At 43.3% G+C, this 144,179-nt stretch overlaps 1 protein-coding gene across 1 annotated transcript; it reads right to left on the bottom strand.

Moving 5' to 3' along the window:
• Positions 1 to 129,630: 129,630 nt before the first annotated feature.
• Positions 129,631 to 131,113, bottom strand: LOC129821550 (uncharacterized). Its single transcript, XM_055879217.1, has 2 exons — positions 130,769 to 131,113; positions 129,631 to 130,559 (listed from the first exon to the last, which is right to left on the bottom strand). The coding sequence occupies exon 2, from the start codon at positions 130,512 to 130,514 to the stop codon at positions 129,765 to 129,767; it is 750 nt and encodes a 249-aa protein (XP_055735192.1). The 5' UTR covers positions 130,515 to 130,559; positions 130,769 to 131,113; the 3' UTR covers positions 129,631 to 129,764.
• Between the last annotated feature and the right edge of the window lie 13,066 nt (positions 131,114 to 144,179).

Raw genomic sequence — 144,179 nt, 5'->3', positions numbered from 1 at the left:
GTATATATTTAAATAAATACATTGGGGGGAATCTTTGTATAGCTTGTATAACCACCACCGAGCTTCAGGCCTAAGAGCACATCCTGTTTAGTCTTAATACCATAATTACTTAGGCCTATATTTCAATACTTATATAGGCTACTGCATCAATTAAACATTCATTTGTTCATGTCATCACACAGCATACAAGTAATTTATAATTTGAAGTGCAATCAAGCATTTTAGTTTTCAAATAAAATAAATTGAGCCTTGAATTATTAGCTTAAACAATAAATATACAGTTCCATTTCGGAAATTGCATTCACCAATGAATGTGACTGTTTTTTAGTCTTTGCTGTAATAAAGGCTTGACAAAAAAATGTCACAAGACTCTCTGGTATGCTTGTAATTTATTTCGTGTTATTTGCATTGTTCCAAACAGTCAGACAAATTATAGTAATCTAACAGCACCTGTTTGTCACACGTTTTCCCCGATCTTCAGTATTTTCCACAACTAGTCAAATTTATTCCATGCATCTGACTTCCTCCTGAGCAACCAGTAAACATTCCCCCGTTTCAAGTTTATTTGTCACACCCTTTTTTTTTCAATTTTGCTCTCATGTGTTATGGTGTTCTGAGTTTGTAATAACCAATTTATTGATGTGATTATGCGATGCATACTTGTGTCACGTAAAGAGAGCAAGGCTTGAGGGAATAGGGATGGGATTCCCTAAACATATCAGGGATTTCGGTAACATAACTTGGTTGTGCTGTGGTGGAGACCTTTGTGGGCTATACTCGGCCTTGTCTCAGGATTGTAAGTTGGTGGTTGAGGATATCCCTCTAGTGGTGTGGGGGCTGTGCTTTGGCAGAGTGGGTGGGGTTATATCCTTCCTGTTTGGCCCTGTCCGGGGGTTTCTTCGGATGGGGCCACAGTGTCTCCTGACCGCTCCTGTCTCAGCCTCCAGTATTTATGCTGCAGTAGTTTATGTGTCGGGGGGCTAGGGTCAGTTGGTTATACCTGGAGTACTTCTCCTGTCTTATCCAGTGTCCTGTGTGAATTTAAGTATGCTCTCTCTAATTCTCTCGTTCTCTCTTTCTCTCTGAGAACCTGAGCCCTAGGACCATACGTCGGGACTACCGGCCGTGGTGACTCCTTGCTGCCCCCAGTCCGCCTGGCCTTGCTGCTATTCCAGTTTCAACTCTTCTGCCTGCGGTTATGGAACCCCTACCTGTCCCAGACCTGCTGTTTTCAACTCTTAATGATCGGCTATGAAAAGCCAACTGAGATTTATTCCTGATTATTATTTGACCATGCTTGTCATTTATGAACATTTTGAAAATCTTGGCTCTCTCTAATTTTCTCCTTCTCTCTTTCTTTCTCTCGGAGGACCTGGGCCCTAAGACCATGCGTCGGGACTGCCGCCCGTGGTGACTCCTTGCTGTCCCCAGTCCGCCTGGCCTTGCTGCTATTCCAGTTTCAGCTGTTCTGCCTGCGGTTATGGAACCGCCACCTGTCCCAGACCTGTTGTTTTTCAACTCTTAATGATCAGCTATGAAAAGCCAACTGAAAATTATTCATGATTATTATTTGACCATGCTTGTCACTTATGAACATTTTTGAACATCTTGCCATAGTTCTGTTATAATCTCCACCCCGCACAGCCAGAAGAGGACTGGCCACCCCTCATAGCCTGGTTCCTCTCTAGGTTTCTTCCTAGGTTTTGGCCTTTCTAGGGAGTTTTTCCTAGCCACCGTGCTTCTACACCTGCATTCTAGCTGTTTGGGGTTTTAGGCTGGGTTTCTGTACAGCACTTCGAGATATTATCTGATGTACGAAGGGCTATATAAAATAAAATTGATTGATTGATAACTTTTCAGTCAGAAATGGCTGTAATTATTGTGCTGCAGCTTCAGCAACACGGACGTTGCGATAAACACTGTTGATATTTTGTGGTGGTTACTGCAGCAGGGAGGAGAGAGAGACAAAAGGTGCTAGTCACACAGTCACTCGCTGTCATTTCAGAGCCTGGCACAATCAAATCAATTCTGGTCTGACTCTCTCTAGTCATTTGTCTGTCTTAATTATTTCATCAAACTGTGTGCCTAAAGCATCAGACAGGCTCAAGGCATATTAGAATCCTCCAATCCTCTAGCCTGTCACATTGTACAGCGCCATATTTTCCATTCCATCCTAACGGAATGTTGAGTTGATTAAAAACACATAGGGTGTGTCTATATGGAGAAATACTTGTTGAACAATCGATTGGTGTCACGTTCCTGACCTGTTTTCTGTTATTTTTGTATGTGTTTAGTTGGTCAGGGCGTGAGTTGGGGTGGGCATTCTATGTTTTGTGTTTCTATGTTTAGGTCATTGGTAATTAGCCTTATATGGTTCTCAATCAGGGACAGGTGTTTGACGTTTCCTCTGAGAACCATATAAAAGGTAGGCTGTTCACACTGTTTGTTTGTGGGTGGTTGTCTTCCGTGTTTGTGTCTGTGCACCGGTTTGTTCGTTCGTTTTAGGTAGTCTGTTCCTGTTTCATGCGTTCTTCGTGTTTATGTAAGTTCTTGTTCAGGTCAGTCTACGTCATTTGTTATTTTGTAGTTTGTTTAAGTGTTTTCGTCTTTACTTTAATAAACTTCATTATGTCCACATTCCACGCTGCGCTTTGGTCCAATCCATACTCCTCTTCGGACGAAGAGGAGGACGACCGTTACAATTGGTCGAAAGAACAGACAACCCTTGGTCGACCACTATTTTTTGGGGGTCGGTGACGGCCCTAATTTTAATCCAGAAATGGTTAATTTGAAGATTTTGAAGATGCCTATCAAATCATTGTTTTTGCGACCAGTGGACAGCCAGTAAAAAATTTGTTCTTTCAAAAGCTGCGTAGTGCAGATCCCAGCCTACGGAATAAAAGTTTAAGGGAGTTCCTCCCTTCTAAATTCCTCCATGTGTTGCTCCACATACTGACAAAAACTAGTTTAATTTTAAGAAGACCATAAAATAGGAAAAAACGCCAAGGGGGATGAATACTTTTGCAAGGCACTGTGCAGTGTGTAGTATAGTATTCTCCAGTATACTACAGTTGACTACAGAATTCTATCGTAAGTAATGTAGTTATCATCTAGTAAACTTTTGTTCTTTCATGTTTCATGTAAATCCTCCTCACTGCCATACTGCCGCTGATACTGAGTGCTCTTGGCACTAGCCATGGCGGGAGCATCCCGGTGGGCTCCCCACGTCTCTATGTCTCTCCTGGAGGCTGTCCAGAGAGGGAAAACAAGAGACGAGTTTTAAATATCTGCTCATTAGCCACCTGTAAATCAATCTAACGAGGGCCCATGGATTTTTCATTCCCTTTAATCGTGTTGAGGCAGTAGGAAGACGTGCGCCGGTGCTCGTTTCCTTCCAGGCCTGTTGTCCTAGCAAAGGCTGCACCCCGCCTCTTTCAATTGATGCTAAAAGGGAGCTTGTGCCAAACCATCTTCATTAGGGTTGGGAATTGGACTACTTAAATATCCATTTACAAAGTACCGGCTGCACTTTGTCAGAAAAGAGTGGATCAAGATGTACTGTTTTGTATTGGTAAGCAATTCACATAGTATTATACTTGAACTTTGTTTATTCCCCATAGTGTCTGTAATGAAAGAATACAGATGTACACTGACAGGAAGGACTGTGTGTGTGTGTGTGATATAAATAGGGACATGATGATATAGCCTCGGAAATAGCTGTTACCTTTGTATCTATCCAAATGCCGTAATTGAAAATAACTGGCACACACTTGACACATCCTTCAAGGAATAGATTGTGGAAAGAACCTCTGGGTCATTGGTTCTCAGCCTGAGGTCTGCAGCCCCCTAGAGGTCAATGAGAGAAATGGATGGAGTCATTGAACAGTACTGTACTTGCAGTATATCTTTTAGAAAGAGTCTATGTAATATCCATTGCTCTATGGTACATGTAAAGAGCATATTAAAGGAATAATGGTCAAAAGCATAGAAATATAATTCCCTTTTTCATTTCCGGCTGCTGGTTCACCCATCATGGCATATTGACCTGAATTGGGTATTCACATTCTAATAATTATATTTCTATTGTCACGAGCGCCTAGTGACAGTTCTGTCTCCATTATTTTATTTTAAAGTTCCACCGTTCAATAATTCCTTATTTGTACTGTATTATAGAGACATAAATCTTTTGTAATACAGATGAAAAACAATGGATTTAATTAGGTTAGGCCTCTCTCCCTGACTTCATTATCTGTTAATTGCAATATTAGTAGGTGATATTCATCAAAGCCAGCAGGGCAATTTGTTAATATTAGATATTATCTGCAGTATTTGATTAATGATATAAAAACAAACTATGAATTGGTAAAAGTATGTGCTAGATATCTGTGGTATTAGAAAAAGCTTAATTTTCATATGTTCTTCAACATAAAGTTCACTCCATAGGATTTTTATAACAAAGCAAAGCATTTAGTGTATTGCTTAAAAATTGTTAAAGCAGATTCCAAAATAGTTTTCAAACACGAACACTCAAAGGTTATGTGTCAAGTCTCATCAAAAGTAGCAATCTTTAGAAGTGCTCAACAGTGGGTTAATAAGAGGATAATTTGTTAATGACAGTTAATTGATCTCTAGACTTGTGTCTGTGGTTCATGAAGAAGGTCTCTGCGTCTCATTAGACAGATTTGTCTTATTCTTATCCATTTTTCTTATTCTTCAGGGCATATGCAGTACCACACTAAGTATTGCAGGTATCACACTCTTTGTTCTCAAAGTCCATCTGTCCAATCTGCATTTCTGGAATGTCCTTCATTCCTTGATCTATGAAATGCATGGACAGGTATATGTAGTTTCAACTTCTTCTCCCCCTGAAAGAAGAAGGATCAAATGCAGGCAATAAAATAATAGGTTATTTCTGCACTGAATCCCTGCCTTTTTACATATGGTGGTAAAGCAGGGGGAGGGTTAATCCTGACAGCAGATCCTGACATTTGTTAAATCCAACGTCGGCTCTGTCAATAGCAGCCTTGCCGCTAGTTTTGCCACATGCCGTCATGATCCATCAATTTAATTTGAAAGATCACAAGCGTGCTTGGCCACAAGCAATGGCTGCGTTATTCAATAAGCAGCCTATGCCTCATTCTTATCTGTCACCGGTGCCTGCTGCCCTGGAGCAGGGAATAGACGACGAACGAGGAATATGTCTTCCACATCTCTCGGACACAGGCATCTAGCTCGTGGACTTGCCACATCACATGGAGATGTGCAGATACAAGATGAAGCGGGTCAAAAGGCCAGGGTCTATTTTTCTCCACTTCCTGTCTGACTGATGTGCCCAAAGTAAACTGCCTGTTACTCAGGCCCAGAAGCCAGGATATGCACATAATTGGTTCCATTAAATAGAAAACACTTTGAAGTTTGTAGAAATGTTAAAATAATGTATGAGACTATAACACAATACATATGGTAGGAGAAAATCCAAAGAAAACCCAACGGAATTTTTGTTTTTTGAGAGCCCATGCTCTTCCAATGGAACGTATAGGGGCATGTCCAAATCCAGCTCCCAGATTGCAATTCCTATGGCTTCCACGAGATGTCAACAGTCTTTGTTCAAGTTTTCAGGCTTGTTCCTTCCCAAGCAAGGAAGAATTTAGAGATTTAGTACTGGGAGTCAGAGTTGGAAATCAGTCTGTGCGCGAGCGACGAAGTAGGACGCGCACCTGCTAATTTTGCTTTCCTATTGAACATACTTCTTTCCGTATGAAATATTATAGTTTAATTACATTTAGGGTACCTGAGTATTAAGTAGAAACATATTTGATTTGTTTTAACAAGCAGTAGCTTTTTGGATTCCTTTGTCTGCATGTTGAACGAATGTATTTTTCAAATTGATGGCGCCAACTAAACTGACTTTTTGGGATATAAAGGATTTTATCTAACAAAACGACCATGCATGTCGTAGCTGGGACCCTTTGGATTACAAATCAGAGCAAGATTTTCAAAAAGTAAGTGAATCTTTAATCGCTACTTGTGAATTTATGAAGCCTGTGCTGGTTGAAAAATATTTTGATGTGGGGCGCCGTCCTCAAACAATCACATGGCATGGCATGCTTTTGCTGTAAAGCCTATTGTAAATCGGACAATGCAGTTAGACGAACAAGACTTTAAGCTTTTAACCGATATAAGACACTTGTATATACCTAAATGTTTAATATCCATCATTTTAATGATTATTTATTTGAATTGCGTGCCCTCCAATTTCACCGGAAGTTGTCGACAGGTGTCCCTCTGGCAGGACGCCTAGCTCTAAGTTAAGTCAGTTGATATCGTTCACCAATGTTTTATGAAGACCAAAGGCTTCACATCTGATACTCAAGCCTCAATGAGAAAGACCGAATTTGAGCTTTGTTGAATTGCAAAAATACATGTTTTTGAGTTTGCCTGAGGCTGAGGCTTGGCAGAGACAGAGGGACCCTTTCCTCTTCCTCGCCATTATGCATTACTACCAATTAATATATGTTGTGCTAATACAGCCAAATCGGGACTGACTTGAGGGGACAGACTCAGAGCCCAAACACACTGAAGTTTCCCCACATGACCTGACTAGATATTAGTGGGCCTGATGGCATGTAGGTTACGCAATTAGAAATACAGAAAACTCAAGTAGCCCATCATGCACCTAATACAAAGTTCCCACATCCCTCTTACTGCCCTGAGGTCAAACCAGGGACCCTCTGAACACAACACATGACTCCCATGCAGTAGCATTACCAGTCACGCCTCAAAATGTACTGCCCTTGCTGAGCAAGGGAAACAACTACTTCTAGGTTTCAACTCGTGTGACGTCACAGCTTGAATGCTACTAGTGCACAGCTAACTAGCTAGCTATTTCACATCAGAAACATAAGGTTACACCAACACAGGTTAAACAACTCGTTTGTAGGGGAGATAGCATCTCGAACATATACCTGCGAGAACATTTGGCTGGATAGAAGTGCTGCATTAAGTGTTTCCCCAGTGTTTCGTGATGTCAGTTGACATTTAAATTGGAGGAAAAGGTTCTCAGCTTGAGTTCATTAATAAAAGTCCAAAACAGGAAGTGCCGATAACCCAGAGTTATTCCTTCAAAGGTCAAGTTGAGCCTGTATAATTACTGAGTGACGGGCCGCTTACAGCCCAGAATATTATTAAAGAAAAGGTTGCTGAAGAGAGCGGTGAAAAGGTAAGGACAAAAGAGAAAATGGGAGAAGAAAGACAGAAAGTTTGGCCTTGAGTGATTGCCAGCCATTTGGAATGAACATTATGTGTGTCTGTATATGTGTGTGAGTGTGTGCATACTTGCATGTGTCAAAAAAAGAACCTTGGCATGGGCCTTGCCAGAAAGGAACATGCACTGTATGGACCTCTTGTCCCTTGCATCTTCAATTTCTGCAAATAGAGCCAGATTGGTTTGGTTACTGCCATCAACCGTGTGTGAAGAGATAAACCTTTATGCCTCAGCTAACAACATGTGTTCCTTTCTGACGATGTGTGACCCATTTCAAGAAGCTAGGCATATGTCACAATTTAGTACTTTACAGGAGAGGCATTTGAACTTAAACATTTCTTTATTATCAAAATTCGTTCCGTCTGAGACGTGAACTTTCATGTGCCTTCATAACAAACTTGTAATGCCATCTGCAAATACAAAAAAAAATTGTTAAATGTGGTTATTTGGTTTAGCTACGGTAAAATGAAGAAACCTTCGCTCTAGAAATGATTGCCTGATGGATGGGCTGGACAAGCTGAGAGATGAGTTCGGATTGGTCTGCAATGTAGCATGCTTCTGTCTATAACATGAGCTATTCAGTATGTGTAGATAGTCCTTGCTACCGCAGCTTTTTTGAAAGATATCATGGAGAACTGAAAAGGTGTTGCTACTGCTGTCAACATTGCTGCCCTGAATTTAACAGGGACTGCCAACAAAAATCTGTGGGAAAAAGTTGTGATGGACTACTTTCTGGAGAACGATCGTGCCATCTGACTGAAAATGAATCAGACGATGAGGAAATCCCTGATTTAGGTAAAAACGTTTTCATTGAACCAGACATTGTAGAGTCTTCTGATGACAGTGATGGGGAAGAAATAGCAATCAACAGTGTTCTTATCACATAAGAAGTTGACAGAGTTTTGAAATCAGTGGAATGGCCGGTGGAAGCAGAGTATGATTACAAATGCGGAGGGAGTCGAAAGGAGAATACAGAAGGCTGTTGTATAAAACGCTGTCTCAGGATTACATCTTCAAAATAAGGACAACCATGGTATCCATCACGAAGAGGGAGAAGCGTTCATTTATGTATACGGGTAAGAGTCTAGCTACATTTTCAGATAGACGTTTCTAATTTAGTCAGTCATTTTCATTGCAAGTAAAGCATACTGTTAGCTAGCTAGCTAACATGGAACCTAGTATGTGTATGATCTATGTAGTAATATTATTTGGATCTCAAATCCATTTGTATTGCTAGTTATAGGCTAATGTTAGCTAGCTAGCTAACATGGAAACTAGTTGGTTAGCTTTAGCTACCTGCAGATTCATATATGGTGGCTAGCTATCACAATCAGTTTGTATTGCTAGTAGTATGGGTTGGGATTATGGTTAATTGTTTAGCTAGCATGTCTAAACAATAGACTCCACTATGCAAGTAACCATTTTACTGTACCGTTTACACCTTCTGTATCCTGTGCATGTGACAAATAAACAGATTATTTTATATAGTGTGTGTTGACCAGATACGTAATCTGAAGAACAACATGACCTGTACCAAAATCAGATTAGGATAAATGCCAAGGACTAGATAAAGTGGCTCCTTGAGAATATCCTGGAGCAGTTGCAGATCAAAAATCAGAGGATGAAAGCTGAGGTGCAAAGCTGGTGAACACACTTGTACTGGCGAGAGTACTTGTATGCTGCACTGTATGAGTGATTGTGTTGGGATCAATGGGCAGTGGCAATTACATCTGTATTGATCTGTGACTTTAGGTAAGTATGACCATTTTATTTCTCTCAAAAAACATGAATCCTTCCTCGCTCTATACAAAGTGCAAGTTGGTGCAAGTCCCTGAGCCATTTTAGGGCCACATTAATAAGTAAACAGTATGGAGAGGTGTAACGATCGTCCTGGGAAGAAGGAGTGGACCAAAACGCAGCGTCGTAAGTGTTCATGTTAATTTAATAAATAAACTGGACACTGAAATAACAAAAACAACAAAGAGAGTGAACGAAATAGTCCTGTAAGGTGCAGCAACACAAAACAGAAAACAACTAACCACAACACACAGGTGGAAAAAGGCTACCTAAGTATGGTTCTCAATCAGAGACAACGATAGACTGCTGCCTCTGAGAACACCCGGCCAAACACATAGAACTAGACAACATAGAACAAAACGCCCACCCCAACTCACGTGACAAGAGGCAAGAGGTGGCTAAATATTTTATTCTTCAAACCCACACTGCGACCTAAAATGTGGGCAGCACAAACACTAGGGGAGTGGGCGCAAGTCTAAAGTGTAGTCCAGAGAGGACATATGAAGAAATAAAATATTACTCGAAGTACACAGCCAAGACAACGCAGGAATGGCTTCGAGACAAGTCTCTGAATGTCCTTGAGAGGCCCAACCAGAACCCGGACTTGAATTTGAACCTGAAAATAGCTGTGCAGCGACGCTCCTCATCCAACCTGAAAGAGCTTAATAGGATCTGCAGAGAGGAATGGGAGAAACTCCCCAAATACAGTTCTGCCAAGCTTATAGTGTCATACCCAAGAAGACTCTAGGCTGTAATCGCTGTCAAAGGTTCTTCAGCAAAGTAATGAGTAAGGGTCTGAATACTTATGTAAATGTCACATGTTTTTTATTTTTAATACATTTGAAAAAATTCTAAACATGTTTTTGCTTTTGCTTTGTCATTATGGGGGATTGTGTGTGGATTGGTGAAGGGAAAAAACAATTTAATACATTTTTGAATAAGGCTGTAAAGGAACAAAATGTGAAAAAAGTCAAGGGGTCTGAATACTTTCTGAATGCAATGTAGAAGGGAGAGGTTGACGGTAGCTGAAGGATAGGACTAAAAACAAACAAAAGATAACTATTGTAAAATATACTATAAAATGTATATAGTATGTTTAAACTGGAAGAAGAAGCCTATGTGTTGTCCATTAGTTTACTCCAATTAGGCAAGGGGTGGTAGTGTTAGGGGAAAATAATTAAAATATATATTTTTTTAAACATATATATATATATATATATAGGGGATTGGAAATTATGCAAACAATTACATTGATGGAAGACACAAACTATTTGCAATATCAGAGCATTCTATCTGTAATATGTTTCCTTGTAAAAATGATAAACAACGTTAGAATTAACACTGTAACATAGAAAGCAATTTCTAAGCCAATAAATGGTATGTTGTTTGTGTTTGCATAGGATACAAAAAAACAATCGTTTAGCACCTGCAACGTTAACGTACAACCAGGGCAATGTTCTGGCTCCCAGATTGTGAAGTTCATGTGCTTTCATTGGAAAAACAAATACTATCATACTGCAAAAACCCTCCCCTATACCTTAACAAGTCCTAAAGAGAATCAAGGATGAAATCATAAGTTAAAGTAAAACTAAATGAAATGGGGATGGATCAGACACATCTTCAAGAAACCACTCACAAACTTGACCAGACAAGATTTAACCTGGAACCCAGAGGGGAAAAGGATCTGGGAAGAGCTGGATACGGTCTGAGGATGCGGAACTTAAAGAAGCAGGAACATCTTTGAAAGAAGTGGAGAAGACAGCCCACTGACCTATGCTCCCCAAAGAGCAAAAGGGTTTAAGTGAAGTAAATCAAGAAAAAGGACAAATTAGTTTAGAAGACAATAGGGGAGCATCCTAAATTATTATTCATCGTCCCCGCAGAGCCATCACTCGAGCTGCACAGGTCGCTTGCGTGGAAGATACGAGTCCACAAATACATTTCAGAGCAGCCTGCTAGAGTGGAGGGTGGATTTATTCACAAACCTCATTAATAGTCCAAAGCAAAAGCTCCATCTAATTACGAACCTCGTCCATCACCCATAACAAGGGGCTGTCATCGATATTTAGCGCCACCTCAGAAAAAATAACTCTGATTTATATGCTAAGCGAGGAGCCACAATGAATTCGCAAGTCCCCAATCTTGACACTAATGGCTTTCCATAATCAAATGAATGATGTATTAAGCCCAGGCAGAACCTTGGAGAGACAGAAAAAAACGAGGAGGGAGAGACAAACAAAAGTCACCGCGAGTGATTTATTCGAGAAACTCTTGTCGTTGGAGTGAGGGAGAGGGTCATGTGACCTCTGGATGAGTCAAGCTAGCAGCAGTAGGGTGTTGTGATTCTGTTTGGAGAAGTGATTGGAATGCAAGAACCCCTTCTGTCTCACAGTCATTAGCACCTCTTATTTAAAATGAGTTTAGTGATCAACCATGCATTGTGGGTATTAATAGAGACGAATGCAGCAGAAAGCGACAATAACACTTAGAATATGGTTATTGTACTCTGAACTGAAACGCAGCAAAACACAGTAACTGATATTACTGTTGTCGTGCACTGCTATACCTTCACGCTGCATTGTAAAATACAGACCAAGTGTAACTTTGATTTCAGAGTCATTGGCATTGCATATCTTCAAATGAACTCTGCTTTGATATTGCAACTTTAGTCACCCATGATGAAGCTTGGGATCAAAAGTCAAAAACAATAACACAAACAGCAGACAAAATAACGTTTTACAACAACCGAGGCCATTTATAGTCTTTGTGCATAGCCTTACCAAACAAAATAATATGATTCATGGATATTATCCTGCATAAGACATTTTTCTAGACCTGTTTATTTATTTATTGGATTTGAAAATCAATATGCACAGAGCCTTATTATATTAAATTGTTGTTCATAGCTCCACAATATGTCCCATAATTCACCCATTATGTGCCAGTATCAAGTTTGGTATGGTGAGGCTAATGGTTTCATTAGGCAACACATCGCCACCCAGGGCAGTGCAAACAGCTTTGCTCTATATGTAATTGTTTGCCATTTACAGTTATGAAAATATTAAATTACAGGAAACAGATTAGCCTGAGGTAAAAACGTTTTATTGCAGCCAACGATTCAGCTCCAACTATTTATACTACTGACTGTAACTATGGCAATGATTTTAAGAGAACTTATACAGACATGAACCAGTATGGCTATGTGTAAGGAGAGCTAATTAGTGTACCACCACATTTTAGTTAGGCAATCTGGGGGATTGTCTATCCTTCGACGTTTTGATGGTCCCCTAGAGCTTTTGTCTAGTTCTCGGGTTGGTCCCGGGGACTTCCCACTCGCAAGAACATTCAGGGAACCTTCAGGGAACCATGACACAACGTCCCAAGAATGCCCTAACCGGGGCTAAAGCTCCGCTACCCAACCCGAGTCTGACAGGTCCCCGAGGTTATACATTGGGCTATGCCCGGTTAGGGCCTGTTTTTCATCGCTAACTAGGGTATGGGTAGGGCTCGGGTATCACTAAATTGATCACTGACATTTTGAATCTGAGACATTTGCTCGCGTTCTGCTGCGCTGTACAGTCATTATCTGACTAAGATCATAACATGGTGTCAGAAATGCTTAGAACTCTACAAAATGTAAGATAGGAGACATTATAAAAATGCTTTGATAGCGTTCCTATCAAAGGACATCAGTAAGGGCCATGTCAGGATTTTCATCTGACTCTCTTCGGGGAAGGCCCATCCCTCCTTCCATACAAGCACTGATCACCTTGATGATTTTGGCACCTGGAACCTTCCATTGTGAAAAATGAGATTCGTGTGGTGTAAGTGAACTGACTGTACGCAGAATAGGCCACAAAGTCTGCAATGCTACATGTGAACTGAAAGGCAATTATATCAAGGTCCCTGATGCTACTGCCCAAGCCAACTACAAGGTTGAGTTCTATGAATATGGGAACTTCCTTAGAGTCATTGACTGTATAGACTGATGTCATTTTTCCACCAAGTGTCTCTCTACAGCAGATCCTGAGGAGTACGGGAATCTTAAAAACTGGTTGTCAATAAATGTACAAAGTGTGTGCACTCCAAATTTGCAGTTCTCCAACATCGTTGCTCGTTGGAAAGGTGCAACTCATGAATCAAGGATTTCATAGTGGAATCATACTTGGCGACTTCCTGTTCACACCCTATCTTCATGCAATAGGACCCGAGCAACAACGGTATAATCCTCTTATGGCTGAGATCCTGTTAACGGGATCGATATGACAACAGCCAGTGAAAGTGCAGGGCGCCAAATTCAAAACAACAGAAATCTCATAATTAAAATTCCTCAGACATACAAGTATTTTAAACCATTTTAAAAATCAACTTGTTGTTAATTCCACCACAGTGTCCGATTTCAAAAAGGCTAAACGACGAAAGCACAACATATCATTATGTTAGGTCAGCACCTATTCACACAAAAACACAGCCATTTTTCCAGCCAAAGAGAGGAGTCACAAAAAGCAGAAATAGAGATAAAAGGAATCACTAAGCTTTGATTATCTTCAGCAGATGACACTTATAGGACGTCATGTTACACAATACATGTATGTTTTGTTCGATAAAGTTCATATTTATATCCAAAAATCTTAGTTTACATTGGCGCGTTATGTTCAGCAATGTTTTGCCTCCAAAACTTCCGGTGATTTTGCAGAGAGCCACATCAATTTACAGAAATACTCATAATAAACATTGATAAAAGATACAAGTATTATATATTGAACTTTAGATAAACCTCTCCTTAATGCAACCGCTGTGTCAGATTTCAAAAAAACTTTACGGAAAAAGCACACCATGCTATAATCTGAGTACAGCGCTCAGAGCCCAAACAAGCCATAAAGATATCCGCTATGTTGTGGAGTCAACAGATGTCAGAATGGCATTATAAATATTCACTTACCTTTTGATGATCTTCATCATAATGCACTCCCAGCACTCCCACTCCCATCCAGAGATACCGTGCCGAGATCCTGAGGCCCATTGTCGTGCCATTCATCAGCCGCCATCACCTCATGTTTCAGCATGATAATGCACTGAAAGCTGAAAATGTCCCAGTTCTTCCATGGCCTACATACTCACCAGACATGTCACCCATTGAGCATGTTTGGTATGCTCTGGATTGGCGTGTATGACAGCGTGTTCCAGTACCCACCAATATCCACAATCAACAGCCTGATCAACTCTATGCATGAGGCAAATGCTGATCACACCAAATACTGACTGGTTTTCTGATCCACGCCCTTTTTTTATGCATCTGTGATCAACAGATGTATATCTGTATTCCCAGTCATATGAAATCGACAGACTAGGGCCTAAAGAATTTATTTCAATTGACTGATTTCCTTATATGAACTGTAACACTAATATATTTTAAATTGTTGCATTTAAATTTTTCTGTGTTTTGTTATAATTTTTAAATTCGTTTTTTTAATGGATGGAACTGATTACACATTTCTGGTTGAGTGATTTAATGATCTGCTAGAATCAATGAATAAAGAATACCAATCAATCATTCGGAAGAGAGGGCGGGTTATATGTGGCACCTGAGGAGATTCCACTGGTCCTCTGCTTCTCTATATCAATGCCTCACCTCATTCTTCACCTCCCACATTGCATTGCAGACCACTGCCTCTAGACCTGATTTACCCTTCCCGCTCGCTACCAGGCATACTTGACTCCAAGCTGACGAGACCGTCAATGCAGCATTTTAATTGTGTCCCCATTGTGATAAATCAAACACATTGACCCAGTCAAAGCTATTTCAGCTGTTTGAAAATATAACTTGATGTAACCGTTTCGGTTGCCCTTCACTTGCACCTCACCTACACACACTTTCAAAGCATGATGGGGTGGTTTTTGTTCCCTCAAACGAAAAATCAAGGTTTATTTTGTCCTGGTTGTTAGTCACAGGTTGCAGCATTTAATTAAAAGAAACCAACATTTCCAGCTGTGATACCGAATTAGCCAGAGCTTGCGATAAACCCATTTTTGTCCACAGAGTTTGAAAATCCTCTGTATTAATTCTGTTCAGCAGAGGGAAAAAAGCGAGGGTTTATTCTATGCTCAAGACAAAGGTAATCTGTAAGGGCAGAATTTAGAGTCGAGGCCAGCTGCAAGGCCAAGCATCCAATGCATTTTTTAGGGGAGACAATCACTTTAAAGCATTTTGGGAAAGAACGCTTATATCATTAATGTTTAAAATGGCTGAATAAAGAATTATCGAAATAGCAGGCATGCATCTTTGTAAGTGGCCTTTATTGCCTCCCACTTTCTTTAAAGGCCACCATAGGGTGCCCGCAGAAGGCAAGAATTGTGGTTAATGGCGGCATCAATATGGCTGTAATGTCATTGAGTGACGCATCCCGGTCATTATCCGGGCCGCTAGAGAGGGGTCCCTGCTCGCAGTAATGACCGAGATGTCAAGAAAACAAACGTTATTACCCAGGCATTAAATATGGTGGTGATTTCTGCAACCGAAGTGCAGGAATATAGCCGTCAGTTGCCAGTCAGAAATTTCGGTCAGAAAATAATATGCAAGGTCATGTAGGGTTGGGATGAATGCGAATGAATGAGGCTGTTTGTTTGCCTGTCTGGAGGCTCGATGAAAGTCCATGGCTTGCAGTCCCCGCTCTCACTAAGCAGTTACATGGGTGTAACGCAGTACTAAATGGAGAATTGCAGGTGTGTGAGTGTGTGTATGTGTGTAAGGGAGTGGGACATAATAACATACATCAATTTAGGAGAGACAGCCTATACAAAATAATGAATTCTCAGTTCAAATGGCAGTTTGGACATATCTATAGCATGTACAATGTTATTTGGCAAGATATGAGGAGGTAGACATACGTATTATGGATACTATTTCAAGGACATCTACTCGAAACAGTGGCTGAGGAAGACACGCAGCATCATCAAGGACGAGCTGTTCTCTCCCATGGCGCCAAATTGGATGGGGAAGATGGCGGTGTAGCTTTTGCTTGTTTGTTATTCTTTTGGAGTATATCTTTAACTTATTTTCACGAAATGTATCCACTTTCATTTCGTATAGCCAACAAGAACCTTTGAACATCAGATCGGCAGTTACTTACTTCGACTCATGGGCTCTTTCTGTCAATACCGACCCAATTTTCAGGGTATGCAAGAGGAAATGCCAGCGTTACAGTGGCAGGGGAGGGGGAGTCCTGGCGAGATTAAGGTGAAGGGAAAACCGGCCACCTCTTCCCTCCATTCTACAGTGCCTTGCAAAAGTATTCATCCCCCTTGGCGTTTTTACTATTTTGTTGCATTACAACCTGTAATTTAAATAGATTTTAATTTGGATTTCATGTAATTGACATACACAAAATAATCCAAATTGGTGAAGTGAAATGAAAAAAATTACTTGTTTCAAAAAATTCTAAAAAATGACAACGTAAAAGTGGTGCTTGCATATGTATTCACCTCCTTTGCTATGAAGCCCCTAAGATCTGGTGCAACCAATTACCTTCAGAAGTCCCATAATTAGTTAGATTGCACACAGGTGGCAGCAGCCAGTGAAAGTGCAGGGCGCCAAATTCAAACAGAAATCTCCTAATTAAAATTCCTCAAGCATACAAGTATTTCACACCATTTTAAAGATGGTCAAAAAGGCTTTCGGCGAAAGCACCACAAACGATTATGTTAGGTCAGAGCCAAGTCACAGAAAAACACAGCCATTTTTCCAGCCAAAGAGAGGAAGAATTAATCACTAACCTTTGATGATCTTCATCAGATGACACTCATAGGACATCATGTTACACATTACATGCATGTTTTGTTCGATAAAGTTCATATTTATATAAAAAAATCTCAGTATACATTGCGACGTTATGTTCATTAGTTCCAAAAACATCCGGTGATTTTGCAGAGAGCCACATCAATTTACAGAAATACTCATTATAAATGTTGATGAAAATACAAGTGTTATACATGGAAAAAAAAAGCTTTACGGAAAAAGCAAACCATGCAATAATCTGAGTACAGCGCTCAGAGCCCAAACAAGACAAGAAGATATCCGCCATATTGTGCAGTCAACAGAAGTCATAAATAACATTATAAACATTCACTTACCTTTGATGATCTTCATCAGAATGCACTCCCAGGAATCCCAGTTCCACAATACATGTTTGTTTTGTTCAATAATGTCCATAATTTAAGTCCAAATAACTCTGTTTTGTTCGCGCGTTCAGTACACAATCTATACTCACGACGCGCGGGCAGGTCCAGGCAAAAGCTCAGACGAAAAGTCATATTACAGTCCGTAGAAACATGTCAAACGAACTATAGAATCAATCTTTAGGATGTTTTTAACATAAATCTTCAATAACGTTCCAACCGGAGAATTCCTTTGTCTTCAGAAATGCGATGGAACAGAGCTTGCTCACGTGAACGCGCATGTTCAGCTCATGGCAGACCTTCCTCAATCCCCTGTCATTCGGCCCCACCTCACAGTAGAAGCATCAAACAAGGTTCTAAAGACTGTTAACATCTAGTGGAAGCCTTAGGAAGTGCAACATGACCAATATCCCATTGTATCTTCAAAAGGAAATTAGTTGAAAAATGACCAACCTCAGATTTCCTACTTCCTGGTTGGATTGTTTCTCAGGTTTTTTCCATATGAGTTCTGTTATACTCACAGACATCATTCAAACAGTTTTAGAAACGTCCAAATATACTAATAATATGCATATATTAGCACCTGGGACTGAGTAGCAGGCAGTTTACTCTGGGCACCTTATTCATCCAAGCTACTCAATACTGCCCCCAACCACAAGAAGTTAAGTGTCACATGATCTCAGTATATATAAACCTGTTCTGAAAGGCCCCAGAGTCTGCAACACCACTAAGCAAGGGGTACTACCAAGCAAGCAGCAATATGAAGACGAAGGAGCTCTCCAAAACAGGTCAGAAACAAAGTTGTGGAGAAGCACAGATCAGGGTTGGGTTATAAAAAATATCCAAAACTTTGAACATCCCAGGAGCACCATTAAATCCGTTATTAAAAAATGGAAAGAATATGGCACCACAACAAACCTGCCAAGAGAGGTGGCCAAAACTCACGGACAAGGCAATGAGGGCATTAATCAGAGAGGCTACAAAGAGACCAAATATAAACTTGAAGGTGCTGCAAAGCTCCACAGTGGAGATTGGAATATCTGTCCATAGGGCCACTTTAAGCCGTACACTTCACATAGCTGGGCTTTTAGGAAGAGTGGCTTAAAGAAAAAAAGGCATGTGGGAGACTCACCAAACATATGGAAGAAGGTACTCTGGTCAGATGAGACTAAAATTGAGCTTTTTGGCCATCAAGGAAAACGCTATGTCTGGCGCAAACCAAACACCTCTCATCACCCCGATAACATCATCCCCATAGTGAAACATGGTGGGGGCAGCATTATGCTGTGGGGATGTTTTTTTATCGGCAGGGACCGGGAAACTGGTCAGAATTGAAGGAATGATGGATGGCGCTAAATACAGGGAAATTCTTGCGGGAAACGGGTTTCAGTCTTCCAGAGATTTGAGACTGGGACGGCGGTTCACCGTCAGCAGGACAATGACATTATTAATTCTGCTAAAGCAACACTTGAGTGGTTTCAGGGGGAACATTTAAATGTCTTGTAATGGCCTAGTCAAAGCCCAGACCTCAATCCAATTGTGAATCTGTGGTATGACTTAAATATTGCTGTACACCAGCGGAACCCATCCAACTTGAAGCAGCTGTAGAAGTTTTGCCTTGAAGAATGGGCAAAAATCCCAGTGGCTAGATGTGCCAAGCTTATAGGAGACATACCCCAAGAGACTTGCAGGTTTAATTGCTGCAACAGGTGGCTCTACACAGTTTGGGGGGTGAATAGTTATTCAAGTTCTCTGTTTGTCTGTTTTTTTGTCTTATTTCTTGTTTGTTTCACAATAAAAAATATTTTGCATCTTCAAAGTGTTGTGTAAATCAAATGATACAAAGCCCCCAAAATTCTATTGTAATTCTATGTTGTAAGGCAACAAAGGGGTTGAATACTTTCTCAAGCCACTGTAGACCTAAAATGAAACTCAAAACATGCTATTCTTTAGAAAATGAATTGTCTTAGTAACATATTTTTTTATGACTTTCCTAAACGAAATTATAAAATCAATATCTTTGTTATATTACATTTATTTATTAGATTGGTGGCTATAGGTTTTCGTTGAGGCCTGGCTATTCTACTGTTAAATATGCATACGTCATGACGCTTTGAGGTAGAAATCATCAGAATGTATTTGTCTTTATGTTATTTATCTCACAGTTCTACTAGAGTGTAAAATACACACTGTATTTAAGAATAGTCAGGGACTGGTGGGTTCAAGGTTGTTATTGAAAATAAGCTATTGAAATTACTATATTGAAAATGATCAGATTGACCCTCCTGGCGGTTCTAGTGTTAACACTGAGGTTAGAGCTAAGGACAGGGCCACCACACACATGGCTATGGCAGAAATTCCTGAGGCTATGGCTGAGGACAAGAACAAGTACAATAAGTCCAACTATGACCTCCGCAGAGTCATCAAACGAGCAAAGACAATATAGGAATAAGTTGGAATCATACCGCATGTGGCAGGGGCTACAGTCCATTATGGATTACAAAGGAAGACGCAGCCATGATCTGCCCAACGATGCCTCTCTTCCAGTCGAACTCAATACCCTTTATGCACACTTCAGCAATAACAACGTCGTACCATGCATGCCCCCACCGACCCAGAGGACTAGGTGATCTCGCTGTCCGAGGTCGACGTGAGTAATGTCTTTAATCAGGTCAACACGTGCAGGGCCACGGGCTAGACGGTGTTCCAGGGCCCGTTCTCAGAGCATGCGCAGATCAGCCGGTAGACATCATTTTCAACCTCTCCTTGTCCCAGTCTGTAATCCCCACAAGTCTTAAGATGACTACCATCATTCCTGTTCATGACACAATGACTAACATCCTGTACCACTCACATCTCTGATCATGAAGTGCTTTGAAAGGCTGGTGGTTATGGAACACATCATCCCAGACACCCTAGACCCACTCAAATTTGCATTCCACCCCAACAGATCCATACACAATCTCAGTTGCTGACCTCACCCACCTAGTTAAGAGGAATACCTATGTGAGAATGCTGTTAATTGATTACAGCTCAGCATTCAACACCATTGTCCCCTTCAAGCTTGTCACCAAGCATAGGGCCATGGGACTGAACACCACCCTAGAATTCCTGACGGGCCGACCCCAGATGGTGAGGGTAGGCAAAATCACCTCTGCCACGCTGACCCTCAACACAAGGGCCCCACAGGGGTGTGTGCTTAGTCCCCTTCTGTACTACTTGTTCACCCATGACTACGTGACCATGAAGAAACAACAGTGATAGGCCGAATCACCGGCGACAATGAGACAGCCTACAGGGAGGATGTCAGTGACCTGGCAGAGGGGTGCCTGGACAACAACCTCTCCCTCAACATCAATAAGACAAAGGAGCTGGTCGTGGACTACGGGGCTGCAGTGGAGCGAGTCGAGAGCTTCAAGTTCCTCGGTGTCCATGTCACTAAGGACTTAAAATGGTCCACTCGCACAGTAGTGAGGAAGGTGCGACAGTTCCTCTTCACCCTCAGGAAGTTGAAAAGGTTTGGCATGGGCTCTCAAATCCTCAAAAAGTTATACAGCTGCACCATTGAGAGCATCTTGACTGGCTGCATCACTGCAGTGGTGGTGCAAACAGCCTTGTACATCACTGGGGCCGAGGAGCTCCCTGAAATCCAGGACCTCTATATCGGGCAGTGTGAAATGAAGTCCCGGAAAATTATTAAAGACTCCAGCCACCCAGGCCATAGACTGTTCTCTCAGCTTCCGCACGGTAAGCAATACCGGTGCATCAAGGCTGAGACCAACAGGCTCCTGAACAGCTTCTATCCCCAAGCCAAAAGACTGCTAAATAGCTAACAGAATGGCTACACGGTCTGAGTTGACCCTTGCGTTTGATTTTTGCACTGTCTAAATGCACACTCACAGGACTCTACACGCACACACTTACACAACATGCACACATATTCATACGGACTCTACACACACACACACACAAACACTAATGTTAGCAGTTGATGTTACTCTTCAATAACAGATCCCAAAGCAAATCAGGGGGAGAAAAATAGGTTTATTCAAAGATGAGATGTTAAGTGATTCTCTCCTGTGATTCTCTCCTCAGAACAAAGAAACAGGATGTAGTTTTATAACCCAGTAGTTTTATAACCCAGACTAAACAGTCATAATTTATACTGCTGCTACTTTGTTTATCATACAGTATATCCTGACACCACTTTTTCCCACTGTTTCTATCTACAAGCCAGACTGCTGAACACTTGAACTGGACTGACAACCTACTCTGATTCTCTGCAACGAAGCACACACACACACACACACACACACACACACACAGCTACCAGACTCATATTATACTGCTCACTTTTTACACACACACTTTTTAATTATTTCTTATTTTTGTCGCATTGTCGAGAAGGATCCTTTCGAATAAGCATTTCGTTGGAAGATGTATTCCATGCGTATCCCGTACATACCACTAATAAAACATAAAACCAAACAATTATGATTGTATTGGGTACTATAATAGCAATTCAAAAACACATATACATATACAGCATATTAAATAGATTAGAACACAACCTGGTATGCAGGCAAAGGATATAGAATACAGCAAAACCAACAATAAATCATCTGTATGATACATGGACTCATGGACACATGTAACAACTGTGGACGGAGGTGGTCTTCCAATATTCATCTGATTCGCGAGCAGAATACACCACAGATTCTCAGACTCATTGGGGGCCTTAGTTTTTTCCGCACTGAACTACTATGGTCAGTTATATTACATTGGATGTGTTTGTGTGTGTGATATGGCTTACTGTATGCATTTTCCCATTATTTCACCACAAACTGACTCATTAGAGATCCCCCCCTGAAGTTTGTCTCCATATGTGTGTGTGTGTGTGTGTCTGTGACGTCTGGCCTGCCTGCTGTCTCTCTCCTTGCCCACTCGTTGGTTCTCTAGTTATGCCCAGACGCGTACAGTAACAGCACTCACGCGTCAGGCCTTGTTAAGGCCTCAGCACACAGCTGACGGGCATTGCTATGCCTTATTTAAGGTGCACTTTTCCCTGTCTGGAACTGGCTTCGGAGCCTCTTATTAAAATGGAAGCCACTTACCGGTGAGCAGAAAGGATGTGACAAACCCCCAAGGCTTGTCGAAAAGAAAACTGGCTGTTTCCTCACCTCCAGCAAGGCAACAGTAAAGAATACAGCCACCAATGAGGTGGCAGAGTTAGAATGGAATGAACACAGGAGATTCCTTTTCTCCTGCTCTGCAATATGTGACCCGAATCTAAGCGCTTCCAGGGATATGGTGAAGAGGAAAAGGCAAAGGGGAGAGTGGGTTTAAGTTGAGCAATTTTTTACATTCAGCATCACTCTGTCAAGGGAAATATTATACTTTTTCTAACAAAGATATCTACATATATTTCAGGATGTTGTTTATACCTGGAAATAATCAGAATACATGTAAACGTTACAGTTTTGAAAACATGGCTTGCACAAAAAAAACGTAATTTGCTTACCACTTTTTCCATGTGGTTTATTCCTTCTCAGACTCCATGAAATGATGACCTCTAAAATATTTGGTCAAATTATTAATTTAGTGTACGGTTTCCTGAAAACAATGGTGGCTCAACTTACCCACTTTCCCCTACTGTTGCTTGCTATCTCACTTTCTAACCGAGGTGCATGAATAAAGGAGCTACCTGGAAATGGGAAAGACATTCAGAAATTCTCAAAGGACAATGGAAGTTGACTACAGATGCCATATCTTCATTTGAATATCTTGTTGCAATACTCTTCCTGCACGGCAGAAAATGCAAGCTTGTAGTGTGTTCAAGGTTTCAATTTTCACTTGAAAAAAAATTAAATAACGGTTTGCCCTAACGCAAAATGTTTCAACCCATAAAAAAATGTTCATTAATAATTATTCCACATAATAATTTGCATTTCCTGTTACTGCAGGATTATTTTCCTGCTGTGAGAAACTGGGTCAAGTTAAGATTTTGGAAAAAGGATCTGTCACATTCCCATAAACATGCTTACCTCAGGAGGAACAATCTTAGATGTGATCCTGTGTGGCTTAATATGTAGCAATGCATAGTGTAACGGATGTGAAATGGCTAGCTAGTTAGCGGGTGCGCGCTAGTAGCATTTCAATCAGTTACGTCACTTGCTCTGAGACATTAAGTAGGGTTGCCCCTTGCTCTGCAAGGGCCGCGGCTTTTGTGGAGCGATGGGTAACGCTGCTTCGTGGGTGACTGTTGTTGATGTGTGCAGAGGTTCCCTGGTTCACGCCCGTGTCGGGGCGAGGGGACGACGTAAAGTTACATCTGTTAAATTGATGCTGTTGACCCGGATCACTGGTTGCTGCGGAAAAGGAGGAGGTTGAAAGGGGGGTGAGTGTAACGGATGTGAAATGGCTAACTAGTTAGCGGGTGCGCGCTAGTAGCATTTCAATCAGTTACGTCACTTGCTCTGAGACATTAAGTAGGGTTGCCCCTTGCTCTGCAAGGGCCGCGGCTTTTGTGGAGCGATGGGTAACGCTGCTTCGTGGGTGACTGTTGTTGATGTGTGCAGAGGTTCCCTGGTTCGCGCCCGTGTCGGGGCGAGGGGACGACGTAAAGTTACATCTGTTAAAATGGCACAAGCAATTCCCGAGGTCATGGATTCAATTCCAGCAGGGATCACATTCTAAATACATGTACACTTCCTGTAACGTGTCACTTTGGATAAAGGTGCAAGTCAAGTGGTAAACAGGGGCTTGTGAAAATATTCACCTCCCATGGCATTTTTACGATTTTGTTGACCTACAACCTGGAATTAAAATTCATTTTTGGGGAGTTTGTTTAATTTGATTTACACAACATACCTACCACTTTGAAGGTGCAAAATATTTTTTATTGTGAAACAGACAAGAAATAAGACACAAAAAAGAGAACTTGACCATGTATAACTATTCAACCCCCCCCAAAGTCAATACTTTGTAGAGCCACCTTTTCCAGCAATTACAGCTGCGAGTCTTTTGGGGTATGTCCCTATAAGCTTGGCACACCTAGCCACCAGGAGTTTCTTCCATTCTTCAAGGCAAAACTGCCCCAGCTGCTTCACGTTGCATGGATTCCGCTGGTGTACAGCCGATGTTAAAGTCATACCACAGATTATCAATTGGATTGAGGTCTGGGCTTTGACTAGGCCATTCCAAGACATTTAAATCTTTCCCCTTAATTTTTTATTTTACCTTTATTTAACCAGGTAGCCTAGTTGAGAACAAGTTCTCATTTACAACTGCGACCTGGCCAAGATAAAGCAAAGCAGTGCGACACAAACAACAACACAGAGTTACACATGGAATAAACAAAACATACAGTCAATAACACCATAGGGCTATTTACAGGTGGGCTATGTACAGGTGCAGTGATCTGTGAGCTGCTCTGACAGCTGGTGCTTATAGTTAGTGAGGGAGATATGGGTCTCCAGCTTCAGTGATTTTTGCAAATCGTTCCAGTCATTGGCAGCAGAGAACTGGAAGGAAAGGCGGCCAAACGAGGAATTGGCTTTGGGGGTGACCAGTGAAATATACCTGCTGGAGCGTGTGCTACGAGTGGGTGCTACTATGGTGACCAGTGATCTGACATAAGGCAGGGCTTTACCTAGCAAAGACTTAACTGACCTGGAGCCAGTGGGTTTGGCGACAAATATGAAGCGAGGACCAGCCAACGAGAGCATACAGGTCACAGTGGTGGGTAGTATATGGGGCTTTGGTGACAAAACGGATGGCACTGTGATAGCAAATTGGATACAGTCTGAGTAGAGTGTTGGAGGCTATTTTGTAAATAACATCGCCAAAGTCGAGGATAGACAGTTTTACGAGGGTATGTTTGGCAGCATGAGTGAAGGATGCTTTGTTTGCGAAATAGGAAGCCAATTCTAGATTTAATTTTGGATTGGAGATTCTTAATGTGAGTCTGGAAGGAGAGTTTACAGTCTAACCAGACACCTAGGTATTTGTAGTTGTCCACATATCCTAAGTCAGAACCATCCAGAGAGTGGACGGGCGGGCAGGTGCGTCAGCGATCGGTTGAAGAGCATGCATTTAGTTTTACTTGCATTTAAGAGCAGTTGGAGGCCACGGAGTTGTTTGGCATTGAAGCTCGTCTGGAGGTTAGTTAACTTCTTTAGGATAGATTGCAGAGTTTTCACTTAGGGAAAAATAGCGTGCCTAATTTCAACTTCGTTCTACTCATCCCCAGAATATAAGATATGCATATTATTAGTAGATTTGGATAGAAAACACTCTGAAGTTTCTAAAACTGTTTGAATCATATCTGTAAGTTTAACAGAACTTATATAGCAGTCAAAACCCTGAGGACTAACCTTTTTTTTTAAAGTCACTGTCTGTTCAATGAGTTATTATGGGCAGGGCAGAATTCTAATCACTATAGTCGCAGTTCCTACTGCTTCCACTGGATGTCGCCAGTGTATGGAAAAAGGTTAAGGTTATTCATTTGAACAATGAGAAAGAAAAACACCAGGAAGTAGAGTAACATCTTGTGTTTTTGTTTGATAGTTGCGCAAGACTTGAAAAGTAGCGTGAGTTTGTTGATCTCCTGTATTGAAAACAGATTGACCCGTCTTCAATTTGATCGATTATTAACGTTTACAAATAAACGTTGTATTACAAAAGTACTTTGAAATGTTTTGGCAAAGTTGAGGTAATTTTTTAGATATTTTGTCGTAACTTTGCGCAAATTGGACGCTGTTTTTTCTGGTACAACGGCGCCAAATAAATGGACAATTTGCGTGCCAACAAAAGAATCTCGTCAAAGGTAATGCATGTTTTATATTTTATATCTGCGTTTTGAGTAGCGCACCGGCATGGTTGAAATAGGCTACACTCTCTTGTTGACATTTTGCTATCATCAGATAATAGCATCTTATGCTTTCGCCGAAAAGCCTTTTTGAAATCTGGCATGTTGGCTGGATTCACAACGAGTGTAGCTTTAATTTGGTATCTTATATGTGTGATTTAATAAAGTTTGATTATATATAATTTTTTTGAATCTGGCGCTCTACATTTTCCCAGGCTGTTGGGACGCAAGCGTCCCGCTATCCCAGAGAGGTTAACACAGTGTCCAAAGAAGGGCCAGAAGTATACAGAATGGTGTCGTCTGCGTAGAGGTGGATCAGAGAATCACCAGCAGCAAGAGCGACATCATTGATGTATACAGAGAAGAGAGTGGGCCCGAGAATTGAACCCTGTGGCACCCCCATAGAGTCTGCCAGAGGTCCGGACAACAGGCCCGCCGATTTGACACACTGAACTCTATCAGAGAAGTAGTTGGTGAACCAAGCAAGGCAGTCATTTGAGAAACCAAGGCTGTTGATTCTGCCGATAAGAATGTGGTGATTGACAGAGTCAAAAGCCTTGGCCAGGTTGATGAATACAGCTGCACAGTATTGTCTCTTATCGATGGCGGTTATGATATCGTTTAGGACCTTGAGCGTGGCTGAGGTGCACCCATGACCAGTTCGGAAACCAGATTGCATAGCGGAGAAGGTACGGTGGGATTCAAAATGGTTGGTGATCTGTTTGTTAACTTGGTTTTCAAAGACCTTAGAAAGGCAGTGTAGGATAGATTGTTCTGTAGAAGTTTGGGTCTAGAGTGTCTCCCCCTTTGAAGAGGGGGATGACCGCGGCAGCTTTCCAATCTTTGGGGATCTCAGACGATAAAGAGGTTGAATAGGTTAGTAATAGGGGTTGCAAAAATTTTGGCTGATAATTTTAGAAAGAGAGGGTCCAGATTGTCTAGCCCTGCTGATTTATAGGGGTCCAGATTTTGCAGCTCTTTCAGAACATCAGCTATCTGGATTTGGGTGAAGGAGAAATGGGGAGGCTTGGGCAAGTTGCTGTGGGGGCTGCAGAGCTGTTGACCACGGTAGGGGTGGCCAGGTGGAAAGCATGGCCAGCTGTAGAAAAATGCTTATTCAAATTCTCAATTATTGTGGATTTATCGGTGGTGACAGTGTTTCCTTTCCTCAGTGCAGTAGGCAGCTGGGAGGAGGTGCTCTTATTCTCCATGGACTTTACAGTGTCCCAGAACTTTTTGGAGTTTGTGCTGCAGGATGCACATTTCTGTTTGAAAAAGCTAGCCTTTGCTTTCCTAGCTGCCTGTGTATTGGTTCCTAACTTCCCTGAAAGTTGCATATTGCGGGGGATATTTGATGCTAATGCCGTACGCAACAGGAAGTTTTTGTGCTGGTCAAGGGCAGTCAGGTCTGGAGTGAACCACGGGCTATATCAGTTCTTGGTTCTATATTTTTTGAATGAGGCATGCATATTTATGATTGTGAGGAAAGCACTTTTAAAGAATAACCAGGCATCTTCTACTGACGGAATGAGGTCAATCTCCTTCCAGGATACCTGGGCGAGATCAATTAGAAAGGCCTGCTCGCTGAAGTGTTTTAGGGAGCGTTTGACAGTGATAAGGGGTGGTCATTTAACCACAGACCCATTACGGATGCAAGCAATGAGGCAGTGATTGATGGGATCCTGGTTGAAGACAGCAGAGGTGTATTTGGAGGGCAGGTTGGTTAGGATGATATCTATGAGGGTGCCTGTGTTTACAGATTTGGGGTTGCACCTGGTAGGTTCATTGATAGTGTCACAAGCCGGCTCATAGCCTGTGACAAAAATGAGGGGACACGAACAACAGGTATAGGCCAATTTAAAAGTGTTCTTTATTATTAAACAAACTATTAACTTAAAACTAAGAAACAGGAATGAGGTGTGGATGTATCATAATGTAAGGTGTATGTAAAGTGCATGGGTGCATGGATATGTGTGTGAACATGACTGAGTGAAAACTATGCAAAACTAAAAAGGAACAAACAAATCATGAGCATACCTGGAGGAGCAGAGAGAGAGAGAGGTGATTAGTAAGCAGTTTTATACCCTGAGCCCAGGTGGCTCCAATCACTTAACGACCCTCCTCTGCCTGCAGGAGGAACCGCCCCCTGCACTGCAGAGGAGGAGCCGTGACACCCCCCTCCTTAAAATGAGGGTCCCACCCTCAACCCAACATATTCAAAATAATTCAAATTTCCCAAAAAACAAATAAACAAAAATACCAATCCCGGCTCCTAGCAGTAGCCCCGTGTCCCCCAGCTGACTGTCCTCCCCTCAAACTCAGCAGCCCTGGTACCTGGGGAGCAATTTAAGAGAAAAGAGGCGCAGACAGCCCGTAGGGGTCAGCAGAGAAAAGATACAAGCTAGGTTAAAGGAGCACGGGACAGAGCATCAGCAATGATATTATCCTTACCACTAATGTGTCTAATATCAAGGTTGAAAGGCTGCAAGAACAAAGCCCAACGCATCAGGCGCTGGTTTGGGTTTTGCAGGGACCTCAGAAAAACAAGTGGGTTGTGGTCAGTGAACACAGTTAAAGGGGTCAAACCAGAACCAACATAGACCTCGAAGTGCTGTAAAGCCCAAATGAGACCTAAAGCCTCCTTTTCAATTACAGAATAGTTTTTCTGATACTTATTAAATTTTCGGGAGAAGAAACTGACTGGACACTCAACCTTGTCGTCATTCTCCTGGAGAAGCACAGCCCCAGCACCGATTTGACTGACGTCTACCTGCAATTTGAAAGGTTTCCCAAAATTTGGTGCTGCCAACACAGGTGCCAAACACAAAGGAGTCTTAACTGCATCAAATGCCTCTTGACACTGGGTGGACCAGAAATTCAGCCTTGGCCTTCAACAGATTGGTCAGTGGGGACACTACTACCGAAAAGTTTTTACAAAAAGCACGGTAGTACCCCGCCATTCCCAGGAAGCGCATCAGTTCTTTCTTTGTAGAGGGCTGTGGGAACTGCCTCACAGCCTGAACCTTGGCTTCCACGGGACAGACAAATCCCTGACCAACAACCTTGCCTAGGTATGTGACTGTGGCTTTGGCAAACTCACATTTTGCCAAATTAAGTCAACCTGCCCCACACCAGTCTTTCAAACAGGCCTTGCACTCTCCGAACATGCTCCTCCCAGGAGTCTGAGTAGACAACCACGTCGTCCAAATACACGGCACACCCTTCCAGACCTGAGACCACCCGATTCATTAGCCTCTGGAAGGTGGCTGGAGCATTCCGCAAGCCGAAAGGCAACACTTTATAAGAGAACAAACCAGATGGAGTTATAAAGGCAGCAATTTCACAAGCTCTTTTGGTAAGGGGTACTTGCCAATATCCCTTTAAAAGATCAAATTTGCTAACATACTTTGCTGACCCAACTTGATCAATACAGTCCTCCATCCTAGGAAGAGGGTAAAGGTCTGCTTTAGTAACATTGTTAACTTTTCTATAATCAGTGCAAGGTCTGAAAGTAGAATCAGACTTTTTGACCAATAGACAGGGTGAAGCCCAATTTGAACAACATGGCTCCGCAATACCATTGTCCAACATATACTGCACCTCTGTTTCCAGTTTCAATCTCTTCTCCTCAGACACACGATAAAATCTCTGTTTGATAGGCTTAGCATCTCCGATGTCTATATCATGTTCAATTAAGTGGGTATGCGATGGAGTGTCAGAAAACAAAACAGGGTAGTTTCTAATAAGAGCTACCAATTCATCACGTTTCTCAGAGTCTAAATGATCTACCAAAACCCCAAGGTTTTGCAAAGTCTGAGAGTTTTTCAACCGACCTTGTAAGACCTGGTTTGGCTTACTTGTACACTGACACGTATGACAAGTTTTAATAAACTGAGATACATCCCGCTTTAAACGTGGCCAGAAAAAATAACGAAGTATACAATCATACGTTTTACGAACACCCATATGACCTGCCACATCACCATGTGAAGTTTGCAACACTTTATTTCGCAAAGTAGTAGGTACAACTATTTGAAAGACTGGTTCTCCTAGACCCTGATCATAGTGTGGAACCCATTTCCTGACCAACAGCCCATCAAGAAGAAAATAACACTGAGCACTATTCCTCACCACTGAATCAGGAACCACTTTATCAAACAGATCAGCCAAATTAGTATCAGCCTTTTGCTCAGCCATCAATGAATCTCTAGAACTAGTCAACTGTTCTGTCTGGAGTTTGACTGGCAACTCAAGACTTTCTGGCTTACTCTCAATCTCCTTACGAGAGGCTGCGCGGGTAACCGCACAAACTGGAAATACCTCAGGAGACACACAGTTCTGATCCGGAGATTCCCTTGCAGGTGACACTGAAGGTTGCTTCTTACAGATGTTTAATTTGCCATCTGCCCACACCTTACTACCTGCCAAGTCATTCCCCAAAATCATGTGCACTCCCTCTACTGGCAACTGAGGTCTAACCCCAACATCTACATCACCCTCTACCAGAACACATTTTAGGGTAACTTCATGTAAAGGACAAGAGAATGGAACTAAACCCATACCACATACTATTACACAACGGCCAGTATCAGACTCTTTAGAGAACGGCAAAACAGATTCCAGAATAAAAGAATCTAAAGCTCCAGTGTCTCTTAGGATCTTGATTTTAACATTCTGGTTGCCATCTACCAGGGACACTACACCATCTGAAATAAAGGCTGAAAAATCACAGCGGGAAAACTGAGAATCAAACTCAACTAGTGGCTGAAACAGCTCACCCTGGTGGTCAGAGGCTGTAACAGGAGCTGCCATCATAGCAGGTTTAACTTGACCTGACTGTTTTGAATGAAGCCGAGGACAATCTTTCTTCCAATGTCCTTCAACTAAACAGTAGCGACAAGTATTAGCATTAACCGGTGCTTTAAGTCCTCCAGACCCAAACTTCTGCTGAGGCCTTTGGAAAGAATCTCCAAAAAAAGGTGACCTCCTATTCCTAGGAGTAAAGTTATTTTTATGGTACATGTCACTGTTTGACTCAAAATGGCTTTTATGTGTTAGCCTGTACTCATCTGCAAGGATGGCTGCATCACTTGGAGACTTAACTTTACGTTCATTCATGTATGTAGCAACCTGGTCAGACACAGAATTTTTGAACTGTTCTAACACAATCAAATTAGACAGACCCTCAAAAGTACTAACTTCAGAAGCTGTACACCAACGATTAAATGCAGAAGTCAAATCACAAACAAACTCAGAATAGGTTTGTGAATCTAACTTTTTCCTGTAACGAAAACGTTGACGATATGCCTCTGGCACAAGCTCGTAGACCTTCAGAACTGCTGATTTAACTTTAGCATAAACTTTACTGTCAGCTACACTCAGTGCTGCAAAAGCCTCACGTGCTTTACCTGTAAGTACACATTGCAACAACATAGTCATGTCCAAAACTGACCAAGCTCTAGCTTCCGCAATACGCTCAAATAAAGTAAAGTATGTGTCTGGATCTGACTCATCAAATTTAGGCAACAAACGAAGATTCTGTGAAACATCAAACGGTGGTAGTCTTTCCGGTCTATTAGCATTTCTCAATCGCTCTATCTCTAATTGCATTTGCAACAGTTCCTTCTGCTGCTCAAAAGTTAATGAAGGGCTAGACTGAAAACTTGCACCCTCACTACTAGCAGACTGACCGCCAAAAACACCCATTTCCCTAAGACCCTGCTTTAAGCTAGTTTTAACAGTCTCTTTAATTTTTTTATCAACAATCTCAATCTGATAATGTTCAGCAATTTCAATTAACTGCTCCTTAGTACACAACTCTAAGGCTACCTCTGAAGGAGCTTGAACAAAACTACACAAAATGGAAGACATTTTCCTCAACCAATAAAACTATTACAAATGCTCAAAAAAACACAACTCACCTGCAGTCAGTCTGGGTTCAAGGACAGGAGCCACACCCCACTATCCTCCAAAACTACTAACTAACTGGCCCTGGTCTTCGTGCAGTCACATGTGGTGGGGTTTTATGCACACAAAACCAGTGGAGTGGAAAAAACAACCAGAAACTGGCGGCCCTCCCATAACCACGGAGGTGCTCCCGAGCCGATGTAGGGGAAAAGGGAAAAGGATGCTCTACCCACGTTCACTGCCACCTAAAACAAAAACACCACAAGCCTCCTATGGACACTTGCTGATATGCCTGAACAGGAGAGGACTCCCACCTGAACAAAACCCAGAAAAACACAGAGTGAATTGCTTAGCTACCAAGCTAACTGAACCAAAAGAACACATGGCTCTCAACTCTCTCTTTAACAAAATTTGGCCCAACCAAAACATCCACTCAAACAAAAAAACATTTGGCAAACTAAACTAAACTAACCCAAGTTAACTACTATCCCGGATGAGCCCCCACTTGTCACAAGCCGGCTCATAGCCTGTGACAAAAATGAGGGGACACGAACAACAGGTATAGGCCAATTTAAAAGTGTTCTTTATTATTAAACAAACTATTAACTTAAACTAAGAAACAGGAATGAGGTGTGGATGTATCATAATGTAAGGTGTATGTAAAGTGCATGGGTGCATGGATATGTGTGTGTGAACATGACTGAGTGAAAACTATGCAAAACTAAAAAGGAACAAACAAATCATGAGCATACCTGGAGGAGCAGAGAGAGAGAGAGGTGATTAGTAAGCAGTTTTATACCCTGAGCCCAGGTGGCTCCAATCACTTAACGACCCTCCTCTGCCTGCAGGAGGAACCGCCCCCTGCACTGCAGAGGAGGAGCCGTGACAATAGTTTGTGTGAGATTGAGGGCATCAAGCTAAGATTGTAGGATGGCCGGGGTGTTAAGCATGTCCCAGTTTAGGTCACCTAACAGCACGCGGTCTGAAGATAGATGGTGTCCAGGTCACAGCTGGTGGCAGAAGGTGGTCTATAACAAGTGGCAACGGTGAGAGACTTGTTTCTGGAAAGGTGGATTTTTAGAAGTAGAACCTCGAATTGTTTGGGCACAGACCTGGATAGTAAAACAGAACTCTGCAGGCTATCTCTGCAGTAGATTGCAACTCTGCCCCCTTTGGCAGTTCTATCTTCTCGGAAAATGTTATATTTAGGGATGGAAATTTCAGGGGTTTTGGTGGCCTGTTGGCAGAGTGTTCTAAAGCAGTGAATAAAACAAACTTAGGCAGGAGGCTACTAATGTTAACTTCTCTGCGCTACGGATCCCTTCATTTTCCTAAACAACCGCTGAATTGCAGGGCGCAAAATATTACTAACAATATTTATAATCATGCAATCACAAGTGAAATATAACAAAACACAGTTTAGCTTGTTGTTAACATGCATGAAACCAAGGATTTTATGGTTACAGAAGTCAACAAATGAGAGGGCCTGGGGAATGGGAGTGGAGCTGGGCACTGCAGGGCCTGGATTAACCTCTACATCACCAGAGGAGCAGAGGAGGAGTAGAATGAGAGAGGTATTGTCTCTAGAGACATCAATTAAACCAGGTGAGGTCACTGCATGTTTGGGTGGTGGGACAAGAGGGTAACAACGCATCACCGGGGGCAAACTACCTGCCCTCCAGGACACCTACACCACCCGATGTCACAGGAAGGCCATAAAGATCATCAAGGACAACAACCACCCAAGCCACTGCCTGTTCACCCCACTATCATTCAGAAGGCGAGGTCAGTACAGGTGCATCAAAGCAGGGACCGAGAGACTGAAAAACAGCTTCTATCTCAAGGCCATCAGACTGTTAAACAGCCACCACTAACATTGAGTGGCTGCTGCCAACATACTGACTCAACTCCAGCCACTTTAATAATGGCAAAATGTTTGTAAAAAATTCATCACTAGCCACTTTAAATAATGTTTACATACCCTACATTTCTCATCTCATATGTGTATACTGTACTCTATACCATCTACTGTGTCTTACCATCTTTATGTAATACATGTATCACTAGCCACTTTAAACAATGCCACTTTTACATGTTTACATACCCTACATTACTCATCTCATATGTATATACTGTCTCGATACCATCTACTGCATCTTGCCTATGCCGTTCTCATTCATATATCTTTATGTACATATTATTTATCCCTTTACACTTGTGTGTATAAGGTAGTTGTTGTGAAATTGTTAGGTTAGATTACTCGTTGGTTATAACTACATTGTCGGAACTAGAAGCACAAGCAATTCGCTACCACTCGCATTAACATTTGCTAACCATGTGTATGTGACAAATAAAATTTGATTTGATTTGTAATGTGTTTGCTTATTTTTTTCTTTAACCAATGGATTTTCTTCTGGCCACTCTTCCGTAAAGCCCAGCTCTGTTGAGTGTACGGCTTAAAGTAGTCCTATGGACAGATACGCCAATCTCCACTATGGAGCTTTGCAGCTCCTTCAGGGTTATGTTTGGTGTCTTTGTTGCCTCTCTGATTAATGCCCTGCTTGCCTTATCTGTGAGTTTTGGTGGGCGGCCTTCTCTTGGCAGGTTTGTTGTGGTGCCATATTCTTTCCATTTTTTATAACGGATTTAATGGTGTTCCGTGGAATGTTCAAAGTTTCGGATATTTTCTTAGAACCCAACCCGTATCTGTACTTCTCCGCAACTTTGTCCCGCACCTGTTTTAGAGAGCTCCTTGGTATTCATATTCCCGCTTGTTTGGTGGTGCCCCTTGCTTAGTGGTGTTGCAGACTGGGGCCTTTCAGAACAGTTTTATATATACTGAGATCATGTGACACTTAGATTGCACACAGGTGGACTTTATTTAACTAATTATGTGACATCTGACGGTAATTGGTTGCACCAGCTCTTATTTAGGGGCTTCATAGCAAAGGGGGTGAATGCATATGCACGCACCACTTTTCCGTTTTTTTTTTCCCTTAGATTTTTTTTTAAACAAGTTATTGTTTTCATTTCACTTCAACAATTTGGTCCATTTTGTGTATGTCCATTATATGAAATCCAAATGAAAATCTATTTAAATTACAGGTTGTAATGCAACAAAATAGGAAAAACGCCAAGGGGGATGAATACTTTTGCAAGGCACTGTATATTTACAACCCCAAACATGAGAATAGTGTGCTGTTAAACTGTTGATCTGATTTGCTACCACCAATTGGGTGACCTGGTCCCAGATCTGTTTATGCTTTCTTGACAACTCCTGTGGTCATTGTTTGACATTGTTGGGTGTATACAGCACAAACAGATCTGGGACTCGGCTATCAATCAGGAGATTTCATCACGTTATTTTCGTGACTGAACAAATCATAAAAATCTATTTTATTATTTTTAAATTAATTCCATACATTTTGTAGAACGTCAATCTGAGATGATACTTTTTCTCTTTTATTCCTCTAAATTCAAAAGGCACTCGCACATCTGAGTTATCTTTGTTGCAGGTGCATAGTAACACTGCTCTTTATTAATCTTTACGTATTGGCCTCAAGGTCTTCATCAGAGCTTTTTATTCCTCTGAAACATATATCACTATTAACATACGTTTGGTGGATCATTACCAATTTATCACGATCAATCACACACGTCGCTAATGTTTAAGCACAGTGTGCCCTAACGAACAATCCATCTACAATGTGCTTAAATTAATTTGCCTTCTTCGAATAAAAAAAGAGGATCGACAGTCTCCAAGACAATTCTCAATGCACCAGTTAGGTGTCCATGGCAACAGCAGCCTTGAATAAGCTTAAGCGAGGAGATCATTAGGAGGTGCGCTTTTTTTCCGCTCATCCTCTCTGCTGTCTTAATAAAGAGTGGTAAACAACTTTCAGTGGCTTTGGCGCGTTGTGGTACCTCTGTGGTCCTCTGACAGTGTGTTTGCTAATGTGCCACCTGTCATGGCGGATTCCGATATCAGTGCCAGCTGCAACATCAGGTATGCTTGCAGAAGCAACAGAGACGCTCATATAAAAATAAACATTTTCCCAAAAATGGAATACCTGCTAGACATTTGACTCTGCTCCATATCTTTCTTTCCCTCCCCCTTTATCCTTATCCCACTTATTTTGTTTTACTTACACAGGGGAACCAAGAGAAGAAAAAGAGCCCCCCCCAGTAGCACCGCATCTAATGAGCTTCTTATTCCCTTCTCAGAGGAGGGCAGGAAGCCCACTCGGATAACTTGAGATGGTCTACTATAGCCTACAATACAAACAGGTGGAAACGCTAACAGACCTCGGCACAAATGTGGGGAGGCTAGATGACTGTTCACTGAGACTTTTAAACAACTTCTGCGCCTTCTAGAAACACTCTCAAGCTCTTATCTCTATCCCCTCTGCCTTGGATGTTTTTAGGGTGATACTCATTGTTGTTGTCATGTTAGATTTGCCCCAATCCTAATGCTTTGCATTTAAGCCCCAAAAATGTTTCCTTTGTCAATACCTTTGGTCTTTATTGCAAACACTTTTCTCTCATTTCAGCCATTTCACTCTGAAGCTGTTTTAATCACCATTGGTGACATTATGGTGACATCCCTGAGCAGTTTCCTTACTCTCCGGCAACTCATTTATAAAGGATGGTTAGATCTAGTGTCTGGGTGATGTGATACAACGTCCATAGCTTAGCTTAACCATTTTTCTTGCAATTCTACATATTTTGCCATGGGCAGAGAGAAAGATGTGCAGTTTAATAGCTAATCCCATGCTCTTCTACACATTTTGTCATGAGGCTGAAAGGAAATATAGAAGATTTTCCAGTTTTCTTTCATATTTCCAAGCTATGAGCTCTAAAATTGTGAAAATTATGATAGTGCCCTTTCTGTGTAAGAGCCGTTTCAGCCTGTTCAGGTGGGGTGGAATTTTTGGGCCACTTCATGACGTCACAATGTGATCTGATTATAATAGACCAATGACTGTTCATCTGGGTAAGGGGGTGGGCTCCAGACCATTTCCGACACCTTGTAGAATCCATGCCCCGAAGAAATCAGACTGGTCTGGAGGCAAAGGGGGGTCCGACCCGGTACTAGATTGCAACTTAGTGTGTTTTGCTTCCTAATGCCCACACGATCAGACTGAGCATTTCAAGGGCCAAAGGAGGCTCAGGAAAATAAATGATAAAAAATATATTTGAGTTATTTTCATTTAGAAAACAGTTATTTATTAGACAGACAGTGATAATTAAAAAATAGAATGACAAAGACTGCATGGGGCTTTAAAGCACATCAACGGGACTGCAGTAGAGTCAGCAGTTCCTCGGAGTCCACATCACAGAGGACTTGACATGGACCAAGAACACCACCACTCTTGTCAATAGGGCACAACAGCATCTCTACTTCCTAAAGCAGCTAAAAAAATCTGCATGCCACCCTGGGTCCTCTCCAAATACTTCCACTGCAAAATCGAGAGCATCTTGACCAGTTACATCACGTCCTGGTACGGGAATCGCTCCGTCCACGACCACAAGGCCCTCCAGCGGATAGTTAATGCAGCCCAGTACATCACTGGGACCGTGCTCCCACCCATCCAATACATCTACGTGAAACGGCGCCTGAGAAAGCCCCGCAGCATCATCAAGGACCCCACACATCCCAGCCACGAGCTGGACACTTCCTTACCGTCCTGCAGACGGTATTGCAGCATTAGGTCTGATACCAACAGGCTCAGAGACAGTTTCTATCTACAGTCCAAGCCATCAGACTGCTGAACAATTGAACTGGACGGACCACCTGATCTGATTCTCCGCACCTTAGCACACATGCACACACGCACACACCCACACAGACATACACACATCCACACACACAACTGCTGCAAACAGATTCTTATTATGATGGCTAAATACTGCACAATTTAAACACTTGCCCCCCAATCTCCCTTCCCCAAAACTTGTGTAAATATTGGACTATAAATTGTGCCTTCCTGTATTACACTGCTAAAATTTGTATTATATTCTACTGAGCCATATTGTTTGTTCCTATTCTTATATTTTATAATTTCTTATTGTTGTTGCAAGAAGGAACCTGCAAGTAAGCATTTCGTTGGACGGTGTATACCATGTGTATCCCATACGACTAATAAAACTTGGGTCACACTTTATTTGGATAGTCTGGATTTTTCATCGGTAGATGCTATACAGATGGCCACACAATCTATTGATAAGCAACTCTTTGCTAAGGTTAGGGTTAGGTTTATAATAAACGTTAGGATAAGGATTAAGGTTAGGGTTAAGTTTAGGTTAAGGTTAGGGTTAAGGCTAGAGTTAGTAGTTAGTTTGTTGAAATGTGTAATAGCTGTCGCTCTCCTCATCCTCCGATGAGGTGAGGAGAGAAGGATCTTCTAACCAAAATGCGGGTTCAGGGAAATATGCCATCTTTATTATATATTTGACAGCAACACGAAACAAAACAAAACACTTTCAAAACTACAAAATAACAAAACGACGTAGAACGGAACCTGAACATAAACTCACATCACAAACGTAAACTCACGAACAGGAACGTTACATCAAAACACACGAACAGCCAAACAGCTCCGAAAGTGAATAACATCGACAACGACGAAGACATCACAGGAGACAATCACCCACAAACAAACAGTGAGAATGCCCTACCTAAATATGACTCTTGATTAGAGGAAAATGCAAACCACCTGCCTCTAATCAAGAGCCATACCAGGCAAACCGAAACCAACATAGAAACAGATAACATAGACTGCCCACCCAAAACACATGCCCTGACCATAAACACATAAAAACTAACATAAATAGGTCAGGACTGTTACAGTACCCCCCCCCCCCAAGGTGCGAACGCCGGGCGCACCAGCACAAAGTCCAGGGGAGGGTCCGGGTGGGCAGTTGACCACGGTGGTGGTTCCGGTTCAGGACGCTGTCCCCGCACCACCATAGTCACTCCCCTCTTCTTTCTACCCCTTCCACTGACCACCCAAACCTTACCTTCCCCTAAATAAACAGCTAGCACCGGAACAAGGGGCAGCACCGGGACAAGGGGTAGCACCGGGACAAGGGGCAGCACAAAAACAAGGGGCAGCACCAGGATAAGGACCATCACCGGAATAAGGGGCAGCACCGGGACAAGGGGCAGCACCGGGACAAGGGGCAGCACCGGGACAAGGGGCAGCACCGGGACAAGGGGCAGCACCGGGACAAGGGGCAGCACCGGGACAAGGGGCAGCACCGGGACAAGGGGCAGCACCGGGACAAGGGGCAGCACCGGGACAAGGGGCAACACCGGGACAAGGGGCAACACCGGGACAAGGGGCAGATCCCGGCTGAAGGACTCTGGCAGGTCCTGTTTGGACGGCTCTGGCAGGTCCATGCAGGCTGACGGCTCTCGACGCTCATGGCAGACTGACGGCTCTCTACGCTCATGGCAGGCTGACGGCTCTCGACGCTCATGGCAGACTGACGGCTCTCGACGCTCATGGCAGACTGACGGCTCTCGACGCTCATGGCAGGCTGACGGCTCTCGACGCTCATGGCAGGCTGACGGCTCTCGACGCTCATGGCAGGCTGACGGCTCTCGACGCTCATGGCTCTCTGACGGCTCTGGCTGCTCATGGCTCTCTGACGGCTCTGGCTGCTCATGGCTCTCTGACGGCTCTGGCTGCTCATGGCTCTCTGACGGCTCTGGCTGCTCATGGCTCTCTGGCGGCTCTGGCAGATCCTGTCTGGTTGGCGGCTCTGGCAGATCCTGTCTGGTTTGCGGCTCTGGCAGATCCTGTCTGGTTGGCGGCTCTGGCAGATCCTGTCTGGTTGGCGGCTCTGGCAGATCCTGTCTGGCGGGCGGCTCTAGCGGCTCCTGTCTGGCTGACGGCTCTAGCGGCTCCTGTCTGGCGGATGGCTCTGTAGGCTCATGGCAGACGGGCGGCTTTGCAGGCTCATGGCAGACGGGCGGCTTTGCAGGCTCCTGGCAGACGGATGGCTCAGATGGCGCTGGGGAGACGGATGGCTCAGATGGCGCTGGGGAGACGGATGGCTCAGATGGCGCTGGGGAGACGGATGGCTCAGATGGCGCTGGGGAGACGGATGGCTCAGATGGCGCTGGGGAGACGGATGGCTCTGGCCGGATACGGCGCACTGTAGACCTGGTGCGTGGTGCCGGAACTGGAGGCACCGGGCTAATGATAAGCACCTTCCTACTAGTGCGTGGAGCAGGGACAGGGCACACTGAACTCTCAAAGCGTACTCTATACCTGGTGCGTGGTACCGGCACTGGTGGCACCTGGCTGAGGGCACGCACCTCAGGACTAGTACGGGGAGAAGTAACAGTGTGTACAGGACTTAGGAGACGCACAGGTGGCTTAGTGCGTGGGGCCGGAACTGGAGGCACCGAACTGGATACACGCACTATAGGGAGAGTGCGTGGAGGAGGAACAGGGCTCCGGAAATGCACTGGTAGCCTAGTGCGTAGTGTAGGCACTGTAGGTACTAGGCTGGGGCGGGGAGGTGGCGCCGGAAATACCGGACCGTGCAGGCGTACTGGCTCTCTTGAGCATTGAGCCTGCCCAACCTTACCTGGTTGAATGCTCCCGGTCGCCCGCCCAGTGCGGGGAGGTGGAATAACCCGCACCGGGCTGTGTAGGCGAACCGGGGAAACCATGCGTAAGGCAGGTGCCATGTATGCCGGCCCGAGGAGACGCACTGGAGACCAGACGCGTTGAGCCGGCCTCATGACACCTGGCTCAATGACCAATCTCGCCCTACCAGTGCGGGGAGGTGGAATAACCCGCACCGGCCTATGCACACGTACAGGAGACACCGTGCGCTCTACTGCGTAACACGGTGTCTGCCCGTACTCCCGCTCTCCACGGTTAGCCTGGGAAGTGGGCGCAGGTCTCCTACCTGCCCTTGGCCCACTACCCTTTAGCCCCCCCCCAAGAAATTTTTGGGAGTTACTCACGGGCTTTTCGGGCTTCCGTGCAAGACGTGTCCCCTCATAATTCCGGTTCCTCTCTCCGGTAGCCTCCGCTCTCCTCAGTGCCTCCAGCTGTTCCCATGGGAGGCGATCTCTACCCGCTAGGATCTCCTCCCATGTGTAGACACCCTTTCCATCCAGAACATCGTCCCATGTCCATTGCTCCTTCTTCTGTCCCTTACTCCGTTTATTTTTCCCATACCGCTTGGTCACATTTTGTTGGTGGGTGATTCTGTAATAGCTGTCGCTCTCCTCATCCTCCGATGAGGTGAGGAGAGAAGGATCTTCTAACCAAAATGCGGGTTCAGGGAAATATGCCATCTTTATTATATATTTGACAGCAACACGAAACAAAACAAAACACTTTCAAAACTACAAAATAACAAAACGACGTAGAACGGAACCTGAACATAAACTCACATCACAAACGTAAACTCACGAACAGGAACGTTACATCAAAACACACGAACAGCCAAACAGCTCCGAAAGTGAATAACATCGACAACGACGAAGACATCACAGGAGACAATCACCCACAAACAAACAGTGAGAATGCCCTACCTAAATATGACTCTTGATTAGAGGAAAATGCAAACCACCTGCCTCTAATCAAGAGCCATACCAGGCAAACCGAAACCAACATAGAAACAGATAACATAGACTGCCCACCCAAAACACATGCCCTGACCATAAACACATAAAAACTAACATAAATAGGTCAGGACTGTTACAAAATGTTAGTCTGTAGAACATCTACAGACTAGACTATCCAAATAAAGTGTTACCGAAACTTGAAAGCTAATTTCCTGCTATTCTACATATTTTGCCATGAGGCTGAGAGAAAAATGTGCAGTTTTAATTTCCTGTAACAACTTTTTTTATGACATGTTCATACTTTATCTGGGGGGCTTGCGGGGGTTCATCTTACGCCACTGGTGAAACCGACCCCATAACTATACAGGCAGCTGAGACAATGCATTCTATCTCAACAGGTGGAAAAAATTTATATATTTTAAAGATATAGTTTTGTGAGAAACATTTACAGTGCCTTCAGAAAGTATTCATACCCCTTGACTTATTCTACATTTTGTGTTACAGCCTGACTTCAATATTGAATTTACAAAAAAATCGCACCCATCTACACACAATACCCCATAATGACAAAGTGAAAACATGTTTTTTACATTTTTTCAAATGTATTGAAAATTAAATACAGAAATATCTAATTTACATAAGTATCACATACTGACATGTTAGAACCACTTTTGGCAGCAATTATAGCAGTGAGTCTTTTTGGGTAAGTCTCTGAGCTTTGCACACCTGGATAGTACAATATTTGCATACTATTCTATTTTGATTCTTCAAGCTCTGTCAAGTTGATTGTTGATCATTGCTAGACAGCTATTTTCAAGTCTTGCCATCGATTTTCAAGACGATTTCAGTCAAAACTGTAACTAGGCCACTCAGGAACATGCAACGTCGTCTTGGTAAGCAACTCCAGTGTATTTGGCCTGTTTTAGGTTATGGTCCTACTGAAAGGTGAATGTGTCTCCCAGTGTCTTTTGGAAAGCAGACTGAACCAGTTTTTTCTCTAGGATTTTGCCAGTGCTTAGCCCGATTCCGTTTCTTTTTATCTTACAAAACTTCTCAGTCTTTGCCGATGACAAGCCTACCCATAACATGATGCTGTCACGGATCCCTCCAGATCTTTCATTACGCACACCTGGCCCCTATTCCCAGTGATCAGTAATTGTGTAAGTGTGCCCTTGATTTACCAGTGTCCTGTCGATTATTGTTACAATGTCCGTTGGTTTGTGTGAGTACCTGTACTGTGTGTTTTGGCTTTGTGCCATTGTGGATCTCGTCCCGTGTGTTAATCATTGTGCCCGTGTGTTATTGATTCGAGGTACTCCTCGCTCTTTTGTTTTGGGTTTCTACCCTGTGTTTTGTAAAAGTGTTTGTTTGGTCTTCGTCCCCGTGCCTTTACACTGCACGCCGTAATTTGGGTGTAATAAAAAACCTATTACGCATTCCTGCGCCTGTCTCCCGACCCTTTATGCCAATGTGACCGATGCCGCCACCACCATGCTCGAAAATATGAAGAGTGGTACTCAGTGATGTGTTGTGTTGCATTTGTCCATAAACATAATGCTTTGTATTCAGGACATACAGTTAATTTCTATGCCACATTTTAATTTCAGGCTGTAACAATTTTTTTGTTGTTGAAAAAGTAAAGGGATATGAATACTCTGAAGGAACTGTATTCTGCAGGGTAAATACTGACATCATTCTTAGGTGCTTGTACCAACAGATACGCAAAGCAGACAGCACATGTTGCTGGGTTACCAACGTCTTTCTCCTCTTTGCTATAATCTAAACTCATAAAAATTGGTAATAAAGACGCGTCCAGTAAAAATGACCCTGATCTGTAAATCAAAGGCATTAGATTGAGTTAATTGTCATTGTTTGTCACAGCTGTGTCTTGAATGATGGGTCATTACCCCAGGCCAATAAAAGGCTTGCATGCTGTCTTGTTTATTGATATGTTAAATGATCCATCTTTTGGGAGCTGAATGAATCACACATTTGCTTGATGAAACAATGCCTATTTAGGTCCAACCGCCTCCATTACTAAATAAGAGCAGTTAGAGAGCTCTAGACTTTGTTTCTTTGGTGCCTGTTTTGCATGTTATTTTGGCATTAATTCGTGTCACATCAGTTTGCAAACAATGGATAAACACATTTATTGAGTGAGTAAAGCCGCATAAAAACATGGTCTCTTTCTTAATTTCTTGAGTAAGGCAGCTCCAAAATGCAGGTGTTTCAGCCTAGCTCAGTGCTTTCTGTAGTGGAGGGGCAGCCAGCGTAAAGTACAGAGCATAGGCGTTGGAAATCTTCTAGAGTTGCGCCGTGATTGGCTGTCACTCATGGGGAAACTACGTCACCACATAATTTACAGGAAGAGCTAGGTAGCCCACTTGGATGCTGCCATAGATTTACATTAGAAGTGCCCATACAAGAAGACTCAAGGACATTGGTCACAGATAACAGTACGTCAGATCACGTTATATCTACCGTAGCTTTCATTGGTCTGATCATGTCAACATTATACTTTTAAAATCATAGCTAGCAAGCTAGACAAGAAGTCATAATCATGAATCATGTCGACAATTTACTGGCAAATTCTTTTCAATCCTTGTCATATGAAGATAAATTATAGACAAAACGTATCAGTGCTCATCGGCGATTGGACATTACACAAGTCGTAAATCGTATATTCAACATTGATGGTTTGGAAGGAATCAGTGGCTAACTACAAGCGTTGCAAAGCAATCACTATTTTTCTTCCCCTTCCTGCTATTCAGTGGAGAGGGTGTGTGGTCCAAGTCTGGGTTTAAGGATTTAAAACATCTGTCTGAAAGGCAATCCAGCATGACTTCTGCCACCATAAAAACAACTGGAAACTCAGAACTGGGAAATCTCAGACTTCAGTGAGTTCAAGACAACTGGGAACTCGGAAAAAACAAGCTACGACTGGGATAATACGTTTTGAAATGTCATCCTACTCTGAATTCCAAGTCGGGAACTTGGCCCTCTTTCTAGAGCTCCGACCTGAAGATCACTGATGTCATAATTCAACCTTCAACCTTTTTTTTCTGAGTTCCCAGTTGTTGTGAAAGCAACATCAATCCAGAGATTACAGACTTTGATCACAAAGTTTTATGACAAAATTTGCCCAGAAGAAGGACCGCCGTGCCACTTTCCTGTTCAAGTGAGCACAGCACAGTGGTGAGTCCAAAAATGTATTATATGATGCTGCATAAATTATGTAATATACCAGGGAGAAATGTTTTACTGTAGCTTAGAAAGTAACACTAAGTGTAAGCTGTTAGTAGCCCATCTGACTCCTCCTAATAATTTGGTCCCTTCTCCCCTCAGAACTTGTAAGAATGACCCATGTTCTGATTTCTGTTGCTGTACATTTCAAAAGTGCTGAACAAATAGTTATATTTACTGCTACCATCTTAGCTTGCTCATTAATGTCTGAATCAAAATGACAGATTGCCTCTTATCCGCTCATCGTTCCCTTACGCCATAGTTTGTACATCTCAGTTGTTATAGGCCCATTGCTTATATAAGTCTCTCATTAGCATCATTTTAGTCAATGTTGGAATGATTTCATTTTTTTGGCTTACTTTGATTATTAATAAATAGCTCGTGCTTTTCTTGAGGAGGAGGAGATACTATATAATATTGTTTGGTCTGTAACCATGTTTGCCAGTGACAGTCTCTTCCCATTCAAATATTTGTTTTGATGATATAAGAATAAACATTATGAATGTACTGAACATAAATGTAATAATGTTTGTGTATGGTTCAAAAGTCCAAACTGATTTTGACATTCGTTGTTATTGAAGGAGAAGGCATGACATGCGGTTCTTATTGACTTACGGAAATCCACAAGGAGTCAGTATTAACCACAGTTGTGAAAGGAAGTCAGCCATATCAGCTATGGTTTTTAAAAAGGCAGTAAATGAGGCTGAATGAACTGTTTCGCTGCCAGACAAGGCTCCGCTGATAGCCAGGTGTAGCAGTGGAAAGCATTCACTCCATGGTGCTGAAAGGACAGCTCTGCTGCTAGGACAGCTTTACATAGAACCTAACAGTTTGTGGGCACCGTTTGTCACCATTGTAGGGCAATTTATGTATTGTTTTTGTTGTGTAGTGGCTTTGCATCTAAAATAAATGTTGAGTTTGCCCCAACAACATTTACATGCTAAAATCACCACTGATCCCCTCACATCCCCCTACAATTTGAGCCCCGGTTCTGGGTTCCGAAATAACTATTTATCAGATGAGGGGTTCTTTGCAAGTACACACAGGATGTGATAGTCCCTTCAACAATTTTACTTAGATGTTTTATTCTCCTTCAGAGAGAATTCCTACCTCTTGACTTACTGCACATGTTGTTGTGTTCCACACAGAATTTTTTTTATTTAGTAATAGGGGTTGCAAAAATTTCATCAGACAATTTTAGAAAGAGAGGGTCCAGATTGTTTAGCCCGGCTGATTTGCAGGGGTCCAGATTTTGCAGCTCTTTCAGAACATCAGCTATCTGGATTTGGGTGAAGGAGAAATGGGGGAGGCTTTGGAAAGTTGTTGTGGGGGGTACAGAGCTGTTGACCGGGGTAGAGGTAACCAGGTGGAAAGCATGGCCAGCCATAGAAAAACGCTTATTGAAAATTAGAAAAAAAATATATATAATCCAATATAACACAATACCCCATAATGACAGTGAACACATGATTTTAGATTTTTTTTTGCAATCAAGACAAAGTTAATTGCTCTGCCACATTTTTTGCAGTTTTACTTTATGCCTTAATGCAAACAGGATACATGTTTTGGAAAAAAAATATTCTCTACAGGATTCCTTTTATTCACTATCATTTAGGTTAATATTGTGGAGTAACTACATTGTTGTTGATCCATCCTCAGTTTTCTCCCATCACAGCCGTGAAACTCTAGAACTTTTTTAAAATCACCATTGGCCGCATGGTGGAATCCCTGAGCGGTTTCATTCTTCTCCGGCAACTGAGTTACTGTAGGAAGGACACCTGTATCTTTTTGTAGTGACTGGGTGTATTGATACATCATCTAAAGTGTAAATAATAATTCAACATGCTCAAACGGATATTCAATGTCTGTTTTATTACCAATCTACCAATAGGTGCCCTTCTTTGCGAGGGGTTGAATACTTATTGACTCGAGAAATTTCAGCTTTTAATTTTTAATACATTAAAAAAAAAAAAATCTTAATACGTAATTCTAAATACATCATTTTAATTGGATTTAATGGCTTCCTCGTCTTGTCTCCTGCGTTCTTTAAAGACATATTCCAGAACTTTGGTGACTAGTAAGTATTTTTTAAACCTCCCGCTTTGGGCTGGATGTGTCAATGTGTTGTTCATAAACTCAGCAAAAAAAAGTCCTCTCAATGTCAACTGTGTTTTCTTCCAGCAAACTTAACATGTGTACATTTTTGTATGAACATAACAAAATTCAACGACTGAGACAAACTGAACAGGTTCCACAGACATGTGACTAACAGAAATGCAATAATGTGTCCCTGTCACGTTCACTATCTTCAAACTCACTGTCATAGATGAGCCAAGGCGCAGCGTGCATGTAATTCCACATTTATTTTAATCGTAGTGAAACCTTCACAAAAAGAACAGGTAAACAGAAACAAACGTGACGCAACTGTGGTGCACACAAACACACACAGAAAAACATTTATTACCCACAACATTAGGTGAGAAAAAGGCTGCCTAAGTATAATTCCCAATCATAGACAACGATAGACAGCTGCCTCTGATTGGGAACCACACTCGGCCAAAAGCAAAGAAATAGAATGCCCACCCAAATCACACCCTGACCTAACCAAATCGAGAAATAAAACGGCTTTCTAATGTCAGGGTGTGACAGTCCTTGAACAAAGGGGGGGGGTCCAAATCAAAAGTAACAGTCAGTATCTGGTGTGGCCACCAGCTGCATTAAGTACTGCAGTGCATCTCCTCTTCATGGACTGCACCAGGTTTGCCAGTTCTTGCTGTGAGATGTTACCCCACTCTTCCATCAAGGCACCTGCAAGTACCCGGACATTTCTTGGGGGAATGGCTCTAACCCTCACCCTCCGATCCAACAGGTCACAGACGTGCTCAATGGGATTGAGATATGGGCTCTTCGCTGGCCATGGCAGAACACTGATATTCCTGTCTTGCAGGAAATCACACACAGAACAAGCAGTATGGCTGGTGACACTGTCATGCTGGAGGGCCATGTCATGATGAGGGAGGAGGATGTCTTCCCTGTAACGCACAGCGGTGGGGGACCGGGGTCAAGTTCTTTACGTTCCGCAATCAGTCCGTTCCCGAGTACTACAATGGGGACAATCCGGATTAATCGGGCACTGGAGTTCCTGAGGTGGAAATTCTGGTGGCCAAATATGATTGAGGATGTGAGATCCTTTTTTACTGCCCGTTCCACCTGTGCCCAAAGCAAGTCCTCACGACAGCGACCAGCTGGGTTGCTCCAAACTCTGCCCATCCACAGCCGGCCCTGGTCCCACCTGTCCGTAGACTTTATCACAGGGTTACCTCCATTCCAAGGGCTTACCACTATTCTGGTGGTCGTTGATCGGTTCACCAAGGCAGCCCATTTCGTTGCCTTACCTCAGTGAAGGAGACCGCTGATCTCATGCTTACCCATGTGTTTAGACTACACGGACTTCCCCAGGACATTGTCTTGGATTGTGGGCCCCAGTTCGTCGCATGGTATTGGAAAGCCTTCTGCTGCATGTTGGGGGCGTCGTTGAGTCTCTCCTCGGGATTCCACCCTCAATCGAATGGGCAAATGGAGTGGGCCAACCAGAAGCTGGAAAAGTTCCTCCGCTGTTTCGTCTCCACACAGGCCAGCAACTGTAGCAAGTTCCTCGTCTGGGCAGTGAATGTTCACAACACAATGCCGAACTCATCCAGTGGACTGTTGCCGTTCGAGTGTCAGTTCGGGTTCGCCCTCATGCCATCACCTGAGGTGTTCACTCAACGATGTTGCCTCACGATGTCCAGCTCCTCTGCCCAACACCAACACCAGGCAAACCGGCACCGAAGGCCTCTTCAGCTCCTCCGACCGCGTCAACGGGTGTCCACCCGTGATCTTCCACGCTACATAGGACCATTCAAGATCCTGAGTCGCATCAACCCGGTCACCTATTGCCTCCATCTCCCCAGGTCTATGAGTGTCTGTCCATCTTTCCATGTCTCCCATCTCAAGCTGGTAAGGACCAGTCCCTTCTCTCCCCCCACACCTGCCCCTCCTCTCCCCCCACACCTGCCCCTCCGCCCCCTCAACTTGTCGATGGTCACCCGGCCTACACTGTTCGGCGTCTGTTGAAGGCTCATCAGGTCCAAGGCACCCTGCAGTAAGTGGTGGACTGGGATGGCTACGGCCCCGAGGAGCGGGCTTGAGTGCCTGCCCGGGACATCCTGGATCCAGGACTTGTTCGGGACTTCAACCAACTATGTGGTGTTCGCCAGGGCTACACGGCTGGAGCCGCTTCTAGAATGGGGGGGTACTGTCATGGTGCCACCTGTCACCAGAGGGTGGCAGAGACCGTCCTAGAGACATTAACGACACGCAGGTGTGTCCAATTTACTCATTATGATTTCCCTGTTAAAACAGGTGTGTTTTCTCTTGTCCTATGCAGAAGCTTGAATTGTTTACCGTGTGTGTTTGTTTCCAAGGAGTGTTTTGTTTCCAAGGAGTGGAAGAATGGTGCAGAAGCATGAATTCTGAGTCTAGGCTATGATAGACAACTGCTCCTGGACAATTTGGCTGTTTATTTATCAGCTTTTCATTAATTATTTTACTACAAAAGGTAAGATGTGTTTTTAACTAAATTCTGGTGCAACTGCAAAACAAAAGGAACAGAAAGGAACGACATAACATTATTTTTGGGGGAGTTTGAACCGGTTCAGAACTTTATTTTGCTGGTTGAAATAGTGGAACGGAACAAAATGAATTGTTCTGTTCAGAATGAAATAATTTGAAAAATTTGGTTCCAACTCCTGCCATTACCTAAGCATTGGTTTAGACATTTTATTGAAAGCATGACATTTACAGGTGAAAGAAAGTACGCATTAAGCATTCGTTTTATCCTATGTCTGCAGATAAGTGCACATGAAGTTTAAAAAAACCTTTCATTAATAAGATACACCCAAATACTACTGAGATACAGTGCCTCAAGTCAATGAGGTTCCATAGTGAATATACAATTCACAAATTTAGATTGGGAGGGCAGAGATGGAAAAGGAAGCGAGACACCCCTCTCACAGATTTGTTTCATTTTCTTCTGGTTCAATGAAAGTCACTGAACGAAGTAGACCAGACACAGCTGCTATTGCATTGATGGCTATGGGAGACACACCAAGTTCAGCAGACTGGAATAAATACAAAACTGCATTGGTAAAAAGCCTGAGTGAAATATATTCATTTATCCACCATCTATGGGGAGGGCTTAGTTACAGTGCAAGTATCCACTCGTGCAGGCCACTCTATCTCCCAGCCCAGTGGGGGTACTATCCTGCTAGGTACAATGACCATTGTATACTTCTTTGAAGCCTCATACCGGTATAACTGTGTATTCCACACTAAAGGTTCGGCAACGCTACCCCATTGTTTGTGGCTGTGAACAGCTTCCCCAAAACGAGCATCTGAATAAAATACTGGGAAATCATACAATCTTCACAACCCCTTATTTTTAAAAGCCCCCCTCGTAGCATTTCCCCCCTCATGTGCTCAGATCAAATGATCCCCCGCTGTTTTATGGTGGCAATGCACAAAGGAAGATGACACAGCAGCGGTCTGGTTATCGACCGTGACAGGCGAAGTGGCACTGGGTGGATTGCGTGTGTGTTGTGTGGGTGCAATCCGCTCAATTGCCTGTGTGTTACGTGAGTGGAGAGCTACCCTCATGCTCTTGCAATCGTCTAATGTTGAGACTGTGGGTGCCTCTTGTAATCCAATATGTGTGTGTTGTGTGTGTGTGAGAGAGAGAGCGCGGACAGATTGGAACTTTCCTTTAACTTTCTGTGTAGTGATGTCAATATCTGAACCTCAGATCAAGGTGTCTTCAACAGGAAGAACCTTTTACCTTTGTCCAAACAACACAATGTCAAGTGCACTGCTCTTAGCAAGTCGCTCAGGTCAAGGTGGTGCTTTTCCATGTGCTGCATTAATTTGAAATATCACCTTAAAAATGCTAACATCCCACTTATTACTATAATGGTAAGAGCTTAGGTTAATTTGTTGTAGCTTCTGAACTTTCTCACTCATCATTATTCATGATCCATTCCTGTCTTTCATAATAATGGTCCTGGGCCCGGATTCCCAAAAGCGTCTTAAGGCTAAAAGTATATCGTTAGAACCTTTGTAGGAGCATTGAATTTTATTATGTCACCTTTATTTCACCAGGTAGGCTAGTTGAGAACAAGTTCTCATTTACAACTGTGACCTGGCCAAGATAAAGCAAAGCAGTTCGACACATACAACAACACAGAGTTACACATGGAATAAACAAACGTACAGTCAATAATACAGTAGAAAGTATGTACAGTGTGTACAAATGAGGTAAGATAAGGGAGTTAAGGCAATAAATAGGCCATGGTGGAGAAGTAATTACAATATACCAATTAAACACTGGAATGGTAGATGTGCAGAAGACGAATGTGCAAGTAGAGATACTGGGCTGCAAAGGAGCAGATAAATAAATACAGTATTGGGATGAGGTAGTTGGATAGGCTATTTACAGATGCAGTGATCTGTGAGCTGCTCTGACAGCTGGTGCTTAAAGCGAGTGATGGAGATATGTGTCTCCAGCTTCAGTGATTTTTGAAGTTTGTTTAAGTCATTGGCAGCAGAGAACTGGAAGGAAAGGTGGCCACAAAAGGCTTTGAGGGTGACCAGTGAGATATACCTGCTAGAGCGCATGCTACGGGTGGGTGCTGCTATGGTGACCAGTGAGCTGAGATAAGGTGGGACTTTACCTAGCAAAGACTTGTAGATGACCTGGAGCCAGTGGGTTTGGCGACGAGTATGAAGCGAGGGCCAGCCAACGAGAGCATACAGGTCACAGTGGTGGGTAGTATATGGGGATTTGGTGACAAAACGGATGGCACTGTGATAGACTGCATTGAATTTGTTGAGTAGAGTGTTGGAGGCTATTTTGTAAATGACATCGCCAAAGTCGAGGATCAGTGGGAAAGTCAGTTTTACCAGGGTGTGTTTGGCAGCATTAGTGAAGAATGCTTTGTTGTGAAATAGGAAGCCAATTCTAGATTTAATTTTGGATTGGAGATGCTTAATCTGAGTCTGGAAGGAGAATTTACAGTCTAACCAGACACCTAGGTATTTGTAGTTGTCCACAAATTCTAAGTCAGAACCGTCCAGAATAGTGATGCTGGACGGGCGAGCAGGTGCGGGCAGCTATCGGTTGAAGAGCATCTATTTAGTTTTAATTGCATTTAAGAGCAATGGGAGGCCACATGAGAGTTGTATGGCATTGAAGCTTGTCTGGAGGTGAGTTAACAGTGTCCAAAGAAGGGCCAGAAGTATACAGAATGGTGTCGTCTGCGTAGAGGTGGATCAGAGCATCACCAGCAGCAAGAGCGACATCATTGATGTATACAGAGAAGAGAGTCGGCCCGAGAATTGAACCCTGTGGCACCCCCATAGACTGCCAGAGGTCCGGACAACAGGCCCTCCGATTTGACACACTGATCTCTATCAGAGAAGTAGTTGGTGAACAAGATGAGGCAATCACATGAGAAGCCAAGGCTGTTGCATCTGCCAATAAAAATGTGGTGATTGACAGAGTCGAAAGCCTTGGCCAGTTCGATGAATACAGCAGCATAGTATTGTCTCTTATCGATGGTGGTTATGATAGGACCTTGAGTGTGGCTGAGGTGCACCCATGACTAGCTCTGAAACCAGATTTCATAGCGGCGAAGGTACGGTGGGATCTAAAATGGTCGGTAATCTGTTTGTTAACTTGGCATTCAACGACCTTAGAGGCAGGTTAGGATAGATATTGTTCTGTAGCAGTTTGGGTCTAGAGTGTCTCCCCTTTTGAAGAGGGGGATGACCGTGGCTGCTTTCCAATCTTTGGAAATCTCAGACGATACGAAAGAGGTTGAACAGGCTAGTAATAGGGGTTGCAACAATTTCGGCAGATCATTTTAGAAAGAGAGGGTCCAGATTGTCTAGCCCAGCTGATTTGTAGGGGTCCAGATTTTGCAGCTCTTTCAGAACATCAGCTATCTTGATTTGGGTGAAGGAGAAATGGAGGAGGCTTGAGCGAGTTGCTGTGGGGAGTGCAGAGCTGTTGACCGGGGTAGGGGTGGCCAGGTGGAAAGCATGGCCAGCCGTTGAAAAATGCTTATTGAAATTCTCAATTATAGTGGATTTATCGGTGGTGACAGTGTTTCCTCGCCTTAGTGCTGTAGGCAGCTGGGAGGAGGTGCTCTTATTCTCCATGGACTTTACAGTGTCCCAGAACTTATTTGAGTTTGTGCTACAGGATGCAAATTTCTGCTTGAAAAAGCTAGCCTTAGCTTTCCTAACTGCCTGTGTATATTGGTTCCTAACTTCCCTGAAAAGTTGCATATCACGGGGGCTATTCGATGCTAATGGGGAACAACACAGGATGTTTTTGTGCTGGTCAAGGGCAGTCAGGTCTGGAGAAAATCTCAGAATATCTGAACTTTTTTGCAAAACCAATGTTTGTAAAGTTGCATTAAAAAACACTTTATTTACCCACTGCCCTTCTTTATACGGAGAAGATCTCCACTAAACATTGAATCAATATGTTTATCTGTCGCTCTGATACCACTGATAACTTCAGAACAAAGTCAAATACAAAGTTGCTAATGTCTTTGTAATTGTTACAAATAAGCAAAGGATAAATGAAAACCCGAGATGACTGCATTAAAAGATAAATACAGAAGGCTACACAGGCCTTCTTTCGATCCTTTCATTCGCGGCACATGCTTCAATGACTTAGCAAACATTCTTTCCGCATGGTGTTTTGGGAAACGCATGTTCCATCTTCGGCTGTTGGAACATTGCGTTACTAAAACCCTTGTAAGCCTGAGTTCCATCGCTATCAGCAAACCTCGCTCTGGGTAAGGCAGTTCTTTCGAATGTGCTAGTTTAATTGGACATCCTATTTAAAGCACCTTCGAGACCCTAAAACTATTGTTAACTGTGTAATTGTTTTGCCTGTAGCCTACAGTCGTTAAAGTAGATGATTTGCCTAGTTATAGATTTCTAACACTGTTTTGCCTAGTCTAAATGTTAGACTACACTTATTTTGCATACGGTTCAATGTTTGTTTTGGCCATAACTGGCAATGCCCATATTGCAATATTCTGTGTAGCCTATACTGCATACATTCGAAACCAACAGGTCACCTTTTTAAATTGCACTTTATTAACATCTTTATTACAACCTGGTTGCAGTGTTTTTGATAAATAAGATGTTGTTTTACTTCAATGATACATAATAATGGATCTTAGTGGTGAATGGAGCTGCTGTGAATCCCAAACATCCTTGCAGCCCTAAATACACACATTCTGTACATCATGCATAGGCTAGCTAAATGGGAGGTGGTCCCCGGTGGCGCTAGGTTTTTATTTCAGTCATATTTTCCCATTTGCACACTCCACAGTGCTTACGAGATATTTCTTGAACACTATCCCGTAGCTTTCTAGAACACCAAGTGTCTTCCTTTACTTAAAAACAAATGAAGGATTGCGCCTCTAAAGCAGATATGCTTAGCAGGTATGTAGAAAAGCCACTGTAATGGTATCTTCGTTATCATATCTAATGCTAATAACTCTCTCAGCTTGTCCCAAATCCACTAATCCTCTCATTAGCCATAACCATTCAATGTTTTCAGATCTGAAGAGTTGCGAGGTATAACCAGTGTAGTGGAGGAGTTATATTGCTTCCACCATACAATTCTGCAAACATTGAAGGTTGGGACCAAAAGGGAGTATCTCTCTCTCTTTCAGTGTCTGTGTGTTTCTCTACTTGGGACTAACCTGCTGTCTCTGGGAGGGACCTGTGACAATGAGAGGACTCGAGGAATCAAGGAATTGCAATTAAGATTCTCCCCATGTCTCTGTCTCTCTCTCCCATCTCCGGTACTCTAGTGTCTGTCTCAATGGCATGTCTGTTGCATACCTGCAGAGGGAGCCGTGGTACTTTTCAATTGTTGCCATTGCTTTTGAAATGGTTTGCTCCAATGAGAAAGGACTGGTTTTCCATTCGATGAACCCATGGCTCTCTGACGTTGATGGAACAATGACGGTGCAATGGCACTAGTGGTCGAATATACCATTAGAGTTGATGAATGTATCATATGCCACTGTGTAGGGATAAATTAAAAGTATATTTCTCAAATATACACTACATGACCCCAAAAAATGTGGACACCTCATCGAATATGTCATTCCAAAATCATGGGCATTAACATGTAGTTTACATTTACGTCATTTAGCAGACGGTCTTATCCAGAGCGACTTACAAGTACATACATTCATACTTTTTTGTACTGGCCCCCCGTGAGAATTGAACCCACAACCCTGGCGTGGCAAGCGCCATGCTCTACCAACTGAGCCACACGGGACCTAGTTGGTTCCCCCTTTGCTGATATAACAGCCTCCACTTTCTGGGAAGGCTTTGCACTAGATGTTGGAACATTGCTGCAGGGACTTGCTTACATTCAGCCACAAGTGCATTAGTGAGGTCGGGCACGGATGTTTGGAGATTAGACCTGGCTCCAATTCATTCCAAAGGTGGGGTTGAGGTCAGGGCTCTTTGCAGGCCAGTCAAGTTCTTCCACACCAATCTCGACAAACCATTTCTTTATGGACCTCACTTTGTGCACAGGGGGCATTGTCATGCTGAAATAGGAAAGGGCCTTCCCCTAACTGTTGCTACAACGTTGGAAGCACATAATCATCTAGAATGTCATTGTATGCTGCAGTGTTAAGATTTCCCTTCACTGAAACTAATGTGTCTTGTTCAAACCATAAAAATCAACCCCAGACCTAGTCCACCGAAAGAATAACTAGGCATCCTCTACTGGCGGAATAAGGTCAATATCCTTCCAGGATACCCGGTCCAGGTCAATTAGAAAGACCTGCTCGCTGAAGTGTTTTACAGCGCGTCTGACAGTGATGAGGGGTAGTCGTTTGACCGCAGACCCATTACGGACGCAGGCAATGATGCAGTGATCGCTGAGATCCTGGTTGAAGACAGCAGAGGTGTATTTGGAGGGCAGGTTGGTCAGGATGATATCTATACGGGTGCCCGTGTTTATGGATATGGGGTTGTACCTGGTAGGGTGATTGATAATTTGTGTGAGATTGAGGGCATCAAGCTTAGATTGTAGGATGGCCGGGGTATTAAGCATGTCCCAGTTTAGGTCGCCTAGCAGCACGAGCTCTGAAGATAGATGGGGGCAATCAATTCACATATGGTGTCCAGGGCACAGCTGGGGGCAGAAGGTGGTCTATAGCAAGCGGTAACGGTGAGAGACTTGTTTCTGGAAAGATGGATTTTTAAAAGTAGAAGCTCAAATTGTTTGGGCACAGACCTGGATAGTAAGACAGAGCAACTCCGCCCCCTTTGGCAGTTCTATCTTGTCAGAAAATTTTGTAATTAGGGATGGAAATTTCAGGGTTTTTGATGGTTTTCCTAAGCCAGGATTCAGACACGGCTAGGACATCCGGGTTGGCAGAATGTGCTAAAGCAGTGAATAAAGCAAACTTAGGGAGGAGGCTTCTATGGTTACAGAAGTCAACGAATGAGAGCACCTGCGGAATGGGAGTGGAGCAGGGCACTGCAGGGCCTGGATTAACTTCTCTAGGATAGGGGGCAGCATTTTCACTTTTGGATAAATAGCGTGCCCAATTTCAACTTCCTTCTACTCATCCCCAGAATATAATATATGCATATTATTAGTAGATTTGGATAGAAAACACTCTGAAGTTTCTAAAACTGTTTGAATCATGTCTGTGAGTATAACAGAACTTATGTAGCAGGCATTTCCTACATTTTTTATCAGATGTTGTTAAAATGTCTTGCCTCCAAACCAGTTGGGCACAACTTTTGCCAATGCCAAGGAGTGAAATCAACGCAGCAGTTGCCATCTTTCCCTGAAAACAAATAGAACAATACGATTTGCTGCATTTGTCATTAGCTGGCTAGTAAATTCACCAATTCCGGATTAAAAAACTGTCCGGGTTTTCAGAATTGACACTGCTGATTTTATGACTCAATTTGGTTTGTTATTCATTCATAAACAGCTGATAACCAGAATGAGATTGCCTGCTACCTAGCTATCGTGCACAACGAGCGGGCTGATAAACTGCAGTGAATCAACATTTTAATAAAAAATTCATATGAAAGTAATTTATTATTTTTTTTTTAATGAAATTTGGTGAATAAATAAAAGTTATTCCTCTGGATCATTTTCTCTCAAGCGGGGACTTCAGTCTGCCATTCATTCGTACGTTTTTGGAATTTTCGCTGTGTCGCAAGGTGTTTTTGGATAGCCTCCCCGGCGAAGGGAACGAAATAAAATGCTTCCAAGTTTTCCAGACCACCCAAGTATGCTTGGGAGTATGTATGCTAATGTTAACATGCTAGGTGTGTCTCACGTAATACCCTTGGTACGGATACCCTGAGAACAAGATTCAGGGAAGACAAGACCATCGAACACAGCTAACGTTAGCTAGCAAGCAGCCCACCTGATTTTCAACCTTCCGAAGTTCTCCCATGTCACTCCTCCGCACACCCCACTGGCTTCCAGTCTAAGCTCACATCCACAATAAGACCATGGTGCTTGCCTACGGAGCAACTAGAGGTACTACCCCTCCCTATCTGCAGGCTATTCTCCAACCCTACACCCCAAACCCGAGCACTCCGTTCTGCCAACTCTGGTCTCTTGAGCTCCCACGGTGGAACCAGCATCTCCCTGCCCATCTTCTGAAAACACCTGAAACCCTTCAAAAAGTATCTTAAATAATCCCCCTCCTCACCTCAAATCACCCACCCCCCAAAAAACAAAACAAATAGAAAAACTTCACTGAACCAACACTTGCACTTGACCCCACCCAGACTGTAATTACCACCAGTAACATGATGTTATTGCAGTGTAACAATTAATTGTTACGTTCCCCAGTTTCTGTGTTGTGGTTTGTGTATTTGCATGTATGTATTTCAGGAAATGGTTTCCTGAAATTCTCCAAAAGCAGCTGATTGGTCAGCCCCATTGATGATTGGAGAGCTGACCCCGCCCCCTCGTCAGGACGCAACTGTCTACAATTACCAACTCCTGCTGAAGCTATATAAACCAGTGTTAATTTGCTCAGAAAGGAGATGATTGCTGAGGGTTATATCATGTTGGTTGTTGCTAAGAGATTTGGTATGTACTGTGTTAGTTGTTGCTGAGAGAGCTGATTGTGTTAGTTTGTTGCTCAGCGAGAGCTTCTTCAATGTCCTGAGTAAGTTTTTTTTCTCTCGGTTTTGTAATTCTCTGTAACATTTGGTCCCAGGGGGAAGGGGAATGCACCTAGGGAGTGCTTAGGCAAGAGGCCTGCGGGCATACACAACCCATAATATTCACTGTCTATGCATACTCTGTAAGACCTGGGTGGACCACCCCCTGTATTTTGGTTAGCGTGCTAAGTTAGATAAGTAGTGGGTAGGCAGGTAAGAGAGGAGAGGGGGCTTGACATTTACTTTCTTTGCTTTGGTTACATTCTGCCCCTTTTCCCCCAAATTACCGTGTGACGGAATAAAGTCTCGTAATTCTCTGCCTTTTGTCATCTTTACTCGCACCTACAGTCCCATACCTCTTTCAACTCAGGGTGTTGCGTTCCCTCTTCCTAGAAGCGTGAGTAACAACAATTAATCTGTAACGGCTTTCCTCCTCCTCCGAGGAGCAAGGATTGAACCAAAATGCAGAGTTTGAAGTCGACATAAAATTTATTTACAAAACGGAAAACACGACAACACTTTAACAAACTACAAAACAATAAACGACGTAGACAGACCTGGACTACGAACTTACACGAAGAACGCATGAACAGGGAAACTGACTACATAAAAAAACGAACATACAAACAAACCGAAAACAGTCCCGTGTGGCGCAACGACATACACAGACACAGGAGACAACCACCCACAACAGTGTGAAAACACCTACCTTAATATGACTCTCAATCAGAGGAAATGAAAACCACCTGCCTCTAATTGAGAGCCATATCAGGTCACCCTTTAAACCAACATAGAAACAGAAAACATAGACTGCCCACCCAAACTCACGTCCTGACCAACTAACACATACAAAAACCTAACAGAAAAAAGGTCAGGAACGTGACATAATCGCAACACTGTAATAAGGACCCCTTAACAGTACATCAACACCTGTACCTGGTTTCCCTTACATATTGAAATCAAGAATAAAAAAAATCAGCTTACTGGTTGCGCAATGTCACACATCTCTATCAAGACTAGGGTGGGCATGTTTAATTTGTAGATTTTCTGCACTCCCCCCACAAGGAAAGTGCAGAGCTACTGTACAACAAATGATTTTGGTCGGGACAATTTGGTGTTGTCTGGAGCTAGCAAATGCAGTAAATTGGATGTTGTTGAATTGTACCAGTATTGTTCCACAGCGGGGGCTTGGCATAAGCACAAGCTGAGATATGAAGGATTTTAACAGGGTTTGAGAAGGAGAGGTGAGGTTTTGTATAATGCATAGAGGATTTGCTTGCAGGCCAAAAATCAGTTCTAACAAGAGTCACTAAGGCAACGTATAATTATTTTGACCAAATCAGACATCTTTATTTTCCAGTCAACATTTACGTTACATTCAGTCACCCAGCAGAAAGTCCCAGTCAGAGACTCACAAGAGCAACCTGGGTCAAGCTCCCCGCCCAAGAGCGCAAGGACAGATCCCCCACCCAGTCGAATCGGGGACCTGAACCAGTAACCTCTCGGCCACCCAACCGCCAGGCCACGAACCATTCAAGATCCCCCCCACAGTTTTCCTCGAGAGCTGCCCCTCAACCATCCAAGCCCGCTCCACAGTCCGCCCCTGAAAAAAACCTCCCCTCCACTCCAAGGTTATACATATATTCTGTCGTATACTTTAATCAAATATTTAGGTTTGATCAGAGAAGTGGGAGCAATGTTGGATGTTTTCTGGTTTTGAACTGAGGTTCTTTGAGAGGCAGCGTGGCTCCGTATGGCCCTATTTCTGAGGTAGACAATTTACATCCCAGCTAATGCAAGTCCATTTGTCTGCGCTAACACAAGGTCAGCGATGCAACTGGAACTGAAAGTGCTCTGTGGCACTATGGGACTGGATCTATCCCACAGGATTCCGGATACCCTATTCTTTTAAATGACAGGTAGTATCTCACCTCCCCCAAGAACACATTTTCAAACCTTCTTTAGTCGACTTTATTCCCTCAGGGGTTAAAAATAAATGATGGCTGTTTATATTGTTGCAACAGGAGAGCGCTATATTTGTGTGTACAATATTATCACAAGGTCAATACAATGTTGTTGCCATATTGAAATCTGAACATTGTAACATGCTCATCCCAAATATAGATTTAGGTTACCATTGAGAAATTATCAACAGTTGAACCACTACAAGTCGTTTGCCTTTATCAAAGGAGATTTCCTGGGTTTATCCCTCTTGCGTTAAATAACAATCAACAGCTGACTTTCCGTCACCGCTCCCATCCCCGGGGCATCAGAAGGTCAGGTGAAGGTGGACTGAGGGATTATGGGAGCTCGGTGACTGGCCCTTTGCCCGCCATAAAGAGGAGTTAATAGCTCAGAGTGGAGTGGGAGGTCTCCACTGTGGCCGTGGCCCTGAAAACAGATGCCATTTATTGCAGATTGACCCACCCCAGCTACTACCAATGGGCTCCCAGTAGTAGACCCAGGACGTTTCTAAAGAACTTACGGTTAATGTACCAGTCTTAATGAAACCGCCACGGTCCACCAGCCCTTTCACGGAGAGCGGGCATCACTGAGTGCCCATAAAGATCCCCTTTGTGGGCAGTGGTCCAAAGGGGAATGGTGGGTGGAGGAGGGGGGAGCAAAGCAGAGAGCAGACTCCCCTAGCCCTTTTGACTGCTGGTCGGATCAATGTCATCCTGACCACAGGGACTGAAACTAAAGTGTGAAGGTCGGATGAGTTTGTGTGGAAGTTAATGGCGACAGAGAAATGGAGAACACAGAGAATGTGGACAGTGTGAATATGGATCCCAATGTGACAGAACTACGACGACATGGGTCGCCAGCAGTGACATGATTTTGGTATTTTTTTTTTTAGATACTGTATTGTTGGTTTTGAATCAGTCCATTTATAGGCATTTGGATTGTGACATATCTCAGAGGCTGGAGAGGATAAGGGAATAGACATTTTGATTCATAAAACTATAGTAAATTAATAATACACCAATGTCTATGTCACGTTCCTGACCTGTTTTCTATTGTTTTTGTATGTGTTTAGTTGGTCAGGGCGTGAGTTGGGGTGGGCATTCTATGTATTGTGTTTCTATGTTGGGTTTAATATGTTGCCTGATATGGTTCTCAATTATAGGCAGGTGTTTGACATTTCCTCTGATTGAGAACGATTTTAAGGTAGGTTGTTCTCACTGTTTGTTTGTGGGTGATTGTCTTCCGTGTCTGTGTATGTCGCACCACACGGGACTGTTTCGTTTTCGTTCGTGTATGTAGTCTGTTCCTGTTCGTGCGTTCTTCGTAGTTTGTAAGTTCTCAAGTCAGGTCTGTCTACATCGTTTATTTGTTTTGTAGTCTGTTATAGTGTTTCGTGTTTCATCTTACTTTAATAAATATCATTATGTCATATAACAACGCTGCGCTTTGGTCCAATCCCTACTCCTCCTCTTCGGACAAAGAGGAGGAGAACGACCGTTACAGAATCACCCACCTAACAAGGATCAAGCAGCGTGAGAGGAACCAGCAGCAGCGGCCAAAAAAACAGAACTCGTGGACTTGGGAGGAAATATTGAACGGAGAAGGACCCTGGGCTAAGGTTGGAGAGAATCGCCGCTCTCGAGAGGCGATGGAGGCAGCGAAAGCCCAGGATGGGTGGTATGAGGAGGGAGCAAGGTAACGTGGCTGGAAACCCGAAAAGAAACCCCCAAAATTTCTTGGGGGTGGGGGGGGGGCTACAAGGGAGTGGCGAAGTCAGGTAGGAGACCTGCGCCAACTCCCCGAGCTTACCGTGGAGAGCGAGTGTACGGGCAGACACCGTGTTACGCAGTAGAGCGCATGGTGTCTCCTGTACGTGTGCATAGCCCGGTGCGGGTTATTCCACCTCCCCGCACTGGCAGGGCTAGATTGGGCATTGAGCCATGTGCCATGAAGCCGGATCAACGCGTCTGGTCTCCAGTGCGTCTCCTCGGGCCGGCATACATTGCACCAGCCTTACGCATGGTGTCCCCGGTTCGCCTACACAGCCCAGTGCGGGTTATTTCACCTCCCCGCACTGGTCGGGCTACGGGGAGCATACAACCAGGTAAGGTTGGGCAGGCTCAGTGCTCAAGGGAGCCAGTACGCCTGCACGGTCCGGTATTACCGGCGCCGCCTCCCCGCCCCAGCCCAGTACCACCAGTGCCTACACCACGCACCAGGCTTTCTGTGCGTCTGCAGAGCCCTGTTCCTCCTCCACGCACTCTCCCTGTGGTGCATGTCTCCAGCCCAGTGCCTCCAGTTCCGGCACCACGCATCAAGCCTCCTGTGCGTCTCCAGAGCCCCGTACGCACTGTTCCTTCTCCCCGTACTCGCCCTGATGTGCGTGCCCCCAGCCCGGTACCACCAGTTCCAGTACCACGCACCAGGCCTATAGTATGCCTTGAGAGTCCAGTGTGCCCTGTTGTTGTTCCCCGCACTAGCCTGATGGTGCGTGTCCTTAGCCCGGTACCTCCAGTTCCGGTACCACGCACCAGGCCTACAGTGCGTCTCAGCCGGCCAGAGTCTGCCGTCTGCCCAGCGGCGCCTGAACTGCCCGTCTGCCCAGCGGCGCCTGAACTGCCCATCTGCCCAACGGCGCCTGAACTGCCCGTCTGCCCAACGGCGCCTGAACTGCCCGTCTGCCCAACGCCGTCTGAACTGTCCGTCTGCCAAGCGCCGCATGAACTGCTCGTCTGTACTGATCCTTCAAAGCCGCCCGTCTGTACTGAGCCTTCAAAGCCGCCGGTCTGTACTGAGCCTTCAAAGCCGCCCGTCTGTACTGAGCCTTCAAAGCCGCCCGTCTGTACTGAGCCTGCAAAGCCGCCCGTCTGCCATGAGCCTTCAGAGCCGTCCGCCAGACAGGATCCGCCAGAGCCGTCCGCCAGACAGGATCAGCCAGAGCCGTCCGCCAGACAGGATCAGCCAGAGCCGTCCGCCAGACAGGATCAGCCAGAGCCGTCCGCCAGCCAGGATCAGCCAGAGCCGTCCGCCAGCCAGGATCAGCCAGAGCCGTCCGCCAGCCAGGATCAGCCAGAGCCGTCCGCCAGCCATGACCAGCCAGAGCCGTCAGCCAGCCATGACCAGCCAGTGCCGTCAGCCAGCCATGACCAGCCAGAGCCGTCAGCCAACCATGACCAGCCAGAGCCGTCAGCCAGTCCAGAGCTGCCGTCCCTCAGTCCGGACCTGCCGTCCCTCAGTCCGGACCTGCCGTCCCTCAGTCCGGACCTGCCGTCCCTCAGTCCGGACCTGCCGTCCCTCAGTCCGGACCTGCCGTCCCTCAGTCCGGATCTGCCGTCCCTCAGTCCGGATCTGCCGTCCCTCAGTCCGGATCTGCCGTCCCTCAGTCCGGATCTGCCGTCCCTCAGTCCGGATCTGCCGTCCCTCAGTCCGGAGCTGCCGTCCCTCAGTCCGGAGCTGCCGTCCCTCAGTCCGGAGCTGCCGTCCCTCAGTCCGGAGCTGCCGTCCCTCAATCCGGAGCTGCCGTCCCTCAGTCCGGAGCTTCCCCTTAGTCCGGAGCTTCCCCTCATTCCGGTGCTGCCCCTTTGTCCAGTGGGGTAAATTTGGAGGGTGGTCATTGGGAGGAGGCTACAAAAGCGGGGAGTGACTATGGTGGGATGGGGACCACGCCCAGAGCCTGAGCCGCCACCATGAACAGATGCCCACCCAGACCCTCCCCTAGACTTTTGGTGGTGCGCCCGGAGTTCGCACCTTGAGGGAGGGGTTATGTCACGTTCCTGACCTGTCTTCTCTTGTTTTTGTATGTGTTTAGTTGGTCAGGGCATGAGTTGGGGTGGGCATTCTATGTATTGTGTTTCTATGTTGGGTTTAATGTGTTGCCTGATATGGTTCTCATTCAGAGGCAGGTGTTTGACGTTTCCTCTGAGAACCATATAAGGTAGGCTGTTCTCACTGTTTGTTTGTGGGTGATTGTCTTCCGTATCTGTGTATGTCGTACCACACGGGACTGTTTCGTTTTCGTTCGTGTATGTAGTCTGTTCCTGTTCGTGCGTTCTTCGTGTTTATGTAAGTTCACATGTTCAGGTCTGTCTACGTCGTTTTGTTGTTTTGTAATTTTCAAAGTGTTCTTCGTGTTCGTCTTCGTCTTTAAACAAATCATTATGTATTCAGCACCCGCTGCGTCTTGGTCCACTCTCTCAACGAAAGACGACCGTTACAGTCTATCCATTTTAGTGACATATTTACCCAATTAGTGTGCTTCACTAACCAGGTTTCCATCCAACCTTTTCATGCGAGTAAAATACATTTTGGATAAACATTTTCATCACCGGCCTGATGGAATCAAATGTTTGGGTAAACTTTCCAAATGTTGACAAAACAAAATACGCTAGACAAGGTGGGATCTTTTTGTGTTGGTAAAATGAATTATCCGATAAATATTAGTGGTTATGCGCAAATATCCAACATCCACACTGTTGGCTAGAGCGCATGTGCTAATACCAGAGTGAACACACTTGCTACATAATACACATTTTCTTTTGAGAAAACCATCAGTAGAGTTGAAAATGTGATGGAAACCCATTTAACTTGGGTACATGGGAATTTAACCCTGAAATGTATTTTTATGTGCACTATGTGATAATGCACAGCCTTTTATCCACAACAAGTATATTTGATGGAAACACATCTCTCGTGGGAAAATGTTCATGAAAATCTGTCACCAATTGGATGGAAACCTAGCAACCCTAACGCATTGCATGATAATGCCCTAGAATTCACATTGTCGTCGGCCATCTTGGCATGAATAAAGGCATTAAGACATTAGGCTCAATTTTGACAGCACTAATAAGTGGCGCATGCATCAAGAAAGCGTCAAGAACAAGTAGTGGAATTTCTTTCAACACCTCTTCTGCAACATTCAGAATTATAGCAATGATCTATGAAGGTTTATACAGTATATTGCCTCTTAGCGCCAACTTAGGTTTAGCATGTCACGGTACAGTTATAAAATACATTGCTTTTTTACATTGTCAAAATGCCACCCAATGTCTCAGAGGTCACTTGCGTTATTGATTAAAACATTACATTGGACAGTCCAATAATTCTGACAGGCTTTAACAAGCACCCTAAGGCTAAAGTATGCTTGAGAAAGCACCCGCATCAATTTCATGGTTACCTGGATCAGTTGATGTCAACCATGATCACGGCTCTACCTGGTGTCAATAAGAATCAATGAGTTCTTAAAAAGGTATGCTATCGACTTTCTCCCTCACTGACTTACAGTACTTTTGGAAAGTATTCACATCCCTTGACTTTTTCCACATTTGTTGTGTTACAAAGTGGGATTAAAAGGGATTTAATTGTCATATTATTTTGTCAATGATCTACACAAGCGGTCCTGATGCTGAGTTGTTGCCCTCCTACGGCCTCCTCCACGTCTCCTGATGTACTGGCCTGTCTCCTGGTAGCGCCTCCATGCTCTGGACACTACGCTGACAGACACAGCAAACCTTTTTGCCACAGTTCACATTGATGTGCCATCCTGGATGAACTGCACTACCTGAGCCACTTGTGTGGGTTGTAGACTCCGTCTCATGCTACCACTAGAGTGAGAGCACCGCCAGCATTCAAAAGTGACCAAAACATCAGCCAGGAAGCATAGGAACTGAGAAGTGGTCTGTGGTCACCACCTGCAGAATCACTCCTGTTTTGGGGGGTGTCTTGCTAATTGCCTATAATTTCCACCTTTTGTCTATTCCATTTGCACAACAGCATGTGAAATTTATTGTCAATCAGCGTTGCTTCCTAAGTGGACAGTTTGATTTCACAGAAGTGTGATTGACTTGGAGTTACATTGTGTTGTTTAAGTGTTCCCTTTATTTTTTTGAGCAGTGTATTTTAAATGGTGTGTATAGACAGTAATATATATTAAAATATAATCTATTTTTGAATAATTAACATTTTCACAATGACCGCACGGTGTGTACTCTGGCTGGCTGTATTTTATACATTAATTTCATATTTTCCAATGCAGCAACAATGACGAAACTGACAAGATAAACAACTTGCACATTAAATACGATGCTGCTTTTATAACTTGGGTTTCAGAAATAATGAAAATTCATGATGCATGTTTACATTTAGGGGAAGCTGTTCAAAATGCAGAAATACATATTGTTGAAACTGTGCACTTTGTACCCCCTTATGCCTGATGTCTTATATAGGTGACATTGCATAACTTTTGCTAAGAATGGAGAACTAAAACTGTAGGTTAGGAGAATTATGTTAAGGTTAGAAAAAAGGGTTAGGGTTAGCTAAAATGCTACAGTAGTCCCCAAAGCGACATGGACATGGATCTTTTTGTCCATAGCTGTACTCCATCTAGCCACGTGACCGCATTCAGTGCATATAGTGCATTACAGCACTCCTTTGAAATTGGAAATGTGTCAGTTTGTCACTTTTGTAGCTTTGTAGTGAAGACATTTTTTTGTGTTTAGGTATTTAGAGAACATCTACCATCAAGGGACAAGTTTGTCATTTTCCCCATTGGGGAAAATCAGCTAGCCAAAATCCTGCCCTGGTCTGCTTAGTTTGTTAAATGTCACAGGAATTTCCCGCAAACGGCTCTTGCTAGCTGCAATCTAAGTTGAAGTGACAGCAATGGTAGATCACCTGTATCTCGCCACACTGAGTTCAGTTCAAAGATGCAATTGACAAAGTGGCTGTCTTGCAATAAGTCAGAAGTGTCTACTACTTGATATTACATTGTAGCCTTGTGACATGTCCCTGCCAAGGTTCTCAGCAGTGCACGGCAACCAAAAACTCAGATGTAACAGTTCCCAGACCTGTCATCTAGTCTGTCATGCATGGTCTAACATGAAATAGAGCGAGCCTCATGTTGGTGATCTCTAAGGGAGAGAGAGACAAAAAAAATGGTCTCTCCTTCAATACTCCACTGAGGCTGTCTCTCCATAGCAAGCGGCACAGAACGTGGGATCGTTGCTAAGTGTCACATTCAAAGTTCATTGCACATCAGGGAAAGACGGTGCGCAGAGATCAAATTCAAGCGGTCACGACCTTAAAACATGCTCCAACTCGACCAGCTCACCAACACGTGAGTTGCAATACAGCAACACACAATAGAGATGACCTATTGTTAACTATAGGTTTATAAATCAAAGTTGCGATTGCAGCAACGTACAATAGAATGTGAGACTGAGAACGCAGACGTACAAATAATCTTCATATGCAGATTCGTATGCCCTAGCCTGTCAAGGAGTTCAGATTATGCTACCATATGCTAAATGTTGTGAGGTCAGTACAATGATAGGGCCAGATGACACTGAATATGGCTTTGAGAAATGTAGCATTTGGACATGTAAGGGGGTAGTGGATATATCCCATCATTATTTACTACTATATTACCTCCCAATATTAAATATATTACCAGGTGCAGATGGTCGTACTCGCCAGCTTTGGGGCTTGCACAGCTGTCACACCTGTCAGATAGCTGGACATCGGCCACCGGCATGTCACAACAGGCGGGTGTCTCTGTGTGTGTGTGTGAATGTTCGCATGCATGCTCCTGTATGTACATGCATACGTTGGTTGGTACCTACATGTGTGTTGTACGTGTGCTGTATGTTAATTGTGTCTGTGTGTGTGTGTGTACTGTGCAGACGTCTAGCCCCAGGTTCGCCCCATCCACCGTCTGGCCTGCAGCACCTTGCCTTTGTTACCAGCCAAACCGCTGTCATCTTGAAGCAGAGTCTGAAGCCACCTGTCACCTCCCATCAATGGCACACCTGCAGAACCACCTGTTTTCACAGTCTTGTCACCCGGGGCCTCAGGAGGCTAGAGACAACAACAGGTTTTGGGAGTCACGGGTTGAGATGATGGCCTGAATTAGAATGCTGTGTTTTGAGATAGTTTATGATAGAAGGGTGAAAAGTGGATTAGTCTTCACCACATGTACTTGGACAGTGAAGCTAAAATTTAAATTTCAGCTCTGCACTCAAGAATTTTGAATTTGAAATCAAATTGTTACTACACTTTGAGGAGAAAATACAGAATGTCAACTTTTGAGTACATGGTAAAACAGATATGGATGAAAATACCCTCAAACAAAAGTCGATATTCTGTACTTGTGTCATATTGATATTTTGTCCCAGTGCAGCGTGGTTCGTTCTGCGTTGTGTACTTTTAATTAGGACGCTGCCACAACTGAAGGTCTGCTAGTTGAATTATATTTATTTAACCTGCACACCAAGAGACAACACACATTATGTTAGCCCTTGGCGCAGTCATAGCTCTCAGGCACCTGCGCCAGTACATGGACACTCACTCAAACACTGTCCCAAGTACTCACAAGTTACAATAGATACCCTAGTTAGCGAGCTTTGTGAAACTTGTTAACATAAATCTTCATATTATCCACATTGTAACAAACTTATGGTAGCATAACAGTACATTGTGTAACATTATGACGGTTTTATATTAAACAATTTCAGAGCCAAGGACAACATACCTTGCTATGGCAAAAGAGAACAATAAGGGGGTGCAGAAATACAGATAACCCGCGATGGGCCAAACCAAACCAAACCATTAGCTATGCAGCTGCAATTAAATAAAAAAATACACTGAATTATTATCAAATTATTAACATCCCCTCTTAACCTGGCCTATTTGAATTGGTCCTTGTGTGCAACTTGTTGCATAATCTAGGGGAACAACATCACACTGCTTGTAACGATTGTCCTCCTCCTCTTCGGAAGAAGAGGAGGAGTAGGGATTGGACCAAAGCGCAGCGTGAAATGTGGACATAATGAAGTTTATTAAAGTAAAGACGAAAACCGAAAACACTTCAACAAACTACAAAATAACAAACGAACGTAGACAGACCTGAACTATGAGAACTTACATATAACACGAAGAACGCACGAACAGGTACAGACTACAACAAACGAACGAACAAACCGAAACAGTCCCGTGTGGTGCAACATACACAGGCACGGAAGACAACCACCCACAAACAAACAGTGTGAACAGCCTACCTTTATATGGTTCTCAATCAGAGGAAACGTCAAACACCTGTCCCTGATTGAGAACCATATAAGGCTAATTACAAACGAACTAAACATAGAAACACATAACATAGAATGCCCACCCCAACTCATGCCCTGACCAACTAAACACATACAAAAAACAAGAGAAAACAGGTCAGGAACGTGACATAACCCCCCCCCCCCCCCCTCAAGGTGCGAACTCCGGACGCACCACCAAAAGTCTAGGGGCGGGTCTGGGCATCTGTCCACGGTGGCGGCTCAGGCTCTGGGCGTGGTTCCCACACAACCATAGTCACTCCCTGCTTCCGTATCCCCCTCTCAATGACCACCCTCCAAATAACCCCACCTAAATTAAGGGGCATCACCGGGATAAGGAGCAGCACCGGGATAAGGGGCAGCTCCGGACTGAGGGACGGCAGCTCCGGACTGAGGGACGGCAGCTCCGGACTGAGGGACGGCAGCTCCGGACTGAGGGACGGCAGCTCCGGACTGAGGGACGGCAGCTCCGGACTGAGGGACGGCAGCTCCGGACTGAGGGACGGAAGCTCCGGACTGAGGGACGGAAGCTCCGGACTGGATGGCGGATCCTGACTGGCTGGCTCTGGCGGATCCTGGCTGGCTGGCTCTGGCGGATCCTGGCTGGCTGGCTCTGGCGGATCCTGGCTGGATGACGGCTCTGGCTGGTCCTGGCTGGATGACGGCTCTGGCTGGTCCTGGCTGGATGACGGCTCTGGCTGGTCCTGGCTGGATGACGGCTCTGGCTGGTCCTGGCTGGATGACGGCTCTGGCTGGTCATGGCTGGATGACGGCTCTGGCTGGTCATGGCTGGATGACGGCTCTGGCTGGTCATGGCTGGATGACGGCTCTGGCTGGTCATGGCTCGCTGACGGCTCTGGCTGGTCATGGCTCGCTGACGGCTCTGGCTGATCCTGTCTGGCGGAAGGCTCTGGCTGATCCTGTCTGGCGGAAGGCTCTAACGGCTCCTGTCTGGCGGACGGCTCTGAAGGCTCATGGCAGACGGGCGGCTTTGCAGGCTCATGGCAGATGGGCGGCTTTGAAGGCTCAGTACCGACGGGCAGTTCATGCGGCGCTTGGCAGACGGACAGTTCAGATGGCGTTGGGCAGACGGGCAGTTCAGGCGCCGCTGAGCAGACAGCAGACTCTGGCCGGCTGAAACGCACTGTAGGCCTGGTGCGTGGTGCCGGAACTGGAGGTACCGGGCTAAAGACACGCACCTTCAGGCTAGTGCGGGGCTCTGGAGACGCACAGGAGGCTTGATGCGTGGTGCCGAAACTGGAGACACTGGGCTGGAGACACGCACCACAGGGAGAGTGCGTGGAGGAGGAACAGGGTTCTGGAGACTCACTGGAAGCCTGGTGCGTGGTGTAGGCACTGGTGGTACTGGGCTGGGAGGTGGCGCCGGAAATACCGGACCGTGCAGGCGTACTGGCTCCCTTGAGCACTGAGCCTGCCCAACCTTACCTGGTTGTATGCTCCCCGTCGCCCGACCAGTGCGGAGAGGTAGAATAACCCACACCGGGCTATGTAGGCGAACCGGGGACACCATGCGTAAGGCTGGTGCCATGTAAGCCGGCCCGAGGAGACGCACTGGTGGCCAGATGTGTAGAGCCGGCTTCATGGCACTTGGCTCAATGCTCAATCTGGCCCGGACGATACGAGGAGCTGGTATGTACCGCACCGGGCTATGCACACGTACAGGAGACACCATGTGCTCTCCTGCGTAACACCGTGTCTGCCCGTACTCTCGCTCTCCACGGTAAGTACAGGGAGTAGGCGCAGGTCTCCTACCTGACTTCGCCACTCTCCCTTCTAGCCACTCTCCCCCCCCCCACCAAGACATTTTTGGGGTTTACTTTCGGTTTTCCAGCCACGTCTCCTTGCTGCCTCCTCATACCACCGATCCTGGGCTTTCGCTGACTCCATCGCCTCCCGAGAGCGGCGATTCTCTCCCACCTTAGCCCAGGGTCCTTCTCCGTTCAATATTTCCTCCCAAGTCCACGAGTCCTGTTTTTTTGGCCGCTGTTGCTGGTTCCTCTCACGCTGCTTGATCCTTGAAAGGTGGGTGGTTCTGTAACGATTGTCCTCCTCCTCTTCGGAAGAAGAGTAGGGATTGGACCAAAGCGCAGCGTGAAATGTGGACATAATGAAGTTTATTAAGGCATATGAAAGTTCACATGTTCCAAGAGTGCATTTTTGCCCAAAAACACATTAATATAAAAAAAGAAATGTTTATGTTCAATTGCCTCTTCTGTGAAGTTGTGACGTACTCCTAGTTTCCTGAAACTAGTCACAAATGGTATCATGCAATGTCAAGGAAAAAAGTATGTCTCACTGAGACGGAGAGCTCCATGTTCCTTCTGGAAGCAAGCCTCTACCTGGATGTGTGCTGCCTTAGATGCAACCATACTCTATCTCCTCCAGGCTCCAATAAATCAGATTACAAACCTGCAGAGATTAAATGAAAATGGTACCTGTATTTATGATTCATGTATGAGTTTACCTACTACATGATTCAAACTGCTTCAAATGTGGTCTTTAGCCTAGGTAGCAAACTAGCTAAATGACAACCCTATTACTTAAATCAGAAAGTAGGCTTCACCTCCGAGTTACATCTGTAGGCTTTAGCTAGCTAGCGCTAGGTGGCTAATATGATCTAGCTAACATGACCTAGCTAGTCAACATTCATTGTTTCTGACATGTATACAGTATGCATCCAATATTAACATAATTGTCTCATCTACACTGAGAATGGGTAATGCACAATTGGGTTGTTCCCCTAAATTCTTCATTTTGGTAAAGCTCGTCCTCATATCTAATTATTAGCTGTTTTCCAAACGTACGAGGGTCTGAAAATACGATTTCCCTTCTCAATTATATTCAGAAAGTTCATAAATAGAAAGAAGAAAATAGTATGATATCCGGGCATTAAAAAGCATATGCTATTTTACAGTATTTCAAATACTATTAAACTTTAGATTTTTGCATACCCAAAAAGCCTTCTATTTGGGATGGAAGTACGAGTATTCGCACACCGCTACAGATAATTATATTTAGCTGTATAAAAGATATGTATAGCATTTCCTTCCCAGTCGGCCATCTTTAGGTGGCTTTTATAAAGAGCTCTAGGTCTACTCGCAGTCAAGATAGATTTATCACAATATTTTTTTGTAACTATTCCAAACTTATCGAATTGGCTTCGGTTCATACTCTTGTCTGCAGGCAGTCTTCCCTATAACAAAACAATCACACACTTGTAGTTGCTGTATATTTCATAAAGGACACAACCATTGTGACTCCCATTGACCCAGTTTGTGATGTTCTTGTTCATGAGTTATTTACTGACAGTGTTTGAGTGTCAACTTCTTGAAGAAGTTTGCGGTCTCATCCATCAGTGGCTGGGCCATTTCCTGCCTTCCTTCCATTTACAGCCACGAGAATAGACACTGTGATTATTTATTCATGTGGCATTGCTTATTTATTTATAATTTCCATTGCTGTGTACATGCCAATTATAGATGGCAAATTATGACAATATTTCAAGGACATCCTGATCCTTCCAAGCACTCAAGTTGAGTAGGTTTAATGAATATAGTAGAAAAGCAACACATTTTGAGTTCTACCACTCCCTATTCTATAGCCAATATCCAGTTATACACTCATATACAAAATTCATGACACACAGCATTCAATTACAACCAAGTAGTTGCTACTTTTTGAAATACAATTACCTCAATATTGTTGCTGTTATAGAAGCCTGTAGTAGCTTATAATGGAGCAATCACACATTACTGATATTCATATTGTAACGGCTGTAATCCTCTTCTTCCTCTGAAGAGGTGTAGCAAGAATCGGACCAATACGCAGCGTGGTAGGTGTCCATGTTTTAATATGGAAAACTGAACATGAACACAAATACAAAAACAATAAACGTGAACAAACCGAAACAGTCCCGTGTGGCACAAACACTGACACAGGAAACAATCACCCACAAAATACCCAAAGAACATGGCTGCCTAAATATGGTTCCCAATCAGAGACAACGATAAACACCTGCCTCTAATTGAGAACCAATCTAGGCAACCATAGACTTACATAAACAGCTAGAATGAACACAACCCCATAAATCTACAAAAAAAACCTAGACAGTACAAACACCCTAGACGAGACAAAAACACACAAACCACCCTCGTCACACCTTGACCTAACCAAAATAATAAAGAGAACAAAGATAACCAAGGTCAGGGCGGGACACATATTTTGTGGTCTTTGAATTAGAATTTTGTTACAATCCATACCCTTGTAGAAAATGGAATTATTTATCATTTGCCTATTAGAATTTAAGACTGAATATTATTTCAATCTTCCATATGGAAGTCTATGAGCATCTTGATTCAATCTTGCATTGGCATTGACAATGCTTTTCCATGCTCTGTGTGTTTTAAGACTGTCAACATTCAAATGATCAAATTCGATAAATGAATCATAATGCTTCGTTTTGCTATTTAGTTTCCTCATATGTCCTTAGCGTTATCGTTTTCAAAGTGTGTAAGACCTATTAATCAAACACTGTGGGCAGGGTTTCGGTAACGTGAGGCAGAAGAGATTGCCTGGGTTTAGCTAGGAAGATGAGAAGCTGTACAACATAGCTACAACCTAACTATACTAAAAAAAATCATGAGCTGAAAAAAAAAATTCCAGAAATTTTACATATGCACAACAACTTTATTCCTCTCAAATGATGTAAACAAATCCTTGTTACGGAGCGTTTCTCCTTTTCCAACATAATCCATGCACCTGACAGGTGTGGCATATCAAGAAGCTGATTAAACAGCATGATCATTACACAGGTGCACCTTGCCGGCTTCTTCACCTGCGGAATCATCTGAAATCAGCCGGACAGCTAATGAAATTTCTCTACAAACTATCAGAAACCGTCTCGGCGAAGCTCATCTGTGTGCGTGTCGTCCCCACCAGGGTTTTGACCTGACTGCAGTTTGGTGATGTAACCGCGTTCAGTGGCAGATTCTCACCTTTGATGGCCACTGGCTCGCTGGAGAAGTCTGCTCTTCATAGATTAATCTTGGTTTCAACTCTACCGGGCAGATGGCATGGCGTTGTTTGGGCGAGCGGTTTGCTGATGTCAATGTTGTGTGCAGAGTGCCCCTTGGTGGTGGTGGGGTTATGGTATGGGCAGGCATTAGCTACGGGCAACGAACACAATTTCATTTTATCAATGGCAATTTGAGTGCAACGAGATACTGTGACGAGATCCTGAGGCCCATTGTCATGCCATTCATCCGCCACCATCACCTCATGTTTCAACATGATAATGTATGGCTCCATGTTGCAAGGATCTATACACAATTCCTGGAAGCTGAAAATGTCCCAGTTCTTCCATGACCTGCATACTCACCAGACATGTCACCCATTGAGCAGGTTTGGGATGCTCTGGATTGACGTGTATGACAGTGTTCCAGTTCCTGCCCATATCCAGCAACTCCGCACAGCAATTGAAGAGGAGTAGGACAACATTCCACATGCCACAATCAACAGCCTGATAAACTCTATGCGAAGGAGATGTGTCGCGCTGCATAAGGCAAATGGTGGTCACACCAGATACTGACTAGTTTTCTGATCCATGCCCCTACCTTTTTTTAAGGTATCTGTTTTCCCAGTCATGTGAAATACATAGATTACGGCCTAATGAATTTATTTAAATTAACATATTTCCTTACCGTGGCTAAATACGCTTTAAGTTTTGTGCAAATGCTGCCATCATCTATCCACGGTTTTTGGTTTATATAGGTTTTAATCATCACATTATGAACAATATCCCCTATACACTTCCTGATGAACTCAGTAACAGTTTCAGTGTATGCGTCAATGTTATTCTCAAAGGCAAACCCCTAACATATCCCAGTTTGCGTGATCAAAACAATCTTGAAGCATGGATTACGATTGGTCAGACCAGCATTGAATAGATAGATCTTAGCACAAGTAATTCTTGTTTGAGTTTCTGTTTATAGGAAGGGAGTCATGATTCGATTTGCCGAAGGGAGTGCGGGGGAGGGCCTTGTAGCCAACCCGGAATGGAGAGTAACAATGGTCGAGAGTTTTTGAAGAATGAATACTGCAGGCAATGTTTTCATAGAACTTAGATAGCGTTTTAATTGGATTTGCTTTATTAAAGTCCCCCGCTACAATAAATTCCATTCTACTACCAATTGTCTATGGAGATTGCATGGCTGTGTGCTTAGTTTTATACACGATAGCAATGTTTGTAGCTGAAATTGCCGAATCTACAAATTTCAGGGGGTTTCCACACATACAGTATGTATTCAAATGTATCTCATTTACAGAAGTACATTTCTAGAATGTTGAAATTTTCGAAGAGCACAGTGGTCTCCATTATTGGGAAATTAAAAGAATATAGAACTACGCAAACTCTGCCTAGAGCTGGCCGTCCGACCAAACTCGGCAACCGGGCAAGAAGGACCTTGGTCAGGGAGGTGAGCAAGAACCCAATGACCAATATTGGAGAACTACATAGTTCCTTGACTGATATGGGAGGACCTACCAGAAGGTCTCTACACAGCACTTCACCAATCTGGGCTAAATGGGAGGGTGGCCAGACTGAAACCACACCTGAGAAAAAGGTACATGACCATACGCCCAGTGTTTGCAAAAAGACATGTGAAAGACTGAGAGCATAAGGCAAAATATTTTGTGGTCTGATGAGACAAAAATTCTTTGTTCTGAATGGAAAATGCTATGTCTGGAGAGAACCAAGCACAGCTCATCACCAGAACGAGGATGTGAAAGTCCTTGAGTGGCACAGACAATGCCCAGACTTGAATCCCATTTAAAATCTGTAGAAAGACTTGTAAGATTGCTGTTCACCAACGCTACTCATCTGTCTTAACAGAGCTTGAGAAAATATGCAAGGAAGAATTGGAGGAAATCCCCAAATCCAGATGTGCAAAGATGACTGAACACTGTAATCGCCACCAAAGGTGCTTCTACAAAGTACTGACTCAGGGGTGTGAAAATGTTAAAGATTGTAAATTAGAGATTTCTGTATTTCATTTTCAATAAATTTGCAAACATTTCTAAGTATCGGAACCTTTTTTTTTAATTATTATTATTATTATTTTTTACAATTTTCGCCTAAAATGACATACCCAAAACTAACTGCCTGTACCTCAGGACCCGAACCAAGTGTATGCATATTCTTGATACCATTTGAAAGGAAACACTTTAAAGTTTGTGGAAATGTGAAATGAATGTAGGAGCATATAACACAGATATCCCTCCAGTGGTGTGGGGGTTGTGCTTTGGCAAAGAGGGTGGGGTTATATCCTGCCTGTTTGGCCCTGTCCAGGGGTATCATCGGATGGGGCCACAGTGTGTCCTGACCCCTCCTGTCTCAGCCTCCAGTATTTATGCTGCAGTAGTTTATGTGTCGGGGGGCTAGGGTCAGCCTGTTATATCTGGAGTATTTCTCCTGTCTTATCCGGTGTCCTGTGTGAATTTAAGTATGCTCTCACTAATTCTCTCTTTCTTTCTCTCTCAGAGGACCTGAGCCCTAGGACCATGCATCAGGACTACCTGGCATGATGACTCCTTGCTGTCCCCAGTCCACCTGGCCGTGCTGCTGCTCCAGTTTCAACTGTTCTGCCTGCGGCTATGGAACCCTGACCTGTTTACCGGACGTGCTACCTGTCCCAGACCTGCTTGTTTCAACTCTCTAGAGACAGCAGGAGCGGTAGAGATACTCTCAATGAAAAGCCAACTGACATTTACTCCAGAGGTGCTGACTTGTTGCACCCTCGACAACTACTGTGATGATTATTATTTGACCATGCTGGTCATTTATGAACATTTGAACATCTTGGCCATGTTCTGTTATGATCTCCACCCGGCACAGCCAGAAGAGTACTAGCCACCCCTCATAGCCTGGTTCCTCTCTAGATTTCTTCCTAGGTTTGGGCCTTTCTAGGGAGTTTTTCCAAGCCACCGTGCTTCTACACCTGCATTGCTTGCTGTTTGGGGTTTTAGTCTGGGTTTCTGTACAGCACTTTGATATATCAACTGATGTAAGAAGGGCTATATAAATACATTTGATTTGATAACGCTTTAGATCTGGTAAAAGAAAATATAAAGAAAAAAAGTGGCAAGAGAAAGTCCATAATGTACTATTCCAGGTTAGGCACAATTTAGATTTTGGCCACTAGATGGTAGCAGTGTATGTGCAAAGTTTTAGACTGATTTAATGAACAATTGCATTTCTGTTCAAAATGTTGTATCAAGACTGCCCAAATGGGCCTAATTGGTTTATTAATACTAATATTTAATACAACATTTTCAAGTTCATAACTGTGCTCGCTCCTTAAACAATAGCATGGTATTATTTTACTGTAATAGCTACTGTAAATTGGACAGCGCAGTTAGATTAATAATAACTTAAGCTTTCTCCCCATTTCAGATATATCTATGTCCTGGGAAATGTTCTTGTTACAGCCTCATGCTAATCACATTAGCCAATGTTTGCTCAACCGTCCCGTGGGGGGGAGGGGGGGGGGGGCACCGATCCCGTAGAGGTTAAAACAGTTTTTACTTTGTCATTATGGGCTATTGTGTGTAGATGGGTGAGAAAAACCAAAATCAGACTCAGGCTGTAACACAACAAAATGTGGAATAAATCAAGCGGTATGAATACTTTGAGGGCGCTGTATGTAACCTTTATTTAACTAGGCAAGTCAGTTAAGAACAAATTCTTATTTACAATGACAGCTGAGGTACAGTGGGTTAACTGCCTTGTTCAGGGGTAGAATTAGAAATGTTTCCCTTGTCAGCTCAGGGATTCGATCTAGCAACCTTTTGGTTACAGGGCCAACACTCTAACCACTAGGCTATCTGCTGTATCACCCTGTTAAATAAATATTCCACCCAGAAACTATATTTTGGTATTTATTTCATTAGCCTATTGTTTAGATAGTCCCAAATTCTTTTGATTCTTAGCAATCAAGTTTTTAAGATGTGACTTTGAAAATACAGAAGTCCTCCCTGTATAATGCGTTTTGCATCGTACGACGCAACATGCATCATACGGGAATAAGGTCTGTATTTTCAAAGTTATATATCCCAGACTTCTGTGTTAAATGTAACATGCATGAAGGCAGCTTGTACAATATTCTTGCCTGTGGGAGTGTGCTGAGATATAGCACAGAACTCAACTCCAAAACTTGTATATCTCTGAGATTACCTCTACCCCAATACCACTAATCCCTGAACGTTGTATTCTAAATCTTTCCCATTTAAAATATATTCTCTGGGTAGAGTGATGAAAACACAGTTGACCTCTGTTTATTCCAAGCTAGAAGTTCAATTGCCTCTCACTTGATCATTGGTTAACATAATACATTTTGGTAACCGGTGACATTGTAGAAGCATTGAAACTATAAATAAGTCTGTATATATATATTTTTTTGTGTGAATAGTTTGGCCTTATTTTTTAGGTTATTGTCCTCCTGAAAGGTGAATTTGTCTCCCAGTGTTTGTCAGAAAGCAGACTGAACCAGGTTTTCCTCTTCGATTTTGCCTGTGCTTTACGCTATTCCGTTTCTTTTTATCCCAAAAAACTCCTTAGTTCTTGCAGAACATGATGCAGCCCCCACCATGCTTGAAAATATGAGTTGTACTCAGTGGTATGTTATGTTGGATTTGCCTTATTGCAAGCAAGATGCATGTTTTGTAATAGTATTACTTAAGTGTTGTTGGGGGGTTTTTTTTGGGGGGGGGGGGTATCTGTACTTTACTATGTATATTTTTTGACAACTTGAACTTTTACCCCACTACATTTCTAAAGAAAATATGTACTTTCCAGTCCCATACATTTTCCCTGACCCCGAAAAGTACTCGTTAAATTTCAAATGCTTAGCACGACAGGAATATTATCCAATTCACACACAAGAAAACGTGCAGTCATCATTACTGCCTCTGATCTGGCAGACACACTAAACACAAATGTTTCGTGTACATTTGTTAAAATAAATGTGAGATTTATATATATATATATTTTTTTTTATATAATATAAGGAATTTGAAATGATTTACAGCATACACTTTTTCAATTACATGCAAGTTATGTGACTTGTTAAGCACATTTTTACACCTGAACTTAAGGCTTGGCATAACAAAGAGCTTGAATACTTATTGACAAGACATTATCAAATCAAATCAAATTGTATTTGTCACATACACATGGTTAGCAGATGTTAATGCGAGTGTAGCGAAATGCTTGTGCTTCTAGTTCCGACCATGCAGTAATAACCAACAAGTAATCTAACCTAACAATTCCACAACTACTACCTTATACACACAAGTGTAAAGGGATAAAGAATATGTACATAAAGATATATGAATGAGTGATGGTACAGAACGGCATACGCAAGATGCAGTAGATGGTATAGAGTACAGTATATACATATGAGATGAGTAATGTAGTGTCACGTTCCTGACCTGTTTTCCCTTGTTTTATATTTATTTAGTATGGTCAGGGCGTGAGTTGGGTGGGTTGTCTGTGTTGTTTTCTATGTTGGGGTTTTGTGTGTTCGGCCTGGTATGATTCTCAATCAGAAGCAGCTGTCAATCGTTGTCCCTGATTGAGAATCATACTTAGGCAGCCTGGGTTTCACGTGTATTTTGTGGGTGTTTGTTCCTTGTTAGTGTTTCGCCACATGGGACTGTCACTGTAGTTTCATTTTGTTATTTTTGTTTCGCATATTTGTTTTCGTGTTATTAAATTACCATGGAAACCAACCACTCTGCATATTGGTCCGATCCTTCTCGCCTCTCCTCGTCCGATGAGGAGGACGATATAGACTATCGTTACATGTAGGGTATATAAACATAAAGTGGCATAGATTAAAGTGGCTAGTGATACATGTATTACATAAAGATGGCAAGATGCAGTAGATTATATAGAGTACAGTATATACATATACATATGAGATGATTATAGCTTTACATTTTTGATAAATTTGTAAACATGAAAAAAAAAACATTCTTCTACTTTCATATTATGGGGAATTGTGTGTAAGGCAGCGGCACAAGATCTCATTTTAACACAACAAAATGTGAACAAAGTCAACGGCTGTGAGACATTTCTTTAGGCACTGTATGTAGAGGAGATTCATAGCTTTCTTTGATTGGTATTGCAAGAGAGGTGTTATACATCTTTATTTTGTATACCCCATAGGAGTGTACTGTGTATACACACAGAAATCCATTAGCCTTCATTCATCTCATTATTTATTTATTGCTACTCATTGCTCGTTCATTCAGACTGCTGATGAGAATTGACAATCTGAATATTGTCATAAGGACTCTTTTTTTCTTTACTGCTGTCAATGTTTACTACTTATATTGTTGGATGTTGTCTTTGTGACTGGGCTGCTGCACTTATTGGCAAGCTAATTTCACAGATTCACTAATATTAAATATGCATTCTGCAGTTTAAACATACAATCTGAGGGATTGGGCTGGATGTTGTGTTGTAGTCTTCAGTGTACCGCGACGCTATAATAGATTGCATTATACTCCAGAGGAAAAGTAATAAAATCTATCTTAATATCGTCTCACAGAAGGATAACTTTCCTTTTTAGATTCGTTTTTTCTTTCTAGGAGGCAGGTTATCATTTCTACATCCTGTCAAATAGCCTCTAACCTGTGGCTAGATTCAATTATTTCAAAAGGCCACTGAAAGACAACTGTTTTGGAATGCCAGATAGTAGCCTATTTTGGTTTGTTTCTCAGCCCCTTTCACAAGACAAATTGGTAAAAAATAAACCCAAAAACATAGCGTTAATTACCTCAATTGGTAATTGTCTAAAGCATTTAGCTGCCAAAACTCAATTGGAAATTTGTTAGAATTTTGTCACAAAAAATGCATCCCGATTTAGGAAAAGACCACGATATTGATACATTTTAAGGTATTGGATTAGAATTTTCATGATTAGGTATGCATAATGTCTGCCAAATTGAAAAATAAATAGCAAAGTGTGTGTCACGGTTGTTGAATGAACTGGACCAAGGTGCAGCGTGGTGAGCGTACATTTCCTTTTATTAAGAAATACACCAACAAAAACAATAAACACTACAAAACAAACCGTGAAGCTAAAGGCTATGTGCCATAAACAAAGTCAACTTCCCACAAAGACAGGTGGGAAAAAGGGCTACCTAAGTATGGTTCTCAATCAGAGACAACGATAGACAGCTGTCCCTGATTGAGAACCCTACCCAGCCAAAACATAGAAATACAAATAATAGAACATAGAATACCCACCCCAACCAAAATAGAGACATAAAAAGGATCTCTAAGGTCAGGGCGTGACAGTGTGTTTGATATGTAATTTCCATGGTATTATCCAAAACAACACATACACATTTGTGACTGAACGGCTTAAATGGGTCTTATGTAGCAACATTTGAAATTGTGTTTTTTACATTAGATAAAAGTAGAGACGAAATGGGATATCATACACTGCAATTGAGGAACAACGGGAAAGTAATTCTGCTTTGAAAGTTGATAGTGAGTAGTGTAGTAAAGATTAAGACTAAAAGTAGCCTACAATAAGGAAAAATTCCAGGTAAACAGAACGTGTGCAGATAAAAAATATTTTGTAAATATTAGATGACCCTTACCCAGACACACTAAGTTGACGGGTCATGTGAAAGAAATGCTATAACATCCAGCCACACCTTGCTAAGTGGATGGGTTTCTACAGAAGGTGTCAATGGTACAGCCAAATGGTTACTTGCATAGTAGCAATATCAGAAACAGTGTCAATATATATAATATAATATACAGTATGTACAAGAACATTATCAATAACGATATCAGTGATAGATGAGGTAGTCACAGTATATGCATACAACTGGGGGTAAAGTGGTTGAGGGATAAAAATATAAAATAGTAGCAGCAACGTATGGCGTGTGTGTTAGGAGAGAGTCATGTGAATAGAGGCTCTGCAGATAGTGCTGATGACCGGTCCGTCGAAACCACACGTGAACAAGAAAATCTATATTTGGAGAGCCTGTTTCTGCTTGCCATTGACTTTGGTGCAGGGCATGGTATGTCCATAGTCTCTTAGTTGCAAAACCAAGAGATATACGTTTGTCTAGCTGTGTCCAGTCCAGGTGGTGCTTGTACAGGCAGACCATCTATGGGAAGTAGGATGTGAGCATTGCGCAGGAGCTGAAACCTGGTCCTGACTGAGTCCGAACGCTTCATGGTGACAACAACACCAGGCTCCAGAGCATTGAAGCTGTAAAGCAGGAAATAACAAAACAAATTGAGAAGACATTACAACCTTGCACAACATCAATTCACCTCCCAAGTTTAGATAAGAAGAATAACCTCATACAATGCAATGAAAATTATATTCACCTGAAGTGCTGGTATTGCTTGATCCGTGGCTGTGGCCTGAAGTACGGAGTCAGGTGTTGTTGCCAGCCATAGCTTTCCACCAGCACGTGTCCTATAAATCAGTATAAAGGAGGAAATGTCGCTTACTTGTTGAGAAAAATCAAAGCTGTAATGCATCCTGACGTCTTTGCTTGCTGGTTCAGTAGGGGTCCCCAGAGACAGCTGCAAGTCTTGATATGTGGTCTTGCAGCCGGCAACCATCTTCTGGTAGACAGACTGTCCTGGGCTTAGTGCTTTTTTTTTTTTTTTTTTTTTTTTTTTTTTTACCTTTATTTAACTAGGCAAGTCAGTTAAGAACAAATTCTTATTTTCAATGACGGCCTAGGAACAGTGGGTTAACTGCCTGTTCAGGGGCAGAACGACAGATTTGTACCTTGTCAGCTCGGGGATTTGAACTTGCAACCTTCCGGTTACTAGTCCAACGCTCTAACCACTAGGCTACGCTGCCGCCCCAGATGTGAGATGTGGGGCAGCAATTCTCTCCACAGATTCCTGAAGGAAGACAGCCCGACTACACGTACCTCTGGAAAATACAGAAATAATGTGAGATCAATAAAAGTAGTGCCAATCCTGTTAGAGGTCAATTAAATAATAAAAATCTGTTGTTTATGCTTTACATACCAAGTGTTGTCATCGATTCCTTGTAGAGATGCCCCATTGCTGCTTTTGTCACATGGGATGGCAGCAGCTTTCCAACAAAGTGTTTGTGTCCTGGGTGGAGTCCTATCATCTGCGTAGTTGTTGATGAAGTTGACAACTCGCTGCAAGTTCTCATGCTTCAGGTGTAACCTGTGCTTGCTTGGGCCAGCTTTCTTTTTGATGGGATGCATTAGACCATTCTCCTTGTATAACTGGTGGAGGAGAGTCAGGCGTGTTCTACTGATGTTGAAATACAAATTACAGATACACATTTTTTTGCATTATTATACAATAGACTTGATGGGTCGTCAGCTAGCTAGCTAACATTAAGCTTTAACATGGGGTCTTTTGTTTAGACATGTTGCTAGCTAGCTAGAAAATGAACCATAATTCCAATCCATAGAGTACTAGCAATACAAACAGATTGTCATAGCTAGCTAACATTAGGCTATAACTAGCAATGCAAATGGCATTCTGAATTAACCTTACTACACAGATCATGCACGTTATGTTAGCTAACGTTAGATGGCTGGCTTACCAGCTGACATTACATGTATGATCTGTGTGTTGATCTCAGAATGCCATTTTGCATTGCTAGTTATAGCCAAATGTTAGCTAGCTATGACAATCCATTTGTATTGCTAGTACTCTATGGATTGGAATTATTGTTGATTGTCTAGCTAGCTAGCTACATGTCTAAATAAAAAACCAAGGTAAAGCTTACTGTTAGCTAGATAGCTGACATTAGATGGCTGGCTTGCTAGTAACAGTAGGCTAAATATAATATATATATATTGACACAGTGACTGTGTGTGTGAGAGTGAGAAGGACACCTTTTAGTTAGTCCTAGCTGAGGATTTTTCAACTCCATTCTCTTATATCAAGGTGGAGTTGAGTTTTGATAACTTGTTGCCCCATTTGCAAGCAACAACATTGTCGCCATCTGTCGATACATGTAAAAATGTATATTCTGAAAACGCTTACCTGTACCTACAGTGCCTTCAAAGTTCTGTTACAGGTCGTAGAAACATGTCAAATGATGTATGGAATCAATCTTTAAGGATGTTTTTAACATACATCATCAATAATGTTCCAACCGGAGAATTCCATTGTCTGTAGCGAAGCACTGGAACGAGAGCTAACTCTGTCGGGAGCGTGCGTTACGAGCCTGAGACACTCTGCCAGACCCATGACTCATTCAGCTCCCATTCCCCCCTCCTTTATAGCATAAGCCTGAAACAAGTTTCTAAAGACGGATGACAACTATTGGAAGCCTTAGGAAGTGCAACTTGACCCCATAGACACTGTGTATTTGGTAGGCCAAGCTTTTAAAAAGCTTCCTGGTTTCCCACTTCCTGGTTGGATTTTTTCTCAGGTTTTTGCCTGCCATATGAGTTCTGTTATACTCACAGACATCATTCAAACAGTTTTAGAAACTTCAGAGTCTTTTCTATCCAATAGTATTAATAATATGCATATATTAGCATGTGGGACAGAGTAGGAGGCAGTTCACTATGGGCACGAAATTCATCCAAACGTGAAAATGCTGCCCCCTATACCAAAGAAGTTAAAGGCAATGCTGCTTCCAAATAGTAATTGAGTGTATGTTACCTTCTGACCCACTGAGAATGTGATGAAAGAAATAAAAGCTGAAATATGTCATTCTCTCTACTACTACTCTGACATTTTACATTCTTAAAATAAAGTGGTGGTCCTAACTGACCTAAGACAGGGCATTTTTATGAGGAATAAATGTCAGGAATTGTGAAAAACTGAGTTTAAATGTATTTGGCTAAGGTGTATTTTACTTTATACTTCTTAGATGCATATAATGTCCAGGGCATAAACAAGCCTTGGTGGAACCAGCCTGATTGCTGTGATCACCGTTCTATTTCACTTCACATTTGATGATATCTGAAGTGTAATAGAAAGGTGAACACAGCGATCAGGTTGGTTCCACCAGGCTAATCATAACCACCATTGATAATGTACTCGGTGCTCTCTCTGTGTTTGTGTGTCTGACCAGTATCTTTGATTAGAAGCCAGGAGCTGATCTACTTACACTGCTATGCCCATCAATAGGGCTCTGGCAAAGACCTAACCTCCAGCCTCACCTCTTGCCTGCTCACCAAAAGTCAATGACGGGAAGAAAATAAATGATGTAGGTTTAGTCTGACTTGTTCAAACTTCAACATAGTATATGTTTGTGTGTCAGATATCCTAACTGCCATTGGTAATAGAACAATGACTAAGTGTTTCAGGGCCTTCAGAAAGTACCAGAACATACCACTTGACTTATTCCACATTTTGTGTTACAGCCTGAATTCAAAATGGAATAAATGTATTATTTGCTTACCCATCTACACACAATATCCCACAATGATAAAATGAAACCATGTATTTAGAAGTGTTTACTAATTTATTGAAAATGAAATACTGAAATATCAAATTCACTTAAGTATTTACAACACGAAGGCAATATATGTTACAATTACCTTTGGCAGCAATTGCAGAAGTCTTTCTAGCTAAGCCTCTAGGAGCTTTGCACACCTGCATTGTAAAATGTTGGTTCATGATTCTTTTTTAAATTCTTCAAGTTGGTTGTTGATCAACCCTAGAAAGCCATTATCAAGTCTTGCCATAGATTTTCATGGCGATTTCAGTCAAAACTGTAACTAGGGCCACTCAGGAACATTTAATGTCGTCTTGGTAAGCAACTCCAGTGGCCTTGGCCTTGTGTATTAGGTTAATGTCCTCCTGAAAAGTGAATGTCTCCCAGTGTCTGTTGGAAAGCAGACTAAACCAGGTTTTCCTCTAGGATTTTGCCTGTGCTTATCTCTTTTCCTTTTCTTTTTGTCCTAAAAACTCCCGAGTCCTTGCCGATGACAAGCATACCCATAACATGATGCAGCCACCACCATACTTGACAATATGAAGAGTGGTATTCAGTTATGTGTTGTATTTCCCCCAAACATAACACTTTGAATTCAGGACAAAATGTAATTTTTATGCCACATTTCTTGCCGTTTTATTTGAATGCATATTTATCTCTACAGGCTTTCTTCTTTTCACTCTGTCATTTAGGTTAGCATTGTAGAGTAACTACAATGTTGTTGATCCATCCTCAGTTTTCTTCTATCACAGCCATTAATCTCTGTTTTAGAGTCACTATTGGCCTCATGGACCCCTGTATCTTTGTAGTGACTTGTGTATTTATACACCATCCAAAGTGTAATTCATAGGGGTGTGCCGAGTACTCGGACAAAACAAGTATTATAACGGATATGGAGAATTTTCCAAATATGATTTTGACAGAAATATTTTTTTGTCATTTATTAGTGATCTGATTAAAAAAATAAATTCAGTATCCAGCAAGCATCTCTCTTTCATTCAAACAGTGAGAGGTGCTGTGTGCTCTGAATTACTATTGGCTAGTTCTTCTGTCTGTAAAGAAACAGGCGGGGTATCGGTTGAGCATGCTGCAAGTTGAATTAGAAACAAACTGTTCTCCCTTTGCTCTCATTTCCCCATACAGACACACGCGTGGCTCTGTTTCACTCCCTCAGTCGCTTGTCTCACGGCACAAGTCTCCTCTTCTCCAAACAACATGTATGAATCAGAATCCGCAGCTTGTCGTTGTTGTTCAATCCGGTTTCCTGTCGAATTTGCTGAGGCTAATTTGTTTTTTTTGTCTGTTCTATGTTTGGTTTTGTTTAGTAGGCTACTTTGACAATATAATTATTCCCATCGCACGAGCGATAGATCATTAGAATTTTTTTTTTACATAGTTTATTTTGGATAGTACACATGTTGTGGCATAATTGTCAAGAGAGAAAAGTTGTCCTCCTCTCAAAAGTGAAGCAATATATGGGGCAAGCTAATTAGCCTAATTTCATCTAATTCTGTGTCTGGAATAAATGCAGGCAGTAGTAGCCACCCATGCATTAGGCTATTAGCCTATTTAGTTGATAATTGAATAGTACTTAGTCAGTAAATCATGTGCATTTTCATCTGTCGTGGTAATTTACCTTTGAACAATGTGTGTGAATGAGTGAAGGAACATAACCATGTGATCTGAGTGATAACTCAGTAATGTGCACTTATGGTATAAGGTGTACCAGCATTTATCAAATTAAACCAAATTTGTTTTTATTTGTCACATACACGTGTTTAGCAGATGTTATTGGCGGTGTAGCGAAATGCTTGTGTTTCTAGCTCCAACAGTGCAGTACTATCTAACAATTTCACAACAATACACACAGATCTAAGTAAAGGAATGGAATTAAGAATATAATACCTATAAATTCAACAATTGCATTCTTCTCATATTACTCTGTAGGCTACTGACCTATTCAAAGATTCCTCTGACCTATTCAACTCATCATGCAGGAGGTTTGCTTGTTGTGATTGAGTAGGGGGAAAACAAGTTTCTGACAGATGGGTATGGTGGCAAGGACACGCCCAAGAAACACCCACATCCCCAAGCCAACTCACTTTTGGATTCTGTTATTGCCGCCAGCATTTCTTGAAGAGCAAGCCAAAAAACTAGGCACTACAGACCCTTTGTTCAGCCCCAATGCCTCTAGTAAATTTACCAGCCTCAAGTTTTTTTTATATTTTTTTATTTTAAATTTTATCCCCTTTTCTCCGCAATTTTCGTGGTATCCAATCGCTAGTAATTACTATCTTGTCTCATCGCTACAACTCCCGTACGGGCTCGGGAGAGATGAAGGTCGAAAGCCATGCGTCCTCCGAGGCACAACCCAACCAAGCCGCACTGCTTCTTTAACACAGCGCGCCTCCAACCCGGAAGCCAGCCGCACCAATGTGTCGGAGGAAACACCGTGCACCTGGCCCCCTTGGTTAGCGCGCACTGCGCCCAGCCCGCCACAGGAGTCGCTGGAGCGCGATGAGACAAGGAAATCCCTACCGGCCAAACCCTCCCTAACCCGGACGACGCTAGCCCAATTGTGCGTCGCCCTACGGACCTCCCGGTCGCGGCCGGCTGCGACAGAGCCTGGGGGCGAACCCAGAGACTCTGGTGGCGCAGTTAGCACTGCGATGCAGTGCCCTAGACCACTGCACCACCCGGGAGGCCCCACCAGCCTCAAGTTTGACCTCTTGGTATTTCTCGAGTGAGCTTAGGTTTGAAGTAAGTTCGGCTACCCAGTTTTCCAAAGTTTCGGTTGTTGTTTTTACAGTAACAGTATCTTTCACCGTACTAATGCATTCTTCTGCTTCGTCCACATGCATGGAATAGGCCTGAAGGTCTCATTTAACATCAGTAATCCCCAGTAGGACACCAAGTTTGGTAAAAAAAGTCTGCCCTCATGTCAGAGATTGCTTCCAAGACCCCTTTGCTCTGTTTCTGGTTTAGGTCGTCAACATTGTTGGTTGCCATTTCGGACTCCTTGTGGTGTGAGGGGGAAGCTGAGCTTTGCAGAGCTAGCTGAATTAGTCTGGACAATGTAGTCGTCGCAAGTTGAACTTTTTGTTTTAGGAGGACTACACATATTGGTTGTAGGATAGGCCTGAAATTGTCCAAGAGAGAGCTGTTTGTGAAACGAGGGTTTAAAAGGTGAAATTACATGAATTTCCCTGAAGTTGCCAGGAGAGCACCAAAAACACTTCCCCTCAGTTCATAACAACGCCCCGACACCTATCTTTTAGAGATAACAAATATTACTTGTGAGACAAAATCTTTAACTAAGCAATTGTATTAGTATGGAGTACAGTGTCCATATTAGGACAGCCTCAATCTCTGAGAGTTCGGGTTGGTTAAATGGGAAGAATGTTATAAGATAAGAGGAAAGTGTCTCAGGAAGCAAGTTTCAGGAGGTTTGTTTGCAGTAATATTCTGTCGAGTTTTATTTGTTTCACATTGTAATTGTTATATTGATGATTTCATTTCGGCACGCCACTACTCAAGTCTTCAGTTTGAATCTAACCCTATTCAAAACACACATTTCAATGACTAGTCTACAAAAAATCCCAGATTTTTTTTTTTAGCTTAACAAAACATACCATATCCTCGCCATATGTATTTGTATAGCAAAGCAAAATATTTCATTTTGGCTCTATACATGTGTAGCAGTGTGATGTTGTTCCCCTAGATTATGCACCAAGTTGCACACAAGGACCAATTCAAATAGGCCAGGTCAAGAGGGGATGTGAATCATTTTAAAATAATAATAATAATAATAAATATATATATTTTTTTATTTAATTGCAGCTGCATAGCTAATGGTTTTCTTTGGTGTCAAATGCTTTTTCATATCAATATTGTACTATGTGATTGTAAAAGTTTTGTATATTTTGGTTTGGCCCATCGCGGGTTATCTGTATTTCCGCACCCCCTTATTGCTCTCTTTTGCCATAGCAAGGTATGCTGTCCTTGGCTCTGAAATTGTTTAATATAAAACCGTCATAATGTTACACAATGTACTGTTATGCTACCATAAGTTTGTTACAATGTGGATAATATAAAGATTTATGTTAACAAGTTTCACCAAGCTCGCTAACTAGGGTATCTATTGTAACTTGTGAATACTTGTGACAGTGTTTCAGTGAGTGTCCATGTACTGGCGCAGGTGCCTGAGAGCTATGACTGCGCCAAGGGCTAACATAATGTGTGCTGTCTCTTCGTGTGCAGGTATGTCTTTTATTTTGTCCGAATTATGTTCTGTATCATTTTACTTGTATTGTATGGTGTGCTGTTGTGCATTGAATGTGCAGCACACAGCACATGGTTATTTCCTTTTATTTCTCTTTTGCCTGACCTTCGGCTAGCAAGGTGCCTGAGAGCTTTGACTGCGCCAAGGGCTAACATAATGTGTGTTGTCTGTTCGTGTGCAGGGCAAATAAAAATAATTCAACTAGCAGACTTTCAGTTGTGGCAGCATCCTAATTAAAAGTACACAACGCAGAACGAACCACGCTACAAACTGGTGCCGTGACCTGCCGACTGGTCAGCTCAAGCCGACCACCGGAGCTGTGCATGTGGAGGAGATGCGCGATCTGAGCACGCGCACTTTTGATGGTTTGCTATAAGTGAATGTATACTGTAAATAGTGAAGGTGATTGTAGCATATTCACTAGATAAGGGTATTGGTGTTAATTTGCCTGTTTTGAAGGAATTTGTTTATTGCATTTTTTGGGGTCTTTGTAAGCAGTAAATTACATTGTGTTTAGTGCTCTATTGAACCATGGAAGACTCTCAAGTCCATAAGATGAGTTGTGCTGGGGATTGTGGGTAGAGGGAGGGGTGTCCTTGCATTTACACCATTTGTACAGTCAGCTCCTGGGAGTAGAGTGTTTGCTAGTCCTGAGTTTACAAGCACTGGGAGGGGTAGGCTGTTTACTCCACCTGACCAGGGTATCCCACCTCTGTCTCTTGATGTACCATCATCCCCAATCCTCAGTAACAATGGGACACCTCTGAGTCAGCTTAGTGACCTTATTAAACAGATAGATTCTCCTATCTCTGAACCAATCAGAGCGAGTTTACTGCAGCCTGGGGCTTCAAGTCTTTCTCCTGCCCATTCCCCTCATCAACCCCAGCAGTTTCCCCTGCCTGAGCAATGTGGGTCAACTTTTATTGATGCATCCAAGCTGAATCTGGTTGTGAAGTCAGATGTTATTGCTCCACCTTTCTTTAGGGTTGATGGCTCAGATAAGTACTTTGTCCTGGAGTGGGAGGAGCTAATGGGAGTCTACCTAGAGAAGAGGGGTTACACTGGGTCTGACAATGTTGGGGAGGGGATGTCTAGGCTCATGGGGAGGGCATGGGATGTGACCTAAGTCTGGATGTGTAGCAACCCTGTTGTCACAGATGTTAAGGCAGTGTTCAGTGTTCTCAAGCAACACATTGGGGATACTGTCTGCTCAGCTATGCCATTAGCTGATTTCTATTCAATGAAACCATATGCTAATGAGGGTCCACTAGATTTCTGGATTAGGCTTAAAAAAGCTGCAGAGGCAGCTGAACAGTACCTTGTAAGTGAGGGTAGAACCTTGCCCAATCAGTGCTCAGAGTTGGCAGTCATGTTTGTACGCAACTGTCTTGATAAAGAGCTGGCCCAAGTGTTCAAATGCATTCCCCTTCATGACTGGACAGCCAGTGAGGTACAGGACCGTTTGGATGAACTGTTAAAGTAATGATGGACTGTTGTTTCTCTTTGCTTATTTGAGCTGTTCTTGCCATAATATGGACTTGGTCTTTTACCAAATTGGGCTATCTTCTGAATACCACCTCTACCTTGTCACAACACAACTGATTGGCTCAAAAACATAAAGAAAGAAATTCTACAAATGTACTTTTTACAAGACACACCTGTTACTTGAAATGCATTTCAGGTGACTACTTAATTAAGCTGGTTGAGAGAATGCCAAGAATGTGTGAAGCTGTCATCAAGGCAAAGGGTGGCTACTTTAAAGAATCTCAAATATATAATATATTTCGATTCTTTTAACACTTTTTTGGTTACTACATGACTCCATATGTTATTTCATAGTTTTGATGTCTTCACTATTATTCTACAATGTAGAAAATAGTAGAAATAAAGACAAATATTTAATGAGTAGGTGTGTCCAAACTTTTGACTGGTAATGCAACAGTTTTGAGTCTGTGCTTCTCCTTGCCCCAACCTGGGCTTAAACCAGCGACCGGACACTCTGAACACGTCAACTGTCACACACAAGGTATTTTTAATAGCCTTTTTCCTGGCCCTGAGAGAAATAGTTGGGGGGATTTTAGTGTCCCTGCTCTTGGCGGCGGAGAGAATAATTGTGAAGGTTTAAAGTTCAGTACTTTAATTTCCTGCAATTTTGCCATTGGACAGAGAGTAAATGTTGAAGTTTTAACACAAATGGCATGCGATTGTACTGCCATTAAAGCACATTTCTTCTTATTGTACACATCTTTCCATGACCTACGTCAGGCTGATGTAATCTCTGAGTGAGAGTGACTAACAAAATCAAATGGGGGCCTCCAGGAGGTCTGGGCCCCTGGGCACGGCCAGTAATTCTGACATGGGCTAATTGAGTGACTGTCAGTGACTGACCTAACGAGGAAAACTGCTGATCCAATACCAAATTTTGCAATTGTACCCTCTGTATTCTTCTATTCTTACTCCGAATAGTAAGTTGAGACCCCAACCAACTTCCTAAATAATTGAGGGGACTCTGCCTGGCCCCTAGCAGTGGAGGCGTCACTAATTGTTACCTGTCACTCTACAAAAGCTGTGACTTCAAGTCTCAGAGCAGTTGACCTCACTGATTGAACACTACTAGCGCACACCGCTAACTAGCTAACCATTTCACATCGGCTACACACACACACACACACACACACACACACACACACACACACACACACACACACACACACACACACACACACACACACACACACACACACAAAGAGCAATATTCAGCCATATCACTGCCACGAAGACGATCCCCAGGGGACCTCCCAAAATAGTTTTTATCTCAATCAGTCTGCATGATGGGGTTATTCTGTGTTTGTTTGTTGACATCTTTACTTTTTTATGGGGGTACCTAGTGCAATGGAGGATGGCAAGAAACTCCCTGATGTAAATTACAGAGTCAATATTTCGTTTTAGCTGCCAGCATTTCCTCCGTGGAGACTTGGCTTCCTGCCATTCAGGTTACCTACACTACACTGATGCTATAAAATGCACGAAATCCCCACTCACATAATACTTACACATAAAGGGAAAGAATAGGCCATCTCTCATGGTTGAAGATATGTCATTATCAGCCTCAAAACGTCATCCTGTCACGTTTTTGCCGCATATGTCAACTGGCCATGCTTCCAGCAAGCTTTGCAGTGCCAATGGGAAAAGATGGGCATCAACCAATTGATGATTATGTCAACACATTGCATTCAAAGTTTACAATTGGCTCATTCATCCCCCTCCTCTCCCCTGTAACTATTCCCCAGGTCGTTGCTGCAAATGAGAACGTGTTCTCAGTCAACTTACCTGGTAAAATAACGGTAAAAAAAAAATAATAATAATAAAAAAATAAAAATAAATGGGAAGAGATGAGTGTCAACCAATTGATGCTTTTCAATACTTTGCAGTCAATGGGAGGAAAATATGAGTGTCAACCCAGTAACATTTATGGCAATACATGGCAGTCAATGGGAAAATATGAGTGTCACAAGATGGATGCTTATGTCAATACAACACAGTAAATGGGAAAAGATGAGTGTCAACACATTGCATTCAATGGAAAAATATGAGTTTTAATCAATTGATGCTTATGTCAATACATTGCAATCAATGGGAAAAGATAAAAAGATGACTCAGAGGCCATCTCTCCCTCCCCCTTCTTTCACCCTCTCCTTCTCTCTCTTTTGCACTATTCATCCTTCTCCATCCTATTTCCCTCCTTCTTTCTCTCTCCTCTCCCACTCTCCCTCCTTTTCCCCCTCCCCCTCCTTTCATCTCTCTCTACCTCTCCCTCCTCTCTCCCACCTGTCTCTCTCTCTCCCCCCGATCCTCGCTCCCCCTTCTCCCCCTCCTCCCCCTGCATTCTCTCTCCCTCATTCTTTCCTTCCCCCTCTTCTCATATCTCTCTTCCATCACTCTCTCTCTTCCATCACTCTCCCCCAACTCCACAGACAAGATATTGATGTAGGCAGACAGATGCAGACAGACAGACACAGAAGTTTCATAATTAATTCTAACAAGGCTCTTAGTTTCTAGAACTGCAAGACCATTGTGTCCAACGGAGCTAAAAAATGTTTTTGGGCCAATTAACGTCAAATTTCGAACCTGCCTATTGATGACCCCCAATTACTGTAAAACACTTCCTGTAATACCAGGAAGCTGAAATTAAATGTACAGCCTCCTGGGAACACACAATTCCCTGTGTTTCAAGTATTTATGTTAAAGGTCCTGAACAGCGAAAATCATGTTTTTCATCAAATTGGAAGATATTTGGATGAAACCAGTTGAAAGTAGGGTGACTCAAGTATGATAAATGACTGTAGCTGGTACACTTAGATTCAGGGGGCAGGCATTACCAAAGATTTACATCCGGCTTTAAGCAGCGTCACATTAAATGTTTTATAGAGAGACAGCCTATAGGGAGGAGGTCAGAGACCCGGCCGGGTGTTGCCAGAATAACAACCTATCCCTCAACGTAACCAAGACTAAGGAGATGATTCTGGACTACAGGAAAAGGAGGACCGAGCACACCCCCATTCTCATCGACGGGGCTGTAGTGGAGCAGGTTGAGAGCTTCAAGTTCCTTGGTGTCCACATCAACAACAAACTAGAATTGTACAAACACACAAAGACAGTCGTGAACAGGGCACGACAAAGCCTATACCCCCTCAGGAAACTAAAAAGATTTGGCATGGGTCCTGAAATCAAAAGGTTTTACAGCTGCAACATCGAGAGCATCCTGACCGGTTGCATCACTGCCTGGTAAGGCAATTGCTCGGCTCCGACCGCAAGGCACTTCAGAGGGTAGTGCGTACGGCCCAGTAGATCACTGAGGCTAAGCTGCCTGCCATCCAGCACCTCTACACAAGGCGATGCCAGAGGAAGGCCCTAAAAATTGTCAAAGACCCCAGCCACCCCAGTCATAGACTGTTCTCTCTACTACCGCATGGCAAGCGGTACCGGAGTGCCAAGTCTAGGACAAAATGGCTTCTCAACAATTTTTACCACCAAGCCATGAGACTCCTGAACAGGTAACCAAGTGGTTACGTGGACTATTTGCATTGTGCCTCCCCCCAACCCCTCTTTTACGCTGCTGCTACTCTCTGTTTATCTTACATGCATAGTCACTTTAACTATACATTCATGTACATAATACCTCAATTGGCCCGACCAACCAGTGCTCCCGCACATTGGCTAACCGGGCTATCTTTATTGTGTCCCACCACCCGCCAACCCCTCTTTTTACGCTTCTGCTACTCTATGTTTATCATATATGCATAGTCACTTTAACCATACCTACATGTACATACTACCTCAATAAGCTTGATTAACCGGTGTCTGTATATAGCCTTGCTACTCTTATTTTCAAATGTCTTTTTACTGTTGTTTTATTTCTTTACTTACCTACACACACACACACACACACATTTTTTTCGCACTATTGGTTAGAGCCTGTAAGTAAGCATTTCACTGTAAGGTCTACCTACACCTGTTGTATTCGGCGCACGTGACAAATAAACTTTGATTTGATTATCTTTTCTAATTTAAATATGTACCGCCTTAAAACCGTCATCACATGTGCGCCTATGCCTTGCTTTGGCTTTGCTTACAAACCATAAGCTACAAGTAGCTAGCTTAAGCAGAACATACAATCAAAGATAGTGGTAACCTTTCATCTGTGGTGTGATTGTTAGCTATTGTTGTGTTTGGACCATCATTAAATATGAAGACTTATATCAAATCTGTTCTCTAGGTTTAGTTATTACGTGATTAAACTAATCATGTAAACGTGAATTAACTAGGAAGTCGGAGCACCACGGAAAATGTTGAAATTGCAAAGTTATAATTTCCCGAATATAACTCTTCAGATATTTTAATATCTGATCAATTAGTCTTCTATTAATGAATTATTAATTGTTACCTCAGTCTCATTACAAACATCGTAAAATTCTTGGATATCTGCACGAACCCTAGATTCCATAATGAATCAGCAGTATACAAATTGGCTGAATTATTTATTTACTAACTAACTAAATAATCACAGAAATACGTAACAAACAAACAGATGTTGGTTACTAACAATGATAGAAAAGTCCCTAGTGGGCTAAGCCGATATGACGGCTTGGCAGACAAAGGAAAGGTGGGGGGAATGAGAAAGCGGGAAAGACAAAATGAATTCAATACACACAGTCTATAATTATATTAATTGAAATGCTAATCATGAACGGCTAGAAATTCGAGAATTATTGCAATTTATATATTTACGCCATATGTCATTGTTGTCTTCTCTGTTGGAATCCTCAATCTTCCTGTAGAGTTCATCAGAGTCTCTGGTTAACTTTCCCAGAAGTCACAATGTATTTTGTGGTTGTAGGTGGTTAGAATGGATGCTTTAGAGTACCATTTGTAAATGTTCTCATAGAAAAGATACTTTGGCGGTTGTTGGGATTCTCGTACTAGGTTTACGTAGTTTCTAGCTGCAGACTAGTAATTTTACGTCTAAGATTTGCTCTTATTCTGTAGTGATTGATACTCTCAGAGTTTCACAATTTCCAGCCGTGTAGCCAAAACTACAGCTGTATGGTCTCTGTGGCCTATAGAATTGTAGTCATTCTCTGACTTAACAAATCGAGACATCTATCTTACTGTGGGTCTCTTTGGCATTAAATTAATTCGCCACGGGTGGTTTTATACTCTCACGTGGCCGTGGCCATTGATTTGGTTAACTTTATATTAAAACCCATACTCTCATTTGAAGGTTATCATCAGATTATATCTTTTCACAAATAGTTTCATGTTTATTCACATAAGTTTCACAATATTTAGATGTAAACCTGACCGCTGGGAAATGTACACTTTAAGAGATACAGTTATTTGTGTTTCCTGTCCTTCATGAGATTTCCAAATGAAACACACTCGTCATAACTGTCCCTTAAGTTTCCATGGACCATTCCCACATTCTCAGAAGTAGAAATATTGTTTAGTTCTCCCCTTTTGGGGATTAGTAGTTTTGAACTAAGAGAAGATCTTTGTTCTGGTAGACTCTCTCAATACTGCATTGCAGTTTCTACCAGGTATGTGTAACCTGTAGTAAAGTCATAAAACTGTGAAGAGAGAGAGAGTGAGTGGGGCTATGTTCCTCCCCTCAGGGCACGTCATGACACTAGGAAGCTACTTACTGTATCAGCATGCCGGCATTTTGATGTCCTGCTAAGCATTCAAAATGTAATGAGTACTTTTGGGTGTCAGGTAAAATGTATGGAGTAAAAAGTACATTTAAAGTCTATATGAATCTAATGGAGTAAATGTGAAAGTAGTCAAACATATACAGTGGAAGTCGGAAGTTTACATACACCTTAGCCAAATACATTGAAACTCAGTTTTTCACCATCCCTTACATGTAACCCTAATAAAAATTCCCTGTTTTAGGTCATTTAAGATCACCATTATATTTTAAGAATGTGAAATGTCAGAATAATAGTAGAGAGATTAATTTCAGCGTTTATTTATTTCATCACATTCCCAGAAGGCAAGAAGTGTACATACATTCAATTAGTATTTGGTAGTATTGCCGTTACATTTGGGTCAAACATTTCAGGTAGCCTTCCACAAGCTTCCGACAATAAATTGGGTGAATTTTGGGCCATTCCTCCTGACATAGCTGGCATAACTGAGTCAGGTTCGTAGGCCTCCTTGCTCGCACACACTTTTTCAGTTCTGCCCACACATTTTATGTAGGATGGAGGTCAGAGCTTTGTGATGGCCACTCCAATACCTTGACTTTGTTGCCCTTAAGCCATTTTGCCACAGCTTTGGAAGTATGCTTGGTGTCATTGTCCATTTGGAAGACCCATTTGCGACCAAGTTTTAACTTCCTGACTGATCTCTTGAAATGTTGCTTCAATATATCCACAAAAGTTTCCTTTCCTCATGATGCCTTCTATTTTGTGAAGTGCACCAGGCCCTCTTGCAGCAAAGCACCCCCACAAAATTATGTTGCCACCCCTGTGCTTCATGTTTGAGATGGTGTTCTTCGGGTTGCAAGCCTCCCCCTTTTTCCTCCAAACATAACGATGGTCATTATGGCCAAACAGTTCTCTTTTTGTTTCATCAGACCAGAGGACATTTCTCCAAAAAAGTACGATCTTTGTCCCCATGTGCAGTTGCAAACCGTAGTCTGGCTTTTTTATGGTGGTTTTGGAGCAGTGGCGTCTTCCTTGCTGAGTAGCCTTTCAGGTTATGTCAATATAGGACTCGTTTTACTGTGGATAAAGATACTTTTTACCTGTTTCCTCCAGCATCTTCACAAGGTCCTTTGCTGTTGTTCTGGGATTGATTTGCACTTTTTGCACCAAAGTACATTCATCTCTTGGAGACAGAACGCGTCTCCTTCCTGAGCGGTATGACGGCTGCGTGGTCCCATTGTGTTTATACTTGCGTACTATTGTTTGTTTCTGGGACAGGTCGTCTGGATACTGGACAGATGCAAACAGAGTATCATCTTTAGCAGACAACAGTTCTTGAGTGCTCAAACAAAAGCTGTTTGTGATTTTGTTCATACTGGTGAACCGGCGTTTGAGTTTTGTGTGGTTGCAATATGAACAGTCCCTTATCTCTGGTATATCTTGGCATTCATTATTCAAGACTAAGTTCAAATTATGTGTAGCGCAATGGACATATGATGCGCAATGTCTTAGGAAAGACTTTATGGGTTGTCAATACTCAGTATAGAAAACAGTTGGGCCTGCAACCTGGACCTACAGGTTGTGGTGAAAACATTTGCACACAAAAATGCAAAGTGACGCAGTCGCATACTGTTACTACTATAGACCCCTACATAGAAAAAAAGAGATTGGCATTATTAGAATGGTTTTACGCACAACAATGTTCTATCCAAGCTGGTGAGAGAGTGCCAGGACAGTTCATGTCATGTAGGTAAAGGTAGGCTATACAGGACAATTTTATATATATTTTTTTAATCAATTGGTTACAGATTAGTATGCTGTTGTATCAAACATTTATTTTACAATCTACAATGTTTGACTTTCCAACTTACTGAACACGTAATTATATTATTGCCACCAGTCTAAATGGACCCCCTGTGAAGCTTAGTGAACTGTTAGGCTTAACATTATCCAAAGCGACTTACAGTCATGCGTGCATACATTTTACTTTTGAGTGGCCTGGGAATCAAACCAACAACCCAGGCTGTGCAAGAGCCATGCTCTACCAACTGAGCCATACAGGACCATACTGTGGCACCACAAAAAGCCTAACATCGATTCGATCTGCAGCCGCATAGACATGTCACAATTTCAACACTATGGCGATCGGTAGTCTATACTTTGTGAGTGGCTGTCTGGCTGACGCATCCATTATTTATTTAACTCCGACCTTCAGAGAAACTGCATTACGCCAGTGCCTAACCCTCGCTTCATCTCTACATCTTGGCTCAACTCTAACCCAAACTATAACCCTAACTTTAAATCCACTAACCCTAGAAATAACTCTAAATAACAATTAATTAATTCGCCCCACCCACACTACTTTGTAGAAAGGTAGGCCTAGGTTGAGGCCTGACCAAGTGGTAATGTGCTTTAGAGTGACATCGGCGATTGAGGCTAGAAACTAAATTCAGATATGGGATCATTCAACAGAACCTCCCGATGAATGCAAGTCTACACCTGACCATGTGAAAGTATCTCTTCGCAGTGAAAACTTGGTCCCACAGGAAACAAGGCCTTTCTTCCACAGAAAATCATTACCTATAGCGCCCACAAAACAATGACGCAACATTGGATTGCAATTGAGTTAGCTAACCGTCTTATAGCAGGGTTCCCCAATAGATGGCCTGGGTTTTGTGAAATGAATGAAAAATATATTAATACAAATATACTGTACCAGTTAAAGTTTGGACACTCCTACTCATAAAGCAAAGGAGTTCGACACATACAACAACACAGTTACACATGGAATAAACAAACATACAGTCAATAATACAGTACAAAAAGTCTATATACAGTGTGTAAATGAGGTAGGATAAGGAAGGTAAGGCAATAAATACATTTCTTCTCTGCGTTATATTGGCATCGAACATGTCAGACTCCCTAGGAGAGGGGGTGACCTTGATAATTTATTGTTAAAACGAGAGGCTGCCTGGATCTTTAACTTAAAGACCCTTGCTCCCTTCGGTCTCAACGTAGACTTTGATCTGAAGCCATTCTTGTGATTATTGTGACTTTGCCATTGTAATTGTTTGTAAGCTTGTGTAGTCTGAAATGAATCTATGATCGTATGATATCCATTTCTTTTTTGTATGCTGCTCTTTGTATGCCATTTTAATATTTGAGAATTAACCAATGATATTAGGCCACATTTGGCCAAGATTACAGACACCTGTGTCTTTTGACACTATATTAACGAGTCATACCGCAGTGTTTGATCATACCCTGATGAAGACAGCTTGTCTGTCGAAACTTTGGTAATTACATTTTTTGCATCTGAGCTCCTAGAGTGTGCGGCTCTCCTTTATTTTTAAGTTTTCTACTCCGCTAGCCAGCAACTCGCCTAAATAGGTGTGCATTTCTTATTCTTCTAGAAGGCAATAAATAGGCCATGGTGGCGAAGTAATTACAATATAGCAATTAAACACTGGAATGGTAGAATGTTCAAGTAGAGATACATTGGTGCAAAGGAGCAAGATAAATAAATAAATACAATATGGGGATGAGGTAGTTGGATGGGCTATTTACAGATGGGCTATGTACAGGTGCAGTATTCCGTGAGCTGCTCTGACAGCTGGTGCTTAAAGCTAGTGAGCAGTTCGTTCCAGTCATTGGCAGCAGAGAACTGGAAGGAGAGGCGGCCAACGGAAGAATTGGCTTTGGGAGTGACCAGTGAGATATACCTGCTGGAGCGCGTGCTACGGGTGGGTGCTGCTATGGTGACCAGTGAGCTGAGATAAGGCGGGGCTTTACCTAGCAGAGACTTGTAGACGACCTGGAGCCAGTGCGTTTGGCAACGAGTATGAAGCGAGGGCCAGCCAATGAGAGCGAACCGGTCGCAGTTGTGGGTAGTATATGAGGATTTGGTGACAAAACGGATGGCACTGTGAGAGACTGCATCCAATTTGTTGAGTAGAGTGTTGGAGGCTATTTTGTAAATGACATCACCGAAGTCGAGGATCGGTAGGATGGTCGGTTTTACTAGGGTATGTTTGGCAGCATGAGTGAAGGAGCAGTGGCTTCTTCCTTGCTGAGCGGCCTTTCGGGTTATGTCAATATAGGACTCGTTTACTGTGGATATAGATACATTTGTACCTGTTTCCTCCAGCATCTTCACAAGGTTCTTTACTGTTGTTCTGGGATTGATTTGCACTTTTTGCACCAAAGTACGTTCGTCTCTAGGAGACAGAACGCATCTCGTTCCTGAGCGGTATGACTGCTGCGTGGTCCCATGTTGTTTATACTTGAGTACTATTGTTTGTACAGATGAACATGGTACCTTCAGGCGTTTGAAAATTGTTCCCAAGGATAAACCAGACTTGTGGAGATCTACAATTTTTTGGCTGACTTCTTTTGATTTTCCCATGATGTCAAGCAAAGAGGCACTGAGTTTGAAGTTAGGCCTTGAAATACATCCACAGGTACACCTCCAAATGAAGCTTCTAAAGCCATGTCATCATTTTCAGGAATTTTCCAAGCTTTTTAAAGGCACATTCAACTTAATGTATGTGAACTTCTGACCCACTGGAATTTTGATACAATTAATTATAAGTGAAATAATCTGTCTGTAATCAATTGTTGGAAAAGTTACTTGTGTCATCCACAACGTAGATGTCCTAACCAACTTGCCAAAACTATAGTTTGTTTGCCTCTTGCAGCGCGACACATCTCCTTCGCATAGGCTGTTGATTGTGGCCTGTGGAATGTTGTCCCACTCCTCTTCAATGGCTGTCCGAAGTTGCTGGACATTGGCGGGAACAGGTTCAATGGGTGACATGTCGAGTGCATATGCAGGCAATGGAAGAACTGGGACATTTTCAGCTTCCAGGAATTGTGTAACAGATCCTTGCATCATGATCATGCTGAAACATGAGGTGATGACAGTGGATGAATGGCACGACAATGAGCCTCAGGATCTCGTCACGGTATCTCTGTGTATTCAAACTGCCATTGATAAAATGCAAATGTGTTTGTTGTCCGTAGCTTACAATTGCCCATACCATAACCCCATTGCCACCATTGGGCACTCTGTTCTCAAAGTTGACATCAGCAAACAGTTGGCCGACACGATGCCTGACACCTGCCCTGTACAGTTGAATCCGGGATTTATCCGTGAGCAGCACACTTCACCAGCGTGCCAGTGGCCATCGAAGGCGTGCATTTGTCCACTGAAGTCGGTTACGCCCCCAAACTGCAGTCAGATCAATTGATATGCCAGCTTATTGATATGCCACACCTGTCAGGTGGATGTATTATCTTGACAAATGCTCACTAACAGGGATGTAAACAAATGTGTTCACAACATTTGAGAGAAATAAGCTTTTTGTGCATACTGTATATAACATTTCTGGGATCTTTTATTTCAGCTCATGAAACATGGGACCAACACTTTACATGTTGTGTTTATATTTTTGTGGAGGGAGAGAGATGGGGGAGAGATATAGAGGGTGAAGGAGGGAGGGGAGAGCGAGAGGAGGAGATAGGAGGAAGAAAGAGAGATGAGAGAAAGAACGAGAGACGAGGGAAGGAGAGTGAAAGAGAAGCAGGGAGTCAAAGAGAAGTAGAGGGAGGGAGGGAGGGAGAAGAAATAATCAGGGAGAAGGAGATTAGAGAATAGAAAGAGACATGTCTGTCTGTCTGTCTGTGAGTCCAATCTTTTCATACTTTAATCTTTTCCCATTAGCTGGAATGTATTGACATAAGCATCCATTGGTTGACACTGATCTTTTACCATTGCCCTGCAATGTGTTGACAAAAGTGTCAACCCTGTGACGCTCATATTTCCCCATTGAATGCAATGTATCGACATGAGCATCAATTGGTTAAAGCCTAACTTGTGGCAAAAACGTAACATGGTGAAGTTTTCCTATGATATCATATTGTCTGTACCCATAAAGCTCAATTCCTCCGACTCAGCAGGAAGCAGACACCACATTCACATAGGCCTGATGGGAGCCTGAGCTCACTGAAATTATAACTCCATTTTATTACAAGAAAGCAACCTGCCACCCTCCCAGGGTGTTAAACTAAATTTTACACACTTTCAGCTGAATTGAACAAGCGAAGTGGGGGCCTTTATTGTTCGCATGCCCTTTTCTGTTTCAGACCAGCGTGCTACTGCTTTATCACAAATTGCAGTGTTGCTGTGGGATTCTAAAGTCAAAATGCATAGTAAAAATGAACATTCATGCAGCTTACTTGGCAGTAAACCAGGTACCCAGAGCTTCGAATGTCTGTGCCTTCCTCCATCATCCTCGATATGCAGGGTTTGGCTAATTGACTCTTGGGGGGGATGCCCTTAATAGAATAGTGTCCTAGACCAGTGTTAATATTTTCTGTTCATATTCTTAACGCTTATGGGGTATTCGCATAAGGGCCCAACGATCGTTCTGTCAAAGTAGTAATCAATGCAAACAAAGAATGTTTGGCCCAACAAAAATACATTTTCTAAGAAAGTTTATAGATCTGCATTGTTGAACTGGTAGGTTTGGACCTGTTGAGAGCGCCACAGAAAATTAGCTGACCAACATGTTAAGGGAGTTCCTCGTATCACAATTATTGTGAGTCACTGTCAAAACATTCTAAAAAATAAAAAACTGAAAAGTGGTGCGTGCATATGTATTCAGCCCCTTTAATATGAAGCCCCTAAATAAGATCTGGTGCAACCAATTAACTTCAGAAGCCACAAAATTAGGTAAATAAAGTCCACCTGTGTGCAATCTAAGAGTCACATGATCTCAGTATATATACACCTGTTCTGAAAGGCCCCAGAGTTGCAACACCACTAAGCAAGGGGCATCACCAAGCAAGCGGCACCATGAAGACCAAGAAGCTCTCCAAACAGGTCAGGGACAAAGTTGTGGAGAAGTACAGATCAGGGTTGGGTAATAAAAAAATATCAGAAACTTTGAAAATCCCACGGAGAACCATTAAATCCGTTATTAAAAAATTGAAAGAATATGGCACCACAATAAACCTGCCAAGAGAGGGCCGCCCACCAGAACTCATGGATCATGCAAGGAGGGCATTAATCCGTTGGGCAACAAATAGACCAAAGATAACCCTGAAGGAGCTGCAAAGCTCCACAGCGGAGATTGGAGAATCTGTCCATAGGACCACTTTAAGTCGTGCACTCTATAGAGCTGAGCTTCACAGAAGAGTGGCCAGAAAAAAAGCCATTGCTTAAAGAAAGAAATAAGCAAACACATTTGGTGTTCGCCAAAAGGCATGTGGGAGACTCCCCAAACATATGGAAGAAGGTACTCTGGTCAGATGAGACTTAAATGTAGCTTTTTGGCCATCAAGAAAAACGCTATGTCTGGTGCAATCCCAACACCCCGAGAACACCATCCCCACAGGGAAGCATGGTGGTGGCAGCATCATGCTGTGGGGATGTTTTTCATCGGCAGGGACTGGGAAACTGGTTAGAATTGAAGGAAGGATAGATGGTGCAAAATACAGGGAAATTCTTGAGGGAAACCTGTTTCAGTCTTCCAGAGATTTGAGACTGGGAAGAAGGTTCAGCTTCCAGCAGGACAATGACCCGAAGCATACTGCTAAAGCAACACTCGAGTGGTTTAACCTGTCTAGGATGAGGGTGCCGCTAGCGGCACTCCCCCCCCACCCCCACTGAAAAGGCAGAGCCGCAAAATTCAAAAAATATATATTTTTTAAATATTTAACTTTCACACATTAAAGTCCAATACAGCTAATGAAAGACACAGATCTTGTGAATCCAGCCAACATGTCCGATTTTTAAAATGTTTTACAGGGAAGACACAATATGTAAAGATGTAAATCTATTAGCTAAAAACACATTAGCATAATCCACCATTTTTCTTTGTCCACCAACAACAGTAGCTATCACTAATTCGGCTAAACTAAGATATTTATAGCCCCTAACCAAGAAAAAAACTCATCAGATGACAGTCTGATAACATATTTATGGTATGGGATAGGTTTTGTTAGAAAAATGTGCATATTTCAGGTAGATGGCATAGGTTACAATTGCACCCACCGTCACAAATGGACTAGAATAACTACATAGAGCAACGTGTTTACCTACTTAAACATTTCGTAAAAATACACAGCATACACTAATCGAAAGACACAGATCCTGTGAATACAGACAATATTTCAGATTTTCTAAGTGTCTTACAGCGAAAACACAATAAATCGTTATATTAGCATAGCACATGTGCAAACATTACCCCAGCATTAATTCTAGCCAAAGTGAGCGATAACGTAAACATCGCCAAAATATATTAATTTTTTCCACTAACCTTCTCAGAATTCTTCAGATGACACCCCTGTAACATCACATTACAACATGCATATACAGTTTGTTCGAAAATGTGCATATTTAGCCACCAAAATCATGGTTAGACAATGGGGAAAGTAGCCCAGCTGGTGAGAAAATGTCCATGCGCCATATTAGACAGTGATCTACTCGTATACATAAATACTCATAAACGTGACTAAAAAATATAGGGTGGACAGCGATTGATAGACAATTTAATTCTTAATACAATCGCGGAATTACATTTTTTAAATTATCCTTACTTTTCAATACAGTTTGCGCCAAGCGAAGCTACGTCAAAAAACATGGCGTCCTAAGCCACTAACATTTTTCGACAGAAACACGATTTATCATAATAAAAATGTCCTACTTTGAGCTGTTCTTCCATCAGTATCTTGGGCAAAGGATCCTTTCTTGGGTCTAATCGTCTTTTGGTGGAAAGCTGTCCTCTTGCCATGTGGAAATGCCAACTGCGTTCAGCATGAACTGGAAGCGTGCCCAGCGATTCACTGCGTCTCAGAAATAAATGTCCCAAAATCGCACTAAACGGATATAAATTGCTATAAAACGCTTTAAATTAACTACCTTATGATGTTTTTAACTCCTATAACGAGTCTTAACATGACCGGAGAAAGATTACTCCCAACACTAATGCTTGGAACAGGTGCGGGTCGGTGTCCTCCACGCGCATGACGCAGCTGCAAAAGACTTACTAGCTACAGGGTTTTTTAATTTATAGTGCCTGTGAACGCGCAATCGACCCCATTCAAATCGTCATCACGTAAAGGCATCCAGGGGAAGACGTAAGCAGTGTCCGTATACTCATAGGAATAACATTGGCTTTAAAACTGACTCCAGAACAGTGGCCAAAATTTCTGAAATCTGACTCCATGTCAGGGAAATTGCTGTAGAATGGGTTCTGTTCCACTTAGAGACGAAATTTCAACTCCTATAGAAACTATAGACTGTTTTCTATCCAATAATAATAATAATATGCATATTGTACAATCAAGAATTTTGTAGGAAGCCATTTCAAAAATTACACGATTACCATAAATAGTGACAACAGCGCCCCCAGCCTCAACAGGTTAAGAGGAAACATTTAAATGTCCCGGAATGGCCTAGTCAAATCCCAGACCTCAATCAAATTGAGAATCTGTGATATGACTTAAAAATTGCTGTACACGAGCGGGACCCATCCAACTTGAAGGAGCTGGAGCAGTTATGCCTTGAAGAATTGGAAAAATCCCAGTGGCTAGATGTGCCAAGCTTATAGAGACATACCCCAAGAGACTTGCAGCTTTAATTTCTGCAATAGCCTAAAAAGTCTTGACTTAGGTGGTTAATAGTTATGCACGCTCAAGTTTTCAATTTTTTTGTCTTGTTTGTTTGTTTCTCTACAAAAATATTTTGCATCTTCAAAGTGGTCGGCATGTTGTGTAAATCAAATGATACAAACCCCCCAAAAATCTATTTTAATTCCATGTTATAAGGCAACAAAATAGGAAAAATGCCAAGGGGGTGAATATTTTCTCAAACCATGTGTTGGTTTGTGTATATGAGAGAGAGCTAGAGAGATGCTGGCAGTAAACGAACAAAGCACATTTTGTCAGATAAAACCACCAACTCGTTATGTAGTCCTATGGGAACATGCAATACTAGGCAAAAAAAAAACTAGACTATGGACTACTAAGGATCAGGTTGTATGACATGGTTAGTGGTTATCCCCTTAGAAAATAACTTCCACTTCAAGAATCCTTGAAACAGATTTGAGAATGTAAATTACAGTGCATGGTCAAAGTAAATATTAGTGTACAAATCACGGCAACCAGTTATGAATGACTAACTTTCAACTATAGCAAATAATATAGCATGAATGAGTAACTTTCAACCATAGCAAATAGGCAGAGGACCAACTTTACCTGAAGCGGATTGAAACCTATCTGAGAAACTGCCGTTAAAGCAAGGCCATATTCCACAATAAATTATGCTACTACACTAATCCACTGCTAAATCCATTATTCTCTGAGCAGCATTGACCGATAGACCAAAGCATCGTAAAAAAAATGTTGAAAGCAAAGCGCAGACTGAAGTCATTACCAGAAGGATTACAGGCCTCCAGTCGCTTCCTCAAGGCACACAGACAGGGCCAAGGGGCCAGCTATGAAGTCTTCATCTCCTCCCCTGCTTGTTTTGACCCAAGGTTTACCAAGACAGAGATCAAACATACTAGCTTAAACCCTCTTATCTGCAGGAGAGAAGGGACACGCGGAAATAGAGGAAGACCATTCATCACAGCGCGTATTCCGTATCAGCTCGCCACGATATTTGGCATGGCATTGCGTTGCGAATCTGCTTTGATAAACCTACGTCTGTGATGATGAGTGCAGATTACCTCTTGATGAATGTGAGTAGAAATTATACAGTATCTCACTTATGGAAGGTTTTAGGGTTTTTCTCTCACAGACCGACAAATATTCTAACCTATATAGGTTCTGAGATGAGAATAATATCTCTAGCAATAAGATAATATGAATAAATACAAGACATGTTCAATATTGTTAGTGTCTTTCTTCCCCGCATAAGTAGTAATTATCCTGAAATCAATAATAGACTTGAACATCAGGCAACTGGAATGTGTTCTCAGAGGTTCACACTGTGTTATTGGAACTGAAGATGAAATAAAGTTAAACCAAATTGAAATGTTTCTTTCTCATCTTTTATGAAAGGATTTGGTTTAGAATGCTTCATAAGAGACCAAGGTTTAAACCTACGAAAAATACAAATTCACTGAATGCGAGTCCAGATTTCTTTTTTTTTAAAGAACCAAACCCATGGAGAGAAACGATCCTCATCTGGGCCTATATTCACAAAGTGTCTCAGAGTAGAGTGATAATCTAGGATCAGGTCCCCCCTGTCCATATCATCTTATTCCTTATGATCTAAATCCTAGATCAGCACTCCAACTCCGAGACACTGTGACTATGGGCCATGGGCAGGCGGGCATACAGCAAAATATTTAGAAGCCTAAGCCTTAGGCATCTGTTTTTTAGAACCTTAAATTTGCAAGAACCCAGGCCATTATAGTTCAACCACAGACACATACATATTGCATTGATTAAGACATTTACTGCAATCTGCAATTTACACTTAGTTTAGTTGTCAAATATTTGGACCGACACCCAATTTCAGTAAACCCACAGGTTGGAAGAAGAGAGCGAGGAAGGAAGGGAAGGAGAAAGAGGATTATAGTCGACAGCGGGAGGATAGAACGAGGGAGGGAGGAAGGAGAAGGGGGGGCAGGTCTCTTGATTATATGATCATCGCCACGCAGACTCCCTCCAGGCAATTTACTAAGACTAACACATTTTGAAAGTGTCTTGGCTTGAGGCCAATCAGTGCTGTGCATAGTAATGTGGCAAGCTGCCCATGGGCTCGGAATGATGTGGGAGGTAAATTGCAGGCCAACCCACTCGTATAAAAAAAAATATATTCACAAAGGGTTTTGGAAGACAGCAAAATGTGCAAATGTACAAACAATAGCTGAATAAAATGAACTAGAAAGATTTGTGCCTTAGTTGGCATGGTCAATTTACAAGTGTGGGCTTTATTCAGTGCCTTGCAAAAGTATTCATCCCCTTGGCCTTTTTCCTATTTTGTTATATTATAACCTGTAAATTAAATGGATTTTTATTTGCATTTCATGTAATGGACATAAACAACATAGTCCAAATTGGTGAAGTGAAATGAAAAAAATAACTTGTTCCAAAAAATAAAATAATGGAAAAGTGGTGTATTCACCCCCTTTGCTATGAAGCCCCTAAATAAGATCTGGTGCAGCCAATTACCCTCAGAAGTACCATAATTAGTTAAATAAAGTCCACTTGTGTGTAATCTAAGTGTCACATGATCTCAGTGTATATATATTTATATACATACACCTGTTCTGAAAGGCCCCAGAGTTGCAACACCACTTAGCAAGGGGAACCACCAAGCAAGTGGCACCATGAAGACCAAGGAGCTCTCCAAACAGGTCAGGGGCAAAGTTATGGAGAAGTACAGATCAGGGTTGGGTTATATAAAAATATCAGAAACTTTGAACATCCCACGAAGAACCATTAAATCCGTTATTAAATAATTGAAAGAATATGGCACCACAACGAACCTGCCAAGAGAGGGCCGCCCTCCAGAACTCACAGACCAGGCAAGGAGGGCATTAATCAGAGAGGCAACAAAGAGACCAAAGATAACCCTGAAGGAGCTGCAAAGCTCCACAGCGGAGATTGGAGTATCTGTCCATAGGACCACTTTAAGTCGTGCACTCTACACAGCTGGGCTTCACAGAAGAGTGGCCAGAAAAAAGCCTTTGCTTCAAGAAGAAAATAAGCAAACACATTTGGTGTTCGCTAAAAGGCATGTGGGAGACTCCCCAAACATATGGAAGAAGGTACTCTGGACAGATGAGACTAAAATTGAGCTTTTTGGCCATCAAGGAAAACGCTATGTCTGGCGCAAACCCAACACCTTACATCACCCCTTGAACATCATGTTGTGCATCATGTTGTGGGGGTGTTTTTCATCGGCAGGGACTGGGAAAATGGTCTGAATTGAAGGAAGGTTAGATGGTGCAAAATACAGGGAAATTCTTGAGGGAAACCTGTTTCAGTCTTCCAGAGATTAGAGACTGGGAAGAAGGTTCACCTTCCAGCAGGACAATGACCCGAAGCATACTGCTAAAGCAACACTCGAGTGGTTTAAGAGGAAACATTTAAATGTCTTGGAATGGCCTAGTCAAAGCCCAGACCTCAATCCAATTGAGAATCTGTGGTATGACTTATATATTAGTGTACACCAGCAGAACCCATCCAACTTGAAGGAGCTCGAGCAGTTTTGCCTTGAAGAATGGGCAAAAATCCCAGTGGCTAGATAAGCCAAGTTTATAGAGACATACTCCAAAAAGACTTGCAGCTGTAATTTCTGCAAAAGGTGGCTCTACAAAATATTGAGGGGGGGGGGTGAATAGTTATGCACACTCAAGTTTTCAGTTTTTGTGTCTTATTTGTTTCACAACAAAAATATTTTGCATTTATCAAAGTGGTCGGCATGTTGTGCAATTCAAATGTTACAAACCCCCTAAAAATCAATTTGAATTCCATGTTGTAAGGCAACAAAATAGGAAAAATGCCACGGGTGATATCGCAAGCCACTGTAAGTGTTTGTGGGTTTGTGTTAGAACGTTAGAGGTCGCGTTCTTTTTAATACTTGATATTGCCATTCTGAAATTCTCATGACTTCCAACACATGTGTATGGAAATACAACAACTAGGTCCGATCAATGTATTGAACTAGATAACTTACGAGAAAACATGAGCACAACCATGTTTTCCACCCAAACCATAGCCAGGATAAAACACATTTGAACAGAGCTCCCAAGTCTAAGCAGTGATGCTGAACAGAGCTAAGAGTGCTGGTATGTGGTTGGCAGAGGCATAGGAAGAACCAGCTGCATGAGACTGAACACACACGCACGTATGCACACACAACCAGCTGGGTGATACTAGTGTGCATCCACTGCGACTGGTCTCCAGTCTTATGGCCCACAGCACACCCCTGGCACATCATGAACACTGTAACCAAATCCAGCTCCACTCCATTTCTTCATGAAATAAAGTGTCTGTCCTATAAATATCAAATGAGCTTTGAAAATTAGGATATTTAGTCTCCTAGTTAGCGGGTTGAAAGCTGGTAGAGTAGAAAGCCGGGTAAAATGCATTGGAAAACATGAGTATGTATCCTACAATATAAACATATATACTATACACTCCTACTAAAGCTGCACACAAGCGCACACACTCATACAGTTCACACAAATACTCGCACTCTCCATAAAGACTGAAGATTTACACAAACTAGCTATTCAGCTCCTGATACAGTCAAGTGCAGTGTTCTGTAGTGTATGGTTAGTCACAGGTGGAGGCCTTGGGGAATCCATTGTCAGTGAGGACATATAACCTGAAGTGACTACCTCATGGACTCATGAAATATGCAGCCCTGTAAACCCATGATATGTCACATGCAACTTATATAAGCCACCCAAGATAAGGACATCTGGGTTTTGTTCATTAGGGCACGCAACGGAAAACATTTAAAACATTTTGCAACGGAAAAGGAAAATGTTTATTTTAGGACAAACAAGGTAGTCTTCCGCTGTTTTAGTCTGTTTCCTTCTGTTTTGTGCCTACTGAACATAACCCTGACCCACTAAGGGACAGATCGGAATTTACTGGGGCAGGGGTGGTCCAAAATAGGAGATACTTTTTTTTGGGGGGGGGGGGGGGGGGATTGTGTGCATTTTTGAATTTCTATTCGTATTTTCCCTATTAACAATGGCTTGACTTACTTTTTGATATTATCCTAATAATGTTTACAAACATTTGTGAACATTAGATATGGTGTGGCTATTATTAAGCTTTAGCTACTGCAGGCCCATGATATGAAGGCCGTGTCGGTGTCGGTGTTGTAGCATTCCAGCATATCTCTATCGTTCTGGGGTTAGGCCTAGCATCTTTATTTTTAATATACATGGAATCATGTAGTAACCAAAAAAGTGTTAAACAAATCAAAATATATTTTAGATTCTTCAAAGTAGCCACCCTTTGCCTTCATGACAGTTTTGAGCGCTCTTGGCATTCTCTCAACCACCTTCATGAGGAATGCTTTTCCAACAGTCTTGAAGGAGTCCCCACATCCCCTGAGCACTTGTTGGCTGCCTTTCCTACACTCTGCGGTCCAACTCAATTGGGTTGAGGTCAGGTGATTGTGGAGGCCAGGTCATCGGATGCAGCACTCCATCACTCTCCTCCTTGTTCAAATGTCCCTTACACAGCCTGTTGAAAAATGAATGATAGTACCACTAGGCGAAGACCAGATGGGATGGCGTATTGCTGCAGAACGCTGTGGTAGCCATGCTGATTAAGTGTGCCTTGAATTAGAAATAAATCACCAGCAAAGCACCTCCACACAATCACACCTCCTCCTCCTTGCTTCACGTGGGAACCATAAATGCAAAGATCATCTGTCCACCTACTCTGCATCTAACAACAACACAGCGGTTGGAACCAAAAATATCAAATTTGGACTCATCAGACCAAAGGACAGATTTTCACCAGTCTAATGTCCATTGCTCATGAAGAAGAAGAAGCAAGTCTTCTTCTTATTGGTCTCATTTAGTACTGGTTTCTTTGCAGCAATTAGACCATGAAGGATTAAATGTCAGGAATTGTGATATACTGAGTTTAAATGTAATTGGCTAAGGTGTATGTAAACTTCCGAAATATATACATTATTTTTTTTTTAACCAGGTAGGCCAGTTGAGAACAAGTTCTCATTTACAACTGTGACCTGGCCAAGATAGAGTAAAAGAGTGCGACAAAAACAACAGAGTTACACATAAACAAACGTACAGTCAATAACACAATAGAAAAATCTATATACAGTGTGTGTGCAAATGTAGAAGGGTAAGGCAATAAATAGACCATAGAGGCGAACTAATTACAATTTAGCATTAACACTGGTATTTGGTGTGCTATTTACAGATTGGCTGTGTACAGGTACAGTGATCGGTAAGCTGCTCTTGACAGCTGATGCTTAAAGTTAGAGAGGGAGATAAGACTCCAGCTTCAGAGATTTTTGCAATTGGTTCTAGTCATTGGCAGCATAGAACTGGAAGGAATGGCGGCCAAAGTAAGTGTCGGCTTTGGGGATGACCAGTGAAATATACCTGCTGGAGCGCGTCCTACGGGTGGGTGTTGCTATAGTGACCAGTGAGCTGAGATAAGGCGGGGATTTACCTAGCAAAGACTTATAGATGACCTGGAGCCAGTGGGTTTGGCTACGGATATGTAGTGAGGGCCAGCCAACGAGAGCATACAGGTCGCAGTGGTAGGTAGTATATGGGGCTTTGGTGACAAAACGGATGGCACTGTGATAGACTACATCCAGTTTGCTGAGTAGAGTGTTGGAGGCTAATTTGTAAATGACATCGCCGAAGTCAAGGATCGGTAGGATAGTCCGTTTTAAGAGGATATGTTTGGCAGCATAAGTGAAGGAGGTGTTGTTGCAAAATAGGAAGCCGATTCTAGATGCTTAATGTGAGCCTGGAAGGAGAGTTTACAGTCTAACCAGACACCTAGGTATTTATAGTTGTCCACATATTCTAAGTCAGAACCGTCCAGAGTAGTGATGCTAGTCGGGCGGGAGGGGGCGGGCAGCAATCGGTTGAAGAGCTTGCACTTAGTTTTACTAGCATTTAAAAGCAGCTGGAGGCCACGGAAGGAGTGTTGTATGGCATTGCAGCTCGTTTGGAGGTTTATTAGCACAGTGTCCAAAGAAGAATCTCTACTTGCACATTCATCTTCTGCACATCTACCATTCCAGTGTTTAATTGCTATATTGTAATTACTTCGCCACCATGGCCTATTTATTGCCTTAACTCCCTTATCTTACCTCATTTGCACTCACTGTATATAAACTTTTTGTTTTCTTTTTTTCTACTGTATTATTGACTGTTTTGTTTATTCCACGTGTAACTCTGTGTTGTTGTACGTGTCGAACTGCTATGCTTTATCTTGGCCAGGTTGCAGTTGCAAATGAGAACTTGTTCTCAAATAGCCTACCTGGTTAAATAAATGTGAAATATATATATTTTTTTTTTAAATGGCCAGATGTATACAGAATGGTGTCGTCTGCATTGAGGTGGATCAGAGAATCACCAGCTGCAAGAGCGACATCATTGATATATACAGAGAAAAGTCGGCCCGGGAAATGAACCCTGTTGCACCCCCATAGAGACTACCAGAGGTCCGGACAACAGGCCCTCCGATTTGACACACTGAACTCTATCTGAGAAGTAGTTGTTGAACCAGGCGAGGCAGTCATTTGAGAAGCCAAATGTGAGCACAACAGAAAGAAATGTGTCCCTAATGTTTGACAAAATAGCACTAAAATACATCTCGATTACAATTGCGATAGGAACGCGATCGACGGCTAGCGAAGACATATAGATGACATCGAGGGCGATGTTGCCAATCAGGCAATGGTTGTTATAGTTAGGGGTGTTACATCAAAATATAAAGATGTAATTATGTAACTGAGCTATCAGACAACAACGTGATTACTGTTTAACTTTCCAGAAATTCTACAACAGACAGCTGACATTGTGGCTGAGGCAATAAAGAGACTAAAAAGAATAGGACTGACTGTAAGCAGCAATGTCTTTATACAATAGTCCAGTTTCGTCACTACTATATATTTGGAAATTACAGTAATTACTTTAAATGTGACAGGTCATCAATGTGGTGTGTGACCAGTCATCCTGTAATATGAAGTCCATGTAACTCCTTGGAGCAAGTTAAAATGCTGAGGACCACACGAACGGAGCACACTGCCTCAAAGTTGAAGTCCACAAAATCCCCATCTTTGATATTCCGCACTCGGTCAAATCAGTGCGTAGCAACTTCAAGCGTCATGGTATGAAGGTAGATTCAAAGATGTTATAATTACAATTGAATGGAAAATGGAAATGTTTAAAAAGAAACATTTACTAATGTCATTCCTTTTAGCTCACCAGATCATAGATGATGAAATCCTTTGGGATCATCTGGTGTTGTTTTACAAGATGAACAAAAGACATCCAATCAGGATGGCACCAAAGCTGATGGACAAACACAATAATCTTCCACCCTACAAAGATGCGAGTGAAGCTGGCAACGCAGGTGTTTAGCCACACTGCTGTATGACGTAGTAGCACTAATGAAGTGAAGTAAGGGGTCTAGCCCGAACCATGAAAAACACCCCCAGACCATTGTTCCTCCTCCCCAAAATATTACAGTCGGTATTATGCATTCAGGCAGGTAGCGTTCTCCTGGTATATATAGTGTATATTAAATTAAAATATGAATATCATACACTGGACACCTAAATTCATAGGCCTTTGCATGCAATGCCCTGATACATTTAGCGCTCAAATCTCTGACATCTGAACCGTGAGCTGGACAGTTAGGAAAGTAGCGTAAACCGGCCCAAAACATAGGCTATGAAGTTTAGCATACGCTACACATTGTAACAGAAGGATTTTTTTTTTTGTCATTTGTTATAGGCTGTTTTAAGGACATGTAAATGTGGCTCATTTGGCCAATATCCCTTGTTTATTGATGACACTGGCTGCGCCAGGTTGTATCTGAATGCATATGGATGTCCATAACATTCCTCAAATGTCTGGAAAATTTAAATCTTCCCTGTCATGTCTGGTGCCAAATTTCCCGAAACAAAGTCGGTATGATTTGTTTAATGTTTGTGTGGTGCATTGACACAGAAACCTGTTGGTGGAAAATTTGTTGCGTATGTTTTATACAATTATAAATATGGCATCAAAATGTTGAAAATGTGATTTCCACCTGGCTGAACTTTGTCTGCTGCCGGCTCTGATTGTAGTATGGGCATAATGAGGGGAGAGTGAGCTCGTCTGTGGTGGTCAGCGAACCCTTCACCTTCTGGCCCATAGCCCTGCGTGGCATCAACTGTGCCACAAAAGCATGCTGAAGTGGCAAAGTTGATATCCACGTTTATAAACACAGGGTCGCTACAGTTATTGTTATTTGTGGTTGTAAACATCATTGAGTTAATTCTATGTGGGAGGAGGGTGTTCAATTAATTTTACAGTACAAGGGGAGGGTCAGAGCAATTTTATGACACCTTGAGTTGGACCAGCCTCTCCCCCGCAGTACATGTCGATCTGTCCCTAACGAAAAAAGTGGAAAATAGTGTTTACCGAATTTTTTATTTTATTTAATCAGGATCAAGTCAAGAAATGCTTGGAATTACGCTTAGAGATGTCATATCCGGTGTTAACATCTATGTGAAGTCAAAGGCCTTAATGTACAGATGCAGTCAAATATATTAGCGTCCTTGCATAGTTCACAATTTCTTCTAAAATACGTTGAAATTGAAAAAAACTTGTTCACACCAAGAAGAAAACACGACTGATTGTTTGAAAGAGTTTGGCAGTATTCACCACAAGAGAGAGGGATGGTTTTTTGACAATGCAAAATAATAACTTCTTACCACAGATATGCATGGTAATTGCCTCAGACACTTAAGTAATGGACTATGAAAGGAATAGGGGACCGTTTGGAACACAGTCAATGTACAGGTGCATAATTATGTTTGCCTCAAGGATGGTATCTCTTAGAAGCACTTTGCAAGGCAACTAACATCCTCGAACAAGCTGTAAACAAACACGTGAGACCCATTCTCAAGGGCTTTCCTTTTGTTAATTTTTCTCAACCGAACCCAACAAATGACTAATTTGAAAAACGCAAACTAAGTCAAATTGAATGTGTAAATTACAGCCGACTTTGTGTGACTAAATCTGCAAGTTCTGGGAATTTTGTCTTGTGCTTATGTTTGTCTAAAGAAGGAGGCAGCCTTTTACTTACACGATGTAAAGGCAGTCAATGTTGTTCTCCTCCTCAAACGAGGAGGAGCATGGATAGGACCAAGATGCGGATTGAGGGAAATAAGCCATCTTTTAATGAAAACAGCAAACAAGACACTACAAAACTACAAAACAACAAATGTGACTAACCTTCAACTGTCCTGTGAGGACACAGGAACAAACACCCACAAAACACCAGTGAAACCCTGGCTGCCTTTGTATGACTCTCAATTAGAGACAAACAATACACACCTGTCTCTAATTGAGAATCATACCAGGCCGAACACAAAACCCCACATAGAAATACAAACATAGACAAACCCACCCAACTCACGCCCTGACCAACTAAAATGAATACAAAACAAAGGAAAACAGGTCAGGAACGTGACAGAACCCCCCCCTTAAGGTGCGAACTCCGGGCGCACCAGCACAAAGTCTAGGGGAGGGTCTGGGTGGGCGTCTGTCCACGGTGGCGGCTCTGGCGGTGGACGAGGTCCCCACCCCACCATAATCAATCCCCGCTTCTTTATCCCCCTCCCAATGACCACCCTCCCACTAACCCCACCTAAATGCAGGGGCAGCACCGGGATAAGGGGCAGCACCGGGACAAGGGGCAGCACCGGGACAAGGGGCAGCACCGGGACAAGGGGCAGCACCGGGACAAGGGGCAGCACCGGGACAAGGGGCAGCACCGGGACAAGGGGCAGCACCGGGACAAGGGGCAGCACCGGGACAAGGGGCAGCACCGGGACAAGGGGCAACACCGGGATAAGGGGCGGCAGGTCCTGGCTGAGGGACTCCGGCAGGTCCTGGCTGAGGGACTCCGGCAGGTCCTGGCTGAGGGACTCCGGCAGGTCCGGGCTGAGTGGCAGCTCCGGACTGTAGGGCAGCTCCGGACTGTAGGGCAGCTCCGGACTGTAGGGCAGCTCCTGACTGTAGGGCAGCTCCTGACTGGCGGGCAGCTCCTGACTGGCGGGCGTCTCTGGCAGCTCCTGACTGGCGGGCGTCTCTGGCAGCTCCTGACTGGCGGGCGTCTCTGGCAGCTCCTGACTGGCGGGCGTCTCTGGCAGCTCCTGACTGGCGGGCGTCTCTGGCAGCTCCTGACTGGCGGGCGTCTCTGGCAGCTCCTGACTGGCGGGCGTCTCTGGCAGCTCCTGACTGGCGGGCGTCTCTGGCAGCTCCTGACTGGCGGGCGTCTCTGGCGGCTCCTGACTGGCGGGCGTCTCTGGCGGCTCCTGACTGGCGGGCGTCTCTGGCGGCTCCTGACTGACGGACGGCTCTAGCGGCTCCTGACTGACGGACGGCTCTACTGGCTCGGGACAGACGGGCGGCTCTAATGGCTCGTGGCAGACGGCTGACTCAGACGGCGCTGGGCAGACAGATGGCTCAGACGGCGCTGGGCAGACAGATGGCTCAGACGGCGCTGGGCAGACAGATGGCTCAGACGGCGCTGGGCAGACAGATGGCTCAGACGGCGCTGGGCAGACAGATGGCTCAGACGGCGCTGGGCAGACAGATGGCTCAGACGGCGCTGGGCAGACAGATGGCTCAGACGGAGCTGGGCAGACGGGCCGTTCAGGCACCGCTGGGCAGACGGCAGACTCTGGCCGGCTGAGACGCACTATAGGCCTGGTGCGTGGTACCGGAACTGGAGGTACCGGGCTGAGGGCACGCACCTCAGGGCGAGTGCGGGGAACAGGAACAGGGCACACTGAACTCTCGTGGCGCACTCTAGGCCTGGTGCGTGGTACCGGAACTGGAGGTACCGGGCTGAGGGCACGCACCTCAGGGCGAGTGCGGGGAGAAGGAACAGTGTGTCCAGGGCTCTGGAGACGCACAGGAGGCTTGGTGCGTGGTGCCGGAACTGGAGGCACCGGGCTGGAGACACGCACCATAGGGAGAGTACGTGGAAGAGGAACAGGGCTCTGGAGATGCACTGGAAGCCTGGTGCGTGGTGTAGGCACTGGTGGTACTGAGCTGGGGTGGGAAGGTGGCGCCGGATATACCGGACCGTGAAGGAGGACACGTGCTCTTGAGCACCGAGCCTCCCCAACCCTACCAGGTTGAATGGTCCCCGTAGCCCTGCCAGTGCGGCGAGGTGGAATAGCCCGCACTGGCCTATGCAGGCGAACCGGGGACACCACCTGTAAGGCTGGTGCCATGTACACCGGCCCGAGGAGACGTACTGGAGACCAGATACGTTGGGCCGGCTTCATGGCACTCGGCTCGATGCCCAACCTAGCCCTCCCAGTGCGGCAAGGTGGAATAGCCCGCACTGGGCTAAGCACGCGTACTGGGGACACCGTGCGCTTTACCGCATAACACGGTGTCTGACCAGTACGACGCCCTCTTACTCCACGGCAAGCCCGGGGAGTTGGCTCAGGTATCCAACCCGGCTTCGCCACACTCCCCTTTAGCCCCCCCCCAAGAAATTTTTGGGTGAGCCTCTCGGGTTTCCAGCCACTCTGCCTTGCAAGCGCCTCATAATGCCTCCTCTCCGCTTTTGCTGCCTCCAGCTCCGCTTTGGGGCGGCGACACTCCTCTGGCTCTGCCCAGGGTCCTTCTCCGTCCAGAATCTCCTCCCAAGTCCATTCCTCTTTTCCCCATTGCTGTAGTTCCCTTTCTCTCTCCTCAATCCGCTTGGTCCTGTTGTGGTGGGTGTTTCTGTAAAGGCAGTCAATGTTGTTCTCCTCCTCAAACGAGGAGGAGCATGGATAGGACCAAGATGCGGATTGAGGGAAATAAGCCATCTTTTAATGAAAACAGCAAACAAGACACTACAAAACTACAAAACAACAAATGTGACTAACCTTCAACTGTCCTGTGAGGACACAGGAACAAACACCCACAAAACACCAGTGAAACCCTGGCTGCCTTTGTATGACTCTCAATTAGAGACAAACAATACACACCTGTCTCTAATTGAGAATCATACCAGGCCGAACACAAAACCCCACATAGAAATACAAACATAGACAAACCCACCCAACTCACGCCCTGACCAACTAAAATTAATACAAAACAAAGGAAAACAGGTCAGGAACGTGACACACGAGGAGGAGAAAACAGATTGTGGCTTCGCTGTGTTTCTGAATTATTGTTTGGCTAACATGAATTACCAGCTGTACTGCAGTTTTGTAATTGCCGCATAGAAGGAGCTACGTGGCAGGACGAGGCTGTTGGGTTTGTTTGGAGTCTGAGACTAACGTATCTAGTGAGAGAACGTTTTTGTAACGTTACCCTTAACGTTCCCCAGATGTTTGAACGTTCCCCAGATGTTTGAGTGTCCAGTTTTCTATTAGTTTGGGTGACATTCTATTTATGTTATCAAAAACCACCTGAGGACCTATTTAGCGTGTTTTGGCGTTAGTGTTAGGAGAAAATTCCCTTAATGTCAAACAGAACTTCTGTGTACTACCCCAGGTTCTCTCCAAACACTACCTCTGCACCATTCGAGAGCATTCTGACCAGTTGCAGCACTTCCTAGTATAGACATGTCTCCATCCACGACCTCACGGCCCTCCAGCGGGTGGTGAAGATGGCACAGTACAACATCAGCGACCCCACACACCCCAGCCACGAGCAGTTGACTCCCAGAATATCCAATATTATTAATGTTCTAGACACGTTTCATTGGAACGTTGCAAGAACATTCCTGTGTCCATAGAACATGATTGCCATGTTCTCAGAACATAGAATATTGATGTCGTAGACACGTTTCTTGGGAATGTTGCAGGAAAATGTCTATCAAAGAAATGTCTGTCCGTTACCCCCCCCCCCCCCCCCCCCCCCTAAAAAGTGTTTCATTACACATCATTCCTTGTTTCTGTTGCCGAGCCTATCAAGGCCCTGATTGGTGAACCACTGACCCACTCAAAGCTCTTTGTCTGTTGGCAAGGTTCGAGACACACGCACACAGTGCTTTTAACTTACATATTTGATGCACATTTGCATACATGATTAGTACATTGTGCATGCTCATTTACACAGTAAATATTATTCAGCATGTCTTCACCTGGAATGTGAACTCACAACCTCTTGGATCCTGGCATTCCTATCTGATATGCCACCATGTCTGTGTCAGTTATTTACTAATATCGGTGTAAGTCATCAGTTAAATTTCTCATCTTTGATTTACTTATTGCAGCAATTTTAGGGCTTTCTTTATAATTGTCTAATATTGCTGGGACATCTGAACCTGTTTTTTAATGTTACTCTTGAATCACTATTATCAATATAATAGGTTTTCTTGAGTGTACAGAGATGAGATTGAGTTCAAAGTGCCTTTCAAGAAGACAATGGAATGATGCTCTGCTATATAGAATGAATAAACACTGAATATTTATGAGAGGAAGCAGAAATGTGGTCATAGTTTGTGCTCAAGGGGTAATCCTACAGATTCCGATCTTTTGAATGAGAAACTCATTTTAATTAGATCAGTTAGGGGTGTTGTAAATGTTGCCAAGTAAGGACATTAACATCTATTCCTAAGAATTTGAGAGTAGTGAGATCCTCCTTGCGGGTCTCGAAACCCAGGCCACCAGCACCAATGATGAACACCCTAACCACTGTCCCAATTATGGATATCCCTAGGACCTGTTTCAAGTTGTATAAGTCGTATGCACTAGATACACATGGTACACACTGTCCAATGAAATGCTTACTTGCATGTTCCTTTTCGACAATGCGACCACAATAAGAAATAATAAAAGATAAGCATATGAACATAAGTAAATGGCTCAGTAGATTAGAATAGACATTTTAGCATAATAAAGGAAGGCACAATATAAAAATGTCACGATCGTCTTTTGGTGAATGAGTGGACCAAGGCGCAGCGTGATATAAATACATCCTCTTTTAATGAGAGAAGAAGATGAACACGAAACGAAACACTTTACAAACTAACCAAAACAACAAACGACCGTGAAGCTACAAAACGAAAGTGCACACACAAGCTACTAACGTTTAGACATAGACAATTACCCACGAAATACCCAATGAATATGGCTGCCTAAATATAGCTCTCAGAGACAAATGAACAACAGCTGCCTCTAATTGAGAACCAATCTAGGCAGCCATAGACCTACAAACACCTATACACGACACTGCCCCATTAAATATACAAACCCCTAGACAATACAAAACACATACATTCCCCATGTCACACCCTGACCTAACTAAAATAATACAGAAAACAAAGATGACTAAGGCCGGGGCGTGACAGTACCCCCCCCCCCCCCCAAAGGTGCGGACTCCGGCCGCGAAACCTGACACAGACGGGGAGGGTCCGGGTGGGCCTTTCTACGGCGGCGGCTCGGGTGCGGACGTGGCCCCCACTCCACCATAGTCAATACCCGCTTTGGTGGCGCCTCTGGAATGGCGACCCTTGCAGCGAGTCCCGGACTGAAGACCATCCCAGAGGGCGCCACTGGACTGAGGGGCAGCTCCGGACTGAGGGGCAGCTCCGGACTGAGGGGCAGCTCCGGACTGACTGACGGATCTGGCAGATCTTGGCTGACTGACGGATCTGGCAGATCCTGGCTGACTGACGGATCTGGCAGATCTTGGCTGACTGACGGATATGGCAGATCCTGGCTGACTGCCGGATCTGGCAGATCCTGGCTGACTGCCGGATCTGGCAGATCCTGGCTGGCTGACGGCTCTGGCTGGTCCTGGCTGGCTGACGGCTCTGGCTGGTCCTGTCTGGCTGACGGCTCTGGCTGGTCATGGCTGGCTGACGGCTCTGGCTGGTCATGGCTGGCTGACGGCTCTGGCTGGTCATGGCTGGCTGACGGCTCTGGCTGGTCATGGCTGGCTGACGGCTCTGGCTGGTCATGGCTGGCTGACGGCTCTGGCTGGTCATGGCTCGCTGACGGCTCTGGCTGGTCATGGCTGGCTGACGGCTCTGGCTGCTCCTGTCTGGCAGGCGGCTCTGGCTGCTCCTGTCTGGCAGGCGGCTCTGGCTGCTCCTGTCTGGCGGACGGCTCTAGCGGCTGCTGACTGACGGACGGCTCTAGCGGCTCCTGACTGACGGGCGGCTCTGAAGGCTCAGGACAGACGGGCGGCTCTGAAGGCTCAGGACAGACGGGCGGCTTTGAAGGATCAGGACAGACGGGCGGCTCAGACGGTGCTAGGCAGACGGGCAGCACAGGCGCCGCTTGGCAGACGGACAGCTCAGATGCCGTTGGGCAGACGGGCAGTGCAGGCGATGCTGGGCAGACGGCAGACTCTGGCCGGCTGAGGCGCACTGTAGGCCTGGTGCGTGGTGCCGGAACTGGAGGTACCGGGCTGGAGACACGCACCACAGGGCTAGTGCATGGAGGAGGAACAGGGCTCTGGAGACGCACAGGAGGCTTGGTGCGTGGTGTTGGCACTTGTGGTACTGGGCTGGGGCGGGGAGGAGCAACAGGACGCACAGGACTCTGGAGACGCACAGGAGGCTTGGTGCGTGGTACCGGAACTGGTGGTACCGGGCTGGAGACACGCACCACAGGGCTAGTGCATGGAGGAGGAACAGGGCTCTGGAGACGCTTGGTGCGTGGTGTTGGCACTTGTGGTACTGGGCTGGGGCGGGGAGGTGGCGCCGGATATACCGGTCCGTACAGGTGTACTGGCTCCTTTGAGCACTGAGCCTGCCCAACCTTACCTGGTTGAATGCTCCCCGTAGCCCAACCAGTGCGGGGAGGTGGAATAACCCGCACTGGGCTGTGTTGGCGAACCGGGGACACCATGCGTAATGCTGGTGCCATGTATGCCGGCCCGAGGAGACGCACTGGAGACCAGACGCGTTGAGCCGGCTTCATGGCACCTGGCTCAATGCCCAATCTAGCCTGGCCGATATGAGGAGCTGGAATGTACCGCACCGGACTATGCACACGTACAGGAGACACCGTGCGCTCTACCGCATAACACGGTGTCTGCCCGTAATCTCGCTCTCCACGGTAAGATCGGGAAGTTGGGGCAGGTCTCCTACCTGACTTCGCCACACTCCGTTGTAGTCCCCCCCAAGAATTTTTTTGGGCTGACTCACAGGCTTCCTACCGCTTCGTCGTGCTGCCTCCATTGGCCGGTATCCCTCCGCACATTGCTCCATCGAGTCCCAGGCGGGCTGCGGCACTCTCCTTGGGTCGATAGCCCACCTGTCGATCTCCTCCCAGGTTGTATAGCCCAGATCCTTCTCCTGCTTCCGTGCTGCCTCCTCATACTGCCGCCTCCAGCTCTTCACGAGGGCGGCGATATTATCCCGGTTGTGCCCAGGGTCCTCCGCTGTTCAGAAATTCCTCCCAATTCCTGTAATCGTGCGTTCGCTGCTGCTGCCTTGAATCACGCTGCTTGGTCCTGGTATGGTGGGTAATTCTGTCACGATCGTCTTTTGGTGAATGAGTGGACCAAGGCGCAGCGTGATATAAATACATCCTCTTTTAACCTGTCTGGCTCCGGCATCCGCTAGCGGAACTCGTAACACATTCCACTGAAAAGGCAGAGCGCGAAATTCAAAAGATATTTTTTAGAAATATTTAACTTTCACACATTAACAAGTCCAATACAGCAAATGAAAGATACACATCTTGTGAATCCAGTCAACATGTCCGATTTTTAAAATGTTTTACAGCGAAAACACCACATATATTTAGGTTAGCTCACCACCAAATACAAAAAAGGACAGACATTTTTCACAGCACAGGTAGCATGCACAAGGCCAACCTAACTAACCAAGAACCAACCAAACTAACCAACAAACAACTTCATCAGATGACAGTCTTATAACATGTTATACAATAAATCTATGTTTTGTTCGAAAAATGTGCATATTCGAGGTATAAATCAGTTTTACATTGCAGCTACCATCACAGCTACCGTCAGAAATAGAGCCGAAGCAGCCAGAGTAATTACAGACACCAACGTCAAATACCTAAATACTCATCATAAAACATTTCTGAAAAATGGATGGTGTACAGCAAATTAAAGACAAACATCTTGTAAATCCAGCCAATATTTCCGATTTTTTTAAGTGTTTTACAGCGAAAACACAATATAGTATTATATTAGCTTACTACAATAGCCTACCACACTACCGCATTCATTCATCAAGGCACGTTAGCGATAGCAATAGGCACGTTAGCGATAGGGAATAAACCAGCAAAATATATTAATTTTCACTAACCTTCATAAACCTTCATCAGATGACAGTCCTATAACATCAGGTTATACATACACTTATGTTTTGTTCGAAAATGTGCATATTTAGAGCTGAAATCAGTGGTTATACATTGTGCTAACGTAGCATCTTTTTTCCCAGAATGTGCGGATATTTTTATGACACCAACTATTCTGACCAAATAACTATTCATAAACGTTACTAGAAAATACATATTGTATAGGAAATGATAGATACACTAGTTCTTAATGCAATCGCCGTGTTAGAATTCTAAAAATAACTTCTTTACGACATCCAGCTTAGGTATAGCGAGAGAGTACCCAAAATCTGGGCGCAAACGACTAGTACAACATGTTCGACAGATATATGAAATAGCATCATAAAATGGGTCCTACTTTTGATGATCTTTCATCAGAATGTTGTACAAGGGGTCCTTTGTCGGGAACAATCGTTGTTTGGATTTAGAATGTCCTCTTCTCCAGTAAATTAGCACGGAAAGCTAGCAAAGTGGCGCTAAGCTCTCCTTCCTGAACAAAGGCACACAACGCAACACGCCTAACATCCCGAATAAATTTCAATAATCTAATAAAACTATATTGAAAAAACATACTTTACGATGACTGTTTTCACTTTGAGGGAAAATCGTGCCCAATTTAAATGACCTCATACTCAATTCTTGCTTGTACAAAATGCATATTATTATTGGATAGAAAACACTCTCTAGTTTCTAAAACCGTTTGAATTATATCTGTGAGTAAAACAGAACTCCTTTTGCAGCAAACTTCCTGACAGGAAGTGGAAAATCTGAAATCGATGCTCTGTTCTAGGGCCTGCCTATTAATGTCCTTGATATTTATTAGTATAGATGCACTTCATACGTCTTCTACTAGATGTCGACAGGCAGTGAGAGAAGAAATGGAGTGTGTAACTTGATCTGGTGTCGAATAAAAGCTCTCGGCATGACGTGTCACCAGTATCCTGTTTTCTGGAGAGCGCGTGAAGGGACCTGGATTTGCCTTCTGATAAGCTGTCGTTATGGATGACTAATATCTCCGGCTTTGATTTTATTTGATACATGTGACAATATCATCGTAAAGTATGTTTTTTCAATATAGTTTAATCAGATTATTGAAATTTTTTCGGGAGTTTTGCCGTGTTCCGTTCTCTGAGTTTGTTGACGATGGAGAGATTCGCGCCACTTGGCAAGTGTGCTTGCTAAATCGAGAGGGAAAAAGGCCGTTCTAAATCCAAACAACGATTGTTCTGGACAAAGGACCCCTTGTACAACATTCTGATGGAAGATCAGCAAAAGTGGGACCCATTTTATGATGTTATTTCATATATCTGTCGTACATGTGAACTAGTAGTTTGCGGCTCGGTTTTGGGCACGCTCTCGCCATAACGTAAACTGCATATCGTAATGAAGTTATTTTTAGAATTCTAACACGGCGATTGCATTAAGAACTAGTGTATCTATCATTTCCTATATAACATGTATTTTTTACTTATGTTTATGAATAGATATTTGGTCAGAATATGTGTCAGAAAAAGTGTCAGAAAAATATCCGGACGTTGTGGGAAAAAGATGCTACGTTAGCACAATGTATAACCACTGATTTCAGCTCCTGATATGCACATTTTCGAACAAAACATAAGTGTATGTATAACCTGATGTTATAGGACTGTCATCTGATGAAGCTTATCAAGGTTAGTCAAAAATTATATATCTTGCTGGTTTATTCGCTATCGCTAACGTGCCTATTGCTATCGCTAACGTGCCTTGATGAATGAATGCGGTAGTGTGGTAGGCTATTGTAGTAAGCTAATATTATGCTATGTTGTGATTTCGCTGTAAAACACTTAAAAAATCGGAAATATTGGCTGGATTCACAAGATGTTTGTCTTTAATTTGCTGTACACCATCGATTTTTCAGAAATGTTTTATGATGAGTATTTAGGTATTTGACGTTGGTGTCTGTAATTACTCTGGCTGCTTCGGTTCTATTTCTGACGGTAGCTGTGATTGTAGCTGCAATGTAAAACTGATTTATACCTCAAATATGCACATTTTTCGAACAAAACATAGATTTATTGTATAACATGTTATAAGACTGTCATCTGATGAAGTTGTTTGTTGGTTAGTTTGGTTGGTTCTTGGTTACTTAGGTTGGCTTTGTGCATGCTACCTGTGCTGTGAAAAATGTCTGACCTTTTTAGTATTTGGTGGTGAGCTAACATAAATATATGTGGTGTTTTCGTTGTAAAACATTTTAAAAATCGGACATGTTGACTGGATTCACAAGATGTGTATCTTTCATCTGCTGTATTGGACTTGTTAATGTGTGAAAGTTAAATATTTCAAAAAAATATCTTTTGAATTTCGCGCTCTGCCTTTTCAGTGGAATGTGGGAGGAGTTCCGCTAGCGGAACGCCAGAGCCAGACAGGTTAAAAAACAGATAAAAAAAAACAGCGGGGACTGTGAAGCAACAAACATTGGCACAGACACATGCATATACACACACAATAACATAAGCACTATGCATACACATAGATTTAGTACTGTAGATATGTGGTAGGGGGGAGTATGGGCCTGAGAGCACACAGTGTGTTGTGAAATCTGTGAATGCATTGTAATGTTTTTAAAATTGTATAAACTGTCTTAATTTTGCTGGACCCCAGGAAGATTAGCAGCTGCATTGGCAGCAGCTAATGGGGATCCGTAATTAATGCAAATATAAATGTGACAAATCATTTTATTTTATTTTGATTTGTATTTGTTCAAAATATCAGTGTGTGTGTATTAGAGGGTAGAGGGCATTATCTTTGTATTTAGTACACCTGCATAGGAAGTAGATTTAATGAGTTGAGGTACACTATACACAGAGAATCACATTAACCGACACCTGCTTAGACAGGCTTGTATCTGTCACCTAAGGACAAGCTTTATTCCATAAAAGAGCTTCGAGCGACTGCATTAGCACAATTTTATGAATAGCTACTATTGTCTGCCCATACACAAAAACACACACACATCTCTCTCCCTGCACCAAGCCTCTCCATCATCCATTTATTCATTTTCTTTCATGATTTTAATGGAGGCACTATGAATAAAGTCAAAAGTGAACTTTCGTCCTCATTCTATAAAAGTGAATAGAGAATTAATTATCTCAGTGGAAACATGAAAAGTGCATGGAATAGTAAAGGCCTTCTTAAACTCCATTGCTGTATATGCAGCCATACATCAGATAATTACATGCGTGACCACAAGGTCAGTGTGTGTATGGACATATAATTGCTTTCCACTTCAAAATGGAAGCGCAAAGCAAAAAAAACTTGTTCGATAGTGAGATAATCGCCTCTGTTCAAAATTAAACATATCACAAACAAACCTCTCATCACTCTACAACAGGAGCATCCACCTCCACCAGAAGTGCAACATTATTTTAAGTGAATGTGACCAGTGAACACCCACTGCTTAAGAATTTGAACTCGTTCCATCAGGGATACGGTACCTGAACTAAAGACTGAGAGGAAAATCTACCTTGGCAAGATAGACTGTTACCAGGGCTATATTTGGCCTGAACATTGAGCCATTTTACCAGGATAATACCAGGATATTCTGATAGGATTTCATCCCTCAGCATTAAAATCAATATTTTTATTTTATTTTTAATATCTCCAATATCTGCTCACTTGCAACCCCTACACATACCTGTAAGGAGCGGGTGGGGGGATCTGAGTCATCCTTTTCCTTTATTCTGCATCTCTCCTCCACCTCCCTACCCCAGGAACTACTTTCCAAAACACTTTCAGTTGCTTGTAATGAGTATCAACAGCCATTATGAGGCTGTTCAGGAGAGCCACAAATTAGCCTGTCTGTCACTTTGCGAATTCTAATTAGAAAATACACCCTTTAATCGCTTTAAATGCTGACGCTAATTGGGAGGTACCTGCCAAGCGCCAGACACGGACCTCCATGAATACCTAATCAGGCAGCCAGCCGGTTAGCTTAGCAGACGGCTACTATCCTACAGTACAGTAAGGTCGCACTGGCTTAGTACTGCACTGGCTTTAGGAAGTGTAATGCTGCTGCTGATTGAAAATGTACATTATGAATTCCTAGTCTGTGTACTTACTGTATGTACAGTATGTACTCCGTGTGTGTGAATAAATTAAGGACTCTCTCTCCAAAAACAGCCTGGAGCAAGCTAATCATTTCTTAAGGGAGATGAGCGTTACTATAATTGCCGTCACACACACCAGCAAGCACTCACAACCAGACACACACCTTGAGAGCTGTGAAGGGTCCATGTTGGAGGCTAGACATGGCAACACTGCCCCCATGTCCTCATATGACCCATAGTGAAAGAAACACTGAAAGGTCCTCTTAAAACATTCCATATCCTCTGGCCACCATTTTTACATTTACATTTAAGTCATTTAGCAGACGCTCTTATCCAGAGCGACTTACAAATTGGTGCATTCACCTTATGATATCCAGTGGAACAACCACTTTACAATAGTGCATCTAAATATTTTAAGGGGGGGAGGGGGGGTTAGAAGGATTACTTTATCCTATCCTAGGTATTCCTTAAAGAGGTGGGGTTTCAGGTGTCTCCGGAAGGTGGTGATTGACTCCGCTGACCTGGCGTCGTGAGGGAGTTTGTTCCACCATTGGGGTGCCAGAGCAGCAAACAGTTTTGACTGGGCTGAGCGGGAACTGTACTTCCTCAGAGGTAGGGAGGCGAGCAGGCCAGAGGTGGATGAACGCAGTGCCCTTGTTTGGGTGTAGGGCCTGATCAGAGCCTGAAGGTACGGAGGTGCCGTTCCCCTCACAGCTCTGTAGGCAAGCACCATGGTCTTGTAGCGGATGCGAGCTTCAACTGGAAGCCAGTGGAGAGAGCGGAGGAGCGGGGTGACGTGAGAGAACTTGGGAAGGTTGAACACCAGACGGGCTGCGGCGTTCTGGATGAGTTGTAGGGGTTTAATGGCACAGGCAGGGAGCCCAGCCAACAGCGAGTTGCAGTAATCCAGACGGGAGATGACAAGTGCCTGGATTAGGACCTGCGCCGCTTCCTGTGTGAGGCAGGGTTGTACTCTGCGAATGTTGCAGAGCATGAACCTACAGGAACGGGTCACCACCTTGATGTTAGTTGAGAACGTCAGGGTGTTGTCCAGGATCACGCCAAGGTTCTTAGCACTCTGGGAGGAGGACACAATGGAGTTGTCAACCGTGATGGCGAGATCATGGAACGGGCAGTCCTTCCCCGGGAGGAAGAGCAGCTCCGTCTTGCCGAGGTTCAGCTTGAGGTGGTGATCCGTCATCCACACTGATATGTCTGCCAGACATGCAGAGATGCGATTCGCCACCTGTTTATCAGAAGGGGGGAAGGAGAAGATTAATTATGTGTCGTCTGCATAGCAATGATAGGAGAGACCATGTGAGGATATGACAGAGCCAAGTGACTTGGTGTATAGCGAGAATAGGAGAGGGCCTAGAACAGAGCCCTGGGGGACACCAGTGGTGAGAGCACGTGGTGCGGAGAGAGATTCTCGCCACGCCACCTGGTAGGAGCGACCTGTCAGGTAGGACGCAATCCAAGCGTGGGCCGCGCCGGAGATGCCCAACTCGGAGAGGGTGGAGAGGAGGATCTGATGGTTCACAGTATCAAAGGCAGCCGATAGGTCTAGAAGGATGAGAGCAGAGGAGAGAGAGTTAGCTTTAGCAGTGCGGAGCGCCTCCGTGACACAGAGAAGAGCAGTCTCAGTTGAATGACTAGTCTTGAAACCTGACTGATTTGGATCAAGAAGGTCATTCTGAGAGAGATAGCAGGAGAGCTGGCCAAGGACGGCACGTTCAAGAGTTTTGGAGAGAAAAGAAAGAAGGGATACTGGTCTGTAGTTGTTGACATCGGAGGGATCGAGTGTAGGTTTTTTCAGAAGGGGTGCAACTCTCGCTCTCTTGAAGACAGAAGGGACGTAGCCAGCGATCAAGGATGAGTTGACGAGCGAGGTGTGGTCTGGAGAAGAGAGGAGGGGATAGGGTCAAGCGGGCAGGTTGGTGGGCGGCCGGCCGTCACAAGACGCGAGATTTCATCTGGAGAGAGAGGGGAGAAAGAGGTCAAAGCACAGGGTAGGGCAGTGTGAGCAGAACCAGCGGTGTCGTTTGACTTGTTTGACTCGAATGTCGTCGACCTTCTTTCAAAATGGTTGACAAAGTCATCCGCAGAGAGGGAGGAGGGGGGGGGATTCATGAGGGAGGAGAAGGTGGCAAAGAGCTTCCTAGGGTTAGAGGCAGATGCTTGGAATTTAGAGTGGTAGAAAGTGGCTTTAGCAGCAGAGACAGAAGAGGAAAATGTAGAGAGGAGGGAGTGAAAGGATGCCAGGTCCGCAGGGAGGCGAGTTTTCCTCCATTTCCGCTCGGCTGCCCGGAGCCCTGTTCATCAACTCAACCATCAACCATCAACTCTGCCTGTTACATCAGTAGGCACAGCACCTTCTCTCCCAAATGAACATACTGTACACCACCATTGCTCCCTGCCTTGGCATTGTGATACACACACACACACACACATATTATTGGCCCCTGGGGCTCTGTGACCAAGTGGGGACCTGTCAGACCACTCTCCAAATCAAAATGTATAGATTAGAAAGAGCAAAGATGGTCACAGAGTAATATAATATACTGTAAGTACCTCCAGCTTCAGAGGTCAGACTCCAAGGCAGTCATATTGCAGGTGCTGTTTTTTTGCCTGAGTGACAGCTAATTTTATCGATCACTGCCAGTCACTCACAAACACCTTCTAAGGTCCAGACATTCCCTCAGGCTCAGTTTCAGACGCCAAGTCAAGTACTTTTTAGTTTTTATTAATAGGAAAACGAGATACTCATGCGGAAAGAGAGACCACCCTGTCTACTCACTACTCAGTATTACAATTTGAATCATCACCCCACCCACAATCGACATCCTTAAAGTGGCACTCTCATGTAATTTAACACCTACACTACCGTTCAGAAGTTTGGGGTCAATTAGAAATGTCCTTGTCTTTGAAAAAAAAGCACATTTTTCATCCATTAAAATGTCATCAAATTGATCAGAAATACAGTGTAGACACTGTTAAGGTTGTAAAGGACTATTGTAGCTGGAAACGGCTTTTTATATGGAATATCTACATAGGCGTACAGAGGCCCATTATCAGCAACCATCACTCCTGTGTTCCAAGTATTAATAGTATTAATTTACTAGTTTACTAGTAGTATTAATTTACTTAACAAAAAGCACATCTCAATAGATGGTTGAGGTATTTCATGACATAGCACAAGTGGGGGGGGTGGGCATTTCCTCTTTTATTCTCTATTGTTCCTCAAGCATGGGGGGTGTCCGACGACATCACGGATTCCCATCAGAACAACACCTTGAATGCCCTATTCCTTGAAGTTTGCAGTTGTCTTAAAAAAAAACAGTATCTTGCTGAAAGAATATTTATTTTATTTAGTGTGTGTACTTTACTGTATTTATACTTGGGATATCACTTCAACAGCAAGAGTTAAAATTAAAAAGAATTGCTGGAGGACGTCTTTAATGGGAATACTTTTAAACTTGTTACATTTATGCAGGGATTTCATACATCATGAACCTACACTGGATATATACACACTGCACTTTACACAGAACACACTGGGAAAAGAAGTCAATGTCTAATTTTGGAATTATATGAATTCAATGTGAAAAGAAAAAAAATGGGAACCATGTCATTGGATTTCTGTTGAAAGTCCATATTGATTCAATGTAAACAAGAATGTGTTCTTAACTGACTTGCCTAGTTAAATAAAGGTTAAATAAAGAAATTAAAATAACAAATTCCTTATAGCAGCTAGTGCTATATGTTGCAAAAAATGACACAATTTGAGGATTAAATATACTTTGGTATATATTCAAAAGACAATAGCGAACCAATCCCACTGCAGGAGTGTCAAGTCTTTCCCAAGTGTGTCAACTGCTAAGGTGAAGATATAAGGCCCAATTTCCTAGAAATTGGAAACCATGGAAACCAATTGGAACAATTGGAAACCATGGCGAGCTGATCGTTCCTCGGTAATGGAGTCTCCGCTCGATAATCTCACCTTTAGGGTGATGTGTGAACTATGATGGGTATACCCAATGGCACTCTATTCCATATATAGTGCACTCACTACCCCTTCAACCGAATAACCATATACAGTGAGCTCCAAAAGTATTGGGACAGTGACAAATTGATTGTTGTTTTGGCTCTGTGCTACAGCACTTTGGATTTGAAATGATAATGGAGGGGAAAGTGCAGACTGTCATAATTAGTTTGAGGGTATTTTCATACATATCGGGTGAAATGTTTAGAAATTACATCCCTTTTTGTACATAGTCCCCCATTTTAGAGGACCAAAAGTATTGGGACAAATTCACTTATATGTATATTGATGAATCAACTAACTTGTTGCATGCATTTGCTGTTTGTTTTGGTTGTGTTGCAGAATATTTTGTGCCCCAAAAACATTAATGGTAAATAATGTATTGTGTCATTTTAGAGTCATTTTTATTGTAAATAAGAATAGAATATGCTACCATGATTACGGATTATCCTGAATGAATCGTGAATAATGATGAGTGAGAAAGTTAGAGGCATGAATATCATATCATGGGGCAACAAGTAGCCTAGTGGTTAGAGCGTTGGGCCATTAACCGAAAGGTTGCTGGATTTAATCCCCAAACTGACAAGGTAAAAATCTGTCGTTCTGCCCCTGAACAAGGCAGTTAACCCACTGTAGGCTGTCATTGTAAATAAGAATTTCTTCTGAACGGACTTGCCTAGTTAAATAAAGGTTACATAAAAACATTTTTTTTAAATGCCAACCTCCGCAGGCATCACAATTTAACAGATGCGACAAGGCATTTAGCTCATAGATGATTTGTTGTATACTGGAAATAAATATGCTACCGGTATAGCTCCAATATGTCCAGATGATGCTTGATATCTGCAAATGTTCTATTGCTTCGGGTTTAATTCTGAAACAAATCTCACTAATGAATGTGAGATACAATATTTAATTACCTCATTATTATGCATGGCATGGCTATTCTTCTACAGACAGATGTACAAACGACGCAGCTATGTATACCTATTCCAAGACTGATGTGTTTTCTCACTGGAACATGTTTCGAAAATGTCATCTTACCTTTTCTAATCTGCCTCTGTAAATACACCTCTCTCTCCCTTCTCTCCTTTATATCATGTAAATTGCGTCTTTCTTCTAAGGCAACATCTGACACGTACCCACAGATTCAAAGCCTAACTCAAAGGTGGTATATCAGTGAGGAGAGCTTTCCAATGACCATCAAACTCAACCGAACCCAATCTAACCTGCCAACACATTGGCAGATGGTCACATTGATAGAGCAAGCCTCTGGAACATCCGTAACCTCAAGAGGCATTAAAAGTAAAGGAGTCACCCTGTATGTCACTGTGCAACAGGCATCCCAAGTTTGTGCAATTGATTTCCAGGTATCTGTAGATCAGCTGCCGTAAAATATGATCTGTCAGTGGCACTCAAGTGAGCGCACCCAGCGAGGCATCACACGGGACGACTCATGCATGTGCTGGCAGATAGCCCCCAGTCTATGCCTATGTCTGTGGGAAGCTCTGTTTTATTAATAGCGCTACTGAAACAAACCAGTTTTATGGGAAAAGTTCAATGAAAATCTCTCTTTCAGTTCAGCGAGAAAGTATGTTTAAATTGTTGGGTTTCTTTCCTAATTTACAATAGTTTAAGCATTGTTTGGCTAAGAACATGAATCCAAACCTGCCGTGTGAAATATTTTCTGTAATTGGGTTTGACTGAGTAGGGTCTACATTTAGTTTGTTAATTTTCAAAAGCTGACTCGTCTTTTCTTTTCCACAAAGGTATCATCATATGAGGAAAATATTATATTTGTTTCTGAATTCTTAAATATACACTCTGTAGCCTATATTTCCATTCAGCATTGTCCAGTGGCGGTGCCAGGATGTACTCTAAAGGCAGGGTTTCTCAAACTCGGTCCTCGGGACCCCAAGGGGTGCACGTTTAGTTTTTTGCCCTAGCACTACACAGCTGATTCAAATAATCAACTAATCATCAAGCTTTAATCATTTGAATCCGCTTAGGTCATTTTGAAGTTTAAGTAATTGTCCTGCTGAAAGATTAATTTATGTCCCAGTGTCTGATGGAAAGTGGACTGAACCAGGTTTTCCTCTAGGATAGCTGTATTCCATTTAATTTTATCCCCCCCAAAAACTCCCTAGTCCTTGCCGATGACAAGCATACCCATTATTCAATATATTTCCCATGCAAGAATCAAAATGACTCCCCTGGGTATAGCTTAAGTCATCATGATCTTATTTATGCTTGCCATAACAAAGGGGTTGAAAAATATGAAAATATGAAAAGTGTTACTTTGGGATGCGTTGTTTTGGATTTGTCCCAAACATAACGCTTTGTATTCAGGAAAAAGAGGGATTTTCTTTAGATATTTTTAGCAGTATTACTTAAGATCATTGTTGCAAACAAGATGCATGTTTTGGAATATTTGTATTCCGTACAGGCTTCCTTCTTTTCACTCTGTCATTTAGGTTTGTGTTTTGGAGTAACTACAATGTTGTTGATCCATCCTCAGTTTTCTCATATCACAACCATTAAACTCTGTAACTGTAACTTCTCTAGGGTAGGGGGCAGCATTTGGAATTTTGGATGAAAAGCATGCCAAAATTAAACTGCCTGCTTCTCAGGCCCAGAAGATATAATATGCATATAACTGGTAGATTTTTATAGAAAACACTCTGAAGTTTCCAAAACTGTTAAAATAGTGTCTGTGAGTATAACATAACTGATTTGGCAGGCAAAAACCTGAGAAAAATCCATTCGGGAAGTATTTTCTTTTTTGGTTTTGTAGTTTTCTATTCAATGCCATTACAGTATCCATTGACTTAGGACTCAATTGCAGTTCCTATGCCTTCCACTAGATGTCAACAGTCTTTAAAAATTGTTGCAGGCTTGTATTCTGAAAAATTAGGAAGTAAGAGCAGTCTGAATGAGTGGACCCTAAAGTGTCACAGAGCTTTTTCATGAGCGCGACCGAGAGAGTGCCTTTCTTGTTTACCTTTTATATTGACGACGTTGTTGTCCGGTTGAAATATTATCGATTATTTAGGCTAAAGAAACCTGAGGGATGAATATAAACATCGTTTGACATGTTTCTATGAACTTTACGGATAAAATTTGGATTTTTTGTCTGCCTGTTTTGACTGCGTTTGAGACTGTGGATTACTGAAGAAAACGCGCGAACAAAACTGAGGTTTTTGGATATAAAGAGACTTTATCGAACAAAAGGAACATTTATTGAGTAAATTAATGTCTGGTGAGTGCAACCATATGAAGATCATCAAAGGTAAGGGATTAATTTTATCTCTATTTCTAACTTGTGTAACTCTTCTACTTAGCTGGTTACTGTTTGTAATGATTTGTCTGCTGGGCTATGTTCTCAAATAATCGTAAGGTATGCTTTCGCCGTAAAGCATTTTTAAAATCTGACACCGTGGTTGGATTCACAAGAAGTTCATCTTTAAACCTATGTAAAATATGTTTTGTTTTCTGAATTTTTATAATGAGTATTTCTGTATTTGAATTTGCTTCCAGCAGTTTCACTGGCCTCACGTACCCAAGAGAGGTTAAAATCAGCAGTGGCCTCATGGTGAAATCCCTGAGCAGTTTCCTTCCTCTCCGGTAACTGAGTTAAGAAGGACACCTGTATCTTTGTAGTGACTGGGTGTATTGATACACCATCCAAAGTGTGATTAGTAACTTCCCCATGCTCAAAGGGATATTCAATGTCTGCTTTTTTACCCCTTTTTGCAAGATGTTGCAAAACTTCCCTGTTATTTGTGTGGTTGAATCTGTGTTTGAAATTCGCTGCTCAACTGGGACCTTACAATTATCGGTATGTGTTTAATCATGTTAAACACTACTATCGCACACAGAGTGAGTCCATGCAATTTATTATGTGACTTCTTATGCAAATTTGTGATCATGATCTTATTTATGCTTGCCATAACAAAGGGGTTGAATACTTATGGACTCAAGATATTTCAACTTTTTATTTTTTATTAATTTGTAAAAATGTTTAAAAAAACTAATGCCAGTGACACAAAATCTCAATTGAATCCATTTTATATTCAGGCTGTAACACAACATGTGGAAAAAGTCAAGGGGTGTGAATACAAAGAGTTAAGCTATACCGAAGTCAAAGACTTAACCTCTCTGGGATAGATGGGACGCTTGCGTCCCAACAGCCATGTCAAAATGTAGAGCGCCAAATTCAAAAAAATTATATAAAATTAAACTTGATTAAATCACACATATAAGATATCAAATTAAAGCTACACTCGTTGTGAATCCAGCCAACATGTCAGATTTCAAAAAGGCTTTTCGGCGAAAGCATAAGATGCTATTATCTGATGATAGCCGAATGTAAACAAGAGAGTGTAGCCTATTTCAACCATGCTAGCGCTACTCAAAACGCTAATATAAAATATAAAACATGCATTACCTTTGACGAGATTCTTTTGTTGGCACTCCAATATGTCCCATAAACATCACAAATTGTCCTTTTGTTCGATTAATTCCATCCATATATATCCAAATTGTCCATTTATTTGGCGCCGTTGTACCAGGAAAAACAGCGTTCAATTTGAACAAAATCACGACACAATATCTAAAAAAAATTACCTCTAAACTTTGCCAAAACATTTCAAAGTACTTTTGTAATACAGCTTAAGGTATTTGTAAACGTTAATAATCGATCAAATTGAAGACAGGTCAATCTGTTTTCAATACAGGATATCAACAAACTCACGGAACATTTCACGTCTTGCCCAAATCTCAAACATAAACAAACGACGTCCCTCCACTTCCGGGTAAATATCTTGTTCACCTCACTAAGAAAAAACCTTAACCATTTTCCATACAATGGCGACATCCAGTGGAAGCAGTAGAAACTGCGCATTTACTGATTAGAATTCTGGTTTGCCCAAAACAATCCATTGAACATAGAGGAACTTAACAATAAAAAAGTTAGTCCTCAGGGTTTTGACTGCTATATAAGTTCTGTTATACTTACAGATATGATTCAAACAGTTTTAGAAACTTCAGAGTGTTTTCTATCCAAATCTACTAATTATATGCATATCTTATATTCTGGGGATGAGTAGCACGAAGTTGAAATTGCGCACGCTATTTTTCCCTAAGTGAAAATTCTGCACCCTATCATCAAGAAGTTAAGCTATACCCAGGGGAGTCATTTTGATTCTTGCATGGGAAATATGTTGAATTCTGCTTAATATCCCAATAAACATAAAAGTTCAAATGCGGACACCATTGAGCGCTTTTGACCAAGAAGTGACAGGTTGGCACATAATCTCCGCTGCCCTCTATCAGCACCATTGACAGTGCCCTACATGCTAAAGCAAGGTTGTTGAAAGCCAGCATGGGTTAACCTGTTGAGGATGGGGGCGCTGTTGTCACTATTTATGCTAATCGTGTAATTTTTGAAACGGCTTCCCACAAAATTCTTGATCGTACAATATGCATATTATTATTATTATTGGATAGAAAACAGTCTATAGTTTCTATAGGAGTTGAAATTTTGTCTCTAAGTGGAACAGAAGTCATTCTACAGCAATTTCCCTGACATGGAGTCAGATTTCAGAAATTTTGGCCCCTGATCTGGAGTCAGTTAAAAGGCCGCAGTTATTGCTATGAGTATACGGACACTGCTTACGTCTTCCCCTGGATGCCTTTACGTGATGACGATTTGAATGGGGTCGATTGCGCGTTCACAGGCACTACAAATTAAAAAACCCTGTAGCTAGGAACTCTTTTCTTGCTGCGTAATGCGCCTGGAGGACATCGACCCGCACTTGTTCCAAGCATTAGTGGAGGGAGTAATATTACTCTGGTCATGTTTCTACTCGTTATGGGAGTTAAAAACATCATAAGGTAGTTAATTTAAAGCGTTTTATAGCAATTTATATCCGTTTAGTGCGATTTTGGGACATTTATTTCTGAAACGCTGTGAATTGCTGGGCACGCTTCCAGTTCATCCCGAACGCAGTTGGCATTTCCACATGGCAGGAGGACAGCTTTCCACCAAAAGACGATTAGACCCAAGAAAGGATCCTTTGCCCAAGATACTGATGGAAGAACAGCTCAAAGTAGGACATTTTTATTATGATAAATCGTGTTTCTGTCGAAAAATGTTAGTGGCTTAGGACGCCATGTTTTTTGACGTAGCTTCGCTTGGCGCAAACTGTATTGTAAAGTAAGGATAATTTAAAAAATTTAATTCCGCGATTGTATTAAGAATTAAATTGTCTATCAATCCCTGTCCACCCTATATTTTTTAGTCACGTTTATGAGTATTTATGTATAAGAGTAGATCACTGTCTAATATGGCGCACGGACATTTTCTCACCAGCTGGGCTACATTTCACATTGTCTAACCATGATTTTGGTGGCTAAATATAAACATTTTCGATCAAACTCTATATGGATTGTGTAATATGATGTTACAGGAGTGTCATCTGAAGAATTCTGAGAAGGTTAGTGAAAAAATTAATATTTTTTGGCGATGTTGACGTTATCGCTCACTTTGGCTAGAATCAATGCTGGGCTGCTATGTGCTATGTGCTATGCTAATATAACGATTTATTGTGTTTTCGCTGTAAGACACTTAGAAAATCTGAAATATTGTCTGTATTCACAGGATCTGTCTCTTTCGATTAGTGTATGCTGTGTATTTTTACGAAATGTTTGATGATTAGTAAGTAGGTAAACACGTTGCTCTATGTAGTTTTTCTATTCCATTTGTGACGGTGGGTGCAATTGTAACCTATGCCATCTACCTGAAATATGCACTTTTTTCTAACAAAACCTATCCCATACCATAAATATGTTATCAGACTGTCATCTGATGAGTTGTTTTCTTGGTTAGGGGCTATAAATATCTTAGTTTAGCCGAATTGGTGATAGCTACTGGTGTTGGTGGACAAATAAAAGATGGTGGATTATGCTAATGTGTTTTTAGGTAATAGATGTACATCTTTACATATTGTGTCTTCCCTGTAAAACATTTTAAAAATCGGACATGTTGGCTGGATTCACAAGATCTGTGTCTTTCATTAGCTGTATTGGACTTTAATGTGTGAAAGTTAAATATTAAAAAAAAATATTTTTTTTGAATTTCGCGGCACTGGTTTTTCAGTGGGGGTGGGGGGGGAGTGCCGCTAGCGGCACCCTCATCCTAGACAGGTTAATCATTTTAGTCAATAAGATTCTTGCTACGTAAGCTTAACTTTCTGAACACTCGAGACGTGTAGTCCACTTGTCATTCCAATCTCCTTTGCATTAGCGTAGCCTCTCCTGTAGCCTGTCAACTATGTGTCTGTCTATCCCTGTTCTCTCCTCTCTGCACAGACCATACAAACGCTTCACACCGCGTGGCCGCGGCCACCCTAATCTGGTGGTCCCAGCGCGCACGACCCACGTGGAGTTCCAGGTCTCCGGTAGCCTCTGGAACTGCCGATCTGCGGCCAACAAGGCAGAGTTCATCTCAGCCTATGCCTCCCTCCAGTCCCTCGACTTCTTGGCACTGACGGAAACATGGATCACCACAGATAACACTGCTACTCCTACTGCTCTCTCTTCGTCCGCCCACGTGTTCTCGCACACCCCGAGAGCAGCTGGTCAGCGGGGTGGTGGCACCGGGATCCTCATCTCTCCCAAGTGGTCATTCTCTCTTTCTCCCCTTACCCATCTGTCTATCGCCTCCTTTGAATTCCATGCTGTCACAGTTACCAGCCCTTTCAAGCTTAACATCCTTATCATTTATCGCCCTCCAGGTTCCCTCGGAGAGTTCATCAATGAGCTTGATGCCTTGATAAGCTCCTTTCCTGAGGACGGCTCACCTCTCACAGTCCTGGGCGACTTTAACCTCCCCACGTCTACCTTTGACTCATTCCTCTCTGCCTCCTTCTTTCCACTCCTCTCCTCTTTTGACCTCACCCTCTCACCTCCCCCCCCCCACTCACAAGGCAGGCAATACGCTTGACCTCATCTTTACTAGATGCTGTTCTTCCACTAACCACATTGCAACTCCCCTCCAAGTCTCCGACCACTACCTTGTATCCTTTTCCCTCTCGCTCTCATCCAACACTTCCCACACTGCCCCTACTCGGATGGTATCGCGCCGTCCCAACCTTCGCTCTCTCTCCCCCGCTACTCTCTCCTCTTCCATCCTATCATCTCTCCCCTCTGCTCAAACCTTCTCCAACCTATCTCCTGATTCTGCCTCCTCTCCTCCCTTTCTGCATCCTTTGACTCTCTATGTCCCCTATCCTCCAGGCCGGCTCGGTCCTCCCCTCCCGCTCCGTGGCTCGACGACTCATTGCGAGCTCACAGAACAGGGCTCCGGGCAGCCGAGCGGAAATGGAGGAAAACTCGCCTCCCTGCGGACCTGGCATCCTTTCACTCCCTCCTCTCTACATTTTCCTCTTCTGTCTCTGCTGCTAAAGCCACTTTCTACCACTCTAAATTCCAAGCATCTGCCTCTAACCCTAGGAAGCTCTTTGCCACCTTCTCCTCACTCCTGAATCCTCCTCCCCCTCCTCCCTCTCTGCAGATGACTTCGTCAACCATTTTGAAAAGAAGGTCGACGACATCCGATCCTCGTTTGCTAAGTCAAACGACATCGCTGGTTCTGCTCACACTGCCCTACCCTGTGCTCTGACCTCTTTCTCCCCTCTCTCTCCAGATGAAATGTCGCGTCTTGTGACGGCCGGCCGCCCAACAACCTGCCCGCTTGACCCTATCCCCTCCTCTCTTCTCCAGACCATTTCCGGAGACCTTCTCCCTTACCTCACCTCGCTCATCAACTCATCCCTGACCGCTGGCTACGTCCCTTCCGTCTTCAAGAGAGCGAGAGTTGCACCCCTTCTGAAAAAACCTACACTCGATCCCTCCGATGTCAACAACTACAGACCAGTATCCCTTCTTTCTTTTCTCTCCAAAACTCTTGAACGTGCCGTCCTTGGCCAGCTCTCCTGCTATCTTTCTCAGAATGACCTTCTTGATCCAAATCAGTCAGGTTTCAAGACTAGTCATTCAACTGAGACTGCTCTTCTCTGTATCACGGAGGCGCTCCGCACTGCTAAAGCTAACTCTCGCTCCTCTGCTCTCATCCTTCTAGACCTATCGGCTGCTTTCGACACTGTGAACCATCAGATCCTCCTCTCCACCCTCTCCGAGTTGGGCATCTCCGGCGCAGCCCACGCTTGGATTGCGTCCTACCTGACAGGTCGCTCCTACCAGGTGGAGTGGCGAGAATCTATCTCCTCACCACGCGCTCTCACCACTGGTGTCCCCCAGGGCTCTGTTCTAGGCCCTCTCCTATTCTCGCTATACACCAAGTCACTTGGCTCTGTCATAACCTCACATGGACTCTCCTATCATTGCTATGCAGACGACACACAATTAATCTTCTCCTTTCCCCCTTCTGACGAATCGCATCTCTGCATGTCTGGCAGACATATCAGTGTGGATGACGGATCACCACCTCAAGCTGAACCTCGGCAAGACGGAGCTGCTCTTCCTCCCGGGGAAGGACTGCCCGTTCCATGATCTCGCCATCACGGTTGACAACTCCATTGTGTCCTCCTCCCAGAGTGCTAAGAACCTTGGCGTGATCCTGGACAACACCCTGTCGTTCTCAACTAACATCAAGGCGGTGGCCCGTTCCTGTGGGTTCATGCTCTACAACATCCGCAGAGTACGACCCTGCCTCACACAGGAAGCGGCGCAGGTCCTATTCCAGGCACTTGTCATCTCCCGTCTGGATTACTGCAACTCGCTGTTGGCTGGGCTCCCTGCCTGTGCCATTAAACCCCTACAACTCATCCAGAACGCCGCAGCCCGTCTGGTGTTCAACCTTCCCAAGTTCTCTCACGTCACCCCGCTCCTCCGCTCTCTCCACTGGCTTCCAGTTGAAGCTCGCATCCGCTACAAGACCATGGTGCTTGCCTACGGAGCTGTGAGGGGAACGGCACCTCAGTACCTCCAGGCTCTGATCAGGCCCTACACCCAAACAAGGGCACTGCGTTCATCCACCTCTGGCCTGCTCGCCTCCCTACCACTGAGGAAGTACAGTTCCCGCTCAGCCCAGTCAAAACTGTTCGCTGCTCTGGCCCCCCAATGGTGGAACAAACTCCCTCACGACGCCAGGACAGCGGAGTCAATCACCACCTTCCGGAGACACCTGAAACCCCACCTCTTTAAGGAATACCTAGGATAGGATAAAGCAATCCTTCTGACACCCCCCCCCCCCTTAAAAGATCTTGATGCACTATTGTAAAGTGGCTGTTCCACTGGATGTCATAAGGTGAATGCACCAATTTGTAAGTCGCTCTGGATAAGAGCGTCTGCTAAATGACTTAAATGTAAATGTAATGTAAAAACTGGATCTCAGGAGCGCGTATAGTTTGGTGCGTATTCGGGATGGAGACGAGTGGAAAACCGCGTTTAGTACCACATCAGGCCACTATGAGTACCTCGTCATGCCGTATGGGTTGAAGAATGCTCCAGCCGTCTTTCAATCCTTTGTAGACGAGATTCTCAGGGACCTGCATGGACAGGGCATGGTGGTTTATATTGATGATATTCTGATCTATTCCGCCACCAGTGCCGCGCATGTGTCTTTGGTACGCAAGGTGTTTTGGAGACTGCTGGAGCATGACCTATACGTCGAGGCTAAGAAGTGTGTGTTCTCCAAACGAGCCGTCTCCTTCCTGGGTTATCACATTTCCAACTCGGGGGTGGTGATTGAGTGTGACCGCATTAAGGCCGTGTGTAATTGGCCGACTGCAACCACGGTGA

The sequence above is a fragment of the Salvelinus fontinalis genome, chromosome 23, assembly GCF_029448725.1.
Source record: "Salvelinus fontinalis isolate EN_2023a chromosome 23, ASM2944872v1, whole genome shotgun sequence".
Classification (NCBI taxonomy): Eukaryota; Metazoa; Chordata; class Actinopteri; order Salmoniformes; family Salmonidae; genus Salvelinus; species Salvelinus fontinalis.
The sequence above is the reverse complement of the archived record's forward strand: the minus strand, read 5'-3'. Positions and strand labels throughout refer to the sequence as shown.

What these genes read in the sequence shown, in the direction of transcription:
- LOC129821550 (XM_055879217.1), bottom strand. Translation starts at nt 130,514, where the DNA reads ATGACGGATCACCACCTCAAGCTGAACCTCGGCAAGACGGAGCTGCTC.